General features: G+C 40.3%; 1 protein-coding gene and 1 long non-coding RNA gene across 5 annotated transcripts in view; one reads left to right on the forward strand and one right to left on the reverse strand.

The window, feature by feature from the left end:
- The window catches only part of LOC146502711 (uncharacterized), a 6,286-nt gene extending 289 nt beyond the window's left edge, over window positions 1-5,997 (forward strand). The window contains exons 1-2 of the long non-coding RNA XR_014869185.1: window positions 1-3,869; window positions 4,628-5,997. The exon at window positions 1-3,869 is cut by the window's left edge and continues 289 nt beyond it. This is a non-coding gene — a long non-coding RNA (uncharacterized LOC146502711). The remainder of the gene's footprint in view (window positions 3,870-4,627) is intronic.
- A 12,399-nt stretch (window positions 5,998-18,396) lies between these two features.
- Window positions 18,397-112,581, reverse strand: epha7 (eph receptor A7). 4 transcript variants are annotated; one of them, XM_085132544.1, is made up of 17 exons: window positions 112,369-112,581; window positions 110,850-110,914; window positions 109,603-110,272; window positions 89,722-89,877; window positions 82,648-82,983; window positions 44,309-44,433; window positions 43,130-43,298; window positions 40,075-40,219; window positions 37,801-37,856; window positions 34,090-34,215; window positions 33,444-33,644; window positions 33,109-33,170; window positions 32,674-32,883; window positions 29,160-29,309; window positions 24,791-24,984; window positions 23,999-24,154; window positions 18,397-23,485 (listed from the first exon to the last, which is right to left on the reverse strand). In XM_085132544.1, exons 1-17 carry the CDS (start codon window positions 112,460-112,462, stop codon window positions 23,371-23,373), a joined length of 3,030 nt encoding a protein of 1,009 aa, XP_084988670.1. In that variant the 5' UTR covers window positions 112,463-112,581; the 3' UTR covers window positions 18,397-23,370. The 4 variants fall into 4 exon arrangements, with proteins under 4 accessions (XP_084988670.1, XP_084988672.1, XP_084988671.1 ...); XM_085132546.1 differs by having other exon boundaries at window positions 40,111-40,219; window positions 112,369-112,580; XM_085132545.1 differs by having other exon boundaries at window positions 33,444-33,629; window positions 112,369-112,580.
- Between the last annotated feature and the right edge of the window lie 31,598 nt (window positions 112,582-144,179).

Genomic DNA, 144,179 nt, shown 5'->3' on the forward strand with positions numbered 1-144,179 from the left:
TGTACACTTGAGTGTTGAAATGTCAGTATTAAGTGTCCCAACTGTAGTTTTCTGCACTAAACAACACTGCATATATTTTTTCACTCATTCACTCATTTACACTACTAATTGTACTGATTACACACACCATGGTTATTTTAAGTTCTCTCCTGTTTCTCCATGTAAAATAAACAGTTTTTGTTTTAATTGGCATTTGTGTTCCTCTAACTTTTTTGTTTTTTTCTGTGTCCAGTTGTTGCCAGGGTATTAGGCTTTCTGAGAGGAATACAATGTGGAATATTTTCGCTGTAATCTGTGTCCAGGTTACAATTGGATTTTTGGATTTTTTTTGGTTAATGTAACAGAAAGGACTTGATGCACACAGTGTTGCCAGACAAGAAAATGTTTATTTGCAGTGTATCTTTGATCTCTCTGCTTTTGCAGCTTTTGAGATCCCTTATTTCAGTGAGGTCCTCGGCATCCCACCCAGATAGGGGAGGCATGATTATATGATGAAGATTGATTGATTGATTGATTGATATAGTGCCTCAAGGCACTTATATTGTAAGGTAGACCATACAATAATACAGCAGAGAATACCCAACAATCATATGACCCCCCTATGAGCAAGCACTTTAGTGACAGTGGGAAGGAAAAACTCCCTTTTACCCGGAAGACACCTCCTACAGAACCAGAACCAGGCTCAGAGAGGGGTGGCTAAGTTTTTAGCCTTATCTTACAAGTATAGATAGTGTCTGTCTCCTGAATCCAAACTGGAAACTGGTTTTCACAGAAGAGGGGCCTGAAAACTGAAGGCTCTGCCTCCCATTCTACTTTTAAATACTCTAGGAAAAACAAGTAAGCCTGGAGTGTAAGAGCGAAGTGCTTTAATGGGGTGATATGGTACTATAAGGCTATTAAGATAATATGCGGCCTGATTATTTAAGACTTGTATGTGAGGAACAAGATTTTGAATTCTGGATTTAACAAGGAGCCAATGAAGGGAAGCCAATACAGGAGAAATATGCTCTCTCTTTCTAGTCCCTGTCAGTATTCTTGCAGCAGCATTTTGGATTAACTGAAGTCTTTTCTGGGAGTTTTTAGGACATCCTGATAGTAGTCCAGCCTTGAAGTAATGAAAGCATGAAGTTTTTCAGCATCACTCTGAGACAGCATATTTCTAATTTTAGATATATTGTGCAAATGGAAAAAAAGCAGTCCTACATATTTGTTTAATATGTGCACTGAAGGACATATCCTGGTCAAAAATGACTCCAAGGTTCCTCACAGTGTTACTGGAGGCCAAGGTACTGCCATCCAGAGTAAGAATCTGGTTAGATACCATATTACTAAGATTTTCTGGGCTGAGTACAATAACCTCAGTTTTATGTGAATTTAGAAACAGAAAATTAGAGGTCATCCAGGTCTTCCATCCTGCAGTTTAAGTAATTGGTGTGTGTTATCTGGCGTCATGGATAGATAAAGTTGTGTGTCATCTGCATATCTGTGAAAATCGATGCTATGCCTTCTGATGGTACTGGAAGCATGTATAATGTAAACAGAATTGTTCCTAGCACAGAACCCTGTTAACTCCATAATTAACCTTAGTGTGTGAAGAGGACTCTCCATTTGTCCTCATTTTTGTGCAATTAGCACTAGACATCAGGCCTTCAGACCACCATCATGAAGTCTTTTTTCTGATTGAGATGGACCACTTGTACAGAATCTGTAGGGTACAGGTCTTGCCTCGCTAACGCTGGTCATAACAAAATCAAAAGACACGAGGGAAAAAAAATGTCAGTGGCCTCTGTCAACATTTACAATCTGTTCACTTTGCACTGCAATATGCCCTAAAATGTGCAGCGTGATAGTCCTGTTAACTGGGCCTCTCCTACTGTCTCAAGATGGTTTGAACTTATAATCACATTTGCATAGTTTACACAGAGCCCTGGGAGTCTACTGATTTATAAAGCTGTACTTAATGATAGTGCCAGTGTTGTCATATTATGTTTACCTGGGAATGATAACCGTAGTCATTAGACTAAGTAAGAATACTTGCATACTAATTCCTGTAATGGTTGATAAAGTACTTATTTATCGGTCAAAGAACCAGTAATGGCTTAAAACTAATGGTCCAACTCCAGTTTTTCAGATATGGTTGAAACATACTTACTTCATTTGTAAATTGCCACTAAGAATGGAGCCTTTAGGGTTTTAAGGCTCTGAACAGCTAAAATGGACAATGTAGAATGAGTCATTTTTCCAGGCATAAAAAAAATATATTAGATAATTATTTACCTACAGGAGGTGTTGAACTATTTTAACAATACCTTCTCAGGGATTATTTGACCAGGTCTCAGGTGTTCACTCATTACTTTTTTCTTGCGTTTCTGTGTATTCCATTCAGCCTGGCCTATTTCTCATGACAGTGCCGGTGCCAGTGTGTTAGGATGTGAAGAGGTTTTTTCCAAAACCCATTCATCCCCACTTTAAGTTAAAATCAAACCACACACCGAGCACTCTTAATTATACTGAATATATCAACACAATAACTATTTAGTTTTTCTAACTGTCAGTGTCTTACTGCCATCCCGTAATCTGTGGAACTTTTCCAAATATTGCTCCATGGCAGGGGCGATTCTAGGATCAGAGCTTTGGGGGTGCTGAGCACCCAGAGAGCTGCCCAGCCAGAGCAAGATAAACTTTACACGTCACGATGAGACGTCTTCCCTGTCTCTGTCAGTCCCTGCATCCTTAAATGTCTCCAGTTGTCCCGAGTTGTCTCTGACTGTCTCCTTGGTGCATTTAAACCCCTGTTCCTCCCTGTCCTCATCGTCTGTTATCTTCGTCTCCGCTATCAGTCATGATAATTTCACCATCTCTGTGCAAGTCTGCAAATTTCTTTATTAAATCATAAGATTCTTAAATTCATCAAGTCTCTCTGTGCCTGGGTCCTCGTCACAAAACATGACATCACTGTTTTGCACATTTAAACACAATTTAATCCCCACATTTGTGAAAGAAATGCAAAACACTTTTTTGAAAAGTCTGTAACAAAACCATCAAATCTGATAAAGGTTATTTAAATGCTGCAAAAGAAGAATGGATTGGAATAAAAAAAACAAAACATATTCTAACCTTAATTACTGGGGGAGAATAATGAATGATGCTCATAGTGAGTAAGAAGTAAACTGAGTGGATTTTTTGGATACATACAAAAACACTCCCAAAACAATTTACAAATAAATTATTACAAGATATTAATTTAAAAAAAAAAAACCTATAAAATGGAGGCAACTTTGACTGTGGTAGAATGTATAAAATGTATGAAAAAATCTTTACTGCAGATGCTAATTTTACTAATTTAATAATACTAATTTTGTGTTGTAAGATTTATGAGTTTCATACATTCATAGTGGTACTTGGGAAAGCTTGACATTTTATCAGGTGGTACACACTGTAAAAAGTTTGAGAAACACTGATAAGTGTATGTGTGCTTTTGGAAAACATTTAAAGCTGCTGTGCAGAATCTTTGAAACAAGCTTAAAACATTTTTAGAATATAAACAGAGCACTCTGCTTCTCTTTACAGCTCCTCACTCCACCAGGGCACAGTTTGGCACTTTCTGATAGTGTGCAAACGTGATGTACGTACTGCGGCAGTCATACAGACAACTGGATGGTCCAAAAGTTGGCCTACCTATTACTGGCTGAGGTTTTAGTAGAGTTGTGGCTGAACCACATAAAAATATATCATTAATTTTAATCTTCCCAATCCATTATAATGTTATGTTGGAATGTTGTTAAAGAGGGTCAAAAATGTTTCAACCCAGTTTGTTTTGCTGATTCTGTATAGCAGCTTTAATATAGGGAGGACACAACTTCGAGATTGTGTGAGTAAAATCAGGGTTTTTTTTTCTCTTTGTCAGTTTAACAGTTTCTATTGTGCCTGTCACTGTTCCCTGTCTGTTTTCTTACCTGGTTCTTCCTGACCTTGTACTTTCTCCTCACATACCCCTCTTTCCTCTCTCCCTCTTTGGACTGACAATCATATACAAATAGATTGTATTCAATTAGATGAAAAATTAAATTAATATGAAAAAATACTATTAAGATCACTAACAAAAAGTCCTCTCTCAGTCTACTTTCAACCAGAAGGCAAATAACCAAACCACATGAACATCTAATAAACGATATAAATATTGAAACACTGATCCAACATTATTCTTGATTGATGGATCATTTGATCTTACACTTTTACCTGAATGTGGCTCCTTCTTTTGAAAAAACTTTCTTATATCCGTTATGAACCTGGCTGTCTCCACACACACACACACACGCACACACGCATGCACACACACAACAGGAGTTATAAGGTTAATGGGCATTCAGTCAGTTAGTATCCATTTCAAACAGGACAGTGGTAACAACAGCAGGCTACGGACAATTTAAAGTTTTAGATTTTAAATAGGCTGTATACATTTCAATGGGAGCAACAGCCAAATGTCGCTTATTTTATTACAGAGCAGGACGGATTGTAGGGTAGCAAACATTGTCGGAAAACAAGTTTTCAACACTGCAGGTTACCTGGATGTAATGTTTTTCAGCTAAAAAGAAACATGGTCTGACTCCTACCTAACTATATAAAGAGTAACTGAAGGTTAAATGTAGCTAATATGTCCTGTTTTAAGCCAGGCACTTACACCTCCGCTCCGCTGCATCTCAGCCACCATCGCTCTGGCAGACAGAGCACTAGAGTCAGAGTAGGGGAGAGGCGAGCTGGAACAAACCATTTTAGGAGGGTGGGCGGGGGGGCGATATCTATACTTTTGTTGTTAAAATGTTATGTCTCAACCAAGTACTGTATGCTTTTTATATTTTTAGTAGTGTGTCACACAAACAGCAAATACTGTCAAAAAAAAGTAAGAAATCTGGGGGTGCTTTGATTCATTTTGGGGGTGCTTCAGCACACCCAAAAATGGGCTAAAATTGCCCCTGCTCCATGGTACTACAAAAGTCAATTAGTCATTAAATCAGATCATTAATACAGACTGCTGCCATGCAAGCTGTTGGAAAAGAACAAAGATGAAAGCAGTCGACAAGGACTGGTGTACATGCTGACAATACATCTAGACTTAATGTTCAATTGGTCTCACTGCTAATTTGCACTAATGTCTTTGCCTTTAGAGGCCCTCAATATTGTTATTTTGTGGTGCTATTCCTCTGCTAAAACACTTTTGCTTTATTTCATGTGACTGCTTTTAGTGTTGCTTAAGTGGCCTCCAACAAAGAGAAACTTTGGTTTCCACAGAAGAAATTAAAGTTTCCTTTGTTTTCTTTTTGTTTTGTTTTTTTAATAATGAGCCTTTATGAAGCTGGAAACAGAGTAGCTCTTTTGTAATGGTTGTAGTGGTAGCCTCTTATGACTAAGGGAGCAGTTGAGATGAGGTTTTGAGCAGGAAATCAAGCTCACTGCTGCTCTCAGCAAACAGTGAGCAAATGGCAGTAGCACCATCACTCATTCTGCTCCACTGTGTCTTTGAAGAAACCATTGTATCTGCCAAATCCATCAACCTTTCCCACAAAGGCATTTGCCAGCCTGTGAAACTGATCATCTACCTAGGGGATTGCGGCCCACAGCTGGGGGAGCCATATTTTACTGCCTCCCTACTTAATGCAGGAAGGTGCCATAGGCCCGATTATAAAAAAAAAAAAAAAGAACTCCATGAACCCACAGGGCTAGGCCACTCTCAATCAGCCAAAAGTGTCTTGAGACACTCTCAATGCAGACATTTGATTAATCTGACTCCAAATGCAACACTTAATCAGGATCAGGATTTCTTTGGGTGTTTTTCTTTTTTTTTTTCAGTAGAAAAGTTGGATACAAACTTAGTTTTCTTTAAGGTAAGAAGTTCAGAGTTGCAGTAGAAACACATTAACATTTGACTTGATAGAAACAAATGTCATCAACTTGTCAACAACACGTGAAATTTACTCATGGGAAACAACTGTGTTACTGTAGATGGATACACATAGACTTCATTTACATGATCATTATCATGACTTACATGTATTCACCAACCAATTCTTTACCAAATTCAAAAACAGAAAAAAAGTTTGAAACTGAAATAGTTTAAGATAAATTAATGAAGACATTTTAAAAGTATACCTGGTCCTTAAACAAGAAACTTGCTGTACGTTGTTCTTATTTGTCATAGCAGCACAGTCGAAAAGGCAATATACTCAAGCCATGGATTTAGTTAGTAAAAGGTAAGTCTTACCACACCTACCTGATTATCAGTCTAATCTAATCTAATCTAATCTAATCTAATCTAATTCCACGTAAAAATAAGAATAAATAAATAAAATAATTGGCTAATCTCAAAATACAGGTACTTTTTACCATATGATCCGTATAGTATTGGTTGTCCAGACATTAAAATATAGCAATTTTCTATTTATTAGAAAGAATTTCATAGCTTATGTGGTAACTGATAACTTCTTTTTGCAAGACTGTATTTGATGATGTGTCTCCAATGCTCATTATTCACTCAGTTTTTTCTTAATTTCAATTACATTTATTTATACAGCACCAAATCACAACAACAGTCACCTCAAGGTGCTTTATATAGTAAGGTAGACCCTACAATAATAAAAGCAGTTGCTGCTCAGGTGGTCTTCAAGCTGTTACTCAGGCTCGTTAGTTACCTCCAAAATAAATGTTTATCCCGATTTGTTGATCAGGAGCAGTTTCAGAGAGATGCTCCTCAAAGTTTCAGAGAAATGTACTTTTTGCTGAAACTGTTTACCCTTTAAATCAGGGTTCTCAACCATAAATGAGCTGTGGGCCACTGCAAACACTGTCATCTCATTGGAGGGCCACTTTAGTGTTTAGGTAATACAAAACCAGAAAGAAGATTCAAATAAGACAGTATGTTTGCTTGTCAGACTATTTTTTGACATCTGATACTGAGTACTTGAGTAGCTCTTTATTCAGTATCACTTATATTGCCATTAAAAAGTATTCCTGATTTCTTAGTTTATTGCATATTTGTCACACAGATCATCAAACAATATATTATTTTAATATTTAATATTAGGCAACGGTAACCCGAGTAAATGCAAAATGCATTTTTGAATAATGATTTAATTTATTAAGGGAAAAAGGTTAACCAAAGCATCCTAGCCATGTGACAAAAAAAAAGGTCAGCTATACACCCAGTAAGGTGTATAGCTGACCGTGCCAAAATCATTGTCCAGCTGCAAAACTCAAATGTGCTTGAGTCTCAAGCACATTTGAGTTTCATATTGTTTTGATTTGTTCTTTTTTTATATTTTACTATGTGCACTACATGATGTTGTGCTATACTATGACACCGTGACAAGTCTGATTTCTCTATATAGGTTTGCTCTTAGAGTTGTATGGTCCAGATGGTGAGGATGTATCTTTCTTATCTGAAAAGTGCACAAAGTATTTGCAATGTGGTCTGATCAGCAAAATCACTTTCTACATAATACAAATGAACATAATGAGAATGGAGTGATCTTTTCCTAGTGCTAAGGTCATGAATAAACTTTGATGAAGCACTCACTTTTTTAGGAAACAGGGCACCTTTCCCAGAAATTACCTCAATTTTTCTTCAAGAAAGGAGCAGCAAATTAGGCATGAGAAGTCTATGTTGTTGCATCTGTAAATACCACATAATATTTCCCTAAAGGCTATACCTAAACTGTGAAAAGCAAAGCTTATGTTTTGCAAATGGTTTGTGATGTATTATCCTTGTGGAGTCCAGCAGGTAAACCATAAGGCAGGCCTGCACTTTCATCCTCTAATCAATTTACACAGTTTAAGACCATTCATCACCATATCCACGTTTGACTTCTATATTAGATGCAAAATGTCAGATACTGTAATAATGATGAAGCAGAGCTCAGGAATATTGCAGAATTGCCAAATACAAAAGATTTCTTACGGTCTTATCTTTCTCTGGCTGTCTGCCAGTTTCCTCCATTTCTTTATGGCAGTATGTCAGTGTATTGAGAAATGTAGATAAAGACATTTTGTAGTCTGAAATATAAAGATTCAATATATCATGCATTATGGGGGTGACTATAATCTGAGTGGACCTCATCCCTCCCCCCCATAAAGCACCAGGTTTAGCACAGCAGTGGCATTGGGAGTGTTGGTGACACAATAGCTCACCACCCCACACCAATGTCACAGTCACCATGAGCATATGGTTTCTTTGGTTAGTGCTATTCTTCATTTCTAAGTTTTTGGTTATTTGAATCTGCTTCTCATTGTACATTATTTTATGTCATTGATAACTTACAAGAAAGATCCAAATTGGCTTCACCCAAGCTGTAGCTTGTCAGCCATTAAACTGTCCCTGAAAGTTTTAGACAGTGGAAAAAATTTGAATAGTGGGACTACTGACCAAAGTGACTCCCATTTGATCACAGATGATGAATACGTCTTTTATCCACTAAAGTATTCATCTTTAGATTTTCTTCTCTCCACATTTCTAAAAATGTTCTAAACACTGAAGCTGAATCAGACTGTGTCGCTAACATTCATGGGAACTGAAAAATAGCCACACAAAAAAACCCCCACAAAGATGCATGCTAAAATCATATGAAATCCAGACTTGTACCTCACAGACACAGGCGAGCAGGCTTGGAGACAGCATGGTGAGCCACTACTGGACTTAACAAAATAAATACTAGAACTGCTGAAGATGTGATCAGAAGAAAGCCATTCAATCTCCTTTAAATAACTAGAATTTATGGAAGATTATGATACAAAAAAGGAATGTTTTCAGCAATGTTTGAAGAATTTTGCCTGTCTTATCATGTATGCATATACAAACGAGTTTGCAAGTGTGTCCACACTGTTTCTCAACCCATCTTATACACACAAATCAAAGTGGTTGATAAGTATGAACAGATTTGCTGTCTCTGACTTTTTGGACAAATAACAAGTATTTCTGTCTTGCCTCTGTTAAAATGTTTTGAGAGATCCAGCAGTTAATGTTATCAATACAGTTTATGATATAATCCGAGGAAAGAGATAAGTACGCCTGTGTACCATGTGCACAAGTATGCTGACTGGTCCGCTGATTGCTGTTGATGTTATACCGTAATAGACCAAGGATTGACCCTCGAGGAACCCCGATTACATTTTTATTTGTGCAGATCTAAAACTGCTAATTGAAACATTCAAACTTCTACCCCTTAGATACAATGACAGCCGGTCAAGAATCTAACCTGTTGAACCAACTGTGTCACAAAGCCTTTGTATTAGAATGTCATGGTCAACAGTGTTAAAATCAGCAGTGAGGTCAAGCACTGAAACTCAAACTCTCTGTGGCTCACTGTTGGATGACTTTAGTAAGAGCTGTTTCTGTGCTATGGTTGATTTTGAACCCTGACTGGTATATATATCAGTGATTTTGTCATGGTCCTGGGTTGGTGACCCAGCACTTTGTTTCTATTATTAGTCTGATTATTTAAGACCTTGTATGTGAGGAGCAGGATTTTGAATTCAATTCTGGATTTAACAGGAAGCCAATTAAGGGAAGCCAAAACAGGAGAAATATGCTCTCTCTTTCTAGTCCCTGTCAGTACTCTTGCTGCAGCATTTTGGATTAGCTGAAGGCTTTTCAGTGAGTTTTTTGGACATCCTGATAATAATGAATTGCAGTAGTCCAGCCTGGAAGTAATAAATGCATGAACTAGTTTTTCAGCGTCACTCTGAGACAGGATATTTCTAATTTTAGAGATGTTGTGCAAATGGAAGAACGCAGTCTTACATATTTGTTTAATATGTGCGTTGAAGGACATATCCTGGTCAAAAATGACTCCAAGGTTCCTCACAGTGTTACTGGAGGCCAAGGTAATGCCATCCAGAGTAAGAATCTGGTTAGATACCATATTTCTAAGCTTTTCAGCGCCGAGTACAATGACCTCAGTTTTATCTGAGTTAAGAAGCAGAAAGTTAGTGGCCATCCAAGTCTTTATGTCTTTAAGACATTCCTGCAGTTTAACTAATTGGTGTGTGTTATCTGGCTTCATGGACAGATAGAGCTGGGTGTCATCTGCATAGCAGTGAAAATGTATGCTATGTCTTCTAATGATGCTGCCTAGGGGAAGCATGTATAATGTAAACAGAATTGGTCCTAGCACTGAACCCTGTGGAACTCCATAATTAACCTCAGTGTGTGAAGAGGACTCTCCATTTACATGCACAAATTGGAGTCTATTAGATAGATATGATACAAACCACTGCAGTGCAATACCTGTAATACCTACAGCATGTTCTAATCGCTCTAATAGGATATTATGGTCAAAAGTATCGAATGCTGCACTAAGGTCAAGAAGGACAAGCACAGAGATGAGTCCACTGTCAGAGGCCATAAGAAGATCATTTGTAACCTTCACTAAAGCTGTTTCTGTGCTGTGATGAACTCTGAAACTTGACTGAAACTCTTCAAATAAACCATTCCTCTGCAGATGATCTGTTAGCTGTTTGACAACTACTCTTTCAAGGATTTTTGATATGAAAGGAAGGTTGGAGATTGGCCTATAATTAGCTAAGACTGCTGGGTCTAGAGATGGCTTTTTGAGTAAAGGTTTAACTGCAGCCACCTTGAAGGCCTGTGGTACATAGCCGATTATTAGAGATAGGTTGATCATATATAAGATCGAAGAATTAATCAATGGCAGGACTTCTTTGAGCAGTTTTGTAGGAATGGGGTCTAAAAGACACGTTGATGGTTTGGAGGAAGTAATTATTGAAGTTAACTCAGAAAGATCGATTGGAGAAAAAGAGTCTAACTTAACATCAATGGTACTAAGAGTAGCTGTAGATAATATTACATCTGTGGGATGATTATTGGTAATTTTTTCTCTAATGATAAAAATTTTATTTGTGAAGAAGTTCATGAAGTCATCACTAGTTAACATTAAAGGGATGGTTGGCTCAAAAGAGCTCTGACTTTTTGTCAGCCTGGCTACAGTGCTGAAGAGAAACCTGGGGTTGTTCTTATTTTCTTCAATCAGTGATGAGTAGTAAGCTGTTCTGGCTTTGCGGAGGGATTTCTTATAAAGCAACAAACTATTTCTCCAGGCTAAATGATGATCCTCTAAATTTGTGACACGCCATTTCCTCTCCAGATTATGAGTCATCTGCTTTAGGGTACGTGTTTGAGAATTATACCACGGGGTCAGGTACTTCTGATTAGAGACCTTAGTTTTCACTGGAGCTACAGTATCCAGAGTCGTACGTAGTGAGGAGGTGAAATTATTAACAAGATAATCGACCTCTGTTGGGGTAGCGTTCAGATAGCTGCTCTGCTCTGTGTTGGTACAGGGCATTGACGATGATAACAGTGGCTGGATTATATTCTTGAACTTAGTTACAGCGCTTTCAGAAAGACATCTACTTTGATAAAGTCCACTCTCCACTGCTGCGTAATCAATTATTGTAAATGTAAATGTTATAAAGAAATGATCAGACAGGAGAGGGTTTTCAGGAAACACTGTTAAATGTTCAGTTTCTATGCCATATGTTAAAACAAGATCTAGAGTGTGATTAAAGTGGTGGGTGGGTTCTTTTACATTTTGAGAGAAACCAATTGAGTCTAACAACAGATTAAATGCCATGTTGAGGCTGTCATTTTTAGCATCAACATGGATGTTAAAATCACCCACAATAATTATTTTATCTGAGCTCAGAACTAAATTAGATATAAAGTCTGAGAAATCAGACAGAAACTCTGTGTAAGGCCCAGGTGGACGATAGATGATAACAAGTAAGACTGGTTTCTGAGTTTCACAGCTGGGGTGGACAATGTTAAGCATCAGGCTTTCAAATGAATTAAAAGTCTGTCTTGGTCTTTCATTAATTAATAGACTGGTGTGAAAAATTGCTGCCACACCGCCCCCTCGACCTGTGCTTCGAGATTTCTGGTAGTTAGAATGACTCGGGGGTGTTGATTCATTTAAACTAACATAATCATCCTGCTGCAACCAGGTTTCTGTAAGGCAGAGTAAATCAATTTGTTGATCAATTATTAAGTCATGTACTAACAGAGACTTGGAGGAGAGAGACCTAATATTTAATAATCCACATTTCACTGTTTTACTCTTTGGTTCAGGTGTGGATACTGTATTGTTCTTTCTTTGTAAATGTTTAAGTTGTTTGTTGCTGGTTTTTAGTTTTTTTTTGTCTTTTTGGAAGCTGACACAGTCTCTATGGAGATGGGTTTTTGGGGGGGTAGCAGGAGAAGAGAAGCTGCAGAGAGGCGTGTAAGACTGCAACTCTGCTTCCTGGTCCCAACTCTGGATAGTCATATTTTGAGGGGTTTAATAAATTTGTTGATATTTCTAGAAATGAGAGCTGCTCCATCCAAAGTGGGATGGATGCCATCTCTCCTAACAAGACCAGGTTTCCTCCAGAAGGTTTGCCAATTATCTATGAAGCCCACATCATTTCTGATGTGGGCTTTCTCTGTGAACCTTCCGTGTATTCAACGTCATTCCGTATTTCTCTGTGTCTCTCTGCTCCTCGCTCCATGTCCTCCTTTTTGTATTAGTTTTCCCTGTTTAGGTTTTTGTTCGGTCCTGCCCACACCTTGGTTTTTGTGCACTGTAAATAAACCCACTTGCATCTCCGCCACTGTCTGCTTTTGGATCCTCCTTTCTCACCTCCACACAACTACCAGCCGAGTTGTGACAGTACGACGCGACCATCAAATGGATCCAGCGGACTCACGTGTTCAGTATATCGCGCAGCTGTGGGATTTTTGCCGGTGCGTAATCCACGCTAAGGACACTCCCAAGAAACTCACCCAGATAGTCTTTTTCGACAACTTCTTGTCATCCACTACCTGCACAGTCAGATGGTTGGACATTAACAGATTAAAACAAATAATAACAGCTCTGAGAGCCAGGATCTGTTTTGAACTATTTGGCATGGGCAGTCCGGGCAAGGAAGATTCAGCTGCCCTCCTCGAAGCCCTCACCACCTGGCATTCTCAGCGTCAGCATCATTTCCCGTCTATGCTTATGTCCAAATTGCTCGATCCATCTTTAAATAAGAAATCGTACCCTCACCATCATCACCCTACCTTACTTCCACTCTCTCCTGTGGTATTGACTGAAGCGGTTATCGTTTCCTCATCGCATTCAGCTCAACCCTCAAAGGACTGTTTTTCAACCGCAATTTCTAAGCAGAGAGACAAACCTGTTCCTCAAAAGCTGGCAACAGTAGAGACTATTGCTCACTCCAGGGCTTCCCCAGGCGCTGAGTTGCAACACTCGGCTAACTGCACTCCTGGAGGCCAAGACGCCAGCTAAGGACTGCATGCGGCTGTCACTGCCTGAGCAGGGTCAGTGCTCTGTGCAGCTGCAGTGCTCATCATGTGCCTACTGGTTTTGAGCCTGTTTTCGCTGGAGGGACCGAGGTGCCCGTCCAGCCTTCACCATCATCAGCAGCTTCCGCTGAGGGGCTCAGGAACCGCTTCAGCCTGCTGCTTTCGCTGGGGGGACCATGGACCCCGTCCAGCTATCACCATCGGCTGCAGCGCCTTCGTCTCCGGCTTCCACGCCGCTGCCTGCAGCGCCTTCGTCTCCGGCTTTCCCGACATTCCCATCTGGTCCAGCTTCAGAGCCTTCAGCTTTGCCTTCGCCCGGTAAAGGTTCTGCTTCAGTTTCATCCACACCTGGTCCAGCATCGGCATCGGCCTCATCCACGCCTGGTCCAGCCTCCGTGTCTTCACCTCGCCTGGTCCAGCCTCCGTGTCTTCATCCTCGCCTGGTCCAGCCTCCGTGTCTTCATCCTCGCCTGCAGCAGCAGCTTCATTATCCTCGCCTGCCGCAGCAGCTTCATCATCCTCGCCTGCCGCAGCAGCTTCATCATCCTCGCCTGCCGCAGCAGCTTCATCATCCTCGCCTGCTGCAGCAGCTTCATCCTCCTCGCCTGCCGCAGCAGCTTCATCATCCTCATCCTCGCCTGCCGCAGCAGCTTCAGCTTCGCCTGGCCCGGCCTCTGCTTCAGCATCAGCTTCGCCTAGCCCGGCCTCTGCATCAGCTTCGCCTGGTCCAGCCTCTACTTCAGCTTCACCTGCTTCGCCTGGTCCAGCTTCAGCTTCAGCCTCATCCTCGTCTGGTTCAGCCTCTGCCTCAGCCTCATCCTCGTCTGGTCCGGCCTCTGCCTCGGACTCGTCCGGTGCTGGGGGGGCCACGCAACCTTTGGGTCCCGTACTGCTGCCTCGACATCATCACCTTCTGCCAGGCCGCTTGCTGGGCATCGACGCCACGGTGGACGACCTCCTGAACGCCGCCACTGCCTTCCGCGCGGCCGGCCTCCGGACTTGCTCTGTCACCGCCGCTGCCATGCGTGCAGTCGGCCCCCGGAACTGTTTCTACACCGCCGCCGTTGCTGTCCGTACGGTCAGCCCCCAGAACTGTTTGCCCGTCGTGCGCCGCTGCCGTCCATGTGCCCGGCCTCCGGACCTGCCCCGCTGCCGCTGCTTTTCGCACGGTCGGCCTCCGGAACTGAACTGTTTCATCCTGGCCTTCTGTGCTGTCGGCCCCTGGGCCGGCCACCTGAACTTTGTTTTGGACTCTGCTCCCCTATGTTTGTTAGGGACATTTTGTTTGGGACTCTGAGGCCTCTGTTTTGGTCCTGGTCCGGCCCCTCCGTCCTGGGCCTCCCACCACTTGCATCTCCGCCACTGTCTGCTTTTGGATCTTCCTTTCTCACTTCCACACGACTACCAGCCGAGTTGTGACAGATTTATTAGCGATTTCTAAAACAAAGAGATACAGTTTAAATAGTTTGGTGGGGATGAGGGTTACAAGACTTTAACTGATAAAAAACATCTTCCAGATATTTTGAAATTACAGGTGAGAATATGGACATTGTAATTTCATCATTAAGTGACGTTATGTGCTAGATCAATTTCTAGTAGACTACTTAGGCTAAGATATTCCAATATTAGAAACTTTGCTCTTTTTGAAAGATGCAAATTCATTACACTTAGTTGCTCAGACTGAAATTCAGATTTTATGGTTTTGGAGAGATTAAATACTTTGGCCAGGCCATTTTGTGAATGGATAAAAACAAAAAAGTAGAATTAGACTGGTTATTGTTGATCAGTTGGGAGATGTCTGGATGATTGCATTTTTGGACCAGTAAATGTACATGTTTATACATTTCAAAATGAATTTGTAGTTTATTTTTGTAGTGTCTTTTTGCCACCTTTACCATATTGCTGTTTTTCTCCAGAGTGCTTTTGGTGGGCGGCGTACATTAATAGTTTTGACAGGAGCAATGTGATCAATAATTTCATCACATGATGACAATAATGGTAGTGTACACGTTGAAAACTTTATATTTTATCTTTATATTTTTATCTTCATGACCTCATAATGCTAGTGGGGATCAATTAGGTCAAGGACCCAGGTGATGTCAGTAGTAGCGAGACAGGTCAGATGGAATGGATTGAGCTGAACTGATTTCACCTGCTGCAATGAGAGTAGCAGAATGGAAAATGGCATAGGAGATGTTTGTGGAAAGAAGTTTTGTTCCAAGTTCATTTGGACCTGATTAGTTGACTGTGTTCCCAATAGAATGAAATTGATGATGAAGGAGACACTGTGGGCAGAAGGGGGGGGGGGGGGGAGGGATGGGACCAGACACGGAAATGTGACCCACAGGTCTATTTAGTGAGCAGAATAAGTGTTCAAAGTCTCTTTTGAGTAGCTCTGATTGGTGTTTCTGGACATCTTGAGCTCTTTTGTGATGTCTGGCTACTTACCAAAAAGTCCAGGATAATTTTCTTCCCCATCCCCTCTCCCCTTGGACAACAATCGAGGGTTTGGCAGGAACTAGCAGGGAGCAGGCTTGTACTTTAGGCTTGGCTTTGAGCCTGGGCTTCAGAGGCTGGGTCCTCATCGTGGATCGAGGCTACCATGGCTGGCTACGGGTGTAAGTTTGCCTTAGATCCAAGTCACAGGAAGCACAACCTCTGCTGGACTTTCTTCTAGACAGAATCTACATGTGAGCACCACTTGAAATCCTGTGAAAAGGTGGATCCCAGGAAGTAGGTACTGTATTGTTGGTGATAGTGGGAGGGGGATAGTGGGAGGGCATCTCCACAATCTTAAGCGGGTTATGCTCCAGGTGATTCTTACTGCACCAGTGGACCAGTTGGTCAACGTCCTGTCTGTATGCAAACTTGTCATTGTTCTGTATCAGACTGCGGTGTCATCCGTGAACTTCAGGGATTTCACAGATGATTCTCCTGAGGTGCAGTCATTAGTGTAGATGGAGGGAAGCAGCAGGGAGAACACAGATGTCAGAGTGACAGGCCTGTAATCATTTAATCCTGTGATGGGGGCCAGCACAGACTTTCAGGCAGGAGGGACACAGACCATCAGGTCCTGCAGCCTCCCTAGTCTTCTGTCTCTGGAAGACCAGACACACATCCTCCTCACAAATATTTAGTGAAAGGGGTCAGAGGGGAAGGGTTGGGGAGGCAGTCTTTTTCTGTAGGTGTTAGGTAAGAATGAGCAGATGGGAGGTATGAATGTAGACCTTCACAAGACGTGGGGGTATGTTATATAGTAAGTCAGAAAATAGGGTATTGACTCTGAAGCCTTAACTACAGTATGTGCTAAGTTAGTAAGTCATACTAGCAAGCTCCATAAAGTACACGGGCAAATAAGCTGCAAAAACCGCCAAATAGTGTTGAGAAACAGACTTTTAATATATTAGAATTTCACTTACAAAAACGGAAGTGCTACTTAAATGGGCTATGTTTCCCAGTAAGATATAATAGTTTTTAGGGAGTTTCATTAAACTAGCTAACAAAAGAATATATCAATGTCAATAACTTGAATTTAAAAGAGGTGAGGCCTAGCAAAGACCTGCCACTTATTATGACTAGTGTCAGGACACCTGTTAATCAATGTGGTCTTTACTTTTAAGACTTAACAGTACCTAAGTGTATGAGTTAAAAAAATATCCACTGTTCTTCCACTGTAGAGTTGTTATGGAACTTAGGTATAAAGACTAAAAATGTGTTGTTATGTTACTAGGGTTGGACATCTTAACAAGGGGGTCTGTGGGGATTTTATTTGCTTTTGGAAAGAGCCTCAAGTCTCCAATAAAAAAAGCTGCAGTTTTTAGCACTTTCCTATTGACCTAATTTTTCAGCCTTGGAGATTTGTTTGGTTAAGGTAGGAAGGTGGGTATGAATGTAAATTTCTGAATTTACCTCTGCTTTTTAAATAGGGGACTATTAGTAGACTAATAAATTAATCAAGTAATATTATGACTCCCAGTCTTGGAGTGGCTGTAGCTCAGGAAAAAGACTAGTCATCTACTAATCAGAAGGTTGGTGGTTTGAGCCCTGGCTCCTCTGAGTCTGCATACCAAATATCCTTGGGCAAGACACTAACCCCAAGTTGCTTTCCAATGTATCTATTAGAGAGTGAATGTAGATAGAAAGCACTTACCTAGAGAAAGTACAGAAAAAGGGCACAGAGTGTGAATGGATGACTTAAGCAAGTTGTATAAAGCACTCAAAGTAGAAAAGCGCTTTGTAAGAACCAGTCCATTCACCATTTACTTGGAAACACCAGGTACTCTGCATGTTGATAGGTATCTAGCATAAAACTGGATGAGAATGTGCAAAGGAGATGGTATTGGGCACATGAACCACAGAACATACATAGAGAAGCTTCCCCTTTGTTTATTTGAGAAGTCCCACAATTGTGATGATAACAATTATGGGCTACAGTGTTACTGCATCTATCCATCTATGATATTCAGGGATTTCTATTGATATATGACTGACTATTTTGCATGTGCCAACATGCATTAATGATAAAGGGGGGAACTAGTTTATTAAACTTCAAGTGGCCCATGTCAGATACTGTAATGTTTGATTTCAGCTTGATTTGATTTGATTCAGTTTAATTAAATTCTGTTAAATAGGACCAATTCATAGGAACAATCTTGTCAAAGCACTTTATAGTGTTGGGTAAAGATGCTCTATTATTAGAGAAAGAAACACAAATACAAAAAGTTTTCAAGTGAATTAAAAGTCAGTCTAGGTCTTTCTTTAATTGACAAGCTAGAGAGTAAGATTGCAGGAACTCCTTGGCATGTTGCTTCGAGTATTCTGATAGAGGGTGTTGATTCATTTAAAGTAATATATTCATCCTCTTCTAACCAGGCGAGGCAAACTAAACCATAATGCTGATCAGTTATTAAACTTGTTACTAACTGAGAGAGACTGACCTATTGTCCCAAATTTAACTGATTTGCTTTTATGTGCAGTTGAGAGTGTTATATTATGCTTTCTTTGTGAATTTTTATAATTAAACTGTGTTTTATAAAAAAAAATTTTATTTGGTTGTTGGTGGCATGGGAGCAGAAAGTCTCTGGAAGGATGGAATTTTGGATGATCATCTGTAACCATGGTTTACTTGCAACTACCACAAACATTTTTGTAACGGAATATTTAGTTTTCTGAGCTAATTTTAGGAAATGTAGACTTGTTGAACCTGAACAAAAGATATTTCATAATGATACCCATACCTTTGTCCTACTTCAAAGAGAAATATGCCCAGATATTATAGTGAGAATTATCAAAAAGAAAAATAGCTTTGGATGGATCCAGAGTTTTGGAAAACTGATGCATCTGTCAGAAGGGTTGCAGTAACACACTTTTCAAGGCCTGTAACCAGCTGTACCCTCTGGCCTTTTTTAGCAAAATCAGAGAAGGAAAAAAAAGTTTGTGTTTAGACTCAGCGTGTAGTGTGCTGGACAAGACCTGTGTGGGAATGTAATTCTGAAGCAGGACTGGGAAGGTTCAATACCTGTTGCACTTAATTTCATACTGACAAATATAACTTTTCAAAACGTTCAGAGAAGTCTTTCTATATATTCTGTGGAAAATTGGTGAGTGTCCCCCACCCGAACCCCTAAAAATCAATAGATCTTTTTGAACAATATCTTTTGAAAATTTGTTCCCATCATTTTTGATCCTTGGAAACTGCAAGTGCAGGAACCATGTGACATTTTCAGAGCCAAAATACAGACTTTTTTTATTACTAGATTAAATATTAGCTTTACACTTTTTTAAAAGGCTCTCTATGGTCAATATGATGGCGTAGAGGTTAGCACTATAGACTAATAGTAAAGAGGTTCTGGGTTCAAACTTTACTGGGGTCATTGACTGTTGTCTCTTGATGTTGATCAAACCTCAATGAAATCTTGAGTGGTCTGTAAAATCACAGAGGAGAATTAAATTGTTTTCTTTCATTTTGTTATACTCTCTCTGTGTATACCCATGACAGCAGATATCCCTAATATTGTAATTTCAGGCTAACAGCTGTGGCTTTGGAGGAGAGGTTTGTGACTGGAAGTTTGAAGGAAGAACTAAAACACTGTGTCTTAGCCAGAGTACAAAGAGAAGAGCTGCACAAAGCCACTTTAAGATGAGATCCTTGTTCTTTAAGTAAAACAAGACTACAAATGCCTGGTGTTTCCATCAAATAAAGACTCAACAGAGAACAATGATGTTGAATACCTGTGTTCACAACTAAAAATGGCAAAAAAACATAACACTGGATAGGATAAACGGCGTATAAAGAAAAAAAAAACACTGCAAAGGACACTTGAAAATTATATAGATTGTATTATATTTCCAAAAATATATGTACAGTCTATTACAAAGATTACAAAGCAAAAAGAATTGTCTATGTAACAAGAAACTGTCTAATTAAATGATCTTACAGTTCTGCTTTTGGGGAAAATACTTTTGACCAGTGAATATTCTCAGTACTCTGATCACAGAAAAATAAATAATGAATCAACATTTATATTACTGTACAATAAACTAGAAGGCAAAATCAAAACAGTCAAAGGAAAGATGGGAATCCTATTAGCTGTCTTTGGTCCTAAATGAACAAAATATGTACAACTGAAATCTTGTGGGTGACAATAGTTCATCTGTGAAATAGAAAAATATAGTGCATTTTCAATGTATCCAGAGCTCTCTACTGAGTAATATGTGTAAAAAAACCAAAGAAAATCAATATAAATAAAATGTACAAGTTTTACAATTAGACCATATACAAAGATGTCCTCAAACCCCAGCTCTTTCTCAAACAATTGACAGTGCTGCACTCTTTGGAAGCATCCACCACCTTGCCAAAGTGGAGAAACAAATTTCCAACTGCTGAACCACAAGATTTAAAAAATATGTTTGTATTCTATCCGCTACTCCTAAATTACAACCAGCACTCTATACCCTGCAGGTTCCTTTTTTTTGCCTTTTTTTTTTTTTTTGCCTTTTTTCATTTAAACTTTTTTTTTCTCCATGAAAGTCAAAACTAAACTTTTTTTTCTCCTTTTTTTTTCCAGAGTTGAGCAACCTGAAGTTCAGCATGATTCAAGTTGAAACATTGTATTGATTGCATCCTGGCCTTAATCTCAGTTTGGCTCAAACTGCTGTCTCCCCAGAACAGAAAGAAAAGAGGGACAGAGGCATCCTACAGTAGGTGTGAGGGGCCTTCTCCAGGGGTTCGCTTTGAAAATCAGAGCAGGGTGTAGGGAGTTGATGGTGAGAGACAGAGCGCTGCCTGTGAACTGGGGAGTTTTGTGCTGACTGAATGACTTTATGCCAGTATTCAATTCAAAGGCCCAATTGCTGATGTCTGCTGTATGGATAAAGGTAGGTTGTGTATGACATAATGGGCTGGTCAGGGCTAATTTTGGGCGTCTCATCCCAAGGTGAATCCCACTGTGAAAATGGATTTAAACAGTGCATCCACACTAAGCCAGATGACGTTGTTCATTTTAGAACTAAACCGCATATTTTTCAAACTGAGAAGGAATTTTCCATCCACATAAGCATGGTTTGAATATGTCAAACTAACATGTGGCAATACAGCAAACAGTTGAGAAAGTACAAAAAAAATGTGACTTTGAAATGACTTAATTGATTACAGAGGCTGAAGTTCTAAACCCTGTGTGTTGTCCATTGTCAAGACTATATCTTAGCCTCTTTTGGTGAGGCTCAGCATTCAATAATGTCTGTGGAGGCCTTTTTTGTTGTCTTTTCTAGATTTCTGAACCAATTTTAGTCACAGGCTTAGGGTGGACAAAAGGTCAAAAAAGAACCCTTTGTTAGTGCTCGTGGCCCAATGTGGACATTTCAAAGATGACAGAGAAAAAATGAAGAAAGCTTCAGTTGGTTTTACTGGCTGTTAGCAAGCTCAGGGTTGATTCCTGATTTGGTTGTACTTTTTTCTATGGTGAGAAAATAAGTAAAGCTTTGAAAACACAGAGTTATGTTTAAGGTCGCAGCAGCAGTGAGAGAAGAACACCACTTCCCTTTATGTGACAACTGAATACCTACATTTTCGTATCAAAGGACAGTGCAGTAAAACAAATTCAACATTGAAACTTTTCCTTTTTTTGGGAGTCTTTTTTGTTTGTTTGTTTGTTTTTGAAGTGGAGACAGATGGCACCAAATAGGTTGATTGGCTTTTAGCACATCCTCTGCACAGCCCCTTCTTCTCTGTTCTCCATAGAAAGCCGTATGGAAGAAAAGAAGAGGAATCTTAAGAAACACTTTAATGCATGTTCTGTCACATCTGCTCCTGTGAGTGATGAGCTGCAAAGACGCATGAATAAACAAGGAGGCTGCATGGCTGCCTGCAGAGCCGGGACGGAGGGATTTAACAACACAGTCCGTGTCTGAGAGGAGCTCCATGGTTTGGTCTGGCATTTTCATACCTAGACCCTGAAGGGGCTTGTTGATTTTTTCTTTTGTCAGAAAATGATGTCAGCATGGCCAATTGGCACCATTTAAGTGTTTTATCTCTGCAGTCACTCAATTCAACATTTTCATGCCACGTTAGAGTCTCATCACATGTTTAACATATCATAGCGGCAAAATACAACATGATTATTTCATTTGATGAGTTGGCATGGTATTTTTTCCAAACCATTTCAGGTCAAAGAGGTACATTTGTTTCCTTTTGCAGCAGTAACTGAATCTTTCCAAAGGTTTTGTCTCAGAATAGCACACCCATGCTTTCTATGTCATCTAGCACCTTAAAAAGTCTCAGTCGAGGACAATTTCTACCTGGTAATTATTGCTCTTTTTAGTCCAACTCTTTCTCACTGACTGTGTCACTTGTGGCATAAAACAGAGTCTGTGCACACAAGTTCAAGATAAAAAGACATCATGCTAAAAACAAACACACAAAAAAAGGAAGTAGTACACCACTGAAATGAGCCACAGAAAGCAATGCCATTGAAGTGCCTAAAATAGTGGCAATACTTAAACACATTTTAAGGCAGTATTACGTCTCGTCAATTTTTGAACGCACTCGCAGCTAAATTATTCTTCAAAACAACCACTATGTAAAACATTTTAGGCAAAATGATGGCAAAGCACAGCTGCAACTCCAATACAATCTTTCAAACGTGCTGACACATTCTACTCAACAACCAAGTGAAGCTCTGTATCCCATAGTGAACACTAAGGGAAGGATAGATGAAGGATATTGCTACTCGGATAGAAAAAAATTCTGGTGATTTAAAGAACAGTTTGCTTCCTGCATCTCCATCTGTGCTGCACTCATCAGAAAATTGTTTGCTAAAAAAATGCTGAAAATTTGAAACCAGGTCAAGAACCCACTCCAACAGGCTGCAAAACAAGCGTGTGAGGATAATATTTTCACTTCAACAGCACATGAAGGAAAACAAGAGTCATTGCAAACAGTCCAGTACAAAAAGTACTTTGAAATCTGCACCTAAAAAGTTCTGTCTCTGTTTGGATAAAAGAGTTACCCTGTTGTCACATCCAAAGAGGAGAGGAAAAAGAACTTTTATATGTGCCAAAACGTGTCATTGTGGCAGACACAAAGAAAAACGAAACCCCCCCCCCCCCAAAAAAAAAAACCCCCCAACTAAAACCGCTTCAAGGTGTTGTAGTTCGTATAAATGAAATCCTTAGACAACGTGTGCACATAAAGAGAAATATAAGCGGCAAACTCCTTTCCAATGCGCTGTTTGATATGTGGTTTAGTTTGTAAGCGCTTCTACAAAAAGAAGGGAAAAATACATTTGTCTCATCCAGGTAGTTTCTTTTTTGTTGCCGTTTTTTGCCCTTTTCCTCTCTTTAGTGCCCTTTAAAGAGGCGGACCACAATCATTCACTGAGAAACAAAGGAATGATTTCACTCCAGGCACAGCCAGAAGAGTCAGACATCACACGTCTGTTTGCTTTGACAATTATTCCATTTATGTCCCAAGTCAAGTTTTGTTCTTGCCCTCTCCGAAGGCAGCCCGTCAGAGATCGTCACACCTGGACACCTGTGCCGTGGAGGTGCAGCATCTGGGCTCTCATAGTCTGTATGCTGCTCATGATCTTTTTCTGATGGCCCACCAGAGTGATCCCCAAGCTCATCACATCCCTGGAAGAGAGGACAACATTATGAGTCAGTGCACCATCACAGCCTCAGCTTTTCCATTATTGTGAGTATACAGCTAAACACAGCAGGCTTGTTTATGAATCTTAATAATGAATTTTCACAAGGTGAGATAGCAAAACCCATAATCTAAAGTAGTCTTTTTTCCCCTTTGGGAAGTTTGGAGCTCTTTTTATGGAAATGTACTTGGTAATGAGTTTATCAAGATCACAGGTAAACAATATGGAAACAAAAAAATAGGCTTATTCCCAAGACAATGTGGTTCAGAAAAAGAACTGGTTTTTCTTGGTGAAATAAAAGCTAGTATTAGCCACTTTATGGTGGGTTACAGAAACTCAAAACACATTCTAGCAACAATTCTACTTCTGAATACAGCTGAAGCTTTTACTCAAGGACAAGCGGAAGTAATAAAGTGTAGAGGAGAGCACAGTTTAAGCATAGTTGGTTTTAATGTTCCCTTCTAATGCTTAAACCCCTTCGGGTTTCCTATCTACTCACTCAATTGACATCCTGGCCACAGATTCCAAGGAACTGTAGCCAGCTGCTGTGAAGTTGTCTCTATATCGCTCCATCTTGATGGCTTCCAGCCACTCTCCCACTGAGCGGAAAGAAGTGAAGTCTGGTGTGCTCTGATCTAACAGGGGACTAATTGGTCTGTGGGATGAGCACAGAAAAATGGTTAAGTCTTATGCAAAAAGGAAACGTTAGGCTGAAAACACAATCAAACAAGAGATGAGACAGAGCGGTGACCAAAGGCATCCAGCAGTGCGGTAAATTATAAGCAGGGGAAAAACTTGCTGATTGGAGGCTTTGGTCGATAAGAATATCACAAATAAATGTTGCATTCCATGCTCTGCTTCTGAAAAATGTTTTTGTCAATATCCTTTCGATCTGAATACATTCCCAGGAACATACCCCTTACAGTCTCTGTACAGAAAATGCTTTTTAACCAGTTATAACCTCTGAGCCTCATCTCACAGTGGAAAGCATGTTCTGACTGCGAGAAGAATTCATTTGACAAATGTCAGAGTGAGCTCCGGAGTTCCCACTGCACTCCAAAGTACTAGAAACTCATTATAGAGATTGATTTAAAAGCCCTGCTATTGACCATAAAGGCATGAAAGCTGCTTTGGGCTATTGATCCCCTTGGATTTATCTTTCATCTTTGAACTTGAGAGGCTAAATCATCCACTGGACACTCTAGATCATCTACCAGTGTGATAAGTTGAAGTTCTATAGCTTATGAAGCCTACATTTTATAATAAATCATTAGGGGTCTTATTTCCATACCTTGTACACGTTCCCACTGGGGTTTTCAGTGTGTTAGGGTTACGTATCATCTTATCAAGGATGCCAACTATTTGATCAAATTTGGGGCGTTCGGCTCGGTCTTTCTGCCAGCAGTCCAGCATTAGCTGATGTAAACCCGGCGGACAGTCCATGGGGGCTGGAAGACGGTATCCTTCCTCTATTGCCTTAATGACCTGGAAAATTTAAAACAGACGAAGAAAGTAGCATCAGCCTTTGGTATCATCCTAAATCCCAAAAAAAAACCATACCTCTAACCCATACCTCAAAACCTTCAGTCTCAGCCTAGCTTTTTGCCATTTAACACCAGCTTTTAGCATCAACCTAATCCCAACCTCCTGCCCTGTACTCTCACTAACAGCGTTGAGTATCATTTGAAACCCTTCAGAGTCCAGTTTTAGTTTCACATTAACTCTAAACCCTAACCCACAACCCTTTAGCATTAGTCTATAGTATAATATTACCACAAGCCAAGCTCACTAAGCTCTTGGTATATAGCAGTATTGTACCTTAATTATGTCATGGTTACCTAAAACACTTAGACCTGAGAAAAAATTGTCTATCATGTGCCAGCTTTGTTACAGTCAATGGGATCATGAGGATTTAATGCAGAACAATTTAGAGTAGCTACAAGCTATAAGCAGCATCATTCTGCTATATAACCTCTTTCTGGAATGGTTAATAATCTCAAATTCTATCTGTGGCCAAGTGTTTTCAATTTATGTGCAGAAGATTGTCACCCAGAGCTAAGATACCGTAAACTTAAAGCAACGATTTTTAAAGCAATGGGCATCTTGTAGATAGACTTGACCTTTACCAAAGATGCTACATAATTAGTATGTGTATTACTAGGAGATATTTGCATGTAACTTTTTGTAGGACCTGGGATATCTTGGCCTTTAAAGCATCAAGGAAGATTATCTTTATTTCTCCCTCTCGACTTTATGGAAGTCTAATACTAAACTCACTAATTACCCACTGAATAAAGTTGGCCTTATCTTGGTCACATTTTTCACCAGTTTGAACTGAAATCTATGGACACAATGGCACCAATACTAAACAACTATTTAATGTGTAATTCAAGCACACACACAGATTGGGTTTAGATTAGGGTGGGTGGGGGGTGCTGGATAATTTTATTCAACTCATGAGTACTATTCCTCATATGTCTAAACAAAGACCTCTTGTACAGTACTTCTGCAACGTTTTTTGACCTAATTTACACATATTTTTTTATGCAGAGTTAATAAAAAGTCAAGGTTTTTAAAAATTGTAGGTGCAACAGGAACATTATGCAACAAGCTCTCCTTCCTTTAATGTGTTGAGATGTTTATATCTCTGCATATATTCATCAGCTATTCTTGTCAGGACTGCTTAGACAAGAATGAGTCATGGAGGGAACCAGTGTCAAAACACTGAAACCGTTGGGAAAAATGCAAATAATGTTCTTCCTGTATCCCTGGAGGATGTTTGCTGACATCTTGACAAAGTGAAAAAAATTCTGACATTGATGTCTGTCAAGCAGCAGACGGTCAAAACACCACATATCCCACTTTCACGCCCAGCCATCTTGTTTAGCATTTCTAACATCTGATTGTTCAATCAGCAGGCCTCTGCTTTGGAACGCAGCAGAATATTAATCATATTTAGCTACGATGCTGTGGGTGCTAAAACAGGAAGCCATATAGGAATCTTAAAGCCAGAACTCACTCGCCTTTCACTATCAATCAAAATGTGTCAAGTGTCTGAGAATAAGGAACAGCTTCAAATGGTCTGGCTCTGTTGGATTATCTCAGTGGGAGTTGGCAGGAAAGAAGGCAACAGCACTCAGAGAGCTGCGGGTGAGTCAGTCATTATAGCAATTTGTGACATTTGTAAAGTGAAGAGTGGGATTGAAAAAAACCCCACATTTGTTCATAAAGGTAGAAAAATGTCCAGAGTCAGGAAGATGACTTGGAATTTACTTGATGGTGAGGCTGCAAGATGGGTAAAAGAATGAATCATGATTACAAGTCTCTGGTTTATGAGTCAAGTTAAGTGGTATCCCTCTGCACTTTAAAAACACATGTGTTAGGAGTACCCTACAGAGCTTTGCGATCTTTAGCTCTGAGACACTGAGTTGAATTACATTAGCCTTTGTTTTAGACCGCAGTTCTTGTTGCTTCAGCGCAGGGAAATCTTTTTACTCTACTTCCTCTTTTACTTTGGGATGCTTACAAATGTGTTCATGTTCACATTTATTTGATTAAAAAAAAAAAGGTACAGTGCTCATTTAGTAATTAACGAGGACACCAGTGCATCATATAAATGTGCTTTGATTTAACCTTATAGGTTAATTTTCATCCGTTTTTCCTGGTTGCTCCATAACATTTGAAACATTCAAAGGAAACTTAGACGGGGAAGTATTTCTGCTTGGATTAAAAAACTGAAACAAATAAGTGTCAAAAATAATAACATAACATAACATAACATAACAATTACAAACAAACATTAACTACATTACAAAGTTCAGAAGAACAGTCAAAATCACATTATTAGAATACGAAGTGATTGATAAACAGGCACTACTTCAGGTTATGAAAGCACACTTGACTGTCCAGCAGCAGCTGTTTTACGCATTTGATGTTGCTGTTCCTTAGTTCCTTTTGTCACCTTGTTCTAGGCATACACTGGTCTAAGAAGCTTGGAAAGAAAAGCGTCTGGACTTCTTTAGGTTTCTTGAAGACATTTGATGTTTCATCCGAGAACCGTCTTCAGTTCTAAGAGCAAATGGTGGAGAGTCCCAGATTTTAAGCCCTATGGGAGTGTCCGCCAAGAAGGTCACGGACCCCCCCTCCCGTCTTCAAGAAACTTAAAGAAGTCCAGACGCTTTTCTTTCCAAGCTCCTTAGACTACGATGACCTGGATGACTGAGAACCTTCATACACATAGGCATATACTGCTTGATGAGAAAAGGTCGTCTTAGTGGTTGTTATATTCCATTGCATTAACTTTTTATCTAAAAATCATGGCGTCAATAGATAAATTGATCCTTAATTGATCTTGTGTAAGTGTATTCACAAGTTTTAAAACTTGTGTAGTATTGACTGCCAGAGTCACAGACACTCAATGTCTGGGGTGACAAGGTACTAAACCCCGAGTTGCTCATGACTGGAGTGTGAGCAGGTGATAGATGTAGAAAGACCATGCTTACTTGAATGAGACATGTTATATAAAGCACATTGAGTGCTCAAGTCGAGTAGAAAAGTGCTATATAAGAACCAGTGTGTGTTGTGAATTTATTATTATGCCAATATTTTTCTATTCACTCACTAATAAGTCATCATCTTACTACAAAAACTAACTTACAGAGTTTGCAGTATAATATAACCAGGGGACTTAGGAAAGCTAGACAGATGACTGATTGTATAACTTCCACCAGGTCACCAGCAAACCACTTAGTTGGTTGGTTCTATTTTAGCCACACACTTCTCAAGTACAGAAGATATTACATTTCAGCTCAGCTCTCTTACTTGAAATTACTTGTTGACATCTACAAGGCACAAACTACCCGAGTATTGCTGCAAACAGAATACAACAGTTTTCACAGTAGTTGCAATACTGCTGAGATGCATAGGCATTTATGTTTTTGCAGGAGTTCTTTAAAATTTAAGCAAAGCAAATGTCTTTGCTCTCATTGCTGACTTGTTTGCAGTGTAATTGGTTCAACACTGCTAGTCACATTGGTTCCCATTACCATAAGTCATTATAAACCTTTAAAGACGTTTGAATCAAAAGCATTTTGCATGACAAGTGTTTTCCACTCCTGTTATTTATATTAATAACACTACCAAATCCATGCTCTCAGGGCTTCATTTCAATGCATGTCCCACTTCAGGCTTGTTTCTCCTTCAAATGGATTCAAGCAGCATGATTATAGCAAGACTTCTTGAACTAATTAAGCCCAAGGTTACTGTCATCGCAGAGCTGCTCTCATGAGGATCTTGTAAGAAACCTCAAAAAAGAATTGCGAATCAGAATTTCTGTCTGTGATTTTTTTCAATGTTTTAATGGGAGGACTTTATTAGTCATAATTAAGGGTGAACTTCTGGGGAAATTGTCATACTCTGACAACTCGTATCTGGCTTCAGATAATATTTTGTGAAATAGTAGTTTTCATTCAAGAATCTGATTGGAAGTAATGCACAGCCTTCAGTGCACTGAGACCCTTAACACTGGTTTATAATTTGGGTCACTTACATTAATAAGATCTAATTGTGACTATCATTATTATTGTTATTACAAGTGTTGAAACCAGTGAATGTGTTTTCCTGTCAGTCATGTTATGAACGTACGTCCAGAAGTAACTTACATCTTGGTTGGACATGTCCCAGTAAGGCCGTTCTCCATACGACATGACCTCCCACATGACAACACCGTAACTCCACACGTCGCTTGCAGAGGTGAATTTACGGTACTGGATAGCTTCTGGTGCAGTCCACCGGACAGGGATTTTTCCACCCTGTTCAGTAAAACAGTATCAAAAGATTTTTATGCATTTTTCAGTTATATGCAAAAATACACATAAGACATAAAACAGCTTTAGCAGACTTTTACCAACTTTTAATTATTAGCTATAGGGTTTAATAGCTACTAAATCCTTTATCAATGTCATAAAGCTTAGTGTAAATAGAGGTCGATTATCTTGTTAATAATTTCACCTCCTCACTACGTACGACTCTGGATACTGTAGCTCCAGTGAAAACTAAGGTCTCTAATCAGAAGTACCTGACCCCGTGGTATAATTCTCAAACACGTACCCTAAAGCAGATGACTCGTAATCTGGAGAGGAAATGGCGTGTCACAAATTTAGAGGATCATCATTTAGCCTGGAGAAATAGTTTGTTGCTTTATAAGAAAGCCCTCCGCAAAGCCAGAACAGCTTACTACTCATCACTGATTGAAGAAAATAAGAACAACCCCAGGTTTCTCTTCAGCACTGTAGCCAGGCTGACAAAAAGTCAGAGCTCTGTTGAGCCAACCATCCCTTTAACGTTAACTAGTGATGACTTCATGAACTTCTTCACAAATAAAATTTTTATCATTAGAGAAAAAATTACCAATAATCATCCCACAGATCTAATATTATCTACAGCTACTCTAGTTAGACTCTTTTTTTCCAATCGATCTTTCTGAGTTAACTTCAATAATTACTTCCTCCAAACCATCAACGTGTCTTTTAGACCCCATTCCTACAAAACTGCTCAAAGAAGTCCTGCCATTGATTAATTCTTCGATCTTATATATGATCAACCTATCTCTAATAATCGGCTATGTACCACAGGCCTTCAAGGTGGCTGCAGTTAAACCTTTACTCAAAAAGCCATCTTTAGACCCAGCAGTCTTAGCTAATTATAGGCCAATCTCCAACCTTCCTTTCATATCAAAAATCCTTGAAAGAGTAGTTGTCAAACAGCTAACAGATCATCTGCAGAGGAATGGTTTATTTGAAGAGTTTCAGTCAGGTTTCAGAGTTCATCACAGCACAGAAACAGCTTTATTGAAGGTTACAAATGATCTTCTTATGGCCTCTGACAGTGGACTCATCTCTGTGCTTGTCCTTCTTGACCTTAGTGCAGCATTCGATACTGTTGACCATAATATTCTATTAGAGCGATTAGAACATGCTGTAGGTATTACAGGTATTGCACTGCAGTGGTTTGTATCATATCTATCTAATAGACTCCAATTTGTGCATGTAAATGGAGAGTCCTCTTCACACACTGAGGTTAATTATGGAGTTCCACAGGGTTCGGTGCTAGGACCAATTCTGTTTACATTATACATGCTTCCCCTAGGCAGCATCATTAGAAGACATAGCATACATTTTCACTGCTATGCAGATGACACCCAGCTCTATCTGTCCATGAAGCCAGATAACACACACCAATTAGTTAAACTGCAGGAATGTCTTAAAGACATAAAGACTTGGATGGTCACTAACTTTCTGCTTCTTAACTCAGATAAAACTGAGGTCATTGTACTCGGCGCTGAAAAGCTTAGAAATATGGTATCTAACCAGATTCTTACTCTGGATGGCATTACCTTGGCCTCCAGTAACACTGTGAGGAACCTTGGAGTCATTTTTGACCAGGATATGTCCTTCAACGCACATATTAAACAAATATGTAAGACTGCGTTCTTCCATTTGCGCAACATCTCTAAAATTAGAAATATCCTGTCTCAGAGTGACGCTGAAAAACTAGTTCATGCATTTATTACTTCCAGGCTGGACTACTGCAATTCATTATTATCAGGATGTCCAAAAAACTCCCTGAAAAGCCTTCAGCTAATCCAAAATGCTGCAGCAAGAGTACTGACAGGGACTAGAAGGAGAGAGCATATTTCTCCTGTTTTGGCTTCCCTTCATTGGCTTCCTGTTAAATCCAGAATTGAATTCAAAATCCTGCTCCTCACATACAAGGTCTTAAATAATCAGGCCCCATCTTATCTTAATGACCTTGTAGTACCATATCACCCTATTAGAGCACTTCGCTCTCGCTCTGCAGGCCTACTTGTTGTTCCTAGAGTATTTAAAAGTAGAATGGGAGGGAGAGCCTTCAGTTTTCAGGCCCCTCTTCTGTGGAACCAGCTTCCAGTTTGGATTCAGGAGACAGACACTATCTCTACTTTTAAGATTAGGCTTAAAACCTTCCTTTTTGCTAAAGCATATAGTTAGGGCTGGACCAGGTGACCCTGAATCCTCCCTTAGTTATGCTGCAATAGATGTAGGCTGCCGGGGGATTCCCACGATGCATTGAGTTTTTCCTTTCCAGTCACCTTTCTCACTCACTATGCATTAACAGACCTCTCTGTATTGAATCGTATCTGTTATTAATCTCTGTCTCTCTTCCACAGCATGTCTTTATCCTGTCTTCCTTCTCTCACCCCAACCGGTCGCAGCAGATGGCCGCCCCTCCCTGAGCCTGGTTCTGCCGGAGGTTTCTTCCTGTTAAAAGGGAGTTTTTCCTTCCCACTGTCGCCAAAGTGCTTGCTCATAGGGGGTCATATGATTGTTGGGCTTTTCTCTGTATCTATGAAGCGCCTTGAGGCGACATTTGTTGTGATTTGGCGCTATATAAATAAAATTGAATTGAATTGAATTGAATAAAGCTTAGTGTAAATAGTTGGCTGGTCTTGCTCTTTTGCTTCTGAGAACCTTGACGAAAGTGCATCCATTCTTCTTTTTACAATGTAAAAAAATGTAATGCAAACTTAATGTTTCACCATTTTTACTGTTTTGCTGCTTACAAAACTGATGTCAGCTGAAAGACTACACACTTGAAGTACTGGCTTGGTATTTTGTGGAGTTGCAATTGAATGTCCATCATATATTCAAACCACCCTAAATATTACATTACACATTTTTATCTTTTTCTTGAGGACATTTCCAGTCCTTCCCTTCACCATAATGCTAATGAGTAAAATCCATTTTTAGTGTTGCCCTTTTACAATTTTTCAAATTAATCTGATTCACTTTAAGGGTCTCTTGATTATTGAAGAATTCAGGTTGTTCCCTGTTGTGAATTTGCCAGATGGCCACTAATAACAGCATTTAAAATTCCTGACATTTTAATGATTTTCATTTATATAACAGTTATAATTGAACTCTAAAGCATTATTAAATATTCAATTTTAATGACTTACACCTTTAAAGCATTCCAAAAGACCGTCCTGTTAGGAAGTTGTGGTAAAATACACAGTTTCACATACTAAAAATGGTGTAGAGTAGGCTGGTGCTCACTCTAACATTCACGAGCAGTGACTTGATTAGAGAATTCAGACAGGGCTCTTGGTGGGGAGAGCAAGTGCTTTAATTGACTCACGGTTGTTGTGTAGACAGCCTCGGGATCGTCGTCTATCACCCTCGACAGGCCGAAGTCAGACACTTTACACACGAGATTGCAGTTGACCAGGATATTCCGTGCAGCCAGATCACGATGGACATATCCCATATCGGAAAGGTATCTCATTCCCGCTGCTATACCCCGCAACATTCCCACCAGCTGGATGACTGTGAACTGGCCATCGTGTTTCTGCATGGCACAGTAAAACACAGACAGGTCAGCCATTTTCACTGACCATGATGGAAATGTAGGTCACAGCACTGCAGCAGCTTCAGCACAAGATTTATGATATTTATGCACTGCACAAATTCTGCTGCAGACTCCCCACTCTCTGAGACACTTTCCAGCGAACTGCAGGGAAAAGTTACAAAAGATGCCGCTCAGAGCCTCCTGCACTTCGAAGGTTATACTTACCCTGAGGAAAGCATCTAATGAGCCGTTCTCCATGTACTCGATGACAATCATGACTGGTTTTCCTGGAGAAATAAAAAAGAAAGGGGATTATTAATTAACACCTACATTTTATTTGCTCACAAAATACTCCCTAATAAAAAGCAGTTATTTTTAAATTTCATTGCATTTAATTAAAGCTCACCATCTGCTCCTTTTATTACTGCATCTAAATGAGGAAATGCGGCTAATTTCATGTGGTAAGTCAGTCGAACTTGGCCAGCTAAATCTATTCTGATGATGCAGGTCTTACAGAATGTTTGAACTCCTTCATTTAGAGTTTTAAACATTGTGTTTACCTCTCGTCACGACTCCCTCCAGATGAACGACATTAGGATGGTCAAATTGTCCCATAATGCTGGCTTCACACAGGAAGTCACGCCTCTGCTTCTCAGTGTATCCCACTTTGAGTGTCTTGATGGCAACTGACACATCCCGTTTTCCAGGCAGCTTCAGTCGGCCACTGCACACCTCTCCAAACTCTCCTGTGTGAGGTGAAACTTCATGAGTGAGGTGGAGAGGGGGTACAAAAAAACGAAGAAGCAGCACTTCAAGATGACAAATTTATTAGTGTATTTTGAGACAAAGCAGCTGTGCAGAGCAGGAATACAAATTGGAGTGTGACACCTTGTTATACTCGGGGGAATGCAGCCCACACCTATAATAAGACATGCTAGAGATGCATAGATACTGTCATTGACCGCCTCTGTAAAACCCATGTGGCAGCAATTTTTCAGCTGTGGGTAGCGCTGTGATTGCCTCTACCAAATGTAGCCCACACATTAATTGCAATGAACTTTTTTCCCCTCTTTGCAATTGCTCCATCAATACACGATGCATAAAGCTGTGTCCCCATTCAAGGTGTAAATATTTGGTTGTCAGTGTGATATACGAGAGCACCGACTGACTAAACACAAAGAGCTGAGAGACATGGGATGGGCTCACCTGCTCCAATAACCCGCTCGATTTTAATGCAAGAGGCATCCAGCTCCTTGGCAAATTGATGGACAGCCCTGTTCGGGTCCTCGTAGGTTTCGGGGTCAATGTAGGTTTTGGTGCCTGGAAATTTAACTGTAGAAAGGTAAGAGGATTACTGTTAATGATTAAATATGCACACTGCGCACCAGTGGGTGCTTGACAGGCAAACGATTGGTAAGGCCAATGAGTCACAGGGAATCGCTGAGCAGTCAGCGGCTGGTGTCAAAAAAGGGAAGCTAAGATTTGAGTAACCTGTGCGCCGTGCTTTTTATGAGGTTGTCGGTTACATTTCACCTCTCTGCAGAGACTCCCTGAAAAATAATCTGTCCTACCGGCTGTATTCAACTCGGTGCTTTTCTATCCATGATATCATTCTATGGATAGCGGGGTGTTTTTATGTGTGATTGAGTGGGTGCGGGGCTATCCCACTCTTAAATCTCCCATCAGATTGCTCACAACAATAAGCTTTATAGCCAACAGTGAGCATGTTTTGTTTTGGGGGGTTTTGCATGTATTTGAATTTTTTCTGCAGTTGCTTATACTAAATGATATTGGTTTTCAGGGTTCAGGAATTTATCAAAGAAATTTAAGTGTCTTTATTTTGGACTGTATAATTTGCAGACTGATAAGCAAAGGTGTTTATTTATGTATTTATTTTATTTATAAGGAACCCCATTAGCTTCCACAATAGTGGTCTTTCTGAGGCCCAAGCGATGAAGTATAATCTAATACAGCATTACACAGTAAAAAAGTAGATGAAAAAATATCCACATCATTTGGCTCTTACAGCCACAGTGAGGTTTTGTAATTGTAAAAATATATGTTACAATAAATATATGTTATTGATATTTCCATATCAATAACATTGAGGCACAATATACAAGAATCAAAAACAGGTCACAACACTGGCCTCTTACAATATTTACAATAATTAAAAACTGTGTAAATAGACTTTATTTTATTTTTTTACATTAAGAATAATAGCTTGTTCTCTAATTGCATATGCCAGTTTATTCCACGTAAAAGATGCTCTAAATATCACAGTTTTTCAAAATGTTACTTTTGGCTTGAGGAATTACTATATTGCGCTTTTGTTAAAAATCGTATATTTCATCTGGATACTGCAGCTGAGCAGAGAAAAAATGTGGTGTGTTTAACAGTGTTGCTTTCTTTATAAATAAAAGTAAGCCGTAGTGTAATTTAGCTTGTACTGGAAGCAACAATAAGTTTATTATGCATTTGATCCAATACTGGTATAGCATGAACATCCTAACACTAATCTGGCTGCCTTACTCTGGACTAACTGATGTCTGTTAAGGTCTGTCTTATTAGCTGCTGACACTTCTGTTTAGACCTATCACTGTCCTAATGCTGATATCCATGTTAAAACGTTTAATCTTTAATTATGATGGATCTCAATTTTGTAAATTTTTGAACGACATCTTATTGACTTTACCCGTGACCAAATGGATTTAACACTGAGGTCTAGATTTAGCACTACATATCTCTATTATAGCCCTAATCCCTAAACGCCCTTAAAGGCCAAAAATTGCATATTCTACCACAAGTTAAGGATTTGGGATTAGGGTCATCATTGATAATTAGAGTAACAGTAAACTTACCAAACCATATGTTAGAAATATAAAGGATGTTTTGTAAACAAATGTAAATAAATTTGTTTTTGTGGTAAATTTATTAAACAATTTTTTAGAGAAGTACTTGGGTTTAGAGGTACGTCAGGTGATTAAGGAACTTGGATGATAACCCAAATCTAAACCCTTACCACCAGGACTTAAAGAATATACTTAGGTAAGTTACTGAAACTGGACCACTTGAAATAAATATCTGGGTCTTCAAGTAGGTCAAATCAAACTACATATAATGTGTTGTTTCAAACTAGCTTGCTATGAGCTGTCTAATTTCATATAAAGTTCCCATTTCAAATGCAACTATACCATATAAAGGTCACCCAAACCACAAATAGACATACATAGACGTATTAATATTCTGAAATGAGTCTGCCCACCTGTAGAGATCTTCTAACAGTATGAAAATTGTTGAAATATTAAAAAAAAAAAGCTCATCACCTTTTGCTTACATAGTCTCTCCCTATAACAGTCTTAATGAATTTCTGCTGCTACCCTGACAACTTGTCTCTAGGCTGGAAAATCAGTTGATCAATTTTTGTTTTGATTTGCCAATGCACAATGACATGCTTTGAAAAAGACAATAGAAAAGAACATCAAGGAAAGATGAGATGGTAAAGAACTGATGCAAATGAAACATTTTCCATCACAAGAAATGAATGAAGCTAAATGAGACTTTGAGACAGGTTTGCTACTTTTGTTAGACTCTGGCACCCTAGGCATTTGGGAACGTCTTAAAATTAACTCTGTGCAATTTCCAACATCAATGATAAGGGAACGGTTCATTAATATCCATTACGTAAGACCAAAAACAGTTTGTTGGAAATAAATCAAACAAAACAAGGTTAGGGAGAGGACGGGGGCAGGGAGGGGTTACTATTTCAAACAGCTCTCCAAATTAACAGTAAATTACAATATTATGCACTATTAGGTTAACAGACCACTTCTGGGGGTTGTTACAGTGTGTATTTGAAATTTACACTGATAACAACATAACCTGTCAACTTTAAAAATTTAATGAGACACTACAGCTATAAGACTCTGGTCAAAAACAACACAACAGCACAACGAGCACATTCAATCGGAGAGACAATTATTCTCTGAAAAGCAGTCTATTCAATGCACCAGTGTAAATACAGCTAAAGCATTGTGCTCCGGCAAGGGGACACCAGCAGCTGAGATTTCCCTCGACTTGCTCGGATAATTGCTTCGTCCATCCAAGACGTCTGGGATCTGATAGGAGATGTCTTATCATGACTTCCTCGCCTCTTCATGGCAGACAAATTGGGTCTACATGTTGGATTTATGTGCTATCTAGCTTCTCTGTCACCCTGGAAGTCTCCCGTCATTTGATATTGCACAGCAGATCTGTCCATTAAGCCCAAATCTAGCATTGTTTGTATTTTCTCCCAGTGCTTTTTCCCCTGGCAGGTTGGGTTGAGCTGTGATCTGTTCAGGTGGATCTATCAGATACTTAGCAGTAGCCAACCTAGAACTGCTTCTGCTCTAGCAATGCACTTAGTGACACCCCTGACCCTTTGTTTCCAAATCAGCAGTTTGCCTACAGCGCAGATCATTATGGTTCCACTTGGGAAAGCTGTTTGCAGCTGGAGCTCCAGGGTTATTATTAGGGGTGGTGTATCAGTTTTAAAAAATACCTAAATGATAAAAGCAGCAGCTACAACTGTGTGCACACCAAAAACCCTGTCAACCACTAAAACCACCTGCCTTATGGTTACATTTTTAAAGGACTCCCTTTTGTATGCTTGTTAGTCTTTTTATCCCTGCCTGGCAGCCTTCAGATTCATGTGTTTTTGGCCCCTGACTTCTTTATCTCAACAGGCTGAGTCTAGCAAATCAGCAACAGATTTTGCTTGATAGATAAGTTGGGATGAAACAGTCATGCCTCGAAGTGCTAAAAGATTTTAAGGCCTAGACATTGATGCAATATTTGTATGTGTGTGCGTGTGTGTATACCATCTACATACAAGTGCTGTAAGTATGTTTGCGGATAAGGAATGCAGGCACTCACACTGGAAGTAGAGCTCCTCATCTCCCTCCTGATCAGCTTTGCTGTACCCGCAGTGCCTGTACAAGCGGAAGACGAAGAGAGCAGCAGAATCAACTGATTGTGCAGAGGAAATAAATGCCCTAATTTACAAGAATTTTAATGCAAGACAAATCCCTCAAGAAACCCAGCTGAGCAGCAGGAGCTGTGAACCCAACAGCCTCAACTAGGAAAAGTAGCTCAAGCATCTAATCATGTAAGATATCCAATAATACATGCACTGTAAAGTACTTTTCAACACGTCTTGCAATATTAACGTGTTGAAGGTTCCCTTAAGCAAGTGATTTGTTGGACAAGGCTGGTCTTTGTGAAAAAAGGTGAATGACATAGGAAGATTAAATAAGCCACAAATGATGGACATGCACTTACTGTGGATGAAAATGCTCACGTATGTAGCAAAGCATGTCTCCTTTGTTCCTACTACATGTTTTAAGATTCGAGAATTTTTTCTGTCTAAAGTGAAGTATTTTGGTTCGTCTGTCTCCAAATTCAAGGAAGACTTTTGATCTTTTTGACATGCTTTATCCAGAAATGGAGTATGCTACTCAGAAATGGTGTTAGATGGTCTTATTCACGTTATGTATGTTGTGAGTAGGTTTAAGTGGAAATTATTTGTCACACATACATAGTAGGACATATGTTGATGGGACATTCTGAGCCTTAGCAGTCTCATAAAGCTTGTATTGTTTGTCGCTTTTTTGAGACGAGAGATATTGAAGGAGCTTAAACAGAACATCCCAAAGTAAAAGTACCAATTTATGTTGTGCACATGGCATGTTCAGCAGAATTCTGTGGAGACTTAACTACTAAACATTCCACATCCACATCATGTCTTTTATCCTGCCTTCCTTCTCTCTCCCTAACTGGGCACGGCAGATAGCTGCCCCTCCCTGAGCCTGGTTCTGCCGGAGGTTTCTTCCTGTTAAAAGGGAGTTTTTCCTTCCCACTGCCGCCAAAGGGCTTGCTCATTGGGGGTCATATGATCGCTTGAGGCGACTGTTGTTGTGATTTGGCGCTGTATAAATAAAATTGAATTGAATTGAATTGAATTAGCATTTAACAGCAAACCTCTTAGGCCTAGCGGTCAGGCTGCATTTCAGGCAACTACTAAAAAAAACAACACAATTTCCAAAACAACAGTTAGAGCTCCAACACATAAACATTGGTACCTTTTAAATCAAGTTTCAGAGACTTTGAGGTAGGGACCTATGTTACTATCTGCTCCTCAAATAGTTCAAAATTTAAATAATTCATTAATTGCAACAACTCTATAATGGTATTTTAGTTAGCATGTGGCAAAGACGCAACTCTGAAGATGGTGTTTTATACAGTGACCTGAAGCAGCAATTATTTATGTATTTATTTTATTTTATTTTTTATGCTTTTTCTTATACAAGCAAAAGGAAAAAATAATTATGCTCTGTATCTTGTAAAACACATATTTCTAACATTGTGACTTACTCATCGGTATGTTTTTATATATTGTATATAGTTAAAATAATGACATATGACTCGACTGAAGATGTATGAACTAACTAACTTCATTAGTACTTAATAGTATGATCAACAAAGTTATAATAATTAAAAAAATATTTTAAAAAGAAACCTTTAGTTTTGCAAGCAATGGGGGAATGCTCTTATGAATATCATTTAAAGGTTTAATTCATTTGCATCACTAATGTGATGCACACAGAAAGGGTGATGTTACCACAGTTAGAGCTCACTTTATTAATGTCATGTAAAATCATGCTGATTCTACCTGTGAGCGCTGAGCCACTTTTTTCTTGACACAAAAAGCCCACCTTGGATTAGAATGCTCCGAATGAATCATGGATGAAATTCCACTTGTATAGATGAAAACAGATGAAATGTGTGAGGAAATGGTGATAATGACAGTGGACTAGGTGCTTTGTGATGGTGGAAAAAAACATCAGCACCATACTTCATTTTGCCCTCAGGATTTTTCATACACTCACACACAGGAATGCAGAGCCAAAGCTTTCTCATTTTTGAGTGCTTGTTTCATAATGGTACTGCAAAAAATAGCTTAAAATTTTGTTTAGAGTGAAAAAAAAAAAGAAAAATGATGCCTCATAGCCCATTAGCACAGCATGCCACAAGATGACGGGTGGATGTGTGTGTATGCGTGTGCATTGTGTGTGCGTGCGTGAGTGACGACTCCACTGGCGTGGAGGCCTTGTGAGTGACAGAAAAGCTAATTGACAAGCGCAGACTCACAGGAGCGGAGAGTCAATGGGGCCCGCGAGAGCGTACCTTCTCCCGATGATGAAGCCAAACACCATGAACACCAGTATGATGGTCCCCGCCACGGCCACCACTGCAATGATGATGACGGGGTTCTGCTCACTAGAGACGATTGCAGCTGATGAAATGGACACACACACCAAAGAAAAACGGAAACACTTTGAGTGAACTTCAGCACATCAGACTACAATCTGCAGGACATTTGGTAATTGAGCCCATTGAGTAGCATGGAGATTGATAACGTGCCCCACCCCCCACCCTTTTCCTAACCTCTGAGAGAGTGGAAGAGGGACGTTTCTATTTTTGAGCTGTCCTTATACACACGGCTCTACTGTTTCAGAAAGTGGGCTTAATAGTCCCAGACGGCGACAGCGATGCCCTTCATCTCAAACAAAGACACATTCAGGTTGAATTGTTTCCCATGCACAGCTCTCACTGTGCTCAGACAGTTTGCACTGACAAACTGGTGAGTGCAATCGTAAAAAGAGGATACTTGTGCATTTCAGATCAAGTGGATCCGCACTGTGTAAATACTGAGAAATGCAGTATCAGGAAAAAAGTGGAAGCTATAAAAAAATCTGTCATGTGCCTTTTGTCCAATCAAAAATCAATATTAGCAATCATCTATTTGGAGAAGAATTTTACTGTCATATTACACACTTGCAGGTTTTCCTGTGGAAGCTGTGGTTCACTGTCTCGGTCAAGGACACTATCACAACCATGCCTAGACTGCAAACTTCTAACCTTGATACAGGACACACTCGGCATGTGGTTATGAGTAATTAACGTGTCCTTTTATGCAGAAATGTTGGATGTAAAATGGGCAAGGGTGTAATTTTGGGTGAACAGGCTGGATGGTAGATCTCAAAACTAAAGAGAAATTAATGCAAACAGAGGATTAAATGCAGAAAAAGCTGAAACTTTGGTTTTGAGTACTTTTTTAAAAATGAAAAAACAAAAAGGAAAAAAAAGAAACAATTCAAGCTTTATTAATGCTAAAAAAAAATAAAAAAAATAAAAAAATTACATACTCCAACATTTGGGTTGCCAAGCCGCAAAAAATCCCTTTGGGAGTCTCAGAAAGAACAGTGTGCCTGCTTAATTTCGGAAAACATGTTAAAGATCCAATATCCATTTATTGTGTTATTCCGTAACAACTCCTTCATTAAAGATTTATTCAAATTCCTAACCGCTAATAACTTCCAAACTATTGCTGCTGCTGTTTAAAAAACATATAATTTGTTCTGTAATATTATAGTAAATTTATAAATATCACAAAAAAAAAAGAAAAAAAAAGGGCATTAACAGTAACCCGGCAATGTTTCTATGTCAACAGAGGGATTGCGACCTTACCTCGTGTACGTCTTTCACAAAATTGTATAGACGCCTACAGACTTTCTGATCCATAACACAAAAACTCCAAAGCTTCATCCCGCTTTCAATAACATACTTTAAAACTCAGGGCTGAGCTAATGTAATGGGTTTATCCTCTCGACACTACAGCAGTTTGTCCTTGTGCTTAGCGATTTTTCCCACGATGTGTTGTCAGCATAAAGTCAAAGCAATTTGTGTTTGCATTGCTTGAAAGCAACTAATTTCCCTGGGCTATTACTACAGTAGAAGGAAATATTAACAAGTTGTGCCTAAATATTTGAGTGGGGAAAACAGCCACAGAGTCCCATCTTATAAAGCTCACGCTGAATATTTTCGTCATTAGGTGTTTTGAAATAGGTGTGTTCGACACACCCAAAACATCTTTTTTGACTCTAATAGGGATCTCAGACTTAATCAGAGAAAATCATAAACTCACCATGAAACTAGAGATTAAAATGACTGACGGTCATTTTTACTATAGAATTCCATTCAATCTGTATAACATTACCAAAACAAAAAGACAGGAGTTGCCCCCTGCTGGCCGTTAGAGAGAATGCAGGTTTCATACACTTCCGCAGCGCCTTCACTTCAGACTGAAAATCTTTTCTTTACAGTTAGTGCACTGCTGTGGCCCAGCATCAGTTTAACTGGAGTCATACTGCTGCGCCTAACTAATCCACATACTGTTTCTGCCCACATGGATCGACGCTTAACCACAATTAAGTGTAAATCTATTAATTAATTCTTTTTAATATTTGATTTTTTTTTTTTTTTACCTTTGTTATACAGGAAAGGAGGGCTGACAGAGAAAGAATGTGGGTGACTGACACATGCTTAAACACAGGCCTCTGCAGTAATTGTTGGTATGTAGGTCACCTAATCAACCAGGTAAGCTACTGTGGCACCCTATGTGGTTCATTTTGATCTAAAATAAAGTAATAAATTGTGCAAACCTAATTGCCATTTATCACATTCTTATATCACCCTATAAATGTTGCATGTATAATTGCTCTTCCAAGTCTTGGCAATCAGGGGAAAATAGCCAGTGATACAAACATCACCAACTATTTAAATTGTTTCCAAAAGGAAAAAAGTCATGTTTACTTGTCTCCAAAATATTGGTGTAGTCTTATAGTGAGGATTTATCCTTCAGGGTGAAAACTTCACCATAGCTTTGTCGTAATCGCAAACTCCACCACAACATAACGTGATGTGCACCCCCCGATAAATGTACTAACTAACTAACTACAACATAAACAATCATAAACAAAGATTGGGGACCCAGGCAGTAAAAAAGTCCAAGCATTATATTTGTTTCAGCACATAAAATACCAGGAGACGACCATGACTAGGCCGCTTACATAAATTAGGTCATAGACTCTATAAAGATTCACTGCCTTGGAGTGTTAGTCCTTGTGATGACTTGATTAAGCGATGGGCAGTCTTACCAACTAGAAAAAAAAGTTTTAAAGTCAGGTACTCTAAATTGCTACACTTGAGTATCGCAAAAAGTGAAATATGGTCAGCCTTAATACTTCAGGAATATGGTAAAATCTAAGGAAGTTATAGAGGACAACCTTTGTTTCTACTTGCGATGATTATTACAACAATGCATAAAACTGTAAAGCATGGTGACAGAAACACTAAGCCCTACCTGTGGCCTCTTCTTTGGTGGTTATCTCTAGTCTAGGCCCAAAGGTGCCATATCCTGCTTCTGTGAAAGCCCTAATCTGGAACACATAGGCTGTGCTGGGCTTTAGGTTGTTCACCGTAGCTGATGTGGACTTTGACCTCACAGTAGAGTAAATCCGGTCCTTCTGATCCTGCACAGGAAAAAAAAAAAGGTAATTTTACCCATTTTATATAGTATAAGTTGTCTTTATTAGCATTTTGAAATGCTTTCACATTACTGCTGATGACATTTACATTCAAATTTACGTGAGTCACAACTTTTTAATGACAAAGTTAAGGCAAATGAAGCTTATTAATAAGAATAATCAGTGACTGAGTTATATCACTGTAGTTTTAGCCTGGCCTTTGTTACGACTTTCAGAATTTATGTCACAAAAATGGTGAACATCACATTTTTCTGATTGTAGATTCTAGAAGACAAAAAGTTCTAACTGAAATCATTATCTACCATTAGGCAGCATGCCTCAAGGAGAACATAAAGGCATCTGAAAATATCTTTTCCATCAAGGAATACATTTGGATTCACAGGCTGCACGCACTGTGTGCTTTGCTGTTGATCTGTAAATGTTTTGCTCAGCAAAAGCCCAAATGGAATGCCAGGCTCTGTTACAGGTGCGGTCATTTCTTCCAACTTTCCACTTTTACAGCTGGGCAGACCACAGCCATAGTACGTGACACAGAAGACTGATTCGTCAGTGTACACAAGAGACTGCGGCCAGCAGGACTGACATCAGCGCTCTGCTACTCTGCCTTTGATTTGCTGGGTTAAATTTGCTTCGTTAAACCTCGCAGCAAAAAGCTGATGCGCTCAGACTTGAAACACAGTGAAACAGTAGCATAATCTATGCAGAACGGGAAAGGAGATAACAGTAACAGATTACTAATTCTAGCAGAGCAGCAGCCATGGATTGCGCGTGTGCTAAACATGTGTGTGGGGGTGGCTGTGAAGGACTATAGCCTGATTAAAATCTTATGAGCATCTCATTCATTATTGCAATTATGAGACAAAGAAGGTACTTGCAGAATCTTGTGCATTCCACTCACAGCCACGTGCAAACAGAATGCAAAATGAGGAGTTGGCAAAAAAAAGAAATGGTGCTTAGGGAAGCGACAAAGACAAACAAATGTAGCGCAAACTTACCTTTTCATAATATTTGATCTCATATTCTGTGATGACACCGTTGGGTTGCTGGGGCTCCTGCCAGGAGAGGTGGACGCTGTGCTGCTGCACTCTCTCTTTGATGACCTCGCTGACCTGGGACGGAGCTGTTTAGAGAAGAACATGTCAATAAGTGCAGGGCAAACCCTCTCAGCATGCACAGGCATAAGGCCAGCCGCAAATGAGCCGCACCAGCTCCTCGACCAACACTCGCAGGCCCTCTGTACATGATGAATATTCACATGGACGCTTCTAAATGTTTACACCTCATGATCAAAATTTCAATTACACCACCAACAGCAGATGGTGGCATTATTCCAGCCAGGAGAAAACCACGATTTGTAGCTTGTGAATGACAGTTTAGTTCAATTACTCCCAACATTTCTAGTGGAACAAGCAGACACTTACTATCCCTCATGACAGAGCTGTTCCGAACGCCTCTCAGAGGGAGAGGGGTGTACCTGTAACCTCCTGACACCAGTCTTATGCACACCAATTATCTCGGGCTCTTTGCATGACTTATTTTAAGTGTCTGGCTGTCACTTACTGCTGCTACATTTAGTTTTGCTAAACAGTGCACAGACATTTTTTCAGTTGTTCATGCCAGTAACAAAGGATAAATGATACACACTTATATAGACAGATTTTAAGCTAACTTTTGGGCCGTGTATTTTCTGTACTCCTGCTCTTTCTATATAGTAATGCTGTGGCCTCATCTACTGCTATTGTCCTTCAGGTTTAAAATTCATAAAACCATAGCTCAAACCAGTCAGCTGAAATGTAGCATAAAAAAACGAAAGGGTTTGGGTCAGGTTTTGGAATCGTCATTTCATTAGATCTGGTGATGGGTAAAATATGCTGTGCAAGACGTATCAACACATGCTGACCACTTCACCTTTTCCTTGTCTGGTATTAAACTGCAGTAGAATCAGCTGTTGAACAAAGTTTTCTGTAATGTCGAACGTCTTCTAGCTCAGCAGCTGTGTTTGCAGCTTCTCGTACAGCTTCCATTACCTTTACAGTACATCATTATCATCATTTTGATTATAATCACCGTAATTTTACAGCACTTTTCATAAAGACCCCAGTGAGGAAAAAAGAGGGCAAGCTTTTTGGATTAGCAAGCTTCACCCGGAGGAGATGATGCTTTCAAAAAATATGCTTTCTGCAAATCTGCACTCTAAACAGCCCCAAAATCCTTTCTGTAAACATACGGTAAAATCTTGATGACTCACACTCCTCTAGGGGCAAAACATATTAATTAACACATCTTTTCAAGTTTGAGAAAGCTGCCCTGGGGAAGATTTGAACTGTAAGGTAAAAGCCACCTGTCAAAAGCTGTGGTTGGATTTCTTTAGTTGGTCTTTAGATCAGCAACAAGCTTTGAAATGAAGGAAAAGTGTATGAATGAAGAACAAAGATACAAACTGAAATGTACTTATTGACTTAATTTTTTATTTATGTACAAATGTAACAAAAAACAACAACTGTCTTGCCTTTTGGCTGTTTGTAATATGTAAAAAATGCGTCAACCCAGTAGAGACAGTCCCTTCCTGTGAACAAACAGAAGCTGCTAAGTGTCTCTGTCATGCTCAGTGACCCCATGGGAGTTGAACCTCTCTACCTTTAATACAGTCTGACCTTAGATTGTTTTAAGATGACCTGCCACTAATGACTCTTGGTGGATTAAAACCTCATTAGGCCTCATCATCGCTCCTAACAGTAATGCACAAGACAGCAAACACCCGAGACCTTGTCAAAAACCTGCTGTTGTGACATGTTCCCTCATAATCCACCCAAAACAGAGAAACAATGTGTCTTTTCTCAGCACAGTTAGCCAGTCAAAGGGATGATTGAGCTTTCTCTTACAAGTCACAACAAGCAGTTACTGCTGCCTTGGCTGCTTTCTCTCCCCCCATTCCAATTCTGGTTCAGGTGTATAGGTCTAAAACTTTGTTTCTTGCCTGTTTGATTCATCCCCAAGTGTTTTAAGTCTTTATTTTTGATATATTTCAAGTGCCTCTAATGGCGCTTATTTCTTTCTATGATATTTTGAAATGTAACACTATCTGTGACTTTCGTTTTACTTTTATGTTTAAATGCAATCAATAACAAAGAAAAAAATGCAATTTGGAGAAATAAACTGGAAAATGAGCAATGATCCATGACAGTATTGCAGGTGGCATGCTGCTGTATGGCTTCCAAATATAGAGAAAACTTTTTGTTGGATGATAATACATCCATCACTCTACAGTGACAAAAATTGGAGAGGCAAAAGAAAATCACAATTGTTATTCCCTAAACCTCTGTCCAAAAAAATCAGACCTAATAACTCCCATGATACACTAGTTACACCACAGAGACCGGGTGTCTTAAATGTTTAAACTCTGTGCTTTGAATATCCTGAGATATCCTTTTGAGGTAAGCTAAAAATAAATTGGAATCCCTTAATCCCCAGTGTTTATTACACAACTTTACTTGAAAGGGCCAAACAGATGTGCTACTGCAGAGTTTCTTCACTTGTATTCTACAAGTTGGTTGGACTTATGAAATGTCAAAAGGTCAGGAAAGGTCAGGAAAATGGTGACAAGCTGGATCTGATTGGCTGCGTGCAAAGGATATCACCTATAAAGAGTCACATGTGACTCGGGTTAGGGTCAAGCATAAATGACCTTATTAATACATACACTCTACGCATTCATTCCTGTCCTAGTTACATCCATCATCAGCACCCATTTGTGTGGATCTTTTTCGTCCATCGTTTGGTAGGAGGAGCTAAAATGGCTCTTTTGATGTTGAAGGTTGTCCACCCCTGGGATAGTTCAACCATGTGCAAAACTCAGATTTGTTCCAAGGATAGACTGGGCCTCTCTTAATATCAGATGTTATTTACTTTCCCTCTTCTAAAGGGATATTCTCTAAAATGCACGTTTCCTTATGCAGCTTTATAATGGTTTTGGTTATGCAAACCAGGCTCTTGTCCGAGGGTACAAAATATGTAATATGTAACCAAAATATCAAACATGTGCTTAAGTTTTTAAAATATACAGTTCTTGCTGAGAGACAAAGCATTCTTCTCTTCTTCAACTGTGTACTTGTATGAGAGCTGTTATTCTCATGCAAAGGCAGTAATACTGCCTGATCTACAAAGTTAACATAAAGCATGATGAGCTACTTTCCCTCACAGCTTCTTCTCCCTCCAGTATGTGATGTGAGCTCAGGCACTAGATCTGCCCCATTTAGCCCCGTTGGCCTGTGGATGTATTAGCAATTGCTCAGGTCAAGCCCACCTCCTCCTTTACCCTTTCATGGGTGACAGAGAGCTGGGGCCTTGTGTTTCCCAAGAGATCATGAGATCAGTGAGCAGTATTAGCAAATGTGATGTTCCATGGGCTAAAGGTAATCATTCCACCAGGGTGATTTTCTGAATGATAAGAGAAGTCATTCTGCATTTCTCAGGGATATGAATCCAGACCACAGTTGAACGTTAATTCTAAAGGAAAAAAACGTGTTCCTCGGGCTCTCTCTGCCTCCCCCACGAATCAGTCAGGCGGCACTGTGTGACAGCCATTAATGACTGACTTGATATCATGGAGACTCAAACCAGCCAGCCACTCTCACACTTTTAGCCTACCTGTGCTGCTTAGCACAGTGGAAAATTGTATAATTGTCATGCCAGTCTTAAAGAGACCATTTTGAAAAGCATTTGTGCATTTATTTTGCAATATTAGAAAATGTGTTAGTGACCCTGAACACCTTCTGAGAAGGTAACTGAACCAGAAGCCAGTCACCACCGTGCTCTGAATTTGAATCATCTTATGAATACATTAGACATTGCATTTCTAATATCCTCTTCTTTCATTCCACTATCTAACTTTGAATCTGATGCAAAGAGCAGAGTGGAGGTAGTTCATTACATAAGCGTCTTTATCTGCCTCTATGCATGCCTCATGGACCATAGCAATCCTAAAAACTCATATATTAATTACTGCAATTTTCAAGATGTGCTTGTGTATCTTAACGCCTACGGCACCATCTGTGTTGAAATGCAAGAGATTGTTGGAGTTTAACAGTGTTTAAAAGTTTACAGCAGGTTTTTCTTTTTTTGAACTGGATATTCTAATGTTGTCTGTGGGGGAAAAGTCTTTTCCTGATTCCACAGAAGACTTTTTTCTTAAACTTTGTGCACCAACTAATGCTAAATAAAAGCATTTACACATGGGTAAACGTATTTTTTCATCCTTGAAATCTTAGGAATCAATGTGACATATACTTTAAAGTACAGTTCAGCTGACTCTATTCTTCAAGATGTCAAGTGTTTCACACATTGGCAGTGACTGATGCCTTTAACACAATATGTGGGTCTATTCAGTCTCCCTTTTCATCACTGCAGAAACAAATATTTACAGGGCAGCCTTGTTATTACACCAAAGGCTTTGTAACACTTCATCCTTAGCAGCCTGGGAACAAATAACCACACACAGTTTGGTTCGACACTAACGAGGTATGACATAATCAAGATTAACTCTACTTTATGTTGTGACTCCCGTAACAGAGATAAAAGCGAGTGCCGTTACACATTAGCAGATAAAGAGAAACCAGCTTTTAAGGGCTGATGTTTGCAAATTATCAGAAATATGTCGATTACTTGTTATTGATACAAATCATTAATCTGAAATCGGATTACTGCACATTAAGATAAATGTTGGCTCTAGCTATTGCTTTACTGTGGCCAAAGTCATCACAATGCTGAGCTCAAATCACACATTTATTGAATATTGTTTATAGGCTGTGTCAGAGAATAGTGATATATAATCTGGGGTGTGATTGGCTGGAGGGGATGCATTCTCTTTTCATTTATATGTCCCTTCCCTGAGTCGAATTCTTTTTTATCAGCAGTAGGGACGACATTGATCTCCACTGATTTTTTAATGCAGCAACTTGAAAAAGTTAAGTTGGACTTAAAGTCCAAAGAGTAAGCTCATCAGAAACAGCCTGTCAGTGCTAAGCTCAGCTGAATGTTATTCTGATGTTAGTATGACATTCTTATTTTTACAAACTTACAACCAAAGCCAATTTATATGGACTCTCCATCAGTCTATTCTCAGTCTATTCTTAATTTGGACTTATTAGACAAATCTTAAGTATTTGATTGGTTGAGTTGTCTGCTTTTTTCCCCTCTGTACTTAACTAACAGTCTTCAGCATATCACTCAGTACAAACTCATAGGTCTTCATGTGTTATTTCGTCTGTTTGTAACTAAACAAACTAAGATCAATCTGATCCCTATAAACAGTTAGCTGTTTATGAATATTTGTGGGTAAGTTAGTTTTTACCAGATGTCAACATACTAGTTAGAATGAGATAGGATCCTTTTTTAAAAATATAGTGGAATTCTCCTTGAAGGTCAGAGCTAAACCTTCTGGTCAAGTTGTCTTCTTGGTTAAATCTGGCATCTGGCTGCACAAAAAATGGTTGCATCGATTGAGAATAGTACGCGGGTCACTGAAAGAGGGCCCCAATTTCTGCCAATCTGTTTCTCCTTTAGCCTTCTGCCACTTGCTCCTGGCTGTGTCCTCTCCTGGTGGACAATGTCTGCCTCTCCCTGAGAAAAGTTCACAATTTGAATTTTGCCTAATTTCATGCGACCCCAGCTGATGACATCGTCAGCTGCCCAATGTTGTAATGTTGCAACTGCCCACAGACTTGCCCTGCTGTAGTACTTTCTACAGCGCCTCCATCTTACAACAAAACTCACTGCAGACGCAGTCCCTGGTGTGGCGTGGACAGCGAACGAGCCACCTCTGGTCCACCATAGGAGTCAGTTTCACCAGCTGCTGTCAAGTCACTTCTCCATAGACTAACTTATCAGATGATTTTCCTGTTTCTGTTTTTTGCAACTGCTTAGCATACACAAGACCACAGATAAACCACATAGTGGTGGAGTTAGAATACGCTACAGATTTAGGGGAGAATAATGTGGTTTAGAGTTAGCGCCAACAATAACTTCAGAAACTCAAATTGAATGAATGGTATGCCAAAAAAGCCCACAAAAAAACAAATGAAATCATCAGCATCTAAATCAAATCACACTGCTGAGCACCTTATTGATGTTTAAAGGTTAAATGGTAACTGGAATCTTTTATTCCATCTTATCCTAATTTCGGTTCCCTATCATCGATCATCTGGATTTTGGTCTGACATAATTAAAGTTGCAGCATGGTTACTCATCACTGGCTAACCATAATATTTCAGGAACATGTTGATGGTCCAATCATTCCTATTCACCGCAGATGGTAAGGTGTAAAAATGTACCCTTCAATCGAATGCGTTTGAAAGCACTTTTAAAGAGGACAGAGTGTTCCCTGCATAATAATGCTGGCTGAGGTAGGGACACCTTTTAGTGACCATGCTGGGAGGTCAAAGGATGCTCCGTTTGAAAGTAGTTAGTTTGGCCTGATGTGAAAGAGACCCAGGCTCTGACAGCTCTCACAGAGAAGGATTATTAACAATGGGAACATCAGATGAATTCACTGCTGATAGTCCAAGTAACCATCGTGATATTGACCTGCACAATTATTTCCCAGTTCAAGGAGCCACTATCATATTCACAGCTATGTTTTTTCTTAAAAGTAACAGACAGAGCAGATATGAAATGATGTTGGATGCGTTTGACCATAAAGTGAGCACTTTTGTTTTAAATGAGAAGTTATTCACTTAATAGAATCCCTCCTTGAATTCTCTCTGCACTCAGGCATTTTTCTTTCTTTTTTTTTTTTAAGTGTGTGAGTCACTGAGTGCATCACACACCCCTAACAGCTTAAGTATAGCCCTATGTGCTGCTGTGAAGCCAAGAATCGGAATTGCAGTGGAAGGTCAGTGGGGGAAATTGCATTCATGCTACACTGACATGCACACACAAGGCACACTGTGCATGATTACCCCTCCAGTGCCTCCTGACAGGGAGTTCATTTTTACCCACAGTGGAGTTTCATGCTGCTCACTCTCATATAATATCAAAATGCCATTCAGTAGTGTAACAGATGCAGAAATCATTGGTCAGCTTTGTTACATAATTGTTAAACCAGCAGGGACCCCGCTTATTGAAGAAGCACTCAGCTTCCCTGTGTCAGTGTCCAAATTAGGGAGCAAGGCTGGCAGCCTATCATCAGCAGCTCACAGCACTTGATGATTTCTTCAAGTCAGCTAGAATCCGGTTTGCAAGAGCCATATTTATTTTTGCTCATGCAAGGCAAAAATAGTGTCATTTTCACTCCAGTGTGTTGTGTATGGAATTTGCATGAGCGTACATTTGCAATGGTGAAATGGCAAACTTAGCCACATGGTGTGATCCTTTTACAAGCCCACATACACACTGGGCTTAAATCATACTGTAAATAAGACTAGATAAGATCATTGTTTTAAAAGAATATTTTGCATTACAGCCAGAACCCAATCAATATTTAAGTCTAAAAAACCTTAGCTACTAATAATGAGACTGCTATTTAATATGATGCCTGGGCCTGATAATTACAAAACGACAAATCCTTCCATCCTCAGTGGTTTGACTACATTCTGGTTAGGGCTGCACGATTAATCGTTAGAAAATCGCGATCTCAATTCATAATTATGTGCGACCTCATTTCCAAATGACAACGATTAAAAAAAAAAAAAGATTGTGGAGGTATGTAATAACGACAGGAGAGGTCTCAGTGTCTCAGTCACTCCAACTTTATTAACTGACTCTCAGAACATCACATATAGTTAGCGCCAAAATCTCCACCCCTCACTTCCCTTCAACTTGGGTGTGAGTGGAGCCACCTGGTGGTCCGCCACACATACCCCCCCCTGAACACACAGTTAGGTCTCTATTCAGTCCAGGACCCTGGGCCTAAGCAAACGGCCCGAACGACTGAACCTGGGAGGGAGAGAACAGGCAGAGGAAGGTCCATCCTGTGAACGAGGCTGGTGAAGGCGAGCAGGAAAGGCAGAAGAAGGCTCAAACGCCGGTGGTCCGGGGGTAGTCCTGGGGGGAAAACCAGAGTCTGTCAACCCCATCGAAGGAGGGCGGCCACGGCGAGGGGCCTGGGCCGGCACTACATTACTGTCCGGAAGAACATGTGCAGGTTTAAGTCTGTCAACACACACAGTCTCCCTTCGACCCCCAAAATCCAAAACAAAATGTTTCTGGCCCGGTTCGATAACCCTGAATGGGCCGTCATACAGCGGCCGCAGCGGTGTCCTGTGGGCATCGTGCCTGACAAAAACAAACTTGGCAGTCTCTAAAGTCTTTGGAACAAAAGTGTCAGGCACGCAATGGTGCACCGGACCAGGAACCCGAAGCGAGTGCAAAAGGGGGTTGAGAGATAGCACAGAAGGATCGAAGCAGGGGGGAGGGTTCTCGGGCAAGAATTCTCCAGGCACGCGGAGGGGCTGACCAAACACTAGCTCAGCTGGGGAAGCGCCGAGATCCTCCTTAACCGCAGAGCGCATCCCAAGCAAAACCCACGGGAGGCGGTCAACTCAATTGCCATCCTTTAAGGAGGCGCGAAAAGCAGCCTTAAGCGACCGGTGGAACCGTTCACACATCCCATTAGCTTGCGGGTTGTATGCGGTTGTGCGGTGGACTTTAGCCCCCAGTCCATCAGCCATGGCCGACCAAAGCTCGGAAATGAACTGGGGGCCTCTGTCTGATGTAATGTCCGCGGGTGGGCCGAAACGCGAGACCCAGGTCGACAAAAACGCCTTGGCCACCACTGCTGCGGTAGTGGACGCCAGGGGAACAGTCAAAAGGTGCGTAAAACCTTGTGACTGCGGCAGAGGACCAACCAGATCGACATGCACATGATCGAAACGTTTGCCGGGTATGAAGAACTGCTCCAGGGGCGCCTTGGTGTGTTTATGAACCTTCGCACGCTGGCAGGGAATGCACGCCGACGCCCATTCCCTAACAGATTTGCGAAGGCCTGGCCAAACAAATTTAGAGCTGACCAGTTTAACAGAGGCCCGGACCCCCGGATGAGAGAGAGCATGTACCGAGTCAAAAACTCGACGACGCCAGGAAACGGGAACCACTGGGCGAGGGCGGCCGGTGGAAACGTCACAGACGAGCAGGGGACCACCGTCCTGCACGGGTCTGTCCTCCAGTATGAGGCCCGTCTGGGTGGATTTAAGCGCGAGGATGTCCGGGTCACTGCTCTGATCGGCAGCCATGGCGGAGTAGTCTATGCCGAGAAAGACGGAAGAAACCAGCGCACGGGACAAACAGTCAGCCACATGTCTGTGAAGGTTCTCAGTCATCCAGGTCATCGTAGTCAAAGGAGCTTGCAAAGAAAGCGTCTGGACTTCTTTAAGTTACTTGAAGACGTTTCACCTCTCATCCGAGAAGCTTCTTCAGTTCTAAGGTCAAATGGTGGAGAGTCCCAGATCAGTCCCAGTCAGCCACATGATTGGATTTACCAGCCACGTGCCGAATGTCCGTGGTAAACTCAGAAATCGATGCCAACTGGCGCTGCTGGCCTGCACTCCATGGATCAGAAACCTTGGACATGGCAAACGTCAAGGGTTTGTGGTCCACGTATGCGATAAAGTGACGACCCTCGAGAAAAAAACGGAAATGACGAGTCGCCAGGTGGAGCGCCAGCAGCTCCCTGTCAAAAACGCTGTAATTGCGTTCGCTGTCACGCAGACTTGGGCGGCACCTTTCAGGCCAAATGGCATGCGCAGAAACTCGAAAAGGCCGAAAGGTGTAATTACGGCGGTTTTGGGGACATCCTCCGCGCGCACGGGAACTTGGTGATATCCCCGCACCAAATCGATCTTCGAAAAAAACCGAGGTCCCCGCAAGATGGGCGGAAAACTCTTGGATGTGGGGAATGGGATAACGATCGTTCTCTGTGACATTATTAAGACGACGGAAATCCCCACAAGGTTGCCACCGACCATCAGATTTAGGCACCATGTGTAACGGGGAAGCCCAGGCACTATTCGAACGCTGCACGATGCCCAGACGCTCCATGGTGGCAAATTCTTCCCGAGCGACAGCCAATTTGGCAGGGTTGAGGCGGCGCGCGCGCGAACACCGGGGGCCCTACTGTAGTTATGTAATGCTCCACCCCGTGCTTCGTCACCGTGCTCGAGAAAGTGGGGACAGTGAGTGAGGGAAACTCAGAAAGCAAACACTGAAAAATGTCACCCGAATCTACTGAGTTAGCATGCACCACGGGCTGAGCACCCCGAGTCAAACAGGGCAATGAGGAAAATGACACAGCATCAATTAAACGTCTGTTAGCAACATCAACCAGCAGTCCGTGGGCACAAAGAAAATCAGCGCCTATTATAGGCACAGAACTAGCAGCAACAACAAAGTTCCACTGAAAGTCACGGTCATGAAAGCAAACAGTCACCAACCTTTCACCAAAGGTTTTGATGGGAGAGCCATTAGCCGCTGTTAGCAATGGCCCGCAGCCCTCAGCTAGCCTGTCCGAGCCAGCCGGGGGAAGAAGGCTCTTCTGTGAGCCAGAGTCCACCAGGAAACGCCTCCCCGAGCGTGAGTCCTCTAAGAAAAGCAGCCTTTCCTTGTTGCCAGCGGTCGCGGCTGCTACAGAGCGCTGACATGCCCGTTTCCCTGGGTCTGGAAACTGCAAGGCGGGAGACAGCGCCGTGCCTTCGCTCCAAAACGCTGGTGATAAAAGCAAAGCCCTTTTCCGCGGTGCCGCCGTGCAGCGATTCCGGCTACCGTGGACGAGTCGGAGTGCCCCTGGAGCATCGGTGAGGGGGCGGGGGAAAACGCTGGTGAGTCCTGAACAATCGCCTGGACGCCGAAACTCCTGGTAGCCAGGAGAATGCGATCCGCCTCTTCCGCAAGGGAGCGGTAATCTTTCGTGGCCAATAGCGGGGAGTTGGCAAGGCCAGCGCGCACTGGAGCCGGCAGCTGTCGGAGAAAGAGGTGGGTGAAGAGAAATCCTCCGTCATCCGCGCCCAGCAAGGACAGCATGCTCTCCATGAGCTCGAGAGCGGTGCCGTCGCCCAGGCCCGCGAGGGAAAGGAGTTTCTCAGTGTCTCAGTCACTCCAACTTTATTAACTGACTCTCAGAACATCACATATAGTTAGCGCCAAAATCTCCACCCCTCACTTTCCTTCAACTTGGGTGTGAGTGGAGCCACCTGGTGGTCCGCCACAAGATGACGATTGTACCGCATTTTTGATCCGGGACATAATCTGCATGAAAACAAGTGCTCACGCTTCCTGCTCAACAAATGACAAGGGCGGAGCCTTATACCACGTGATACAGAAGCCATCTGGCAGGGAAAAAACAACGGAGAGCACGTGAAACTGCCCGAGGGGAGAAAACAAAATGAGCACAGAGGAAACGTTTCCTGATGGCGGTGAGAATGACAACCCCACTGTAAAATTACTTCCAAGAAAAGGTTCTCATTCCTCCGTGTGGAAGTTTTTTGCCTTCAAAGAAGACGATGAGTCAAAAAAAAAAATCATTTGCAAGCTGTGTTTTGCCATAGTAACAGCACCGCAAGGTAACACTACAAATCTGTATAACCACCTAAAACGTCACCATAAAGTGCAATATGACGAAGCTGTAAAGGCCAAGAAAGTGACAGGAGAAAATCCGTCCCCGTCAACCACCCAAACATCAATAACGGGAACCTTATACAGCGCTTCCCTATACCCGTCAACCTCCCGCAGGCACAAAGAAATTACGGAGGCTATCACTTATCACCTGACCAAAGATATGGCTCCCATCAACACTGTGCAAAACAAGGGATTTAGGAGAATGATCAACATCCTAGACAAACGCTACACAGTGCCGTCCCGCAACTATTTTAAAAATGTTGCACTACCTGCTCTATACACGCAGTGTCGAGCAACGGTGGAGAATTACAAGCAGTACAACATTTTGCGGCAACGACAAAATGTGAGACATTTGTTGTTTTTATGTTTATTTATTGCTTTTATGTTCAGTCTCAACTGTTACGAAGTTGATGTGCAGTTAATAAGTGCAATAAATATTTATATTGGAAAAGAAAATCGTGAGAGAATCGTGATCTCAATTCTAAGCAAAAAAATCGTGATTCTCATTTTATGCAAAATCGTGCAGCCCTAATTCTGGTGGTAAAAGTCAATACATAATGCAGTCTGCACTGTTCACAATACACACACACACACACACATATATATATATATATATATATATATATATATATATATATATATGTATGTATGTATATATATATTAGGGGTGCAACGATACTCGTATCGATATTGAACCGTTCGATACAGTGCTTTCGGTTCGGTACGCATATGTATCGAACAATACAAAATGTTTAATTTCTTTTATCAACTTTCCTTCTGACGATGCTGTCTGTGTTGAGCGCTCAGTGGATCTGCACTCGACAGTGCAGCCTAGGCGGAATAGTTGAACGCAGATTCACTGAGCGCAGGGCAAGCTAGCGAGACAGAAGTTAAGCTCTCCTTGCAACATGGCAAATTGAACCTCCCCTACTCTCATTCAGATCTGGCGTTTGGAACTATTTTGGTCTTCATGTGACGTATGACCCTGAAGGTAAGTGCGTCATGGACAAAAGTAAAACAGTATGTTGGATGTGCCACGCAATGCTCAATTACATTGGTGGGAACTAGTGCGTTAGCGCAGTTAGCTCGTTAACGTGTTGGCCGTCCAGCCCCACGCACGGGGCGATCCGCGGTAGCTCGTTAATGCAGATTTGCCGTGTTGTGGCATTAACGTCATTTCAACGAGATTAACGCTGACAGCACTAGTGGGAACACAACGAATATGACTGCACAATTACACTGACATCATCCTAGTGCAAAGACAAGTGGAATCAGACAAAAACAACAAGCACGCATGCTACAAACTTTACCAGAGTCATTTAGACAGCCGTTAGCACATGATTCTCCTTATGGGGACCTGATATGTTTAATATGCTGCTGAGAATATAGCCCAGAAGAAGGGTATAGTATAGCTTTTATTTTGGAAAGAGCCATTTCTCTGTAATAAACTCTCTTTTCCAAAGATGAGTGATTCCTCAATCAGATACAGGGCTCGCAAAAAAGATTTTTCCAGTCGGGCTACCAAAATCTATCTCTGCCCTGCCCGTCGGCCTATCGTAGGAAGGAAAAATATATGTCAATGCTTTTGCATTCTTTCGGAAATGTAGCTGGGTAATTATGTCATTGGCATTGGTGAGCCACTGTCAATATGTGACATATTGAAATCGCATTTGAATTTGCGCTTGTTTTTTGCTTTCACTTTGCTATCGTGCGAACTGTGTATAGAGAGCGACAGCACTGACTGATGATAATTTGCGCACCAATTCCTCTGACATCGTCTTATCAATCGTTAGCTTACTATGCAAACATGACAAGTGAAATCTCCCGCGGCAAGCTTAAACATGTGAGAGGTTGATCGCGCAGCTGAGCGTTATGTGAGTGCGTGTGTAAAAGCAGCAGGATATATATTTTAGTTCTGCTGAGCCAAATAAGACAGGTCAGGGTGAAGAAGTGACAGCCAAAGAAAAGCTTACCACAAAACGGAAAAGTTATGACAAATCAGACTATAAGACAAAAAGAAAGTGCAGCTTTATGGTTTCATGGACAAAAGAATTTCTGTGGCTGCAATATGACAAACTAAATAACCAGGGCTGCACATAAGTGGTCCGCAGGTGCGCATTCGCTGTCAAAATAAAAAACGCCCACAAGATAAGAAGTTGCAACGCGTGTTTGCGTACATAAGATTTTCAGGAGGAGGACAGACATTTGTTTAGAACTCTTAAAGATGTCGAAGAAGCTCCTTTAAGCAGTTACTGTGATGTTCCTCCACCTCCAAAGAAATGTCAGAAGGAGTCCGAACCACAAAAGAAGCGCGTATTCTCGGAAAAGTGGTTGCAGGAGGTGAGCTGGCTTCAAACAAATGATGAACGCACAGAGATGTGGTGCAGAATGTGCCGTGAAAAATTAATAAATGACAAATTAAAAAGGCATGAACATTTTTTTTTGTATCGAAAAAATATCAAACCGTGACACCAAAGTATCGAACCGAACCGAACCGTGAATTTTGTGTATCGTTGCACCCCTAATATATATATATATATATATATATATATATATATATATATATATATATATATATATATATATATATATATATATTAAACAGCTAACTATAAACAGAACTTCAAACTCTTGTAAAGATGAGGTTTTGATTGTCAAACTGGAAGTAGCCTCAGCTTGTTTCTGGTGTTTACATGAGGGTCAAGAAAACTTCAAACGGTACTTCGAGTGGCAGTGGCGGAAAATAAAGTTCAAAGTGAAAAACAAACCAGTGAGTCAGAAACCTCTCCTCTCATGCCTCATAGCCATAATCTCACTGGACTAATTCAGATTCAAAGGCTGAGGCCAAATTCTCAGGGACACATATGACCAGATTTAGCAAAGCCAAAGCAATCCTCTCTACAACTACAAGTGTGCATTTCCTTTCTTTTCCCCCATAAGTTCCCATATAAAATATAAGCAGTGAAGCAGATATGATCGCAGGCAATCAAATCAAGACTTGTTTTAATAATGCCAGGTGTGAACAGTAATTTCCTCCTCTGCCTCACAGAAATCAGGTCATGTTTAGAAAGCCATAACGATTAGCTGGAAAGAAAGAAAACGGCAGTGTGACTCAGAGAACACTGATATGGAACATAAACTAAATGTGTACTGCAGCTTGATTGTGCCAAAACCATGTATTTACCACAGGCATAAAACTGTGCTGCTTGATTTCAAATCCTTAGCCGCTCACATGAGAATCACAGGGACCGGTCGTTTGTAATAACTGTCCCCGGCTGCCAAATACGAATGTTTGTTGACTTATTTTGGCAATTGCAATTATCGTGACATTACACAGCAGGCTCGCATGTGTGTGCTGGATGTAATGTGACGTAACGTGAGGTGGCGAGGAGTGTTAGGATGCAAACGAACACTCAAGAGACGCAGGCTTGTTTCTCAGAGGATGCTGGAAAGACACGACACAGTCAAAAACCGAAGGAAACACTCAGAGTTTTGTTTCCATCTGAAACCACTTAATCAGTACAAATCCCCAGGAAGTGCCTGGCTGCGTGATGTAGAGCCTGATATTCTCATTCTTAATTGTTGAATTTCCTGAGATCAGCAGAATTCATTGCCCAGACAGCCTGATGAAGTCATGAAAATATGCCACGCTTGTCCAAATCCCTTTTCGCTGGTAAGCTGTGTTATAATGATGCTATCTAACTCCAGCCCAGTACATGGACTGTCAGTGAGAATATACGGTAAAACAAACAGGCACAGGCCAGATGAGAAATGAAAGCACTGGTACTCGTTATAATGTACAAGCTTGGCTTTGCTTTTCTGCTGCCTCGCTGACCTTTCTGCTACAAGCGGCTGGAAGGCATGTCTTTTCAAATACATGACCAGGCTAAACAGAGATCCACGTTAGCATACGCAGTATTTTTATCATTTATCTTAATGAAACAAAGGCTGCTGAGGGAAAAAAGACAGCGTGTTGAATCTGGATGCTTACTGGAGCTGCTAAGCAGCCAAATGGCCTTCCACCTCTTTGCCTTGCTTAAATGTCAAAGCACAGCCTGAGGGCCCTGAGCTCCAATCTGAAAGCCTGATTGGACATCTGAGCTCCACAGGAATTGATAAGTGAGATAAATTACAAAAAAAAATGGTGCTGTGGACTGATGGCACTCACCGGGTCAGAATCCTGAGGCTGTGCTATTATTTTGAGGTTGCAACCCCTATAGTCACACTTATCAGTGGTTTCACACAGAGGCAGCTGCTCCTAACGCTGCTTTCATTTCCTTATCATCTGCAAATAAACCAAATGTTTGGCATCCAGAATGAGAAATATTAAAATTTCAAATTAGACCCACAGCTGCTGTTTTGCAAAATGGGGGGGGGGGGGACATATGATCGCTCAGGCTGGCACCATAAACATCCATCTATTATAGAAATACATCTGTCATTAGGAAAATGATCATATTAATCAGTGCTCATGTGCTCTTTAATCACAGTCTTGGACAGGCACCATCCGAGGGAAATCACATCCAAGGCCCCTCCAGCCACCTGTGTAATTTTTATACGGCGTCTCTCTCACCCTACACACTGCTGATTGCCAGTGGAGCTAGTCCAGGTCTGCAGTTCCTCAAGACACCACACAGTTAAATTAGCATGCAGCGTAATAGAAGTGAAAATGATCGTGCTCCCCCTGTTAAGGACAGCGATGTAGGGTGTATGTGTGCTCCCCTGGTGCTTTCGTTGGGTTACCAAGAACCTTAAGTTCAGCACTGCACGAGATGAAGTGACAGATGCATATTTTATGTCTGGGTATTTCAGCACTGGACTTCTGTTTGGATATTTCATTTTGCAAGAAACAATGTGCCACACAGCAAGTGGAACAAATCTACATGAGTGCTAATGCATGTCATTCAAAGGGGATCACCTTCATCGTGAGAAAAAAAACAACAACAACCAGGACAAATAATAGGCAAATCCTAAATTCTTTAACTCCACCAACCCCTCAGCTCAAGCTCTGCAATCAAGCTTATACAAATGTCTCATATTTTCTTTGAATATCTCAATGATACCATATATTATATATCTGCACATTTCCATTTAATTGAATATTTTTTGTTGTCAACCAAGTAACTATGACATATCTAGCTTTGAGACTTATCTTTCTAAATTATTAAGTGTTGTTCAGTAAACATGAAATATTGATGCTTTTAGTTTACATTTTCAGGCTTTTTGCTCTTAATTTAAAAGGCAGGAGCACGACATGCACCAAGTCCTCATCTGGGATCAGCTGCTCATCCCACACTGTCCCAAATGTGACTATGCGCACCCCTCCCAAAAATCTAACCACTGGTTCCAGCTTTAAAAAAGATGAAACTGCCATTGCTCACCCAATCCACAAAGCAGAGAGAGAGAGGCGAAGCAATACGAGGAGAAACGGTAATGCAAAGCCAAGCCGGACTGCCCATAGATGTTTTGTTAAAGAAAGTGTTGAAGGGTATCAAAGTACAGCAACTGCCAAGTCGCCAATGATGGAGCAAAGTGAAGCACGACGATCACTGCTGTTGTCAGCTGATAAGCTAAGGTTTGTATTGCAAGGAGAGAAAATAATAATAGTAGTAGTAGTAATAATAATAGTAAATGGTTGAATATTTCAGTACAGATTGGAAAAACACAAAAACAGATCTTTAGGTTCTTAAAACAACACAAACTATGTAAAAGCTGCGGAGCTCTGCAGCTTATTTCTCAGTTCTTTTTTCACGTGAAGGTGAAAATATGGCTTAGATTATTTGATAGATACTGATGTATACATATATGATCAATATGTTGGAGATGATCTGAATTTCCGGTTCTTATGTATATATGACCCCCAGGTCTACAAGCTGTTCCTTCTCGTTTTGGGGCCCCACCCTCCCTCCCTTTTTGCAATTCTTACACTTCTTCCCTTTTCATTAGTACATGGGGATCTGCCAGGCCCAGGACCCGGCGCCAATCCCCTCCGAGGCCTTCCCCAAACCGCAGCTCAATTCATGCTTAAGGCATTCGCCTTTATCTGTAAAACCTAAAACGAGGATGTGAGCCCAGCTAGTGAATATACATATACATACTGATCCATATATGCAACCCTCCAAAGTATGTATTCCATTTCACACACTGTGCTCACAAGGATATGGAATATATCTGAATTAGCCAGTCAATGTGGAGCAGAATTATTGAAAAGCCTTAAGGGTAAAAAAAAAAAAAAAAGTAGATCCTAAATGATAACAAATTAGTAGAAACTGACATTTCTAACGATGCAGTGACTCCTGATGCCCGTGTCACTGACGTCTCTATTTTAGAACTACCTTGTGTCTGAAGTTATTACTGCATAGATGCCACATTTAATATGGCAGTATGTGTATTTAATGTGAATTTTTTAATGTTAACGTAATCCAGTCTACATCTGCCGTGTCTGCGTGGCACCATCTAATTCTGTGTGAGCAACCAGACACTGGATGCTGGCAACAACCTTACATGGAAAATGCAGAACTCATTTGCCTGCACACGCAGTTTCAGTCAAGCAAGTGCATCTAAAGGAAACCGAGTGGTGCAAAGCCTGCATAAATGCACCTGGTGATAAAGGGATAAGACTGGAACACCCAACCGAGTCAGCAGCAGCCCTGTAATCAAGGGGACGGCCTGATGCTGGCAGCTACGCTCATGATGAGTAACCCCCGGGCCAGACACTCTACACAGGCCTCCAGCCAGACAGCATGTGGGAGAAAGAAAAAAATAAGATTGCACAAAGGCCTACTTAGCAGCTGACTACAGTTTTAGGGACTGGCTTTTTGTGTCTGTCATCGGGATGAGCTGTTCTATCACTCAACTGTCTGCTATGAGCTCACTTGATGTCTTCTTTATGCTCAGACAAAAACCAAATGACAGGATGTTAAGGGAACCAGACGGCAGCGCACGAATGCTTACAGCTGGGCGTGTCACTTTGTGCTCAACAAAAATGCATGCCAAGTATATTTGTCCAGAAAGAGTCATTTCTGAACCAATTGCTCATGTGCAACAGCGCACATAACGAGCTGATCTTTTCAATGGCTGACCTCCTGAGCAACTTTTCTTTTATATTTTATGTTAGCTTATGGAAACGGTTAATTCATTATGATTGATGACGTCTAAGAACAGAGACAGACACTATATGTGGGTGTGTTTTCATGCTTTTAAAGCAATTTAAAAGTTTGTTTTAATCAAATTTATAACTATGATTTATTATCAAGTGTCATGTTAAAGCCGTTTGTGCTACTAAAAGGTTGCAAAGTCTAAGAAGAGCTGAATATTCCCAGACTGCCCTCTACCCTGAACATTTGAACAGCTTTCAACCAAAACTGCGCTGAGTGATCGGCTGCTTGTGGAAACAAAGCCAGCTCTCAGGTTGCCCAGCTGAACTGGGCACAGATCTGCCCCCAGCTTCTCTGTCTTTGCCTTTCAAAGGCATGGACACTGTCCTTTGTCCCATCTACATCAGCCTTATTTGCAGGAGAGACTGCTTATGCAAAGGGGCCCCAGCTATTTTGATAAATTGCAAACCATACTATATCAAAATCCTTACAGGCAAATTTTGTGATTCTGTAGTCCTTTTGATGAGACCATGCACCTTTGTAAAAACTGAGAAAGACCCTAACCCATGCATGTATAACCAGTCAAGTGTGTTTTAAAGATGTGTTTTATTTGTGTTCTTTGCCAAGAATAAAATTTAAAAAGCTTTTTTAATCCCATAGGATTATTGCTACTACATATGAACAATGTTTCACAACACTAACAAGCTCGCATTAAGTAGCTGCATATCACGCTTGCTCTAGTCCCACAAACTGTGACAGATCAACATCATGACCTTGGGGTGGGAGGGGAAACCGAGGAGACTTCACGCTTATTAGAGCAGCACAACTGATCAAATTTTAATCGCAATCATGATTTTGGCTTCTCATAATAAACGAACACGATCAACCAATACTGAAAACGTGTGCTTCACCAATGGAATGAAAAGCAAAAGTAAATCAAGCGCTCCCTAAATCACTGCCTTGCATCCCTCAGTGTGAAGTTTACTTAATGTAGTCTGAACCACACAAAGCTTATTTATATGATTTGTCCACCATCAATTCAGACATCCATAAAAGTAATCCTGTACAGTGTGCCAACATAACGATCAAGCTCACAAAGACTTCGCCAACGAAAATGCATTCCTGTTGTCCAAAGATATATGTCTGATAACGATGGTGAACAGAAGTGGGAAGTATCAAAGTCCAAATAGTTTGTTACTGTACCTAAGTGGAATTTTCAGCTATCTGTACTTGAGTATGTACTAGTGCTGTCAGCGTTAATCTCGTTAAAATGACGTTAATACCATTACCTCATCAACACGGCAAATCTCCGTTAGCGAGTTAACGCGGATCGCCTGTGCAAGGGGCTGCACAGCGCTAACGCATTAATGAGCTCATATCTATATATATATATATATATATATATATATATATATATATATATATATATATATATATGTATATATATATATATATATATATATATATATATATATGTGTATATATATATATGTATATATATATATATATATATATATATATATATATATATATATATATATAACATTACATTACAAACTAGCAATGAGACTGTAAACAACAAAGCAAACCGTTTACTTGGAAAAATTTCATGTTTCATGTCAAGTTTCATAAATGTGGATCTAGAAGTCATGTCCAACTCTAATACAGTCTATGGTCAGTGAATCTGGGGTTAAGAGGGGGACATATTAGAAGAACAAATTCCATTTCCCCATTGATTTCTTTTCAGGACACTTCAAGTGGCTTGTCTCTAGGAAAATTTGTGTTCCGGTAGTTCCATGGCTTATTTTCTTATTCAAACAGAATACAGTGGTCTAGTATGCACATTAACAAATAACTGTTTCACTATTCCGCAATGGAATAGGCAGTGGATGCCAGTCTCCCCAGCCACAAAAGAATACAAGAATCTTTCAGTCACTTTTCACTCGCGGTCGTGACTCTTACGTTGTCTTGAGTCTTTCTTTCCACCTGTGCACAAAACCTGCAGCTGACAACAAAAAAGTTCTCACAAGCTCTCAGTGAGCTGTCAAAAAGTCTGGGAAGTGAAGGGAACTACTAGTCTGAGCCATGTCCAAAAAACCAAAAAGTGGTGAATATTTTCTAATGTCAAAATTTAGAAATCTGTTTTTTTTTTTTTCAGTCATTATCTGTTTAATGATATGGTTTCAGCAGACTGAAACTCTTGTGCATGGAAGTATGAGTAAGTATTGTGCGAGCAAAGCTCCATTCTTCAACAGCCTGAGCCCTGGCTTCCCATCATTTTAATGATGTCATTATTGCAAGATAATTAGCCTTGAAAATGTATCTTGGGAAACAATCTCATAGTTGTACTTTCTCCTTCAAGCAAAGTCTCCCTGTTTGCTGCCAACTGTATATTGGACTTGATAATGACTCTCTTCTTCTTTGGATGGTTACAGAAATTTAATTCTCAATTTCCACCACAATTTCTCAGTGAGGGTAATACAAATAACAGACACTCTAATGGGATGTCAGAGATCATCAGTGAAGCTGGGAAGAAAATAACAGTGATATTGAAAAGGACTTCAAAACACTACGATGAGCTAAGCAACATAATGCTCCCAGTGCACTAAAGGTGGCACCTCATGGCATTAAGCAATCCAGCGAGGTAGTTTTTCCAACAGCTCTATTAGGTGTATAATGTTTTCTCAATTTGGCTGTTCTGTGGCTTTGTGGTAAGCTCAGCTGCTTAAGATGATAGAAGCAGGGAATGGCCACATAAAAACTGAGAGCAGACAAATTGCTCTCCCTACTGGGTGGAGAAGTCTGCGTGGAAAGCACTGTACCTCCTTGAAGTCGGCGCACTGATTAAGGTTTGAAGATTGGCCAGACACAAAGAAAAAAAGAGCTCAGTCTGCACCCTAACTGCTTTCTTTCTTTTGCTGGTAATCTTATTTCTGTTTTAGTTGAAAGGGAGAAAAGAAACAGGTACAGGGTAAAGAGATGCTGTCAGAGCAGATCTATGCACAAAAGAAAAAGAAAGGTATTTCTTAATCTGTCCCCGCAGTAAAAAAAACGTGCTCCGGTCACATAAATATCTCAGCCTCCACATGGAAATAATCAGCAGTCAATTCCATGAACGCACTGTGTTGTCTCTCAAAATGCCTGGCCTAATACAACTCCTATTAGTCACACAGAGACAATTAAAGAAGCTGGCCCAGCTTTGTAATCTGCCTGAATTGCCTTAATCCTTCACTATTAGACTCAAGAATAAATGGTGAGATCATTTATATCTATATGGGGCGGCTGAGCCGTGCCGTAGCTTAGTGGAGACGTGTGGATTCAAACTCAGAAAGCAGCAGCAGGGGGCGGTGGGGGTGGTGGGAGTAGGAGTGGGGGTGCAGCATGCTTGCTGTTTGTGATGCAGATTCCCTGCTAGAGAAGGACCACCGGCAGTGTAGAGCGCAAACATGCAGACAACACGCCACAGCTCATACAGTATGCCGTTTTATCCCGTGGCCTTGTACTATAAGTCGTACATCAGCCAGCCGATGTGATGGAAGGAGGTTTAGTGTTTTAGCGAACTGCAGAGATGCCAATCTGCCTCAGCCTGCATTAATAAAGTTATGAGAGGGCTGAGTGAATCTTGCTGTAAATTTAGATGGGCTATTGGTGCTCAGAATGGAATCTGTACAAAATGAATCTATCATTTCCTGGTCAAATTCATAAGCCTCCATTCTTTCTTTGACCAACTGAAAAAATACGTTTAACAATTTTGGACAGTTTAACTGAGACAATGTCTGACATGTGACACGTACTGCACATCTTAATAAATGATAAGTCGTTTAAATTAGACCCAATCCTCTGTTTTTGGTCCATTCAAGTCCATTATCAATTAAAACCCATCAGCTGCCAAGCCTGTATGATTTAGAGAGAAACCACAAACCTTTTTATGGAAAAACTGTAAATACTCTTTTGATGTCAGTTAAGTTGCTTATTGTATGCATGTATAAAAGTTTTATTTAAACTATATTTTCACCCTAAAATGTTATGAATTACATTACACTAAACCTCACTCACCCTAAACTACCCTAATCCTTAATATACCTTAAAATACTTTCCCCAAAGTATTTAACATTAAGCCCAATAATAATAATAATAATAATAATAATAATAATAATACTTGGCAGCAAACTTAGGAACAAAAGTGTCAAAAGAAAAAAAAGGTTTTAACATGACACTTACACAATCAGAGTTAATAGCTGTGAACACACAGAGCCATACTGTCTTTAGGGCAGTTTCTCTCTTAACAAAGTCCAGAGAAGATAATAGGTCTATGTGAAATTGGGCCAAAACAGCTTAAAGTCACATAGCAAAGCAAGTGGCAGAGGCCCTGCAAATTGAGAGATGAAGCCTGACATGTTGATTAAGGCCAGCAAGGTGTCACATCATTGTCAGCTTTTGTGTATCGGCTGCTGGATTTGCCATTACTGTAATTGGTGATTTCTGTGTGATAGGGAGGCCAGGGAGACGAGGCTTAAGACTTAGTGGGAGGGTCTGGTAAGAGTTTGCTTTTCAGGGTGCCGAGCTTCTCCCAGACCCCCAACCCAATTACTCCTGGGACAATGAGAGACTGCAAAGGCTTTTGCCTCTTTGTCTCAGACATCCGGCATGTTTACTTAGAGATCCTCCACCCACGCTGTCCACAGTTAATTGGAGAGTTAATGAGTTATTCCAAAATAGATGCCATCGCGTTCATACAATTAAAAGCGAGCCACCTTTAGCTAGCTTAAGGTGGCCAAAAAAAAAAACTGTGTTAGCAGTGTTGGGAATAAGTCTTCCCCTACAGCAGCACACCATGCATGTACTCGCTCAGTACGTGGGGTGCTTGCACTTGTCTACAGTGGCTGTCAGATGCTGTACACTTTCAGAGCTTCCAGACTGAATTCATCTCATGTTATCAACAGCGATTTCATTTCAGCTAGAAAGCAGAGGATGTTATCTGTAATATGTCAGATTAACAACCCCATACAGCTGAAATACATCAACTCAATGCATTAAATCAGTGGATCTCACAAGCTCGATGTAATTTAATTTTGCAAAGCAGACTAAATCAAATAATGCCGTGACATTAATAAGCGAGTATCTCTCTTCTTAAGGAGTCGTTTTATAAAAGCCAAACCTGCTGAAAAAACAGGGGTCTCTGCAGGCCGTTAATTTCATCTCTCATCTAAATATCTTCTGCCAGTATACTGGTCTTAACACATTGTGACACGCTTTTTGGCAGCATCGAGTTACCAGCGTGATAGGGAGATGATTTGGGAGGAATTTACAAATTTAATTAGCTCAGTCTCTGAGGATACAGGCTCTTCGAACTTTCATTTAGATGTAATCTTTCTTCTGAGAATACACTTCAGCACACAGTTGTCACAGAAGAAGAGCTCTTCTCTGTCTTTACTACTCGATGACAAGAAATAGAACGTGGCTTCTCACTTCCTGAGAGTGTAAATGCAACATAAAGAAAGCTTTATGCCAGGCGGGCTGTCGAGGCATGTGTGCATTGTTGAAAGGGTGTATTTTAACCCAATGCATCTTCAAAACCCCTAAACAAGTGGATGTTGGGGTGTGAATGTAACTTAAATAACAAACAATAAAGCAAAACAATAAAAAGGAAATGTTACAGAATAAGTTTCATGATGATATTCAGCATTTATGGTTTGTGGAGAGCGTGCTAACAGAATGGGCAACACTCGTCATTTTTCACAGACAGTTGTTGTTTCACCAAAAACTCCAGTTAATTGGCAAAAAAAAGACAAGAAAAAAAAAACGAGTGTTGCATGATTAAAACACATGGCTTTCTAATATACATTTATCAGTGATTTTCTTTATTTTGCTCTTCTGTACAACAAAAAAGCCAAATACATTCAGTTTACTATGAAATCAAAAGAAAATAGCAGATGATTTTTGCAGATTTAGACAAAAGGACTTGACGACAATGAATCCATTTTTCAATTTATTGCCTAATTATTTTCTGTCGATTGACTAATCTGTTCATTAACTAATAACTGCAGCTCTACTGTGTTCTACAAGTGCTAAGAAATTGGCCTAATTAGAGTGTATTGGGCTCACTTGACAGTAATTATTTGCTTCAGAGGATGTAGTGAACCAAGAAAAAGTCTGCCACACTGAATGTCTTGCACTGACGAATGCTTACACCGTTCCACCCCTAAATAAATCTTCATTAAAAGATAAATATACTTCTGAAGGTTTAACATGGTTAAAAACAGGCCTGGCTGCCCTCGTCCCTTTTTATTTAGTGCTCTATTTTTCTTATCCTTAAACATAAATAACCAAACATACAATTACACAAGAAAATGCTTCAGTAATCTCAAAGATAAACCCTAAAAAACCAAATTATGATCAACAAAAGGTGCGAGGGGGGTTTCTAGATTCGTCGTTCAATTTTATGGGAAGAAATCCAAGAACAGCAGAAACATCTATTTCTACACTCATTATAGCCTTAATAGATCATTAAACTACACACCAAATTAAGTGTGGTGGGAAGATAGGAATACATTAAATGAGGTAAAAGTAAAAAAGCAGGTTAAAGAAAAGAGCCAATAAGTATTACAAATGGCAAAGATGTAGCCCTGGGAAAATGTCCAAATGTATTATAAGCAAATATTCTGCCTAAACACCTACCCGTGTGCTGTTTCTCTGAAGGTGACTGATCTGTTTCAATCTCTGAAATCACAAGGTTGAATGAGCAATTATTTTCTCCCAGCACTATGACTTCTGTCACAGGCAGAGCCAAAGACTTCTCACAAAGTCTTTGTCTCAGCTGTCCAAGGAAGTAGGAAATCATCTGAGTCAAAGGCACTGGGAAGCTCTTGGACACAACATCCCTCTTGCCCTCGCTTACTTCCCATAGCCCAGATGTGAAGCCCAAGCGTCCTTTCAAATCCTCAGCTGCCATAATCTTTTTTCCTTTTGTTTTATATAAATAATTAAAAGCAGCCTACCAGATGGCTGTCACACACTTCCTCTGCTTTGATAACAGAAAGGTTTTGGTACAGCTCTGGTTTAAAGGCGTACGAGCGCAGACAAGGAAGCTAGCAGGTGTGCGGGTCCACAACTTTTTTGGTCGGGGCCTGAAAGAATTCGAGACGACAGCTTCGGAGGGTTGAAAGGTTGCCTGTAATTGCCGGCAGCTTGTTTGAGCGAAGGCAAATGGACTTTTCGGAATTTTCCCCCTCTTCCTTTCTAAAAGGCAAAGTGGTCTGACACAAACTCATTATGATTTCCAAGTGTGATGATCTGAATAAAAGGGGAGGGGGGTGAAGCAGGGGTTGAAGACATAATTAGTTTTCCTCACTGCAGGAGACAGTATGCTGATGAGACAATGAAAGACGGAAAAAAGCCGAGCTGTCAGTCTCCCACCATTCTTTTTTATCTCACAAAGCACCAGTGAGCAATGCTCACAGACCCCCCCAAAAAAATCCTCACACACCCACCCTGCAACCACAAGGCACGACTGTGTTACACAATGCCGACCTCTGCCAGCACTGCAACCGCAAACTATTTCATAGACTTTATGAAAGAAGGAAAAACAAACATGTTGAAGGGAGTCAACACAAATATAAATGCCCAGCATCTCAAAATAATATCAACTGATTCTACAAAGGTTATGTTTATTCATTCCTACTTACAGACCCAAACGAGTGCTCCACTATTTATTCCTATCCCATTGTCTCTTTCATTGTTTCAGTGACATATTATTCTTCAGCTATTCACATAACATTTATTTTTAACATATTCCAAATGTTTCCGAATGCTCTATAGCTGGATTATTACTGTAACGCCATACTTTGAAAATAAATGTAAAAATATGCTCAAGTGGATTCTCTATTATTGTTATGGAACCCAAAACACTGACATTTACAGAGGTTCTTGTTTCTCTGCCACAGCTGTGATGCCTACAGGTGATAAATAACTCCGTTCAAAGTAAGCCAGACAAACTACAAACTACATGCTTTGTTCAGCAACACATCTTGGTAATAAATATATCACTCTTCAGGATCAAGAGAATGAGATAAAAGGTTGTAAACACTCAAAAAATCAAAAGAAAACCACACGCAAACACCCCCCCCCCCCCCCCCCAAAAAAAAAAAACTTATTATGATCAAAGTTTAGTTGTTGATGAAAGATTCCTGCTGTGTGTTTGTCCAGTAAGGAGAATTCTCTGCTATGGGCACCTACAGCATGCAATCCCACTTGGCTTTTATTACCCTTGGAAGTCCTTTTAACTCCTTCGGCAGGAAATGAAACACTCAAATGGCTCTATCGCAAAGTGCCGAAGCCATTTGCAGCCAGGGCTGTGACATTCCTGAGCATGTGTTCCATATAAAGAGAGGCTCGAGGAGTCACAGGTGCACGCTGACTGGGTGTGTGTGATAGGTTTGTGCACTTCAGCAAGAATGCATATGAGAGAACAGACAGAGTGCAAGCAAGCGAGTAGATAAAGAAAGACAAAGAGGGAAAGTTGGGAAGTTACCGAGGCATTACGGCAACCCACGGGCACTAAACAGAGGGCAGCTGCATTCCACAGTCAAAGCAGGCTGCCTTCACTGGCTGATCAGCACTCAAAAACACAGACGCTTTAAATATAGAAACTCCAGTTCACATTTTTAAAACTGGTTGGCTGCACCATTGCCAGTAACCAATCAAATTCTTTCCTGATTACTTGATGAACTGTTTAGTCTATAAAGCCTCAATCATAGGTTGATTCAGCCTAGAGTGAGCTACAAATTGATTGCTGCATGTGGCCGCGGGGTAAACACTGAAGATATGCTTCACTATAAAATCAAAGAGAAGGAAAGCAGTGAATCAGCACGTCTTCCAGAATTAGGCTTTGCTCAAATGTTTAATATGTTATCAGAATTAATTTAAAATATTGTTAGAACTGTAATGTTAGAACTTGCAGTATCTGTAACTTTCTATAAATAATGATGCACACAGCAACCGGCCAGCGCTGCAACCGCAGCCAGCATTGTCTGAAAGTGAATTTCCGTGAATTTTCCATCTCTTTTCTTTAATTCCGATGTGTCAGCATCTCAGATTTGAAACCACATTAAAGCAGCTAAATCTCATCACAATAAAGGAAATAACAGTAACACGTGGTAGCAATGCAACTCTTTAATAAGAGAGGAAAAACAATAATGGTCGTAAAAAATGAAAACATCTATCAAAGACCGACGTTTTAAGACAGATTATGAATATCAGGTGTGTTCCTCCACCACAGGAAAAGGCTTTTTTGTCAGCCTGAACACTGTGCTCTGGGTGCTTCGTAGCTCTGCTAAATATGTATAGTCTCATCACAGCTCTTTTGTTCTCAGGTCACACTGTTATTTGTCCCACGCCTCATCTGCTGCACCAGACTGACTGCCTTAATTAGTAGCACTCACTGAGAGACATTAATAAATGTCCAACAAACCTGTGATGGAATATATTAGAGTTCCATTTTTGTCGACAGTGACATTTCTCATCAGCTGCCCCTCAGGTCTGTAATTTCACAGAGAGAATACTCTGCTCGTGATCTGTCACCACAGAGGTGGAGGTGGCACAGACAGGGCCGAGGTGACTTAATCTGGAAAATTCAGGCTAAAACATATTTCTATTGCTCTTATTGATGCTAAATAAGGCTTCTTTAAGCTTGTTTAAACAAATTACTTACTTTACACTTTAATGAAGCATTATATTAAAAATCTGTTTTCTTATGCATCTCCAAAAAAGGTGAACTGGATATTGTCATCCTCACAGCCTTAACAGCAACATAGTCCTCCATAAATTCAGAGTTTTCTAAGGCTACTTCCAGTGATGGTATGACTGGTCTGTACAATCTCTCAGTATGGCTGCTATCACTCCCATGTTCCATGTACTTTCATTTGATAAAAATGCCCGGCAAACACTGAATTCAACAAGAAATCATAGCTTCCATGTCACATGCCAAATCTGCCTCTTCCCTGGAATAAATATATATAAACAAATAGTTTTCCAGCAAATAAGGTCATATTATCAACTTCCTTTATCAACTGATTGTTTGCAATTAAAATACCAAAAACGTCGCATCTCACATGCAAAAACAAAGCCAAAGAATCTTTCTTTTCCCATGAGAAGATTAGATTTGCTTGACATAAAGACAGAGCTACTGACACAGCGACCATAACAATCTGAGCCTTGCTGACACTTTGAATACTTTGCCTCAATTATCCACAGCAAGAGAGCAGATTAACCGTTAAAGGCACTTCACGAGAATATTCTGCGGATTCACAACCTTTAACTTTGGGGCCTGTCATTTGGCCAGCCCGTCGCCGGAATATAAATGTGCAGCCGAGTCTAGTCAAACATTCTTCCACGTCCAAACTTCCTGCTTTATGCAGCCAGATAAATCTTTGTTTGCACAAGAGTTTAAGATATCATAGACTACAGAAGCAAAAACGTAATGCTCCCTAAATATTGGTAAGTGCGAGTGTACAGAAAGTTGTTTAGTGGCCAAGAAAGACCTGTCAAATGTTTCAGCGGATAAATGAGAGCAGCCGCCATCTGTGAGAAGAAAAGAAGTGATTCCAGAAAGGTGAGGGTCTAACTGAAAGTCGTGGAGGGTAAACGCAGATAGACTGCCAAAAAATAAACACAAAAACATTGCCTCAATCTCTTTCTGGTGCCTTGCATAGCCCTGAATAATTTAAGGTGTTTCTGTGTCTGCTCCAGGGGAAAGGACCCTATAGGATGAAAATGAATGTGAATCAGCACTTCAGCTAAACCTAAAACATCAGAATTTTCAGGATGAAGTCATCTCTCTCCCTGCAAATGTACCAAATTAATAATGCTGCATTCAAAAGTAGACAAAAAAGCAGACAGAGCATATATGGAAACAAAATCGATAGAAAGTAATAACATTTCAAAGAAAGGAAATTTCAGTATGTTTTTCTTTGAAATGTTATTATAACAGAGAATGTAGAGAATAATAGGACATTAGCCAGGAATAGAAGCGGACACCTAAGGCTGTGCGCATTATATTTAAGTTCTAGTCACTCCCCAAAATTCAGCGTTTCTCTAAAATTCACTAATGTTCCCCAAGGAATAAAGCCTCTCTATTTCAGACTCTCTGTGACCTTTCCTCTAATGATGCTGTCAAACCAAAACATCTACTTTAACTGGGAAGACTTTTTCTAACTCGGAGTAAAATTTTGACAAAAAAGCATTAAAAGACAACCACTAACTGCATGTCAGGCCTCACCTCCAATAATCTGAGACCCTTGAGCCAGCTTTTATAGACAGATTTCTATATATTCAGCTGATTCCTTGTTTTAGCCTTGCTCTCAATGCGTTACATTTCCTGAGTCCACCAATTGCTTTAAATGCCTGGGTACCACCGATAGAAGAAAAACATTGCAGGAACTACTTTTGGCTGCGCAAGAATCTATATTTGGTGATTAAGTGGATACTTAAAACTGCATGAGACATAGTCCATATCGAGTGCAATTTGTGCATTCGAGGTATTGTAGAAAGATGTTGCCATGATTTGGTTTTATTCGTTTTAGACAAAAGTGAAATTCTGTCACACACAGAAGGAAGATTTAGGAGACTTGTTAAAAGGGTATATTCATTGTTGGGAGTTTTCACGCAATTTGTTGACGGATCCTGAATACCAACATAAAATTGAATCGGCTCACTAAATCCGTTGTGACTGTGGCCAGTTTTTTCCGGCAGCCTTGCATGGATGTGTCTGTTTGTGTCCTTTCCAAGGTGGCGAAACAGCCAGTTGCTCTGACAGGCCGCCTGCTCCGAAAGAAAGAACTGTCCAACGCTTCCGATAGGGACCAAGTGAAGGGGAAAGAGGCGACGCCAGCTTCTGTGAGGGAGGGCTCATTCAAGCACAGCAGATTCGGGGGGGATTTAGGGAGCTCGTCTGCCAGCAATAAAAGGCTGAAACAGGATACTCGGTGAGATTAATTACCTAGATAGGCCACGATAATGCCATTTAAAATGGGAAAGTAATTAAAGTGCACCTTCCATGAAAATTATTCATTGCTGACGGATTGGGTGACAGACAAATCAGGAGGCATTTACAGAAAAGCTACAGGTTAAGTGCTCTGAGCTGCTGCATTGAGACCACCGCAGTTTTATTGCAGCTGTTGAATCTTAGTGCTTTGCCTGGCTCTCATCAAATTACTGCAAGCATGTTGGATGCTGAGGGGCGGGGGCAGGGGCCGTGTTTAAAAAGAATGGGTTCCCAGGTAACGTAAAACCGGGGACAAATGCTACAAAGGGGGATCCGCTTAACTAGAAAATTACACTGGCTGGCACTGGTCAGTGGGGACTCCTCAGAATCAATCAATCCTTCTGTTTAAGGCCACCACGGCAGATTAGAACACAAAAAGGGATAAATCAATGCTCTTATTGTTCCCCGAGTGTTACTTTCACAAATGCGCTGAACAATATCCTTTTAGTGATGACTGAATGCACATAAAATGGACATATAGGTTACCATTGAGTATCGATTCCTTGCACACGAAGCATCCCTCGTAGCTGTAAACAATTATCAAACCATGTATAAAACAACGCTATCATCCTTTCTAAACTGCTGGAGGACAGTGAATCAGACTTTAACGAAAACGGCCAAACTAAATGGGAATATTTGCTTCTCACGCAGTGCAAAGGCACAAAGCCTTTTCAGATCAAAGTAAAATGCTCTGCTTACATTCTTATGTGCCTCTTTGCAATTCTTCTTCTTTTTCCTTTTGTGCTGAGAGACTGTACTAAAGGGAATAGCCTGTTGTTCTCTCTGAATGTTTAAGTAGGTTTGTACATGAGGGGGACTATAACATCATCCTACATTCACACAGTGTTGCACAACAAATGAACCGAAGAATGGCTAAAAATAAACAGAAGATAACCCAGCTTCTCATGTAATGAGAAAAGTGTGATTGTTGTAAAAGTTAAGAGTCAGTCTCATCCGATGTCTTGCAATTATGATCATAATATTCTAGGGATTCAAAGTTAATCTCAAAGCTCCTTTAAGGCATTCAAGCAACAACAGCAGCAATAATAATAATAATTATTGTTATTATTGATTACAAAACAGAAAAATAAGCACAGTTAAAACAAATTAAAAACAATGAGTCAAGCATGGCGAGCGGAAAGTCAGAATCCTCAGTGTCACAAAGCCTTCAGTCCCTTGACCCTATATGCTATATCACTGTGGCAACCCATGCTTAATGCACAGCCGAACCAGGCCAGGCTCCGAGCCACAGCCCCAAAAAGTGTCATCCACCCATCAATTCTTCCACTTACTGGAGCAAATCCCATGCATTGTGCCCAGCTGCAAAGCCATAACAGTGCAAATTGTGCACTGCACAGTCACTAGAATTCACATTTAGTTTGTATTTAGTTCGTAATGCAGAAAACACCCAGATGTTTTCATGCTTCGTCCCAATGCTGACAGAACTACAATCACTAGAGCACAGAGCAGAAATCCCATCACCTGCACCTCATTACAGGCCCTTTTTGACATGGAATTAGTAGCATTGCTTAGTACACCAATTCGTAAGTATCGGTTTTTATTCAGTGAGAAAACATAAAGTCTGATAATCAATGTAAAGCATTCTGAGTGGTGTTCTTTATCTTTATCTGGACAGTTGGCAGAAAGAGCAATCGGGAGGGATGCCTCGTCTTGTTGAACTCTTACAGTTAAAGTTGTATGCAACATAAGATTTCAAGCATCCAGTTCAATTTGATTTAAACTGAATTTTAATATATTTTATAAAATGCTAATTCTTAGCAGTTGCTTCCAGAGGTGTGTACTACAAAGCAGGACTTTGGTTTATTCAGGTAAATACAAAGTTAAAGTTAACCCTAATAAAAATTAAGTGCTATTATTTACAAGCCTGTGCTTGCTTTTCCCATCTAAAGATGAGGACAAAATTATGAATCCCCATATGAAATATTAAGTGTTTATTTTAACATAGCTTTTTGAAACACACATTTTTCAGAAGGCATACACACAATAGCAGAATTTTTTCCGAAAAAATATTATTAGCCTCCCTAATAAGCTGACCTTTGTACTGAGCTGTAGAACAAAACACTGCTGTATAATGATGTGATTCAACTTTAGCGGTTTACCTTGAAGGGACTGCATCCGAGCTGACTGACCTGGAGCAGCATAAAGCTGTGTCTGAAGTAAAATAGGATTATTTTACTACTTCCATCTCATTCTGTATACAATACTGGCGCACATTTTTTGAATTACAAGCGCACTTGTTGCCAAATGCAGTAATCTGATTGGTTATATCTGTTAATTCTACTGTCCAGTAAAATTACGAAGTTGGTGTAAATGGCTGCATTAAGAGCAGGGGAGTCCGAAAAAAAATATTTTCAATTTTCTGTAAAGGCCTTAACAGTCAGGCTTTAAAAACTGTCCAGGTCTTTGGCTGACTGATAAGCTAGAGTAAAAGATTGTAGCCACTCCTCATCCTCAACCTGTGCTTCAGGGATTTTGACAGAATGACTTGAAGGTGTTGATTCATTTAAACTAATGCATTAATACTGCTGGGACCTGGTTTCTGTAAGCATTGGGCCCCGTATATAGAAAAGGTAAACTGTTACTTTGCTTTCCGTGCAGTTTACTTCAAAGTAAAGACATTCAGTTGTTAAGGAGGTACGCTAAAAACAAAACTCTTCTAAATCTGCATTAATAACAAATACTTATGTCTAAATAAAATGTTATCAAGCATCAAAATAACATGTCTTAATCATTATGTTTGTCTGTATCTGCACCAGATATTTGAAATGTCTCTTATTAGATGGCATTAAAGGATTTCTAGGTAAAATCACGGCAGTAAAGATTACAGCATTAAGTAGCATTCCCTGTTCCCTGCTATGAATAAACCTGTGAATAGTTTAGAGCACTATTGTAACAGCTTCTGTAAGAGGGTAACAGGCTTTGTGCTGCTGGCAAGCATTCGACATTAGAATCAATTTCCACGGGCTCTTCCTTCCACTCCATAGTGTTTATACAAGCAACTGATTGCACCTAAACCCCATTACACTGGTCTTGTGCTGAACAGGTGTACACATCATGTACACACAAACGCAGGTCCTGCAGCCGTTCCCATAACCAATTTTCGATCCTATTTCTGTGCCCCTCTCTACTGTGGATTTTTCTAGCTCAGACATGCGAACACCTCGCTTGAATAAATATTAATGGTAATTCTATGAACAGGGCCAACTTACAAGTGGCTGGTAGAACAAAAGGCCTTGTTTACAAGTGTGCTTGAGGAAAGCTAAGGCACGAAGGACCTCTGCGGGCCTCTGAGGTTGGCTGTGCAGCACCGTCAGCTCACAATGGAGTGCTGATTGAATCACACTCTTAACTTTCAGCATAAAGCAGGCAGCAACGATAGCAAAAATCCTCAACTTGAAGAATTTCTATTGAAACTGCAAAGACGGAGCTGAAGAAATCAAGCTTACTAACTTACAGCCTCTACTTAAACTCATTTAAGACAGATCTGAGAGGCAATTAGGTTTCTGGGAACAATAAGCACTCAGAATCTTATGTAGCTCCAGCCTTGCTCCAGACACTTCCTTTGGTATAATTACGGGAGGTGTGAATTCCTCATCAGATGGATCACCATCTGTATTCACAGACTCGTTCATTTCCCCAGTCCCTAGCTACGAGTCTATGTGCTTGCTGATTATCATTTAGCAGAAGGCAATGGGAGGGATGGAGAGAGGGCCGTTTCCTTTTCAAGGTTCTTTCACTGATATGGTCCTTCTCTAAAGTTTAGTCGACTCTGAATGATGATTCAGACTCTAATGACTCTAATATCGCAGTGATTCTCTAATAAGTGGCCATGTCTGCTTGCCAGTTATTTTAAGAAGTTCTGACATCTTAAGCATTCCCCAATAGTCCAGAGAGCAGTGGAACTGCGAGTCTGGCAAAAAGGAGCCAACATCTGCTGAAGAGTGTAAATGAGAACGATCAGATCTATATAAGGCCTCCCAGTTAAAGCAAGTGTTGACAGGACGGGCTTCAACTAATGCAAGTTTTGACCCTCTTTCTATTAAACCAAGCAAAAATAGAGCTTCCATTAAACATCACAGAGACAATACAGTGGGGCAAAAAAGTATTTAGTCAGCCACCGATTGTGCAAGTTCCCCCACTTAAAATGATGACAGAGGTCAGTAATTTGCACCAGAGGTACACTTCAACTGTGAGAGACAGAATGTGAAAAAAAAATCCATGAATTCACATGGTAGGATTTGTAAAGAATTTATTCGTAAATCAGGGTGGAAAATAAGTATTTGGTCACCTCAAACAAGGAAAATCCCTGGCTCTCACAGACCTGTAACGTCTTCTGTAAGAAGCTTTTCTGTCCCCCACTCGTTACCTGTATGAATGGCACCTGTTTGACCTCATCATCTGTATAAAAGACACCTGTCCACAGCCTCAACCAGTCAGACTCCAAACTCCGCCATGGCCAAGACCAAAGAGCTTTCGAAGGACACCAGGAAAAGAATTGTAGACCTGCACCAGACTGGGAAGAGTGAATCTACAATAGGCAAGCAGCTTGGTGTGAAAAAATCAACTGTGGGAGCAATCATCAGAAAATGGAAGACATACAAGACCACTGATAATCTCCCTCGATCTGGGGCTCCACGCAAGATCTCATCCCGTGGGGTCAAAATGATCATGAGAACGGTGAGCAAAGATCCCAGAACCACACGGGGGGACCTGGTGAATGACCTGCAGAGAGCTGGGACCAAAGTAACAAAGGTCACCATCAGTAACACACTACAACGGCAGGGAATCAAATCCCGCAGTGCCAGACGTGTTCCGCTGCTGAAGCCAGTGCATGTCCAGGCCCGTCTGAAGTTTGCCAGAGAGCACATGGATGATACAGCAGAGGATTGGGAGAATGTCATGTGGTCAGATGAAACCAAAGTAGAACTTTTTGGTATAAACTCAACTCGTCGTGTTTGGAGGAAGAAGAATACTGAGTTGCATCCCAAGAACACCATACCTACTGTGAAGCATGGGGGTGGAAACATCATGCTATGGGGCTGTTTTTCTGCCAAGGGGACAGGACGACTGATCCGTGTTAAGGACAGAATGAATGGGGCCAAGTATCGTGAGATTTTGAGCCAAAACCTCCTTCCATCAGTGAGAACTTTGAAGATGAAACGAGGCTGGGTCTTCCAACATGACAATGATCCAAAACACACCGCCCGGGCAACAAAGGAGTGGCTCCGTAAGAAGCATTTGAAAGTCCTGGAGTGGCCTAGCCAGTCTCCAGACCTCAACCCCATAGAAAATCTGTGGCGGGAGTTGAAAGTCCGTGTTGCTCGGCGACAGCCCCAAAACATCACTGCTCTTGAGAAGATCTGCATGGAGGAATGGGCCAAAATACCAGCTACTGTGTGTGCAAACCTGGTAAAGACCTATAGTAAACGTTTGACCTCTGTTATTGCCAACAAAGGTTATGTTACAAAGTATTGAGTTGTATTTTTGTTATTGACCAAATACTTATTTTCCACCCTGATTTACGAATAAATTCTTTACAAATCCTACCATGTGAATTCATGGATTTTTTTTTTCACATTCTGTCTCTCACAGTTGAAGTGTACCTCTGGTGCAAATTACTGACCTCTGTCATCATTTTAAGTGCGGGAACTTGCACAATCGGTGGCTGACTAAATACTTTTTTGCCCCACTGTAAATCTCATAGAGGATCTAATTTCTACGTGAACTTTACTCATGTCCTTAATTAATACTGATTAAGAGAATAAATACTATTTTCTTACCCCAATCTTCACAAAATGGCCAGACAAGAGTTAAATAGTTGGGTTTCAATGGTAAAATGAAGTCACGTGACACAAACAAATTTCAGTCTCAGTCCTTCTATCACTCTGGCACACTTGTTGAAAAAAAGTCATCTGGGGTTAGATAAATGTTGGACAAATACTGACTTCTTATTAAATACATCACTCAGTTATGCTGTGAATGAAAAAAAAAATCATATTAAACCAGTGCTGATTTTTTTCTCTGCACACTTAATTTATTCTTTTCAGCGCAGTCTTCTGTAATTCCAGCCTTCATATTAAAGGTATTATTCTGTCCTGCTGTCCTACCATTGAACAGATGGAGAGGGTCGTCTTGCCATGAAGAACTGCTAACCCTGAATGAATTTGATTAGTCTGGGTTTCAAAGAAGACTTTTAGTATTGCGTCATGGCTGAAATAAATTTTCAGAGACTTTTCCAAACCCAAGCCATAAAACAAAGGCAAAAAAGCATTAAATATTGAAACATCAAGGAATTAACCAACAAAAGTCGATTCATAATAGCCCAAATGCTGTGTTTATAGAGTTAAGGCATGTTAAATGCTGCTACTTACTCAAAATTATGAACATGACAACATCTTGGCAAAGAACACTGCTCTTTTTCACAATAGCTAATGGCCTAATATTCCACCAGGTTAACTGAGTAATTGTGTGTTGTCAACATGCCACGTATAATTACGGGCAAGTCCAAAGGAGCATGTGATTATCCTCCTCCTGGTGTCCTCGTGTCCTTGGCCATTCAACACCCTGGCACATTCTAGCTTAGGTCTCTTTGACAAACCTGGGCACATGCGTTCAGCTGATCACCTCTGTCACTAGAGCTTGTATACGAGAAAATATTCTGCTTTTGATAGCAGACAACAGCAGGCAGACATTTACAAAGAGAGAAGTGATCAATATGCAGCATTCGTAACGACTAAAATGATGGTGATTTAAAAGCAGCAGGTGTAGTTATCCAGAGAAAGACGTTATATTGGCAGCTAAAGCATCAACACTGTCTTTGCAGTCTTATTTTTTATTACTACTTTTGGGCCAACTGTGTTTCACGGATGCTCGAGCATGAAAGAGGAATCTTGTTGAGTGGATCCATAAAAATAATGAATAAAAAAGGCTTAAGAGTTTGTCACTACAAAACACAGCATTTTAATTACGGCTGATTCCCTTGAGAATGAGCTGCAAAGACACGACTAGCTCTTTAGGTACCGCTGGGAGACAGCATCCTTGCTAAGCTAATAGCGTTTGCCACTGTAGTGCTGATATACACATTAAATTAATCTTGGTAATATGCATACTGGAAAATATTATGGATTATATCAGACTGGGCCCATTAATGTTAATGGGGAATCATTAATGTAGTTAGCATTTGAGAGGTTTTCAGAATTAATACTGTCAATCGTCACGGTACTAATGTCAAATGCACTCTTAGTAGGAGCAAAGGCTGAGCTCCATGCTAAGACAAACACTTTTAACTTGAGTTAAAAAGAAATCGTTTCCATTTTGGGAAAATAATCAGTCCATTTGTAAAACAAAGATTTTTCAGAGTTTCTACTTCTTACTGTGTGTGTCAACAGACTATAAACAAACAAGATACAGTATTTAAGCATTAGGTGCTTGATGAGTGTATCTTTAAATAAAGGAAACACTACAAATTTTTTTCCACGGCATTTCCATAAAAATTTAACCAATTAAACCTCACAGTTCAAAGTTGTTTAAATGCAAGACAGCATTATTAAAAATAAATAATAAAATTCTTTACCTGCTTGGCCAGTAGCAATGCTAACTGCAGCAAACAGCCTCTGCGTGCGGCTGAGGTCAGACACCCCGTTGACAGCCTCCACCTCAAAAGTGTAGTTGGCGTGAGCGAGCAGATCCACAGCGGTCACGTAAGTGTCCACTAATCCTGACTGCGCGGGAGAGTATCCCACATTTAGCCCACACGGAACACACTCCTCGGGTTCCCAGCTGCAGCGGCGACATATAACCCTGTAGGTGACGTCGTTGCGACCGCCGGTGTCAGCCGGTGGGCTCCACTCCAGGCTAACTGTGGTCTGGTTGATGTTGTAGACCAGGTTCTGTGGTGCAGAGGGAGGTCCTGTCAGAGGTGGACGCCAAGAAAGCAAGTGAGTGCCAAGGAAAGTGACAGTCAAGCATTTGTACTCGCTGGATATCTACTTTAATTGTTCTCTGAAAAAGTAGCTAATAGAGGACGGCCAGCTCCAGCCCCAGATCCAAACACTGACACTCAATTATAATAAGACTCAGATCTAGAAAAAGTCATTCAGGTATAATGAAAGGAAGTGAAGGTCAGGTCAGTGAGAATCCAAGCAGCAGACGATCGTTTGACAGATTTCTATGTCTTCCTTTTTTCCTTACTACACCGGCAGCAGCGCACACCTACTTCACTTTTATTTCATCATTTCATTAGCATTGTTGACTCTGTGAAGTGGCAAGTCCAATCCTGATCAATCCAAATAGATCAGGATATATTACAGCACTGGGTTTTTCTTGGGTTTGTTTGCTTGTTGTTTATTTTGTGGGATTGTGAGGGGGTTTCAAGTCTCTTCTTACTTTTGTGTTCTCCAGCAATCAAATAAAAGTGGCAATATCAGAAGTTCAAACTATTAGTGTTTTATCTCAAAATATTCAGGAGAATATGCATTTTAAGTGCCAAAGATTTTGTGACTGTGCCTTAACCAGTTTTGTTTAAATAACTGCTAGTAAGTCTGATTATAATTAATCACGTTATTCACCACTTTCCATTGTTAAAAGCTACAAACATTCTGAAGTTGCCAATATGTTGACAATGAACAAATTGTCCTATTTTAAATTTGAATCAACCTAAAGTTGTATAGCTGCATTAGCTGTATTAGCTGTAAAACACACATTCATAGCTGGTGATTTGTCCCTGTTAATGCTTTGATTACACAATGATTGTTGGTGACAGCATAAACCTGCTGCTGACATGATTGATGATTGATGCATGGTTTACTCCTCAGACTTAGCAGCAAATCAGAGGCCGTGGAGCCAATATCCCAGCCGCAGACAGTGGCTTTCCAGGGTTTCCTTTGAAAAACTATATCACATAGACAGCAGCACAATAAAATGTAGTGGCTTTCAAGAAGCCTGACTCACCCACAACGTTTATTAACGAGATTTAAACCTGGATTATTACCACCCTGTAACTGTCGCATACAATTCAAATTGATATACTAGAATAACGACTACCTCTGCAGCACTCACAGACCATTTCCCCATAAATATTAACATAACAAGCGAAAAGATTAGCTCATCTTGTAAAACAATGAATAACAAACGTCTGCTTTCATCCTCTCACATTCCAGACTATTGGGTTTTATGGCCCAGGTGTTGACATAAATAAATCCCCCCTGACATAGTAAAGATGATATAACTTGTATTCTTTGTTTATGAATGTTTTAGTGAACATCTTGGTTCTGTGCTGTTTTCTTAGGTGACGCTTCAATTCATTCAATTTGTGACATTACCTAACAAAATGGATACGTTCAGTGCAAAACCTATGAACCATCACAAGATTCAAGCTTATTAAATCGGCACTGGGTTGTTTTTCTTTTTTCTACACATTAGAATCAACAGCTCGACTGAGACGTCTATATTCATGATTATCAGGCGAGATAAGAACCAGGCTATGGGCTGGGAAGATGAAAGAGCCACCTGTGGCAGGTGAAGTGGAGAGGAGTGACTGCCAATAGTGCCACTCGACTTCAGCCTTGGCACTGACACTCGACCCACACTCTCAATCTTCCTTGTGCACAAAAGGAGGGGGTGTGACTCACACACGCACACCCCCTCACATGTGCATGCAAACACACTTCCCCAACCTTCCTCCAGACCAGTCCTCAGGGATCTTTTATTCTACCATGATAACATCTCATTTTGCTCGTGCCACTCTCTTTCAGGTCTCAGGTGCAAGTGATGATTTTTTTCAGCAACAACAAGCAAAAGGAAATTAGATCAGACTCTCCCTGGATCTGTGTGACCTTTCTGTTTTGTCGTCTTGTTCAGATGCACACTACACTAAGAGCTTTGTCTTTCCCTTATAAACACCTTGCTATATTTCAAATCGAGTAGCAGTGACTAAAACTGTCCCTTCAATGGCTACATTCTGTAAATCTTTTGTAACAGCCAGCCTGTGCGGAGCTACGGAACCAAGCATGCCTTCTATGGGGAGACCCAGTGATAACTTCCTTTGGCTGGCCTGGAAACAGCTCTACTTCATCTGCCCTTGCGTCTCTTTGTTTCTCTGAGTGTACTCTGTCTGCACTCAGAAATACCAAACTCTTCTGGCCTCAGCTTCACCTGCAGCACAGATTTTCACATCGTGAGCCCACCACTGTCAGCCTGTCTGCTCATCCTTACAGCTCAGGGGTTTGTCACTCTCCCTCTTCTTTTTACTCTTTTTTTCTGTCTCTCACTCCCCCACTCTGTCTTATCTTTTCATGTTCTCTCCTCTCACCCCTCCTCCCAGTCAAGTTTCATTTCACGGATTAGCCTGCCACAGCCCCCACAGCCTGAAATGTCTCAATCACTTGCTAGCTGCCCTCCAACTCTGACCAAGCAGCGGTGAGAGTGTTTGTGTAAGTGCGTGCATGTGTCTTGTTCTGTTGCTGGTTTTTTTTCTTTTTTGGGAGGGGGGGTTCTACATAAATATGTACAAGCACACTTTACATTTCCTCCTACAACATTTGCATGTCAACATGGCACAGATTTTAAAGCAGAAGTTGACATTTTATAGGATAAACAAAAGCCGCTCACTCTAAAAAGCTGTAAGAGGAAAAAGGCTTCGGTTGTGCAAATGCGTCTACAACAGCTATTAAACTACCATATAGAAAGCACAGGATAGTATTAGATGAATTTAGGTCATGTTTCATCTCCACTCGGAGAGAGTTGTAAGACCCAAGTAAATCTGGGCTTAGGAGAGAAGAATCTTCTGCTTATCAGCCTTGAGAGGTGCTCTGGGCTAACTTAACCCTCAACAGCTAATAGCACAGCCTATTACCTGGCTGTGCTCTAATTGGGGAGCTGAGGAGAGAGGAACGGCAGGGGTGAGTGGTATTCAAATCACCCATGAAGTATTCGTCACTCTACAAATGTGCGCTATGACCTTCTGACCTTCCATCTAATGATGCGGCTGCAGTAGAACCTGTTTGAGGGAAGACATGCTAAAGAGGAAAAGAGAGGAGGGTTTTTTGGGGCCTCCGACTTCCACTGCCAAGAATTCAATATTGGATTTGCTCCTTTTTGGCTCAAGTATCTGGAGAGTGTATGATGGCATGTCAACATGAATGACAAATGACTAAGTCTACGTTATAACAATTTATGTTTTGGTGTGTCTCAGATGTACAAATGCGGGGCTCGCGGATTTCACTGTTCAGCTGCTAAAAAGCTTGAACGTTTTGTGCGACTACAATGGTGACAGACCTTTCTCTTAGATGTCCTTACACGTGGTAGCGTTTGAGAATATTATTTTAAGGAAACAGGCTGTATTTACATAGCCTCCTCTAATTACAGCATGGACCCAAACACATACAGAGATTTACATTGAATTTACATGTGCAGGGCCAGGATGAGAAAAGTGAATAATGGCACGGAATTTAGACGTGTGTCTCGGTCCGAGTTATCGGTTCAGTGAAGTAGATCCAACTCCAATCCTATACATTTTTTAAAAAAAATGATCCTCTCTGTTCTAACGGCATTAAATTAAAAGTATAGCTGTCCCCTAGCAACTCTATTTAGAATGGATCCTCAGATGAAATCAACTTGTTGAGGTGTCACATTTAAGAGGAGTGGGTGGGGGGTAAGGGTGGGAGAAGGAAACGAGTCACAAATGCTCCTTTCAGTCCCTGCTTGCACCAGCACCGCTCACAGCTGTTGCATGATTGATGCCCAGTACTCTGACCTGTCAACAACTCCGCTGTGTGCTATGCCTCTGGAGAAAAAGGCTCCTGATGGTCTTCCACACACACACACATATATATATATATATATATATATATATATATATATATATATATATATACACATATATACATATATACGTATATATATATATATATATATATATATATATATATATATATATATATATATATATATATATATACACGTATATGTATATTTGCATATGAATAGCGTGGACAAATATTCAACAAACAAAAGCATCTCTTTATACCACCCCCCTCTTAGCAAATACCACATGGGAAACAGTGTTTTTGAAGCTGTGTTTTTGGAACTTGTTCCCTCATCTTTATTCAACATGGATTTGGCTTTTCATGTCCCCATATTACATCTTTATCTCATTTCCTCTCAAATCCTCATAGACACATCCTTAATCTCTGTGTGCCAGAGATCCATCTCACTGTTTTACCAAGGCCTACAATACGATAGCTTATTATAAGCAAACTCTTATTATAAAAAAAAAAAAATCTGTCAATCAAGCTATTTATTCAGGCAGTGCAAATTCATTTTCAATTACTATTCACTCCTGGTCTGGATAAGGCTTGAAAAAAGAAAATCACAGTGACTATTGGTCACAGTGACTTAATCCAACAATGAACGAGGAAATGCACGTACAGAGCTGTAAAAAAATTGTGCTGCGTAAATGAGGAGGAGGAAGTCAAAAATACATATTTACATATAATAGTATGGGGTCACTAAGTGTAGACCCAAAGTTAATGAAAATGAATAATGGAAAGTGTGCAATAGGCAACTTCAGTAATTACTTCGGTACTTGGCCAAGGTGATTGCCCAAATGGGAACAGCCAGAGGACACTCAAAAAAGTAGGAACTTTCCCCTGTTCTGTGTGTCCTGCTCTCGATCGGTTCAGTCGGGGATGTTAGAGTGAAACATTAACGTCCGATTAGGATGGTTGGAGAATAGAGTAATGGACCTGTCTTTTAGAACAAGATCTATATGGTTGCCTCTGTGCTACATGAAAAGATTGGTGGTTTGTGGTCTGGAGTTAAGTCCTTGTCTTTACAGTGCATTTACAGTGACATGCCTAGTTTAGTTCTCAATACCAACACCATACTTCAGATTTGGCCATTATTAGGTTAATATTGTGCAGTCTTAACCTTACATTTTACTTGACAGCAGGTAGGTTGGTAAGCAGCAGATTTTAGGTGCATTTTGCCTCGTATTCTGTAGCAGTTAGCCTCTTGTATCCAATTCTTTTTGAGAATCAAGCTGTGATTGTTATTTCCCTTTTTGAACAAATAGAAAATGACAATTCCCATTTTTACACGGGAATAAGGGAAAAATTTGCTTGTCGCTCTTATTAACCTCGTGTTCCCACCACCCCCATCGTTGGATTTGGATGTGTGTACTCAAAAACAAATTTGCTATCCATTGTTTGACATCCAAGACACTGAGAGCGGGGATTTATGTGGGGTCTCTAGGAGTTCTGGGGTCCTGAGGCAATTGCAGTAAATCATCCTTGGAAATGACATGAGCCACATACTAATAAAACCAGCAACTTTAAAAGCAGCCATTTATAATTTAAGTGCGTCAAATACTTTTATCAATGACTCAGTATCATTTGTTGTTGATGTTGTAGCTTGTGTCACACCAATTTAATGTGCAAGAGTAAGAGTGGTATGCAGCAGCTGTAGCCAGTAATATCTAACATATGATTTTTTTGAGTATTCTAGCTTTTGAAAGTGCACTTAATTACCACTATATTACTATATGGACTGCATACTCAGACACACCCTCTTGGCAATGTAAATACAGTACTGTATGTTGAAATAGATGGAAAGGCTTTTGCGGCAGGCAGAGACAGAGGCTCTGCTCAATGAGCATGAGCTTTTAAAGACGCCCATAAATAACAAAGAATCCTTTTGTCATATGGAATTTGCAACATTAAATCTTAACTCCAATCGCTATTTATTATTTGCATAATAACTCTCTCTCTCTCTCTCACACACACACACACATACACGTACACATACACACACACACACACACACACACACACACACACTTAAATATTAGATATTCTGACTTGGCCTACTTTAGGTGTGCAGCAAAAATGCAATGCTGTTCAGGATGTTGACTGGGCATGCAAATTGTCCAACACATGCACAAAGCATTTTAAAATGTTAACTTATCAGGTCTCCTTAATAGAAACAGCAAAGGAAGAACAGCACAAGTGTAAGTCTAACAGCCAGAAGACTGTGAACCTGTGCAGTGATACATTATCAGCAGAAAGAAGGCACACAGATAAGGTGCACAGATTATGTTTAGGGATCCAGTTTACCTCCAGAGATAAAGCACAGTGCTAACATGGCCTTCTCCCATGCACAGTAGCTCAAAGCAAAGGAGAAAAAAGAAGAAAATAAATACACATCCAGTAGCACTTTGAAAAAAAAACATGTTTGAGAACAGCTCTGGAAGCAAATAAGCCCCACCCATTCAAACTGCATCCCCCAGCCTGTGTAAATAAGCCATCGATGGCTGTCACAGAGCTGTTACACTGGCCAGGACAAATGAAGATGCAGGTTGCTGCATGGCCTGCCACTGCCGACCGTAATTGCAATCTTTCAGACGGGAAATGGCAAATTGCTCCTGTCATCATTAGCAACCAGCTAAGACACAAAACAGACACGCAAGCTTGCAAACATAATTTGCAGAGGAACTGCTATGGAACACATCTGGGGCTTTCATGAGGCCACTGCAGGCTGACTGAACAGGACTAAATCAGGCTCTGGAGTGTGTTGTTTTTCCACTTGCATTAGTAGCTGTTTAAATGCATGTGATCTGCGCTGCGTTTATACAGCAGCATGGCAGACTTACTTGTGCACGCCACAGACGGAGGGTCAGAGAGTGCTCGGTAGTAGCCGTCCTCACAGTCACAGCGCCAGGAGCCTTCGCGGTCATTGAAGCTATGCACCGGACAGCGGGAGCACTGAAGGTCCTGCGAGGAAGACTTGTAGAAACCCCGACCACATGCTGTGCGGAAGGAAGCGAAAAAAAACACTGAATCAAAAACACAGTGTAGAAGTCTGGCGATCTGCAGGTTATTTTCTTCATAAACTAATGAATGCATTTCCTGTACAGAATCTCAGGAAACGCTCAGAAAGGTCTTAATAATGCTCTGCTGCCTAGGGCAACAGCTGCAGTGCTTCAGGTGTTTTATTTTGTCCAACCAGCAGTAAAAACAGAGAACAGAGCGTATTGTTATCACATCACATTTAAATAGATATATAATAAATATGTTGCTTTAAAAATAACGAGTAATCTAAAAAGCTGACAGTTAATAATGTTTAACTCTTTCAAACAAACTAAAACAGGTGACTGGATGGAGACTGACTCATCAGTAAGATTAGAAAAGTGTTATATAAATGCAAGTACAGCCTGTGCCTATCTGTTTGTGCCTGCGCTTTGCACATGCAAGCAGATGATGTAAGAAAATGTAACAATAAACAATTTATAATCCATTTCCTTCGGAGCTAATTGAGATTAAACCAGAGATTTTTAGGTTTGGGAGGGGTAGTGATAATTGCACCTGAGACGTCTCACACAAATCCCACGCATGCAATGTTTCCTACCTTTGCTTTGAATGCACAGACTAGTTTGTAATAAGTTTTGTGAACAGTATAAGTACACTGCATCTTTGCTCACTTGGCTACAAAAATCAGCCCTTTTTCATAATCTTTTCAGTCTTTGTCATTGGATTGGAAGAGCTCTCTCACTCTCTCTCTATACATCTCTGCTGTGTGAGCAAACAGTAAAGCTTCAGAGTGTGTCAGAGTGGACAGTGGGAGAAGAAAAAGTGAAATGTTTTCTACTGCTTCCAACTTTTTTCTCTGAATGATCATTTTACATAGAAACGCCCTTCCCCTCCTCTTCGTCCTTCCTCACTTGCAGGTTTGATTATTCGTTGTAGATTACTATTGAAGCTCCAAAGCCTAGAAAATTGTATTTCAACGTAGTACTAGATATATGATATCTAATATCCAAGACTGGAAAGAAAAGGTAGCTATACATTAATGTAAAAGACTGGGCTTTGCTCTCTGATCTCCTCAGCGGACCGATTTCCAACTATATTTGCAGTTCAAAAACTTCCATATGAATCACAGATGCCAGTTTAGAGTTATGTCTGGGATTAGGTGATTGATTTTTACCCGTCATCACCAAGGTTGTGTGATCAGTTGTAATATCCGATATAGAATAATTATTCAAACTTGACAGTACTGAGTTATATTACCACCAGACAAGACATTAAAATGACCATCTGCGACAAGTAACTATAATTCTGCATTGTGCTAATATAGACAGGCAGACAGACAGGCAGACAGACAGGCAGACAGGCAGATAGATAGATAGATAGATAGATAGATAGATAGATAGATAGATAGATAGATAGATAGATAGATAGATAGATAGATACTACTTTTTATGCAGCACTATATACATATTAAGGTTAGGGCAACTTAGGCTTCTGAGAGTTAACAGAATCAATTATATGTCTGACAATGCAAACAACTCCTGAGTAACATACTGCATAATCCATTAAAGACGAGGTATGAGATATAACCTGTCACCATCCCCAACCATAAAGTCGACAGCTCTCTGAAATTCTCAGAATTTGATTTGCTATGTCCCAGCAGAGCCAGGTTCACACAGGATCATATTCACTGATGATCTCAGCAGTCATTACAAATCACTGAATGTCTCGAGGTGATATTAGTCCTGTGCAAACAGAGCCTCAAAGAGTCTCAGCTTCATAGCTGAATTCCCATCGTGGAGGGGGCATGACAGAACAAACCACTGCGTTCACATCTCGATGCAGCCAGAATTTGAGAGAGCCTGCCCCCTCAGGCTTCATCAAGCAGGCTTAGCTGTGAAACGGCACTGCAAATCTCAAGTTGAAGCTTTTGCCCAGAGACGAACTCCTACGTGAGAGGGAAATAACAAGACCATTTTTATTCCGATTAATCCACAGGTCAGCGAAGGGGTTTCACTTGTTTACAACAGCTCATATTTGTAAGAGGAAATATTCTTCAGTAGACAGATAAGCACATGTACTGTATCAAGCTCGAGCAAATTGATCATTTCATTGCTTCACCTCTGACCGAGCAGGTAAGCAAAGAAGGCTGCTGATATGACTGATCGCTATTTGTGTTGTGGGGTATTGAGAATGATGCTCCTAACCCTAACTAATTCACACATACAAAATGATTTTCTGGTTCCAAGTAATGCCACCAGATATAGTGACTCATACCAACCCAGTGAGAAACACACAGTAAATGTTTAAGGACTAGCAAAGAGTCAAATCTCTATTCAGGGCCTGGAACTCAGCTAATCCACACTGGCTGGCTGTGCGTGTGCAAAACGCAGCAAAAGCATGGTGAACAAACTGCAACCTGGGCCACATGACTTCACAAACAATCTGAAAGAAATTTATACAGCTCTGCATACAAACTATCAAATTATACTAAAAATGCATTTTTCATGAGCCACGGGGGGAAATGAGCGATGATTTTCATGCTTGCTGCCCCTATTCCAAATCTTGATTCTGTTCCGCTAGCTTTTTCTTTCTTTCTTTCTTTCTTTCTTTTAATTTCCTTTGGCTCAACGTCTCTTGAGACAGATTTGTAATAAGGAAGACAGATAAATCAGAGTTTTCTGGTTTTAACACTTCCAATGCAGCATGAAAAAGAGGCCAAGGCTCAGGGTATCCCTATTTCAGCTACATGAAAGCCCTGTCATTCTCTATTTATCAGGGTGCCACAGTTTTGTGAAACAAAGGTTTTTTTTGTTGTTTTCCCAAGATGAAAAACAACATGATTTTATCTTTAATCTTTTTTCTTTACCTTTTTTGGCCAGTAATTGAAAACAGAGCCATGAAAAGGCTGTCAGCAGTGGGCCTTTAAAGCTGACCATGCAAAACATATCAATGGAAGTGTTTAATCTTCATATGTAAGTTCTTCATTGTTGTTGATGTTGTTTTAATGTACTGTTCTCATGACAACACTTGACTTGCAGAAGAATAAACCGTGTCTAGTACCTGATCCTCAGTGTAAACACTTCCCATAAATGCTGATAATGATGCTTTCTACAGCAGGTTCAAAACTGCTAGATCTCAGTGCCTTTGCTCAGCATGCTGGGATTTTTAACATTCTGATAAGCCAGCGTGTCTGTTTGCCTTTGGTTTCTGAGAGCTCAACTGCTGGGTGGCCTGTGTGTAGAGGGGGAAACACCCAGCTTGGACTGAGACCCCCACAGCCACCTCCCTCCCCTCCAGAGTACAGAATAACAATGCGGGCCTTCAAAGAGGACAGTTTTCAAAATTAAACACTGGATAACTCGTTTATTGTAACGTGACTCACATGTTAATGTTACAGTGTTTCTTATCAGTTAGAATTTATTACTGATTTTAGTTCCCAAATTCAAGGTGTTGGTAGTTGAACATGATCTGAGGTTATAACAGTATTTTTCCACATTTTCTGACATATATATTTATATACTGACAGAGTAATACGTAATGCCCATTGTAAAAATAATCCCTGACTCTTCAGTCTGTGTGATTTCATAGAGAGGCGCTATCGTGAATATAGTCATGTGAAGCGCAGAGCTCTGTCTGTGAGCGCAGCAGTCTCACTCAGCTGCTGTAACTGTTAGAGGCAAGCAAGCACAAAAAGGTGAGAGGAGCTCAAATGTGAGCAAAAACCATAATGCGTTCCCTCTATACTTACATCTAAACATTTAACTATGTTTAACCTCATTATGAGATTTTATATAAACTTACAAACCACTTAACCTGTTTGGGTTTCTTCCAAAACCCACAGCAAAATGCCTCACAATACACTCCAAACATTTTCCTGAACCACCGTGTAAAAATGTCAGCCCATGTTTATAATCCATCAAAGCTGAAAGTTTTGTTTTAAAAGTCTGTTTCTTAATATTCTTTGAATGGTTTATTAATGTTTTATCAAGGCCTCTAAGTAAATGCCATGGTCAACACACTGGCACTTTTCCAACTGTATCATAAAAATTCCCATAGAGACTGACCTGAGCGCTTGTGCCTCCAGTCAATCTGCACTGCGTATGCCAGGTTACAAAAAACTGAGAGGTGCATCACAAGGCAAAACAATACCAAGGGACACTGCACCACACTGCACTGATGACAACAGCAAGCATAAACTAGAGATGGCACGATACCACTTTTTTATGTCCGATACCGATACCGATATCATAAATTTGGATATCTGCCGATACCGATATGAATCCGATATAGTGTGTTTTTTAATCAACAAAACGTTCTTTTAATATCTTGCTGCATTTTGTATAAGTTTATACTCAAGTTTAAATAAATAACAACACTAAAGCTATTCTGTTATACCTGTATGTAAAAAATACACTGCGTCCAAAATATGTCATAGTTCAGCAACACTGATCAATCTAATAAAGTTAAACCTGCTCCATCCTCCCTATTCTGGTATTTTAAAGAGTACTTAGAAGAAATTTTAAGCAACCTAACTAAAAGGGTTGCAAACTCCCAGCAAAAAAAAAAAAAAAAAAATAGGGAACCACCCTCCACCTCATGATGCTTAATCGATGTAATCAAATTTAATTTGATGCAGGGGGAAAATGCACAAAAATAAATTATTTTTCAAGAATAATTAAATAGATTCAACATCTTTCTTCAACAGAATTGCAGACTGCACAGATGGTATCTTCCCAAAGGAAAAAGTAGTATAGCTTACTATACAGTTACTAAGTATACAGTTACTATATATAGTAATGGACTTCTATATATTTTACACAAGATTAAAACTTTGGGTGTAAGAGTCAGATAATTATTTATTAAAAACTAGACATTTTAAATGAGAATAAGAAAGAAAAGTATGTCTTTGTGCCCCCTTTTCCCTGTTCATGCCCTATCGGCCCCCCTGGCTAAACTTTGCTAGATCCGCCCCTGCACAATTACCAGCCGTCAGCTACGTAGAAAAGGATCCTGGTCTAGAAAGTAATATTAAATAAATTCTAACAACAGCTTATCAAGCTTAAACGTGCTGCTGTTGTTCAGCCGCTGGTTTCCTCTTTCTGGTGAGAAGTGGGCCAAAAACTAAGAAGAGAGACGGTCTGGCGACAGAAAAGCCGATCAGCTGATCATTAAGCAGTTTCAAGATTGAAGTAGCAGCAGGAGAGAGAGAGAGAGAGAGAGGCAGTCGCTCCAGGTATGGTTGTTAAGCTTAACGTGGGAATGCTTTACAGACATTCAGAGATGAACTTACACACTTGCTTTACTTCTCTCTGGGAAAACTTCTTCATAGATGAAATGCTGGTTTGGTAGCGAGGCTACAAATACACACAGCCGCTCTATCACGTGATGCACACTGCTGCTACGTGTTACGGTTATGAGCCGAGTTACGCCGCGTAGCAAGTTTTGTGAGGTGCTTTTTTGATATTTAATGGATCGGATTACATTTTTTATTTCTCGCCGATATCCGATCCAGTAATTTGGGTCAGTATCGGACCGATACCGATACGTAATATCGGATCGGTCCATCTCTAGCATAAACTGCCTGTTAAGTTAGATCTAGACTTCTGGAGGAAATCTATGGCGTAACTGGAAACACCTTTTAACCCTATGCTGCAGCTACACTGTACACCATTCAAGTCATTGCGGGCAGCATCGACCTGACAAGTGGTTACATTTTTCAAGAGGTGCATGTCAGGTTATGTGGAAAGGTATGGTATAGGGTTAAAAGGACTTCCCGGGTACAATTTAAGTCATAATGTAGACACCGACAGACGTCCAAATCATGCATTAATGTATCTCTAAATTCTCTGGATTTAATTCTTATTTCTTTTTGCTTCATGTTGAAGTCCATTGCAATAACCCCCTCCCTTTAGTAGCACTGTGTACAATGCAGCATTGCCCAACTTGACCTTAACAGAAAATAGAAAATAGAGACTTAATGCTCAAGAAAAAGTTTCTCTTCTCCCTTACTCGTTGGGAGTATATTTCTACCCATACCTAATGGACTACCTAACCAAGGAAGCAAATGAAGACTCTAAAAATAGCAACTACAGGATGTGAAGAGGACATTAACATTTTAGGTGGACACTACGGTCCTAATGTGGGCTTTTACCAGCCTTCAACAAGTAATTCTGTAGCGCTATCCTCCACATGGAAAAGTAACAGTAAAAGGGTTTAAGTATGTCAAATGTGGACAGAGGAGATCCTGATCAAACTACAAAAATAATTCCCAATTTTTTTTTCTTTTTTGTAATAACCTCAACTTGCATTTTGTGCTCGGGACTTGGTTTGGTTTCTCTGCTTTTGTTTCTTTTCAGTGACAACTGGTTACCAGTGTGCCTGACCGGGTTTGGCATCCATAAACGTTTACAGAAGCAACAAGGCAGCAAATGAGGCCTCAAAATCGAATGCCTGTATGACATGGGCAACTAAGTGGTTTTGCAGCTCTTCCCATCACTAGCAGCGAGATGAGTGACAAGTACAAATGCAGCCATCCTATCCCAGCTTTCCTGTCCCAGCAGCAGCACGGTGACTCATTGCTGGCAAGTTCCCTTTTTCCTGGCACCAGATGCCAAAGAGAGACATTCTTATTTGGGAAGATAGTGATCTTTCTCCACTGACCCTCCAGCAACACTTTCTTTGGAAGGATATAGCTGTGAAGCAATTATACCGAGTCTGTTCACCAAGTAGTTTTCTTAACTGACAATGTGACTGACACCTTAGTGGCAAACACTGACACCCAAACATGTAAAAACACTGCACAAACTCTGGACTCTGTTCACTTTACAACTTGCAGTGACTTTGACAAGGCGACTCGCAGTCCGTCGTGTAATTACATTTGTAGGGATGAAGTGTTTTAGAGAGACTCTTTGGGGAAGGGCCCATTTATGTAAGTCTGATTTTCTTCTTGCACAGATAAAGGCTGACTGCCAGCTTGACACAGGGCCTGTTAAAGAAGCTGAGCAGCAGACACAACAGCAAGCCTATTTACGACTCTAAGAAATTAGCCAGTCCTTAGAGAACTGGGCTGAGGTTTAGCACAAAGAAAGAGCGAGAGAGAGAAAAGTCTTACATTCCAGTCGGTTCCTCGGGTGTATACAGAGCCAGCATCTGTAATTTCCCATCCAGTGGTCAAGAAGTTTCATTCAGTGATGTGATTTGGGGGGTGGGGGGGACAAGCTGCAGTCAGCAATTTTACACAGAGCCAGGATGAGGGGCATGACAAAGGAAAGGTCCTCGGAGAGGTGGGGTGTAGATAATCAAACACTCTTGTGACTTTAGTGTCTCTATCAGCGCAGACACTGGCCCAGAGAGTAAACCAAAGTCTCCTTATCTTATTCAGACACACATATACAAGAGAAGACAGGGGAACAGATTTCTGTATTTTTCAAAGTTCTCAGTTTATTCCTTTTCCCTTTAAGTTGAGCTTCTTAACATTCCTGAATTACATCCAATTTTTCTCAAGCTTCAGCAGTGTCATGACACTCTGGGTGACAGACGGGGGTGTGGGGGTGGTAGTGGCTCCTTACTCAGCAGCCTGACATAACCCTCTTTGGCCAAAATAGAAAATGGTTATTTTCTTGTTGGGGGGGGGGGGGGGGGGGGGGGGATTTTTCTCTCCACTTAATCTTCTGACTTTGATGACAAACTGAAATTCAAATTTGTCCGCTTTAGTGCTTTTCCTGGGTTTGTTTTTTGTGCTGTGTTTGCATTGGCTGACTGGTAAAGTGCCAACTGAAATGAGTCTCTGAGATCAATAATTAAAAAGAGCAAAGTATCAACAGCTGGTCAAAATCTGACAGAGTTTTGTTTGAGGTAACTTTGGAAGTGCAGCATTATATAAATGTTGTGTTACTATGCAGGAGTTTCATTTAGGATGAAGTACAAAAACACATGTGATTGTTTAATTATTGATGCACAAAAAATATTCTGAGCAAAACAGATCTGAAATGAGGATTTATACAAGAAGACAGAGAGACAGAGTGTGGTGCAAGAGTTCAAACACTGTTGCATATGATGGTTTGGGTGTGCCCTTAAACTGGACCAGACACCATGACAGGCCTAGACAGAGGCAGATCTTTAGTGCTGTATGTCCTTCTAAGGAATGAGGTAGGTGGCTCAGTGTGTTTGCCCAGATAAATGAGCTATAAATGTCATATTTTGTTTATGATCCATAGTATTTAGGACTTACTGTAAAGGTATTGATGACAACTAGTGTGGATATGGATAGAGGAAAAATGATAACTATACAGATTCGTGTGGCAAAGCAGATCAATGTGAATAGATGGGATCTTTACATATAAGGTATGTATGCCATGCAATAATATGTGATATTTGATTGCTTTCAAAAATATTTTATATTTCCGCCAGTATTAGAAAAACCTGCCAATGATAGTCTGTCTTAAAAGAATTGGAAACTGATCTTCTTACTTGCTTACAACCCACAAATCCAATTAAAGTTACAATCCTTGTTCCTACTGAGCAAAGAGGGGACAAGTTGGTCCAAACAGGGCAGCTGGGATATTGAGTTCCCCCCCCATCTGTCTCAATATTCTTGCAGACAGGTCTAAAAGTGAGCTGGAGTGTGGGAATGTGGGAGACTCTGTCTGTTTTTTGCAAACTGCCAGAGCCAAAGTGAGAATGACTAGTGCGGGCCTTTCTGTCTCCACAGTCTTCGCATGATGAGTCCTGTCAGGGCCAGGCCTTCCCCCTTTTTTTTCGACTGCCCTCCCGTCCGGCCTGATTATGTGTTAAATCCGCCCGTGTGTCAGGATGGATGTGGAAAGAATGTATGCTGAAGTGAGCCGAGCTGGGCTGCAGGGACCCGGAGAGAGCAGCCTGGAGATAGCACCCCATTAGAGTGATAAAAGAGCCAGAGGGAGGAAAGCAGCCGACAGGACCAACATGCACAGCCACTGATGAATGCCAGGTGGAACGGGTCAAGTGTGATAAGGGAAACTGTTTATTTTCTTATTTAAAAAAAAAAACACACTGTTTTCTGTGGCCGAAGCCACAGCGATAGGGAAATGTCTTTATAAATATCGACTCTAAACACAGGCACGGTATGGTACCATATGTGGCGCCTTTCGCCTCTGGTTTATGACTCTGTTTCCTCCCAGTGTCTTTTCCATCATCTGCATAATTCTGACATTCACTGTCAGTTGGCACACAAGGCTGTGTAATGCTGGAAGTTTTATTTATATTCTGCAGCTGATTACAGAGTTTGGGGGATAATTGTAAACCTAACCCTAACCCTAAATAGGTGGTCTGTTCACACCTTCTTTCTTAAGGATACGGCTTGAAATCTGTTTTCAAGGCCCTTATTTCATAAGAGTTGTGGATATAAGATTTGTACTCCTAAATGGGTGTGCTAAAATATTTAAGGACAGAAACACCAGACAGTTTTCCCAGATAGTGTGAGGAACTGGGTTTAATATAGGACTGACTGCTCATTTTTTTTTCTCCATGGCAGTTTAATCTACCCATGCTTACATGTTAAATGTTCCCTAAACACAATATATTTGCTGATGAAAAACTACCAACTCTACAAGTAATGTAATAAAAATTTTTAAGTAAAAGACATTTTTCCGGCACTGAATCCCCTGACTAACCTTGTCCTACCGCCATATTTTGGGTGGTGCGATGCCAAGAGCCACCTGTAAAACAAATTCTTCTTCTCTCTCTCTCGATCGCTTCTGTTATGCTGCACTACTGTTGCTAACATTAATACTGTCAGAAACATGGTCTGTCAGCTATTTCAGCTGCATATTCAGGGAACCATAAAATGCTATTTAAAACCCCAAATCCAACTATACGTTTTTAAGTTTTACTTTCGAGGCATGCAATTAGGATGATGACATGTTCGGAAAACCGAGCGGGCCAATGACGTCCTTCTCTGAGCTTATTTCTTATGCATTGATATAGCTCAGGGTCTACGTGCATTGTTGTGATTAGATGTGACTTATGTTCCTTGCCTCAATAAATAGTAGGCCTCGACGTGGAATTCATCAGACTCTGTTTTTCATCAGGCGCTTTATGCATGCTGAACTATGGCTGCATCTCTTTTATGGACTAAAGCCTGTGGTGTTTTCCGCCGCAATGTAAGAGGCAGTATATCTTTAGAGTAATCTGAGAGCTACGCAGACATGCAGACCTGGAAAAATCCAAGCCGAGTATATTTCGTCTACTTTAAAAGCTAAAGGACAGCTCAATTGATCTCATCGCAGAGGTGATGTGTGGATTTTTTTAGCTGCAAAGATTTTGGAAAAATCGAGTGCACCTTCAAGGATGACATACGTTATTTATTAGGTATGAGGTATCCAAAGTCCCCTAATAAAACACTGTCAAATTTTTTTGGTCTGTAATTTTATTGTATTTTTCCCAGTTCAAACGTGATTTTGGTTTTGAGTGTGATCACAGGAATAACAAGCAGAGCAGCAAGCATTTGTAGAATTTTTTCTTCTTTCCTCTGAGTCCAGTGCACCACTCTATACCTCAGTGATTTATAAGTTAAAAAGAGACGCTCAGCAGCTGGGTTTTGCCCACAGACATGTTAATCTCACACCTATGAGAGGCAAGGCAGTTGCCCAGCCTGGGGAAACAGTGGCAGAAATACACAGAAAAGGATGAGAACAAAGTCTTTTGTAAAAAAAAAAAAAAAAAAATCTCTTCATGGGGCAGAGATAGAGTTTCAATGTCAAACCCTTTTCAAACAAGCTCATTTTGAACAGCGACACCTCCCAAAGGCTTTTGAGGAAGCAGGGAAGCAAGGGCATTCAACAATCGGAGCCAAAAAAGAATGAATAGGAGCCACATAAAAACACATACGAAATGGTTAAAGAATATGATGTCATGTTATGATGGTTCTCCCCCACCAACCCTCCCCACCACGACATACTTGGAATGATTATGTCTGGCTGCTGCTGCTCTCAACACATCTGCACAACCAGCCCATTCATCGGAGGTACCTGTGCTTAGTGGGAGATAACTAGCTTTCCACGAGAAACAAAAAGAAGATTAGCTCTGCCGTACACTGTGTTGGAGGGCATGCAGCTTTGCCCTCCAAAAGCAGAGAAAACCTGAAGAAAGTGCCTGCTTTGGTTGTTCACATCAAAGATCAAAGCCAGATGCTGATTAAGTCACAAAAATCAAAGTTAAAAAGTGCAGGAGACATCTAAGCCAATTCTCCTACAGTGACAATTAAAGGAATGTTTTTACAAAGTTTAAACTCATTAATATTTGTTTTAAATCACTCTCAGTAAAATTCCCCCTTTGAGCAGCTGAGCACGAGAAATAACATTCATTTGTTGTCATATTATAGGACAGGGCACGTCTATTTTTTATCCCCAAAATAGAAAGGATGTAGTTGGTTTTGTCTTGCTGAAAAGGAAACATAGAATTACATTTTCAGATTAACTCTAATCTGAACCTCACAGAGGAATTGACTTCATCAGAGCCCTCACCGACAGCTATACAAATGGCAAACAACAAACTCACCTCTTTTCTCCTTCATTGCAACTGCTAATTTATTTCGTGGTCTTGGTAGAAAAAAAAGTATTTGAAGATTAAACGCATTACATCAGTGAATGGTCTCTCAAACTGCCTGGCCTGCATCGTGAGTCTGCACACAGACCTCTTGCTTCTTTAAGTTATCATGCGGAGTGAGCTTTTGAAATGGATTCTCAGTGACATGGAAAATGTCCCTGCCTAATCGTCTTTTGTTTAGTTCATTTAACTCACATGGAAACAAGAGAGTGGGTCCTTAAGCCCAGCCGTGCAGGCTACCTTTACGAAGGAGGCGGCCACCTCTAAAAAGGAGCCTTGCTAAAAGACACTGCAGATGAGACCAAGACTTTGCATTCTCAGGATGAATACATGGGGTCTAGAGGTCTGACCGATCGAAAGCCCCCCTGGAGCCCAAGCGAAATCAGCCCTGAAAATGTCCCCAGTCAGCAACTGAGCATTATCTACCGTTCTAACCTGCCCCCACCCACCCCTCTCCAATTCCAGAGCTATGACAGAAAGGAATGAAACACTAGTCTGTAGCCAAAGCGTTCCCTTGAAACAGAAAGGGAGTAGCTTGGCCTCAGATGAGTGCTTGTACAGATCTACTCCTACAGGGCTGGTTCACTTTTGTATCAACAGTTGGAAAATGAATCACGACTATTTTCTGACTCTTTTTGTAAACCGCACAATTAATCAGGTAATCTGAGTAATTATCAGATAATTTAGTAATGAACATAATTAGCAGTTGCATTCCTAAACAAATCAACTCCTGTTTCACAGAGAATGGTTTATTTTCAGACAACGATCCAAAAGAAACAGCTGAATTTCCTGAAACAGAGCCATCCTCAGCACATCTTAAGTTCTTCTTCCTCTGGGTGTAAGTGGGGGGAAAAGTGAGAAGTTATGTAATAAGTTATTGATTTTCCTCTTAAAGGGAGACTGAACCAAAGAGCCAGTGGTCTGAAGCCTCCCAGAGGAGCAGCCCCACTGATAACACTACCCTCCCTGCTGCCTCTTAAGATGGCAAGACCCCAGGCCTCGTCACATATCACTTTCACCCTCCTGCCACGGGGACACAACAGAGAACAACAAAGACAATGTCTTCTGACATGGACTTCTCCTGTCTGACCACATCCCTCTCTAGCAGTCAGCACCAAGCAATTACAAAAAAAGACATCTGTGCCACAGTTTGGATAGATAAGCAGGACAACAGCATGGAAGAGCGAGAAAAGATGAAGGGCGCTGCACTGTGGGGGGGGGGGGGGGGGGGGTGAGAGGGTGGGGGCTCCTTTGCCATGCAGGGGGGAGGGAAGCCAGAGAGGTGACTCTGCTGGTGAGCAGAGGTCAACTGTGCGAACATCCATCTTCTTCTTGACAGGATCCTGTCAGCCTGGGTGCTCACGTTACTAAACACAACAGGCAGGCCTCCATTGTGGTGCTGTGCTGGTCTGCAGCCATGTGTAAATGAAGTTAATATTCCCTGACCTCACGCATGGCCAAATGTGGACCCCAGTGTCACCTTGGAAATAACGCTATCTGTCGCAAAATCACAAAGCGTTCCCTTTCTGGTGGTTACAAAGTCTTTAACTGACCATATGCTTTTGTTTGTGTGAGAATGAGGAATGTTTACTCGGATTCTATTCATGCAGTGCAACGCAGGGTCTCAAATTTGAACTGGCAGGTCAGATTTTTTTTCTTTCCAATGCTGACATGAAATAGCCGGTTGGTCCAGTTTGCACTTATAATCACACGTCTTCCATTCAGAATGGTGAGCCAGTAAAACTAGAAATCCGTCTTGTTTGCATCAAAGCTAGAGGTAAATACAAAAAAGAAGTATCAAAAGGGATCCAGCTGCATCCGTTTTAAATGAAACAATGTGATCTAATTAATTAATTAATTCCTTGTTCTTGTGTCAATCTATCACTTTCCCACAGTTGTTCGCCTGCCAAGTGTTGATAACCTTTACATGTTCTAGGATGAGCAGTTCATGAAAAATGTCTGAATTTCTGTGGTAGAGTACAATTGGCATTCCATCTGGTCCTGTGTCTACAGAGACTAAATTAGGCTAAAAATGTATGGCATGTCTAGCTAAGACAAGCTGTGAAAATGGCATAAACCTGAACTGAGAAGAATGGAAACAAAACAAAAACTGCCCAGGGCATCTATAAAGCTTAAATATCTTCATGAAACTTGTTTTTAATGCTGCTCAAAGAGTCTAATGCATCAGTACCGCTAGTCTACAGACATGAAAAAGGCAGACTCCTGGCTTTCTCTAAACTCAGTTTTCAGGATGTGTGAATAAGACGTTAAGTAATCGGAATATTAACGTTCAAACAAATACAGTGGGGCAAAAAAGTATTTAGTCAGCCACCGATTGTGCAAGTTCCCCCACTTAAAATGATGACAGAGGTCAGTAATTTGCACCAGAGGTACACTTCAACTGTGAGAGACAGAATGTGAAAAAAAAATCCATGAATTCACATGGTAGGATTTGTAAAGAATTTATTCGTAAATCAGGGTGGAAAATAAGTATTTGGTCACCTCAAACAAGGAAAATCCCTGGCTCTCACAGACCTGTAACGTCTTCTGTAAGAAGCTTTTCTGTCCCCCACTCGTTACCTGTATGAATGGCACCTGTTTGACCTCATCATCTGTATAAAAGACACCTGTCCACAGCCTCAACCAGTCAGACTCCAAACTCCGCCAAGACCAAAACCAAAGAGCTTTCGAAGGACACCAGGAAAAGAATTGTAGACCTGCACCAGACTGGGAAGAGTGAATCTACAATAGGCAAGCAGCTTGGTGTGAAAAAAATCAACTGTGGGAGCAATCATCAGAAAATGGAAGACATACAAGACCACTGATAATCTCCCTCGATCTGGGGCTCCACGCAAGATCTCATCCCGTGGGGTCAAAATGATCATGAGAACGGTGAGCAAAGATCCCAGAACCACACGGGGGGACCTGGTGAATGACCTGCAGAGAGCTGGGACCAAAGTAACAAAGGTCACCATCAGTAACACACTACAACGGCAGGGAATCAAATCCCGCAGTGCCAGACGTGTTCCGCTGCTGAAGCCAGTGCATGTCCAGGCCCGTCTGAAGTTTGCCAGAGAGCACATGGATGATACAGCAGAGGATTGGGAGAATGTCATGTGGTCAGATGAAACCAAAGTAGAACTTTTGGTATAAACTCAACTCGTCGTGTTTGGAGGAAGAAGAATACTGAGTTGCATCCCAAGAACACCATACCTACTGTGAAGCATGGGGGTGGAAACATCATGCTATGGGCTGTTTTTCTGCCAAGGGGACAGGACGACTGATCCGTGTTAAGGACAGAATGAATGGGGCCAAGTATCGTGAGATTTTGAGCCAAAACCTCCTTCCATCAGTGAGAACTTTGAAGATGAAACGAGGCTGGGTCTTCCAACATGACAATGATCCAAAACACACCGCCCAGGCAACAAAGGAGTGGCTCCGTAAGAAGCATTTGAAAGTCCTGGAGTGGCCTAGCCAGTCTCCAGACCTCAACCCCATAGAAAATCTGTGGCGGGAGTTGAAAGTCCGTGTTGCTCGGCGACAGCCCCAAAACATCACTGCTCTTGAGAAGATCTGCATGGAGGAATGGGCCAAAATACCAGCTACTGTGTGTGCAAACCTGGTAAAGACCTATAGTAAACGTTTGACCTCTGTTACTGCCAACAAAGGTTATGTTACAAAGTATTGAGTTGTATTTTTGTTATTGACCAAATACTTATTTTCCACCCTGATTTACGAATAAATTCTTTACAAATCCTACCATGTGAATTCATGGATTTTTTTTTTCACATTCTGTCTCTCACAGTTGAAGTGTACCTCTGGTGCAAATTACTGACCTCTGTCATCATTTTAAGTGGGGGAACTTGCACAATCGGTGGCTGACTAAATACTTTTTTGCCCCACTGTATTTACTAAACCAGGCTCTCACTTCTCATGTTGTAGTGGATATTTAAAAATGAGGCTCTGGATATGAAAGTTATACAAGTACCATTTATTCCAGCTTGGCAAATCACGATTTTCAAACATAATTTCCTTACTCATGCCTTAACTGCGGTTTAGTCTCTACTAACAAACAGAAATTAAAGCAGAACATCTGCATAGGAAATTCTACATCTGTTTTCAGCAGTGTAACTTTAGCTGAAATGTAGCACAATATTGCCCTTTTTATTGACCTGAAGCAGTTTTCTTTTCTACAGAACCTGCAATTCCTATTTGTATAATTTTCTCCACCTATATAAAGCACAGAGAAGCAGAGTTTGGAGGTAATACTTAAGAGCCCCAAAATGCTAGAAATTAGAAATGAGGAGTAGAGTGTTCATGCAAAAAAAAAAAAAAAAATGCAATGAATTTGGTTAAAGTAAGAAGCACAACACCTCCAGACATGGTCTAATTTAATTATTAGATCATTTTTCAAAATTACCTTGCATTAAAAAAAAAAAAATTCTTTTTCAATCAAAAGTTCAGAAATGGCTCCACCTGCGATTGTATGAAATCAGCTATTCTATCGATGTCTAGCTTTTTACTTGATAAATGACTTTAATTATTACGTTATTATTGGGCACAGCGCTGAATGCTTTTGGTTTTGTCTCGGGGTCCTTCTCTAAGTGATCACTTTTAAGGTAGTGCCAACAGGATTGGTGGAAACATTCTGAGCAGAAAATAATACATCTTATCTCAGACTGCTACCTGCCAGGCCAAAACAACAAGTAGGAAAAAGCCCTAGGCTGAGAAAGAATGCTACTATTCACAGGAAACAGGCACTGGCAGTGACAGCATGCAATCCCATCCATCACCAATTTATTTCAATCTTGAGTGATTTGGGCCCATTTGGGTCTCTTGTGATATTCGACACATACCTATCATTTGCATAATTAAGCTCCGGAGCAGTGGCAAAAGACAGCCATTTGGTGTATTAAATTCACACCTTATCAATCAAGGGAGCATCAAGATGTATGAGGACCTCCTGACTTCTTGGCCTCATTTGAAATGCTAAATACAGCCTTTTCTTCAAGCCTGGAGCTAGACCTGGCTGCCTGGTGGCTTCCATACACGTAAGCTGTCGCGGTCAGATCCCAACCCTTTCCCTCAGGGGGTTTAATCATCAATCAGTCTCCTACTAACTTCTGTCTAACTCCCTGACAGTCAAGATGGATGGTGCCAGCATCTACAGGATGCTGTATCCTCTCATTAGTTCTCTAGTTAGCATGCACCGATAGCAGTGAGATATGGCCCATTTTATCTGTTTTCCACCAGACAGCAGTCTCTCCCTTTTCTGGGACCTGGTCAACAGTTAATCATTTCTCAGGCACTGGTTACTTAGTACCACAATGATGCGATGTGTCAAAATTGGACAACATACATTCCCGAGATTGAGCGAAACAAAGACACCAGTGTCCTCCCACAAGGGCCCTCTTTCTGTTTAAACGACTCAGTGGCTCCATTGCCACCAGTGGCCAGCGCTAAACAGAACCAGCAGATGAATGGGCGCTATTTTCACAACACGCACTTCTTTGCAAAATGAAGCCTTCGCAGGCTGCGGGGACACTTCAACTGGCCTTTTTCAACAGCCATTACGCTGAGATCACTGAACGAACACGGCGCAGATTGCCACAAAAGAGTTAACAACGGACCGAGAGGGGGGGATTTTGTGTGTGTATGTGTGTGGGTGGGGTGGGGGGGCAGAGATGATGAATGAGTGGATCACAACAACTTTTGGAGAAGGCCTTTGCATCCACACAGAGGCTCCTCAAATTACATGAGTGACAGCTCAACTCGCTTACTCCACCCCCACCCTCCCAGTGCCCGCTTTGTAATCATAGCACAGTTGCTCGTTCTAAAACAGGCCAGTTAAGAAGTGTGTTAAGGAGTCAGTTTTCTTTACAATAAGTGCTTGTCAGATAACTACAAACCAAAGTCACCTTTTGGTTGTCATTATTTAAGGCAACACATGCTCAGCAAAGATTGAATGTAATGGAAATTATTTTCACTATCTAACATATCCAAATGAAAAGATTATAGCAGAATAAAAGGAAAGCCAAAATACATGTATGAGACTTTAATTGAAGGATAACATTATTTCAAACATGTATCCTTTTCACAAATAGGGCTTTATCTCAGCCAAAAACAATAACAAGAAGATCTTCAGAGATCACAGGGTTCGGGATTAGGACTGGTTGACCTTGACAGGCAAAGTGTATTTCACTAAACTGCAGAATCATTTAGATTTGCAAAAATCATTAAAACTTTCCAAAACACTAAAATGAACGAGCACTCAGATGTTTGCTCTGTCAGGAGTTGGGAAAGCAAAAACTGAACCTATTAGTAGTACAACACAGAAAATACTAAACTTCCCTGTGCTTTGCCCCTCTGTATAATACATTTTTCCAATGTACCAAATGTATAAACAGACATATGCTGGCAATGCTTCATTTTAACTCTTCACATTAAAAGTCCAGGAGTTAACATATCAACAGAAAAAGATAAAGTCACAAGATAAAGTAGGCTACTTTTACGGCACTAAGACAAACTGGTTCAAGGATCTCATATATTCTTCCTACGGTCACAGATACTTGGACTTATTGCTCTGCTGTTCAGCTGATAGAAATACTTTGAATAGCTTTTAGATTGTTCTAGGTGGAAACTACTGAATGGACAATTTGATGTCAGTGGAGCAACTGGAAGAAGTGCTGATGGTGCACTGTGATTCTCATTTTATTTAGATTAACTACCCCTTAATACAAAAGCATCTCATGCCTCAGTAGAGATAAAGCTCATAAAGGTGCAGTGTCAAGACTGGAATCTTGATCGGCACACGCATTAAGGTGCCTCCATCCCTCGGGTTTTTAACGACTAAAAGACTCATTGTGCTGTTGCCCACATCTGCAGGTTATTTGTTGTAGTTGACACATTAACAGATTAATTAATAGAGACATGCAACCATCTTTTGTTGTGAGGACTCTGTACCAAGATGTAATAAAAGGTAGTTAAAATGACTCTGACAACCCGGAGCAGTTGGTTGTTCTGCTGCACCACACTCCCCATGGAAATAAATTGTGTGCTTTCTTTCAACCTGAGTGCACAATCGGATCTTATGTGTGCGTATAAGAACAAAAGAACAATAAGAAGGGGTTTTGTGGGGTCGGATAAGCGATAGCCTCCTAACATTAGCACAACTTGAGGCAGGCTGTGTAGCTCTAAATTACATGGTCTAATATATTTCATTAGCACACCTCCCTCAGAGGGGTCCCTAATGGATGACAGCATGGCATAAAAGCTTGTCTGCCAGGGACACTAATTTGTTCTTAGACGCATTCCGTTCAATTATTACTGGCTGCTGCTCCTTATAAGCTGCTTAGATTGAGGTTGCTCGCTTTGCAAAAAAGAAAAAGTTTGGCTAATAAGGGGCGCTGCTTAGGTTCCGTGACCCAAGTACCTAAGTCGCCCCCTTTTAATCTGCAGTGATTTCTATCGCTCAAGTCAGGTGTCTACTGGAAGTAATCCTCTGGGAGTTCAGAGTGACAGAAAGCACATTATCGGTAATTGTAGTGGAACACTCGGCACCACAACAATCCAAAAACCAGCCTCCCTTCATAAATATCCCGAGGCCGAAATGCCACAGTACAGCGGCAATTTGTTTTCCCACTCTGTCTGGGTCATTTGGCCGGGTCACAGAGAATACTGAGTGACTGGATGGACTTCCTCTAGACCTGTATATTCTGCTAGTGATTGTCTTGGCTTCCAGCCAGTAACACAGAGAGAAGTGTTGGGAACTGCGGAGCTAAACTCAAGATATTATTTAATCCCAGTGTCAACAGAATCATGTCAATAAATTAAAACCCTCATAATCGCTTAATACAAAATCAAATTATTAGACTTTATGCAAGTTTATTCCTGTCAAACCAGCTCATGTAATCCTACTATCACACACAACTATACGTCCACCGGTGCCTAAATTGTCATTCACCTGTTTTGCATAATCGAATCACAAATACTATTAAATTCATTACCTTTTTTTAAATTATTTTTTTCATTCATAATGCAACTGAATTATTTATAAAATGTTGTTAAATAAAAAAAAGTCTGAGAATTTCTCCCAAAAATTACATAAAAAATAAATCAATAAATGAGTGAAAGTGACTCACGTTCACATGCATCTCCTTTCTGATGAAATCCAGCTTTGCATATACATTTCCCAATGGGCACTAGCCATTCCCCCTCAGCACTGCAGTGCATCTTAGGAGAGTTATCGGCTTCCTCCTCGGCATCGCTCACGCACATACCCTCGACCTCCACCAGTGAGGAGAACTCTGATCCCGTCACGGTGTCTGGGAACGTGGCCAGGTTCTCGATGATAGACCAACACTTCTTGTAATAAACTTTGACAGAGACCAGGGCGATGCACGCTCCTACATCCTGGAAGGCCAGGTAGAAGCCCCGCCTGGACAGGGGGCCAATTATGCGCACTTCGGTGTTCAGCTTCATCTTCCTCTCGCCTAGGTCACCCTGAGTGAAGCTTTCATCTGCTGCAATTGTGTCTATTTTCACATACTGGTTCTCCCGTAAGCTTCGTCCTACCTCTGAATCTGTTTCCTGGTAATACAAGTTGAATGTCTCCTTGCAAGTGCCCACCACACCAGGTAGGCTGTTACAATCCCTCAAAGTGAATTTCAGCTCCACAAAAATTCTCTGGGCATCGCCCTTCTCTATCCAGTTAGTCCGAAGCCAGTTATTCTGATTGGGTTCCATGACTTGGCAAACCTGGTATGTTCGGATGGGTGTATAGTTCTCATCCAAGCCGCTTATCTCTTCCCACTGAAAGAACACAACACAGATTTGTACATGAATGCATCCACACAGAAACAAACTTGAATGTGAAAGTAATAACAAAGATAGGTGTCTAATGAAGAAACTTAAACTGCAGGTGATTACACTGTAACGAATACGACAAAGGTTTATGAAATATAGTCATTTCAGACAGCTTTGTATACAAAAAACTGCAGAGAAGGTAGATTATCCGTTTATCGCACAAGCACATCTTTAAAGAATGATGGTGCTCAGTTTATCTGCTTGTGCTCACATTATTTATTTAAAAAGTCCCCCCCCCCCCCCCCCCCCCCCACACACACACACACACTTTAATCAGCAAGTTAGAAGTGGTTTGCTTGAGGCCTTTGTGCTCTGAATGCCAAAAGCCGGCAGAGTTTAGCCACAGAAAACAGCCTCTTGCATGCTCCATCTTTCCTCAGGACAGACCTCTCTGAGCAGAGGACTATAGCACATACATATTATTATTCCTATCACATATGTGAGACATCACAGATAGCAGGGGAAAAAAATCCAGATATATGGAGCACATCCGCATGCACTCGATGCGGTTCTGCTGACTTACCCCATTGGGAGGATAGGAGATCCACTCCAGTTCTGTCTGCTGTGCCTTGGAGTCCAGTAGAATCACTAGTGACAGGAAACCAAGAAGCAGGTGGTTAAATCTCACCGGGGCATCGGGCCTTGGAATTACTGATAGGCCACACATCTATACAGCACAAACCCGCGACCTAATTTCTGCCAGCAGCAAAATAGAAACGCAGAAAGGAAGGTACACACTGCAGCAGACAGGTCCTCATGATTAGAACTTTCTAGCTGACTATGAAAAACACATATGTAATAGGAATCACTACAAAAAAAATAAGCATTTGTATATAATTTATATATTTTCCTTTTTTAAATTAAAAGTAATTTTAGCATGGAAGTTGTTGCCTTACGAAGAAAGTAGCTCTTATTACCCTGAACTTACAAGTGCAAAAAGATGAAGGCTATTTTGAGCTCCAGACGGCCACAAAACTACAGCGAAACAATGTGTGACATGCGGCGTCTCCGCAATTTTAAAGGACGGCGGCGACGAAGAGGGCAGTGGGGACGCGTGCGAGAGCGCAGAGCGGCACCGCGGCGGCTTCCCGAAAAATGGAGGAAGTTGTTTCAATTGTATTTAATATTAGCAGACATCTACATCACGACGGGGACGGGAAGCGGCCACGGTGCACCGCCGGGGGAAAAGTCAATCAATAAAATCAATATTTACTTATTTGTTTATATTTTGCATATTAAAAAATAAATAAATCAAACGTCTGATGGAGGTCTACGAAATCCCGCATTCACCTGTGATTTACAATTCCTCACACCATTCCAGCATCTACGGTTATTACACTGTACTTTCCGCTACGAACACCAGTTCCTGCGGCTGACTTTATGCTTTTACTAACACGATCGTAAAATGTCATTTAACTCAATTCTGGCTAAATAAAGGCGCCAATTATTAGCTGTTATCGTGTATCTGAATTCCCTTCCATTTTAGTCTTCGATTGCCTTGACTCTAGACGACTTGAAAGTCTAAGGCAGATCATGTCTCCGCATCGTTCCACTGGATTTTCCTTCCAGGAAACAAGAACAGACACGACTGTCAAAAGCCGAGGACACTTTGGAGGAAATAACGCTCCGAAACTGCGTCCTGATAGAAGGCTTACTCACTTCCAGCGAGGCGAGACTGCCGCTGAGATATAAACCCACTTATGCCTGACAGACCGTTAATCTATAACCAGCAGGTTATTTGTACCGATTACCCACTGATGCTGGAACAAAAATAAAAAAACTAGAGCCTCTGCGCCTATTCTACAGCATTTAGTTGCCGTGCGTAAAAACACCAAGAGACCGCTTACACCAAAGCCTGGTAGCAGACAATTCTGTTATCCCTGCTCAGTTATCACCTGACATTAAAATTCCGAGTAACTAAAAGCAAAAATAGATATTTTTCTTTCAATGTCAGGACGCGAGGTGCTGATTTTTGACATATTTATGTTAATGTCGTCTCCAACTGCAGTGGGGTGGAAGAGAGGAAAACTTTAGGAACTTACCTTCCTTCGCATTCTGTGCTTCACCGCTGTCTACATAAAAGCATAAATGAAGGCAAAACGTAATCCACAGACACGGGAGAGACCTGGAGAGCATGGTGCAGCTGTGGATTTCAATCTAGACCGTAACTAGCTTTGCCACCGTCTCGCGTGCTTCCCATTGACGACACTGAATCGGCTCTATGTACAACAATCCACTGGTCTCCACTCAAATATCGTCTGCTGCCGCTGGGAGGAGACTAAAGCTCTACTCTTGTCAGTTAGACGGACGGACAGAGGCATTATCCAACAGCAGCGCGAAGAAGGGAACGCAACAGACATGGAGAGCCAATACGAAGATGGAGGTGGAGTTTAAGGGGGACGAGCAGACTGGAGGTCCACGGCTGTGGAAATGTTGTCAGGAAAAGGGCAAGGGATTTTTTAGTATAGTGGACGTCTCAGCTGAACTCCACACGCACTCACACAATACAGCTCAAGTGAAAAACACAGACGTCCGCGGCGTTTGGGGATTTCAACTTTTATTCATTTGTCGGATGATGTCACGGTTGATTTTGTTTTTAATTAAAGGTCCTCTGGAAATCAGTTCAGACACTGTGGAGAGGAGACAGTCAAACTAATCTGTAAACTCGTAATAAATCTTCACCTTCAGTTAAAAACTGTTATTTTGTGGGGGGGTTTTTAGCTTCTGTGAAGCACTTGTCATTTTTATCTGGAACGGTGCTATACAAACAAAATTTACTTACTTACTTTATTTCAATTATAAACAATACTATGCTTAAAAATGAATTTCATCGCTCTCCCTGGGTCTGAAGCAACCTCACCACAAAGAAATATCTGAAGCAACCACAGCCTCTAAACAAGTGCTGACACATAATGTGTTAAAGTACTAGTAATCCTTCATCATGATGTTATTCAAGTGAAGATAAGATAAGTGGGCGAAGTCAAGAGCATTTATAATGTAGTTTAATTGTTATGTTACTGATTTTCAACAGATTGCCTTTCCCAGTGTGCTTTCATTTCCAGCTGTGTATATTGATTAGCCCATATATCCGAGTGCATGACTGTATGCCTTTTCCATGAGATAATGCAGTTAGAGTGTGTGTCTCTTTAAAGTTGGTTTTCCTGGTTTTTCCTAGTGTGTGAATTATATGTGATTGCAATGTTTTGTTTCAGCTCAGCTTCATTCAGTTAGAATTTTATTAGAGTCTAAAAGCACCACATTTGTGTTCAAACAAGATTTTGTATGGCTATGTGGATGCTGGATGTATCACAAGCAACACAAAAAGGCTTCAGCATTGTTTGTGTGTGTGATGTGGCCAAATTTACATGTTAAACCAACAGCACTGTATATGGTGTCTGCTGTGTTTTGTTAAATGCACCTCTGGCTGAATCACTATTTTATTTTTTGGCCGTTTACTGTTTCGTACTGCTATACTCAAAGAGGACGTCTGCTTCTTAACTCTAGATTTCTCATTATTGGACTTATCCAGACAAGCTTTGCATGATCCACAGTTCAAAATAGACCCTCTATGACTGTCTTATAATAGGTCTGAGCACAGCTCCATCAGTTAACCCTCTGCCCCAAACAAATAGTTTTAATTCCATCTTCCACGCGTGACTAAGATGACCACACATGGAAAAGAAATAGAAAAAACTTATAAGAGACTTGCATCAGATTTGCTTCATATAATGAATCATATAAGGCTTATATGATTTACTCATGAAAGTGGCCACTTTCTCATTACTTTCATATATTGTTTTAGTAAGTATCCAAAACATACAAGTTTCATTTATATGATTCTTCAAGGGATCTTATATCTGTTTTCACTCTTATATGCTTTTCATACAAGTTTCACACAAGACAGATACAAACTTTATAAGATATATATATATATATATATATATATATATATATATATATATATATATATATATATATATATATATATATCTTTTCCATATGGGCATAACTGTTCTCTGTGACATCATACACAGCCAAAAGTAGAAAAACACTGTCTGAGCATTTCTGAACTTTTAGTTCAGGTGTTTCCTTGTTCATGCTTTGACCCCATTATTTTAAACATTGGATATGATTACTGAGAACATCCACAATTGTAATATAAATAAAAGAACAGAGGGAGGGTGGCTTTTCCAGGCTTTGATAAATGTGCTATGTACAGATGTGGAGGAGGAAAACAGAATCACTAGATTAAAAGAAAATCAAAGTATAATTAAAAAGTTGCATTTCAGGCTGAGTGGAAGTGGGTTTCCATTGTTTCCTGGGTTCTTATAGGTGAAGGAGTCTTTAATGTTTGAGCCAAATATAGCATTTGATGGAGAGACATTAAATGGCGTTTTTAATCTGTGGAAGGTCACCTTAAGAAAGTCCCACAGAGACAGGCCACTCACACAACAGGACCTGTTTCATTACTGCTCCCATGCTTCAGAGACTTTCAGCTTAAAGATGGACCCACCGGGGGTCTTTAAGTAACAAACAACCATAAACAAAGAATAAAACACAATTAAAAAGTCTAAAGTTAATTTCCCACTTTCTCAGATGACTTGGCATATCACTTAAAAATTAAAGCATAAAGCAGCGCTCATTATCCCTTTATACATACAGCATTTGTTGCAGGTCACTAATTAATCTCCATTACCTCCCAACAAGCAAAACAACTGTAATTATGCTCCACAAATATTGATTAATAAACTGTGTACATAAAAATGGACGGAAGCAGACAAGGACTCACTTCAAGGTTTATTTACTTTTGCTTTTTTTGTACGTTTGTTTTGTTTGTTTATTATGCAAATTGCACCTAATCCATTTTGTCCTTGATACACAATGGAGTCCTGCATGTATGTATTTCATAGAAGATTGTTTGAATACATCTGGATTAATGTTACCTTTTTACACACACACACACACACACACACAGAGAGAGAGAGAGAGAGAGAGAGAGCGTTACATATATTAGCGGCTGATTCCTCATACTATATTTCAACATCTTTTGTGCCCATCTATTCATTCACAGCAGTTTTCAAAATAATCTCGACTGATGTTCAAGAAATACAATCCCAATCAGGCATCTACCAGCCATAAGATGGATAACATGGACAGCATCACCACAGCCCTGCAAACAGCTCATTTCACAACAAGGTTCCTAAACCTTAGATGGGCAAGGATGAAAATCAAACCAGTCAGGCCTGTCAGTTAGGAAAGGGATCAGGACTGATAACATCTCCTTCTTCAGTGAAAAGAAAAAGATCCCACTGCTGATAGGGCAGCCAGTGAAGAGCCTTTGGAGCGCTCATCCAAGCACATGACTTCCTCAGTCATTACATAATTTTATGAAGGCCTGGAGAAAATAGACTGAAGACCTTCACAGTTAAATTAAGCTCTGGTCCTACCTGCTTACCCTGATGCCAACAAATATGTCTGCAAGTAAGTTCTCCCTACATGCCCTGTTTGGAAAACACATTCTCCAACTACAACTAGAATCAACCAACATATGCTATTATCAGGAGAAGTGTTGTGCTCAGCTGAGCACCAACTCCCCAAAAGTCAAAACAAATGAGAGGAAACAACTTGAGGTCTCAGAAGTCACTAGAATGGAGGACGAGATGTTGACAATTACAGTTGTAAGCCAGTGGCATTAGAAAAAATACATAAACCTGAGGTATATTTACTAGCAGGGCCATGCCATGGGCCAATATATGGAAGATTTAACAAGAAAGTCTGAGATTCCTTAATAGAGCAATGTATGTATTTATGTATCTTAAGTCCATGTAAATTTGATCTTTTGAGTGACTCAGAAATGAACTGCCACCATTAACTGCATCCATAACCCTAGTTTACTCTTATAATAGAGCACAAATCAGGCATGATACAGATGACATCATGATTGGTTCTGTGCAAGCTGGCAGAGGTTTTGGAGTCACATAGAGCAGAACTAAATAACACCAGTGCATCAACATCCCAATCACAGAGTCAGTTAATCAGGTAAGCTGTTGGGATACAGAAGCAGGGTGAAACGCCTTCTCCTATCCAATGAAAAGTGGCTACAGAGGTGTCACTGGAAAATCCATGCAACAACTAAGGCTCTTGGCATTAGCGGAGCCATGCAGAGTATGACAGTGAAAGAATGGCTAAAGAGTCTGGACAAGGCAGTTTCTGGCTGTGGCTCAGGAATAAATGCAAAGTGGGACAGGAAAGGATCTATACAGCAAGCTGCAGGAAGTAGTAGAGCGAAATCCCTACTGCTGCAAAACAACATGGAGATGCTCTAGGATTAAAGGGGCCAAACATCTGCAAGCATCTGCGTCATGCGGCTCACAGCTGATGACCCTGTAGCTGACTTACCAGCATCAGCGGAGTAGCTTCATGATTATCCATTTTCATGTTCAGTCCAGGGTCATGAGTGGGCTGGAGTCTATCCCAGGTGACACTGGGCAACAATCCATCCATTTGTGCTTTTATAATAAGAGAAAATATATTTATATATACTGATGAATTCATTTGCATGGGAATCTCAATGATGTCCCATGTCCTATAGAATGCAGCGTGTCGATTCATGCTGCACTCCTGTTCATAGAAATAAGCTGTAGACACAGTATATTATGAGACAAACACTGATCACATTGCCACAGCTAACTTTTAATCTCTTTCACCTTGTGAGTCTAACTGAATCTTTCACTGTGGCCATCTTTCATCTGAGCCATCCCGGCATAGCACAGTGTACGCCGTCAGTATCTTGGCATGTACGCTGGAAGCAGTCAGTATCTGGGATAAGATTTCCTATAATTTCTAAATACACACAGATTTTTTTAAAAGTTTTTCTTAAAGTGAAATTAACATTACATTATGGCACTCACAGAGTGACTGATAAATTCCATTGGGAGTTTACATGGAAACTAAAAAACCTTGTGTCTTGCTTGTAGATACTGCAAAGCCATATGTTGATATCTGGCATCACATTCTTCTAGAACCTGATAGGTTCATAAATATGGCAGCTGTGGCCACCTGTGACAAAACATGAAGTGTGTAATATGTCCATTCACCAACCCAGGATTCTTTTTCTTACCTCCTGCGTGTAAGCCAATGCTTCTTTCTCTCCCTACAGTTTTTATACATAGATACAGACCCTATGCTGGTTTTACAGCGAAAGCAAAATTTTAACGCAATGCTTAAGATCCAACTGTATAATTGGGGTAGGTCTTGTGAATATCCTTAATTATCATGTAATTTAAATGATACTTTTAATTTGCATTAAATTCTATTTTATTTATATAGCACCAAATAACAACAACTATTTCCTCAAGGCACTTGATATTGTAATGATTATGGGAAGGAAAAAGTCCCAAAAAGTTGTGCTCTGCCACAACAGGCAACAATGACTTGTTGGGGGGAGTGGCTGCAAGAACACACAGCTGTTCCAACATGATGTACTGAGACAAACTACTGCTGCAGACTGTGGACTGACGAATCTAATGAAGTCAGTGTTTTCTGTGATATAGTATTAACAGTTGTAAATATTTGAATGGCAATGAATACAACTTAAGGCATGGGAAGCAAACAGGTTTACCTTTTTTGGCTACTGAACAACAACAACCTGTTGCAGAGTTCACATTGAGCTAAACCACAATATGCTTCTTTGTTGTTTGTTTCCTCTGTGTTTGACTGGTCAGAGAAACACTATAATCCTAATTATCTTATCCTAATCAAGTTGCACAGGATGAGCCACTCTGTATCAGTGCTCCTTTGGAAAGAGTCTTAGGTACGTATATATTAGGACAATTCAATTATGTTTGCACACGGAAAAACACAAAACAATGTAACAATGTAACAATGTAACTAGGAAAGATGTGCATAATATATTATATGATTCTGCAGGGTAGTAGCATAACAAGACAGTGAACTGGTAACAGAAAACACATTAATATTACACAATGTGTCAGTGAAATCTGCTGTGCTGGCTTAAATTTCTATCATTCAACAGTGCAGTCTGCTGATTGAGATCAGCTGGGCTAATGGATGTCTAAATTTTTATCTCTGTGCACGATGTATTATTAGTAAAGTTAATACAGCTCATGTTCTGTTGGGCTCAACGTTTTAGCATCTCTGCTCTTCATCTGACATTTCTGTCTTAAATCATATGATGTTAGTTACATAATGAGTAAATGGACTGGTTCTGATATAGTGCTTTTCTAATTTAATTCAATTTAATTCAGTTTTATTTATACAGCGCCAAATCACAACAACAGTCGCCTCAAGGTGCTTTATATTGTAAGGTAGACCCTACAATAATACATAGAAAAACCCAACAATCATATGACCCCCTATGAGCAAGCACTTTGGCAACAGTGGGAAGGAAAAAATCGCTTTTAACAGGAAGTAACTTTGGGCAGAACCAGGCTCAGGGAGGGGCGGCCATCTGCTGCGACTGGTTGGTGTGAGAGAAGGAAGACAGGATAAAAGACATGCTGTGGAAGAGAGCCAGAGATTAAAAACTAGTACGTTCAATTTTCTACTCCACTTGAGCACTCAATGCTTACCTCATTCACCCATTCACACAAGCATTTTGTGTGTGTTTTCTCACACATGAATGCACTGGAAAACAGCTTGGGGTTCAGTATGTTGCCCAAGGATACTTTGCATCCCGAGTGGAGCAGGTCATCTATTAACTTTCCGATTAGTAGATGACCTGATCTGCCTCCTGGGCTACGGTCAAATAGATGTCATTTCAAGGCAAATGTAAACATGTCTGTCTGAAAAAAATAAACATATATGTGTAAAAGTTGTGAAAAGTGTTCTGAATAAAAGGCAATGTCAGACAAAAGCCAACAAGTAGAAGTTCAGCGTCTGCATCACTCAGTAGATCTTAGGAGTAATTCAAATGGATAACTGTCCACTTCGACTGGAGCTGGAAGGCTTTGAAGGATTATTGTGATTATTTACTGTGTTTACAGCAAAAAATGGGAAAATTCAAAGTGATGATATATACAATAATTAAGTGACATATCACATAATTCAGATTCAAATATCCTTCTAAATGCAGCCTTTGGAGGCATGCAGTCTTGGACTGCTTTCAACAGTTGATTTTTGATTTTTTTTTTTTTTATTGAAGCATATAAACAAAAATTAAAAAGCTTTTTTTTTTCAGTGGGGGATTGCCCATTACTTCTCTCTCTGCAGTACACTGGTATTTGGATTTTTGACACACATATTTTCAAAATCCTGGCTCTAATCCCTCACACTGTACATTTGAAGTGCTACGGTACCAATAACCTGCTTCATGGTATTGCTAACCAACCATAAACAATTTTGTCACACCTGCGGTCAGTGGAAAGTTTTAGTGCCCCATATTGTTCCAAATTGTTTAAGGCTATTTTCATTCCCCAAATCACATTAGGCGAGGAAACGTGAATGAAGGATAAAAGCACAACCTGTATCCATTCCAGAGAAATCTGTTAAACATTCGCCAAGCGTCCTCATCAGCAGGCAGCACTTAACTCCTCTCCCAGTGTTTCCTCCCTCCAGGCTCGAATTACACATCTTACACAGACTGCTGAGATGTGTAAAGAAGTTGGTACTTCTGTACACTCTTGTTTCCGTGCACCTCTCAGGCTTTGTCAGTAAGTAGCAAACAAGCCTTCCAGATCCAGCAGCAGTCTGCTCCTGGCATTGAGAAAGCTGGGTGGGGGCAGTCTGAAGTCTGCCTGTCAGGACCCTAGAGGAAAGCACCACCCAGAGCTTTAATAGCGACCATGAGAAGCAGCCCAGAGGCCCTGTCAAATGGCAGTTTGGTTGTGCAAGCAGGCAATTTGCTTCTTTTTATAGATCGGTAATATGGAATAGTTCTCTCGGAGGAAATCTCAAGTGTTGAAAATTCAGCTGGTATTGTTGTGGAGCAGCTCAAAACCATTTGCACCTGACACCTTTTTGTTGACATGATCACATTCCAGCTGGAGTCTGTCTGTGACTCTAGTCAACTTTTTAAAATGCAAACCACCAGAGAAAGTGCATCATCAAAAGCAAATCACTGCACACAAGCCCCCCACCCCTCAAAGGTGCCGTGGGTCACAATTATGAAAATGGGTTCATCAGGAAACAAGGAAGTACAATAGAAATCTGCATTTCTTTGTGATCCAATTAGGAGATTCAAAGAGAGAAGTTTGGACTTTTATTTGTTAAGCACATTTCTGTCTTGCTCTATTTTTTTAGTTGCATAGATAGAGCAGAGGTTTGAGGTGTTGCATCTTAGTTAGTGGGTTACAGCGTGTGTGATATTGGAGCTTCAGAATGAACCAAGTACTCATTTTTGCCACAGTACATTGGCAAAAATGAGTTTTCTATAATTACAGGAAGAACAAGAGCCAGAGTGCAATATGAGACACAAACAGGGCCAAATGACTCAATGTTCTCACTATTCATAAAACACAACTGTAGTAATTGAAATATTCACATTAAACGGAGCCACATGTAAAGACAACCCTTTTAAATTCAGTTTGGTATTATCATTGAAACTGAATTTAATTAAAGTGCTAATTAACAAGCCTGCTGACATAAGAAGATGTTTTTATGGTCCAATTTCAAATTATCCCAAGATCACAGCTCTTTATTCACTTTAAATACAATACAAAAAAATTACATTCAGTGAGTGAAATGTGAAAAAGACACCACAGTGTGCTGCTCTGATCACTGCCAGTGTCAGTGCTCTTTTCATTACAATTATGAGCTTGCTGAAATCACCTTTGACAAATGAAGACATCCAGACGTCTGCATTCACGAGAAACATGTGGACGCTTTCACTCCGTATCATTCCTGCACGTTTGACGAGACTGGTGCTTCCACTATCGTCATGTCATTTGTTTATTTAGGAGTGATTAAAAAGGCTTCCCTTTAGCTTCCTCACAGTCCCGCAGTTGAGACGTCTGAAAATAAACAGAGAAACCTGAGCATTAGTGTTGGCGTGCACTGCTTGCCCATAATTTAAATATATCTATTATATAGTTTCTTTGCAATCCTTAATCCATGCCTACCAACCATTTATATATGGCACTATTGTTTACTATTGTTTTTAATTGCTTTGAGTTTAACAGATGCAAATATGACCATGAACTCTCAACTGCACTTGATCAACTTTCGCTAATTTACTTATTATATCTAGACATGATTTTTGGTAACTAACTTAGCACAACCCCCACCCCTTCCCACTGGGCTCTGGCAGTTCTAATGTTAAATGTGACCTATTTGCTGTATTGGTCAAACACCCTGCTCCACTGCATTATGTCTGCATGCACAAACACAATTATAGATCCTTTGTGCAAATTGCAGGTTTTTCTATGCTCAAAAAGCCATTAGGTGTCCTAGAAATCCAGAGAACAGGCAGATTAAGTGATATATTGTTTTAAGGTATATCTTCCTTCAGGAGTTCTTACATAGTGGGTTTCAGATGGTAATAACAAAAGAAACCTCAATATAGTTTCTTTCAGTAATCACTTTATACATTTTTTTTTTTTTGGTTTTAGATGGCCATTTTGGAATACTAGCTACACAGTTTAGCAAAAAGACTTTTTCAGCTGCTCATTCAGCTATAAATCTCTTTTTATGATGTGAAATAGGATTAACAGGGCCCCATAGGGCTGCTATCACCCTGCTCAGGTACTGAACACATTAGACTGTTAGGAATACTCTATATCACCGACATCCAAATGTAGCAGCAGTGTCAAGTTACTGAAGTGCCTACAGTAAATGAAGTCCAGCGTCAGGGTCCAGGGTGTTGGAGCCAGTTAGGGTTTCCAGTGGTATGAAAGAGAAGAAGGTGGCCCCCATGATTCTGAAGGATGGGCAACAGAAAAGTGTTTTATTTCACTGTTTCTCCAGCTGCCTGTGCTGCAATGCTGACAGCATCCAGTTTGGCCCGCGTCTCCCCAGGGCAGTCTGTCGAACGGCTGTTCTCCACCAAGACACAGCCTTTAGCCATGCGCCATGCTGCCTGTCTGGCACTCACCACCCCTGAGAAATAGACATCCTCTTTTTTTCCCTCTGCAATTGCTCTTTAATCAGCTGCCTGCACAATAGGCTGACCAGTTTAACATGCAGCTGAAGCTGTTGTTGGTATGGGAAAATTAAATTCTGTGTCTAAGTCTGTTGTCTAACGTCCAAGTGATTTTTTTTTTGCTGCAATTCTCCTCAGGATGAAAAGTTAATTTTAGTCTCTCCTCTGAAATATCTAGCAGACAAAGGCCATTTTGAAATGACTTCATTGTGCACAAAATTACCATAGCTAACGGCATGCAACTTTATTAATATCTCTGCAAATATCAAAAACACCTTCAAAAGTTCACGCCTTGTGTTTGTTCGACTCTATACACATCTACAAATATTACCAAAAAAAAAAAGCATTTAAAAAAGAAAATGTAAGACTTTATCATTTTTAAGCATGGTAAGATAAACAGTAAAAACAGAGTAAAAACATCTATAAAGGCATAGGTCTGTTTAAGGATGTGCTTAAACTTAATCCTTATTCCAACAAGTCTGGAGTTTAAGCAAAAACTCTTTGGTACAATCTAGACAAAGGGTAGCTAATGGTTAGGACTGTAAGTATGTTCTTACATGTAACCAGAACCCAAAAAAGGTCATTGAGTGTCTGGTGGATATTAACAGGATTAATTAAATATCCTTTATATATATAAGCTAGATATGAATACCTGGTTAAACAAGGCACACACAAAAGAATAAACTCACTGAAGAGTTTTTACCACGATATTAGTATAAGCACTACGCCTGCGTATTACTTTACATGCCTGTTAGTGGTATGTGAGGAATTTAGCCTTCTTCATCTTCTAAGTCAGAGAAAATGTGTGTAGCACTCAGCAGGTTTCTGCCAGGCCTACAGCTTTGCTGCAGCAAGGCAGGAGCCCTGGGAGGAAACCCACTATCATTATAACATCAATCGCCACTTGTCTCTTTCTACGCCTTCCTCATCACCACTCATTTCAGCTGCAGTACATCAACACTGACTGAGGTGGAATATGGGAGGAGGTAGCCATCCTTTAACACTGACTCCAGCCTGTGTGTATATATTAATGAGATGCCACTGGCTAGCTCGAAAGTTTTCTGCTCCTCTCTGTCATTAAAACACCCAATGTGCACTTTTGACTCCACATGTATTTCTTTTTGCCCTTTAGGGAAACAAAGGGGATTATGTAAATTTTATAGGGATCAACCCACATCTTGCCCTAGACCGTCCACTTCTTCTCATCATCTGATTGGGGTAATTATTGGCCAGAGGAGGGAGGATTAGGATCATGGCTTTGAAGCATGGCAGCTCCCATACAAAGTTAAGAAGAGTACCTCACAATTTTAGGCTTTAAATCTACACAGTTTGCAGTTGGTGACCTATTTTTGTCATACAGTGTTTTTCTGCTTTGTTTAGCTCATTTGCAGCACTGTTGTGGCAATAATTCAATTAAAGGAACAAATGTTGGGTGAGTTTATTATGTAATATCTTTTAGAGAGCAGGATGAGAAAAATCATTAATTTGATTTATATAGGTCTATAAGTTAAGTGCAAAACTAGTGTCTGTTTGTTGTTAGGCTAGATTATTTCAATTTAGCTCAGTTTTATTTATGTAGCACCAAATAACAACAAGAGCTGCCTTAAGGTGCTTTACTCCTTTGTTGACCAAGATTCATAAACACCTAATGGACTTATTTTGTCATTTTGGCTGAAAATGAAAAACAAAAAATTCTCATCTTTCAGGATTCAACTGAATATTCTCTCTTGGTTGAAGAGGATGGTGATTTGACGCACACATGGTAGCACCTAGATGGAGCTGATTCTTTCTGTCCATGTTCGGACAGCAATACCTTCTCGTGCTACCGTGAAACACTAAATATCTCCATAAAGCTCACCTTCCTTCCAAAACCATTTGAATTTTGTCTTGAGCACAAACTCTAATGGAGTTTTGGTTATTTAAAAAGCGCCTGTAAAATGAATCCACTCACAGGCCTTGGTAAATAAAGGGATATGTAAGGTAAAGAACCTGCAGTAATACAGAGAAAACCCCAACGATCCGATGAACCACTTTGAAAAAGCACTTGGCGACAGTGGGAACAAAAATCTCCTTTTTAACAGGAAGAAGCCTGTAGTGGAGACAGTTTAAGGAAGGGACAGACATCTGAGGGGTAACAGAGCACAGATTAATAATAACTTTGCATAAAGCCCAAGAAAGCAGACAGAAGCAGCAAGCTTGCTTACTTATTGAACCTTCTCCATTTCCTCTTTGATTTGTAGATGAAGATATGAGTTTGTGGTCTAGTTATGCACCTTCTGTTAAAATTAAAACCTTGATTTTTAGCATATTCAACTATTTAACATAAGCACTTTTACTAACTGCTCCTACACGTTGGATCATTTTCACGAGATTCTAAAACTACCAAGCTAATATATGGGAAACCCAATGCTTATTTAATACTAACCATAATTATTGTCATAATGGTAATAATTGGTATGGCATTGACATAATGGTAATGCAACATTTGTGCTTTGAGCCCTCAAAGCAGTTTCAGCTTTACTTAGTGCTTTGAAATTCTTTTTGACTGTCACACATGCATTTACACTGCCATGACTGTATCAGGGGCAATTTGTGAGCCTTCAAAATACAGATTGGAGGAGTCAGGGATCAAACCATCCAACCTTCTTATTATTAGACAAGTTGCTTGAGACCTGCCATCTGTTACAATCACAATGTTGTCCGAAGTCATGATTCGTTTTAGGGGAAGGTTAAGTTTACTTATTTTGTAAAATTATGAATTGTAATTTATGATAAATAGAGTAGTACTTATAGAACAATTTTCTACTCTAATTGAGAACTCAAAACATTCAGTTTGTTTGTTTGAACTTGAACTAAGTTCAAACCTCATTTATCCAGTCACAAACACTTTCATACAAGTACTTTTTTTGGTTTGCGAATGGATGTATGAAACCCAGGGTTCAGTATCTTGATCAAAATCGGTGTCAGTTAGTGGTAGCATGAGGTGATACCTGGACCCTACAGAGGTTGCACAGCTAGTCCAACTCCTCCAGGAAGGCACATCAGTAAATGCCATAGCCACAGGTTTGCTATGTCTCCTGGCGCAATCGGAAGAGCAAGGAGGAGAGTTCAGCAGACAAGCAGTTATTGTAGGAGAGCTCGACTGGGCCATAGACGACCCTTAATCCATCAGCAGGAGCTGTATCTGCTCTTTTGTGCAAAGAAGATATGACCTGAGAACTAATATTGTCTAGAGTGTTCTGTGCTCACTGCTTGGCACCATGAAGCCTGACTGGTATTAGCCATAGAATACCAGAATTGGCAGGTCTACTACTGGTGCCCTGTGCTGTGAGCAGGTGAGCAGACATCTGGAGGGTCTGGAGAAGCCATGGAAAACATTAGGCTTCTTGTAACATTGTTTCGATTGACTGGTTTGGTGGTGGTGATGGTCTGGGTAGGCTTAGTTCAAAAGTAGTATCCACAATAGATTGACAGAGGTGCCTCCAGCACTTTTTTTCATAGGGGTGGCCATATGGGGGCCACTAAAAATATTAGGGCGGCACACCAAAAACAGAACAGTGCAGGGGCGCAGAGGAGCGTGACTACGGGAAATCATAAGGGACATACAAAATGACACAACATGAATGACAAAAATTGCATATGCATAAATAAATAACAAGTTAATCTTTCAACTCATTATAAGGGGTCTTTCTCTTGTGTCCATGTTTATTAAAATTATTACCAACATAGGTAATGTGCCCCTCCCCCCTTTTCTGGTGTCTGAAGCCTCTGAGACTCCTGAGAGTCCTACTAGGCACTGTTTCTGCAAATCAGCACTGAGTCTACAAGCCTACAATTAGCTTACTGAGCCTACAAATGTAACATTTGTTGCATGAGTTAGAGAACTTTATTTTTAGAAACCCTGACAGATAAGGAAAATTTACTCTAGAGTTTATTATGAAATGATGACTTGAACTGACCACAGTGACATTTAGGAACACTCACCCCTGAAAACAAATATAAAAATTGATCAGTGCATAATTTTGATTAAAATGTAGAGGATTCAGTTTCCGCACTGTTGGCCATGTTAACATCTGAATGGAAATAGCATGTAGAAACATGCCACTTGTTTACTTGGGTGGCTTTGGTTTCTGTATGGTCATCAGAAGCACAGAAGCAAGACTTGTTTGTTTTTCTGTGACGCTGATAAAGGAGGAGCAGATGTGTTCACACAGTCTTAAAGACACAATAAGGAGTTGGTCTGAGCTCAAGCTGATTAATGTTAGGAAAGGGTAAAACATTAAAGGTGATGAAATAGGGCATGGCTTGCCCTTGGCTGACACAATAATAGCTTAAGAGGCTGCAGTTTTCAGACAGAGCTGCAGGTCTTGACATAATGTTTCAGAAGTGAATTTTGTAATGGTAAATTACTTTTATACTGTGGCAAGAAGTCCCTAGTCACATATTGCAATGCAGAGGGGTCATAGGAATTAGCAGCTTTGCTTGTTTATTTCATTTGCAGTGGAGCAAAGAAATGAACACAGTGTGGGTGAGAAACAGAAACATGAATGGTCTTTTTGAGCTATAAACAAGAAAAAGCCAAGAGAAACATTAAAAAGATAGAAAAATAATGTGCATAATAATGTATTCTTTTGGGGGATTGAAAAGAGGTAAGTGATAAGCACTTTATGAGTGAGGAGGTGTGAATGGATGTTTTTATATAGTCAATAAAAAATTGACAAAAAGATAAACTAACAGAAAGACTTGTTACACAAATGAACTTCATGACAGTAAAAGTGAAACTTTCTGATAAGTATTAAAGTGTACCTGAAAAACCTGCAGCCACATTTTTAATGTATTTTGTAGAAGGTGAGGATTGAAACTGCACATTTGTGATTATGTGAAATCTTACTTAGACAGAAATGTCTGTTCATCTGCCGGCGTCTGGAGCTGGGCCACACACACTCCCCCAGAAATAAGAGGCCAAGAAGTTTTATTACTACCATAAAGTAAATCCATATGGATTTGCACCTTTCAGTCCATTACAGCTCGCCGTCACCAAACATATCCAGTGTGAAATAGTGTGAACCGCACAACCTTCCATGTTACATGCACAAATCCCTCCACTATCCCAATAAGCATTTCACGAGGAACCTGTAATGGGTTTATTAAAGGCTGTTATGCGATGTTAAGGAGGAAGACTCAGTCAGACACTCAGGGAACAAGGAAAATGTTAGACTGGGACTGTTAATCTAAAATGCCAAATTCACTTTTTGAACATTGCAGCACTTTGTTTGATCCAGCATGGAAATGTGAGAATTTCATTTAAATGCTGAGACCCTTGTAACCCCGTCTATTCATGGCACAGACAGAAAAAACCCACCTTATGTGAGAAGAAACCTCTCCAGCAAACAGCAGGGCTGTGACTGACTCACAAACTGAACATAATACCTATTCTCATCTATGCGGTGAATTATATTGAATAGATACCTTTTAGACCATTTCCACACTGCTGTGAATAACATTGGAAACTCATCATTTTATGTATCGGCTTCATCCATAGTATTGCAAAATGTCTCCAACAACTAAAATATAGGTTTTGTGCAACACTTGGATATGTTTTAAGATTTTGTGCAAGTGCAACTAGTTTGTGTGCGTTACGCCTGCCAATCTGTTGTGCTTCGGCTTTTAAGTAAGAAAATAGAGACAGTACTGGATCTCTGGCTCTTTACTGTCATTTCTTTAATAAACAGGAATACAAAAAAACCATGAGCTATGTGTGCTGTGCGTCTGCCAAGGCTGGCTATTCCTTGGCCATGCTGGAAGGAGCTGTGACCATTTTATAGCTTTGTAGAACATACAATAATGTAATAAATTAAATGAATGAACTGATTGTTTTAAAATATCAACTCAAGTTCTCAAAAGTCAACAAAAGGCTAAATAACAACAACAGTTGCCTCAAGGCACTTTATATTGTAAGGTAGACCCTACTAATACATTCAGAGAAAAACCCAACAATCCTGACTCCCCATAAGCAAGCACTTTGGCGACAGTGGGAAGGAAAAACTCCCTGCTGCGACCGGTTGGGGTGAGAGAAGGAAGACAGGATTAAAGACATGCTGTGGAAGACAGCCAGAGATTAATAACAAGTATGATTCAATGCAGAGAGGTCTATCAACATATTATGAGTGAGAAAGGTGACTGAAGAAGAAATACAGTACTCAATGCACCATGGGAATCCCCCAGGACCCTGCACCTATTCAAGCATAACTAAGGGAGGATTCAGACAAATCAGACAAACAAATACAAATTAAGAACCAGGATCCAAAGTTTTGGTCCTTTGAAATATCAAAACAATTCACAATTTAACCCTCGTATTCAAATTCAATAAAATTATATTAATAGGCACTATTTAACAGGTAATATAGGAAGTCATCCTATAGCACCAAAGCAAATAATGAGAAATCACATTTCCAGAACATAAAATTATCTCTATACCTATAATATATAGAAAGAGCTGTTTGTGTTGTGTGGTATGGTATTGAATGTTTTGGCCTTTAAAATGATACACACGTACAGTAGCCATTGTGGCAACAAGAGCTCATTAAGTTAACTGTCCTAAAGTTGCACTCTCAGCCTCTGTGTTAAGAATTACACATAAAAATGTATATCAGGGTGAAGGGCTCACAGCAGTTTTCCAAAAGTATTCATTTTCACATGACTGCATGTAAACACCTTATTAAGCTGCCTGGAACAGCCAATAAGAGCATTAGGCATCTTAAGGGTCTATCATCCGTTAAATTCAGTGGTACAGTTTCCAGAAAGTCAGCAGCTTACAGGGTGAAGAAAAAGGTTTGGGTACAATCATTGGACAAAATGTATTTTGTTTTTTCTTTTTTTTGCCACCTAACTAAAGCAAAACCTGACATTGACATAGCATGCTCAGGTGAACTAACAGGCCTATTGAAGATGTTGACATGATACAGGCCTCAAATACACTATCCAAGAATTTACATGCACTTACTCGTCTAACTGCAAGAGGTCACCTACATCATCTGGGTTACTTTGGGTTAATCAGTGAGCAGAATGAATGATACACACCTCCATGGTTTCTGTACAGTTTGTCCCTTGTGAGACATCATTTGGGGAGATGTGACAACTCAAAAAGACCTTGAAATGGGTTGGTAACAATTATGAAACATTTATGAAACTGTTAGTTCATAAAAAAAACATTCAAAGACATAATTAAAATTATCAACAGAATGTGAGGATTAAATAGTTATGGCAATTAAGTTAACGCTCAACTAGCTTTTGTTGCAGAGATATTGAATAAAGTTAACTTTCAGATCTTCTTTGCACTGCACTTATAATATCCAAGTTCCTGGTGCCCACAGCAAGCTGAGGTCATATAGTCTGGCGCTGGTGATTACGATGCTGTGTCTAGCATTGGTGGTTGTGATCAGCGCTGGTGTCAATGTTCATGTGGTGAAAAGAATAAGCAAAATCTGGAAAAACCGGCACCACTTGGAGCTGCTGTTTGGTTCTACGTTCTACTATAAGCCATAGTAGCATCTTTTACATATTCTCAAAAGTAGTTTAATGTGTAACAGTGGTTGTGCAACCTTAGATCTCTAAACAACCCTTTCTGAAAGAGTCAAACACAAGAACTGTAGCATACACAGTAGGTCAGAGAGGTTGCTCGTGTGTACATTGCATGAATAACTCTTGTGTGTGTGACTCAGATCAAGTATATAGATCATTGTCGTATTTCAAAGAAAGGGCGCACACAATATACAATCAAAAGATAAAAGCAATACAAAAGTCTCTGTGTGATTTGTGACTAAGAGGATAAGTATAAAAATGTGCATGGCAGGCACAAGATGAGATAAAGACGTTGATCAGAGGATGATTCAAAAGATCCTCAGAGAAGGCTGAGAAAGCTCGACCAGGTTGAGAATAACAAGACAGAGCAATTCACTTGAATTTACAACAAATGGGAAAGCCATACTTAATACAATGGTATCAGATAATTAAATCTCAAAACAATCCTGATCTTCACATTTTCTGCAGTACCATTTATCCCCTCCTTCCTGATTTCTGAAACAGTTCTGAAATATGTTTGATGATCTGAAACTGATTTCATTAATAGAAAAAAAGCTTTCCAAACCTACCTACCTGCCCTTGGCCAGGCGGAACTGCAATCGAGCATTTGCAATAACTGACAATGATTCTTTCACATTATTGTGGGGGAATTTTGGCCCACTCTTTGCAGAATTGTTTTAATTCAGACACACTGGGCGGTTTTCCAGGATAATATTCCTGTTTAAAGTAATGCCAAAGCATCTCATCCAAGTCTGGACATTGATTAGGCTACACCAAAACCTTCTTTTGGTTTTATTTATTTAGTCATTCTTATTTTTTATTTTTTTAGACTTTCAGAGGTGGACTTGCTGGTCTGTTTGTTTGATCATTGTCTTACTGCAAAACCCAAGTGTGTTTGAGCTTCATTGTGTAAACTGATGGATGGGCATTCTCAGCTATGGAAAGATGTCCAGGTCCTGAAGCAGCAAAGCAGTCCCAGCCCATTGCACTACCATCACAACTTGACTGTTGGTATGATGCTCTTTTTATGAAATGCTGTGTGCGTTTTACACCAGATGTAACCTCCATCTGCAATCCATCTCCAAACCTTCCAAAATGTTCAGCTTTTGACTCATCAGTCCACAGAAGATCAGCCATTCACACAAGCAGTGTTTTCTATGGACTAGGTAGTCAAACCACTCCTGGGAAGTCTCACTACTGCTCCAGGTTTTCTCCACATGTGGATAATGTCTCTCGCCATTATTTGCTGGAGTCTCAAAGCCTTACAAATGGCTTTGTTACCCATTCCAGACTGATAGATGCCAAAGACTTTCTCATCTGTTCTTGAGTTTCTTCAGATTGTGGAATGATGTTTTGTTTTGTTTTTTGTTTTTGTTCTTTTAAGTCTACTTCAGACATTTTCTTTTAAGTGATTTTTTAATGAACAGGTCTGGCAGTAATCAGGCCTGGTTATGGCTAGTGAAATTGATTTCAGCTTTCCAAAAAATGTTGTTAATCACTATTAATTCATGATTAAACAAGGGGGTCAATTACTTTTTCACACAGGGAGAGGGTAAAATTCCTCCACCGTTGTGTGAAAAACTCTTTGTCAGTTATCACAAATGCTTGAATGTAGTTTTGGTGCCAACGGTGGCAGCAAGGTGGTAAACTTTGTTTGACGTAAGCATGAAAAATATGAAAAAATTTTAAAAAGCAGGAAGGGGCAGATCATTTTCACCACACTGCACATATGGAGTTAATCATCTGGCACACAAAAGACTGAGAAGAGACTTTATTTCCAAACATATTACAACATTAAGGAATTGTAAAGAACAAGGAGAGCAACTACTTCTCATTTCAGAAGCCTACCTTAATAATAGCCACCATATAACCGAGGAAGTGTGAAAAATGCACTTTATGGCCTGAGGATACTGTAAAGTTATATTTGCCGTTAAATTGAAATCCCATTCCTTTGACATATAAGATAAGACATCTGAAATCATAATATAGGCCCTTAAAAGCTCATCGGCTTTGCAGCAACTGCAAGCAAGAACACTGCTCAACACTTTTATGGCTCGAGGGATGATGTTTGAGCCGTCAGAAGTGCTGAAACATGAGTGACATCACACGGCAGCTATTAAAACACAGTGGCTCCCAAGAATCACTCTATACACTGGTTTATGAAAATGAATGGGGGACGATAGGCATTGCTTTTGTAAATGCTTCCTTTTTTCCACACCCTTGGTGGCTTTGCAAAATAATTGTTTTTCCACACCCTTGGGCTAGTCATCAGTGTAGCTGCCACATCACCACATGATATTCATGATAATCCCATTAGTCTCTCGGATACACAGTCCAAACCTTTGATGCAGAATGTGAAACAGCAGATACAGTGTTTTTAAATGTGCGGATTGCCTTGCCGGTTTCTTGTCGGGGCTTGATGATCTTTCTAGATTTACATTTTTTTCTTTTTTTTGCGACTTAAGGCAACAGTCAGACAAGTTTGAATCCATTCTGCATCCATCCACATAGCATTCAGTAATCACACAGAGCTGCATATCATGTCTCGTACAAGCAGCAGTACTTCCTTGCTATACAGTTTATGGAAGAGGAAATATGCTGGCTCCACAAATATGCGACTACTTGAGGTAGTAGTGAAAGCAGTGCTGTGGTTTATTAATACTGCAGCTAAAGTGTCAGCACTGACCACTGTTAGAGGGGGCTTTCTACTTTGTATTACAGAACTCAGATTAGGTCTTATGTTTTGATATCATAATATCAAATATATTATACAATTTATGAAAATGAATCGAGTACAAAATGTATCACTTTTGAAAATGGTTGCTCTTTTCTTGTCAGGTTGTTGAGTGAGATTTAAAAAAATATCTGGACTATTCTATCCTGGACCAGACTAGATTAAGTGCACTCGAACATGCACTCGAGTGCACTCGATTTACATGCCTTTCAGCACATTTGCTTCTTTAATTGTCTTTATTGGCTATTCCCTCTCCATGTGAGATATAGAAAGAGCCTGGAGAACAAGACTATATTTTTTTTTATTACTTTCAAACAGCACGAACTGGGATTTTAAATCTTCTAGAAACTCTTCTAACTTGATCACACATATCAGTGGAGATCTCATCTTTCCTATTTATTCAACTGGCTTATTTCCCTGTACATTCATTCCCAAAAATAAGTCTGTGTTGCTAGAAAAAACAATGAAAAAAATGCTCCACCAGTTAAAACTCTTTTTTTTTTTTTTTTTTTTTTTTTTAAAATCTGGAGGTGTACAACCTACCCTGTGGTGCCGATTATAAATGTTTTGAGTATTCATTGTGATTTTAAAACTCTATCTGTCCTTGATATTTCCCATCTAAATGTCAGATTTTCTCATGAACTGCATTTGGGGAAAATTTCAGCGAAAGCATCAGATACTGATGTTCATACTCTATACTAAACTTTTGTTTTGTATAAAGACAAAGACTTTATACAATTATAACAATACCAGCAATTACTGGTTATAATGACTTTCATAGAGACTGCCCCAGAAAAGGATGGTGGTGTTGCACTTCATGTAAAAAAATAAATTCTATGCTATTATCCAGTTGTCAGCATATGTTTTTATAGCCTCCTTCAGCAAACAGGGAGACCTTAATTTTATGGAGTAACCAGCTACCTACCTTAGATTTTAATTTAAGTAGATTTTGACTGGAGATTTTATCTGAGACTGGTTGTCTGCGATTCATCCAATGTCACACAAGATTAACAGTCCAACTCATCCAAATCTTAAACGCTGAGAAAAATAATCAATATTGATTTATTTTTAACCAATACTCAACTCAATATTCTCATATTAATGTTTTTGCAGATGAAGTCAGTGACCACTTTGTGGGAGCTACTGTCAGATAATCTAAGCTCCCAAAATGAAGATGTTAAATAGTTTTTAAATGAGGTTTTAATCATTGTGGTAAGGTTTTTTTTTAATTTTTTAAATGATATATGGGACTGTGTTTAGAATAGCATTTATCTTATTAAGTGAACTACTGTGGAAATACTTTTTTATTAAAATTATAAATAAGCATGCTGTACACACAATCCTTTGTTCACATGTATACCTATGTAAGATGTTATATGTTAATGACCCTATGCATATTCATGTTACCACAATAAAAGGAGTGCTATGGGGAACCTGGCTGAGAGTCTGACGGAGGTCAAGTGGTAGAACGACACTTGGCTCCAGGCAGGTCTCCCTCATGCATGAGTAACACGAAGAACTTTGCCTACTTGGTGTTCAATGCTTTTGCTGTGTTTTTAAATTGTCTCGTTCCAGCGGTGGGCCTGTGCTAGCCAACATTAGCCACCTTAAGAACTACCAACCTAACTCTACCAACAGACTAGATATCTGTTATAATGAAGTGTTTTGAGAAACTGGTCTGATGCCACACCATGTCCTGTCTCCCACCCACTTCAGTTCCCATACAGAGCTAACAGATGAACAGATTATTATGCTAATACTCCCAGAAAGAATTACAGTAAAACTTCCTTTAACCACCTGCTCTTTGATTAGAGGCTTTCTACATACAGAGAGCCAAAATGGGACAATCCTTAGCCTTAATATTCACTCCCCACAAAGTTGTGTGCTAAGCCCTGTACTGTACACTGTGTGGGTAGAATTGTCTGGGTCAATACGGACCCAGACAAATATCCTTGGGCAAGATACTAACCCCATGTTTGCCTACTGGTGGTGGTCAGAGGGCCCGGTGGCGCCAGTGTCCGGCAGCCTTGCCTCTGTCAGTGCGCCCCAGGGCAGCTGTGGCTACAATGTAGCTTGCCATCACCAGTGTGTGAATGTGTGTGTGAATGGGTGAATGACTGAATGTAGTGTAAAGTGCTTTGGGGTCCTTAGTGACTGAGTAAAGCGCTATACAAATGCAGGCCATTTACCATTTACCATGACCCCAAAGATTAAAGTCTAAGGGGGTCAGATCGGGAGACCTTGGGGGCCATTCAACTGGCCCACGATGACCAATCCACTTTCCAGGAAACTGTTCATCTAGGAATGCTTGGACCTGGCACCCATAATGTGGTGGTGCACCATCTTGCTGGAAAAACTCAGGGAACGTGCCAGCTTCAGTGCATAAAGAGGGAAACACATCATCATGTAGCAATTTCAAATATCCAGTGGCCTTGAGGTTTCCATTGATGAAGAATGGACCCACTATCGTTGTACCCCATATACCACACCAAACCATCACTTTTGTTGTTCCAACAGTCTTGGAGGGATCCATCCAATGTGGGTTAGTGTCAGACCAATAGCAGTGGTTTTGTTTGTTAACTTCACCATTAACATAAAAGTTTGCCTCATCACTAAACAAAATCCATGCAAGGCCACCAAGGTTGGCTGGAAGACTGTTTACTTAGCCTGGCAGGGCGAAGGACACTGTCTCAGCTGAACTATGGACACGCACACACATACATATACTGATACTGATAAGCACTCACCGACGCATCACCCGCCCTACCCTGGATCCAACGCCACCTCCAACGCTTACCTCCCCTCTGATGTGGACATCGGGTCAGTTGGAGGCGCAGTCGAAAGATTGCAGCGGTCCCAGATCAGATGTACACACTGGAACTCTTTCCCATGTTGCTTGTCTGTTTTGCTATGGTGTGTTGATATCTGTGCATTCCTGTATTATCCTTCTGTGTTACACATTTCGATGTTTTTTTCCTCGCTACCTAGCCTGACCTGTCTCCCCAATGTGATGTTTGTGTATTGTATGTACGGTCGCCAAGGTCTGTCATCTCGGTTGTGGGCAAAAGACCTGCAACTGACAAATAAAGGCTATCACATCTCATCTCAAATGGCCCACCCTGTATACATCTCAAGCTTTTCATCTTCCTCACTTCCATGGCAAATTTAGAATAACTGAGACGTGAAGAAAACATGAAGAAAGTCCCCAGCCTTTCACACATGTGAATAAACCTTCTTGTGTAGCACCTGTGAATGAAAAGTAAAAACCATTTAGTGTGTTTTTCCTGCTTTCAAACGTCAAACCTGAACAGTATGTAAGAATTAATCTGATACCTGCCTTTATTTTACCTCTTTTGAATTGAGGTGATCATTCAGTTCATGATTCAATAGCTACATTGTATATTTTAGAAAAAGTTTTTGAAAAGCTTATTAGCAAACAAATAACAAATTGTTTGACAAAAACTGTGTTTTTTACGAACATCATTTAACTTTCCTTTCCAGTCACCTTTCTCACTCACTATGTATTAACAAACCTCTCTGTATTGAATCGTATCTGTTATTAATCTCTGTCTCTCTTCCACAGCATGTCTTTATCCTGTCTTCCTTCTCTCACCCCAACCGGTCGCAGCAGATGGCCGCCCCTCCCTGAGCCTGGTTCTGCCGGAGGTTTCTTCCTGTTAAAAGGGAGTTTTTCCTTCCCACTGTCGCCAAAGTGCTTGCTCATAGGGGGTCATATGATTGTTGGGCTTTTCTCTGTATCTATGAAGCGCCTTGAGGCGACATTTGTTGTGATTTGGCGCTATATAAATAAAATTGAATTGAATTGAATTGAATTGAACTTTCTATTGTGCCTTTAAAGTGGTAAATAACATAACATGTCATCTTTGGAAAAAGACAATACACCACTGGCTAATTTGTAAATGACATGAGTTGACATGAGTTGATTCTCAAATTACTTGACAGCTACAACTGTGTGTCCACTTTGCTGGCTCTTTTTTGCTAGAATTCAAAGGAGTTCTGCAGGGATCCACATTAGGACAACTGGTCTTCTCTACAGCGTGAATTTAATGAATGGACTTCGGGGGTACTGTCCCAACCATAAAGGTCTCCTCTCAGTGGAATTTTACTGATATCCTAGTCTGCCAGGGAAAGGCTCTATTTGTGGTTCCTCTTATACTTCACTACATGTAGCATAGTTAATCACGTTTAATGGCAGATGGTACACACTAGTCACATAACACACAACAGTCAAAAGTTTGGACATGCCTTCTTATTTAATGTTTTTTTTTCCTTTTTTTATGACTGGAAAACTAATCAAAACATCAAAACTATGAATGAACACATTTGGAATTATGTAGTAGACACAAAAATGTCAAATAACTCAAAGCATGTTTGAAATTTTAGATTCTTTGTTTTGATTACTGCACACTTATGGCATTCTCTAGATGAACTTCATGAGGTGAACTGAAATGGTTTTTACACAGTCTTGAAAGAGTTCTCAGAGATGGTGAGCACTTGTTGGCCCTTTTGCCTTCCCTCTGCAGTCCATCACATCCCAAACCATCTCCATTGGGTTTAGGATACACCATCATACCTCCATTCACCATCAGTTTCTGCATCGTACAAAGATGCGGGTGAAACAAAAGAACTCAAATTTGGACTCATCAGACCAAAGTTCCACTGGTCTAATGTCCATTCCTTGAGTTTCTTGGCCCAAACAAATCTCTTCTGCTTGTTGCTTTTCCTTAGTAGTGGTTTCTTAGATTTATGCAGTCTCCTCTGAACAGTTGATGTAGAGATGTGGAAATGTGGAGAAAGAAGAATGAACGAGATGTTGGGAAAAGAATTAACAGAAGCAGAAGGTAGAAAAAATAGAGGAGAAGAGGGATAGAGAGAAAAGAGTGAAAATCTACACCTGGTGAAAAAAGAAGTCAGTAAATAATACATAATATGTTTAGAGGCAGCAACCAAGCAAGATAGTGTGTGTCTGAGTACCTGTTTGTACACCTGTGTGAACACTTGCGTGTACAACTATGTGCACACCTGTGTGTGAGCGTGCTTGTATTCATAAGGTTTCTCCATGTAAGTGTCTAATAATGGGTGTGGGGAGCCATAGCCCTGCTGGCCAGGACATGAAACAGGCATGGAGGAGATCCAGGCCTCAAACATCTAGAGCAGCGGTCCCCAACCTTTTTTGCGCCATGGACCGGTTTATGCCCAACAATATTTTCATGGACCGGCCTTTAAGGTGTCGCGGATAAATACAACAAAATAAAACTAGTACTGGTACTGAAAAAAAGAAAATTTATTCATAACACACGTGAAAAGACCAAGGAAAACCGAGTAAACGATAAAAACGATAACAAAATAACACTGAAAACCGATAAAAACCCTGAAAACTATACATTTCACACCTGAGCCTCAACTCTCGCGGCCCGGTACCAAACGACTCACGGACCGGTACCGGTCCGAGGCCCGGGGGTTGGGGACCGCTGATCTAGAGGACCCCCAGAGCATGAGAGCCCAAGTAGGACCAGGACCTGTAATATGTCAGGGTTGTTCCAAATGGGTGTACGTTTGCATGGGATTAATGAAGACTCAGACTCATACTCAGTTATTATTATATACCAACCTGACTTCTGAACAACATAAATGATGGTCTCAACCCCATTAAGAAGGCAAGAAATTCCACAAATGAACCCTGACAAGGCACACCTGTGAAGTGAAAACCATTTCAGGTGACTGCATCATGAAGCTCACTGAGAGATGGCCAAGGGTTTGCAGTGCTGCAAACAAAGCAAAGGGTGGCTACTTTCTGAAGTCTAAAATCTTTGCTACATAATTCTATATACCTTGCTTCATATATTTGATGTCATCATTATGTATCTACAATGTAGAAAGTACTAAAAATAAAGGAAAACCATTAAATGAGAAGGTGTGTCCAAACTTTTGACTGGTAGTGTATTTTAAAAGAACACAAAATGTGTCCTTACAACTTTGTTGTTATTTTGAAAGTCACAACATACTGCAAACACACTGCTACATTTATAGTGTCGTCCCACTTATTGGGGTTGTAGCCTACTTTTTGCTATGCCAGCTGTAGGCTTGATAATATGTTATGTTAGCGTTGCTATTAGCAGCACAAAGCCATTAATGTATGTACCTCCCAGGGGAGCACTCAAGTCAGTTAGGCAGTTACCCAGAAGTCTTTGTTCCAGAAGCACCTACAGTGATGACTGAAGAACAATTCCTCCAGACTGAAAAATCACACTTGCCTCTTGTTTCTACCACATGAATATTACCCTGATGAGTGTCTCTTGTATTACCAACCTTTTTGGTAACACAGAAATACTATTTTTTTTCCCTCCTTTTGGTTTATGTAAGGAAGGAGCCAGCTTTGGCCTTAGCAATTACAAAAACACTGTACTCAATTCCAAGATGTTACCTAAGGTCAAGGTCATAAAATGATTGTGGTTAACGGAACTAAAGAGGAAACTGAAAGAGGAAACTGAAAGAAGAAAAACAGTTTTTCTGTTTTGTTGACTCCTCCATCCACCCCCACCTCCTACCTTTGTGACTCACATCACCTAATTTATTTGTGTTCTCTCACCATTATCATTACATACAACAGGAACTGGATTGTGGCTTAAGGTAACTTTGTAATAGATGTTTTAAATACAAGAGCAGAAAAATAATCTTTTTATTAATAATTTCCAACTTATTTGTCACCTGTTTGTCTCATAAACCTATTGCTACTTGTTTTACTTCCTCCTAGTCCTTTTAACCAAACCTGTTGCTGTCCATTGTTGTTCTTTTCAGTCAATGATAACAACAAGTTATCATTGCATGTCTTTTCAGATCCCGATAAGAATCGTTCTCAGCATTCTTTCCTTTCATGACCCATCACTGAAACTCAGCCACAGAAGTGTGAGCTTCTGCGACCCACCCGGTGCATTAACTCAAACAGACACATTTTCCTCCTCACTCTGTCCCCACTTATCTCCCATTGCAATGCACACTCATTTTTTTAGAATACCACATATCCCACACTGACATCTGTCACACACAATCATTCGTCTTTTTGATGTCTCAGAGTACTAAGCAGCACAGACATCCCATCAGATCCCTGTCAACTTTATTTCTACCTGCTGTTTGTCATCACTAGAATTCGAGCACCCACAGATGCTGATGTTGTAGCTTCCCTTTTTTTTTAACTCATTGGATTTTATTCCACGTCATGTTTTCAAGAAAAACACTAAGAACTCACTCAAAGGTTTATTGACTTAAACATAGAGCCACAAGGTCCAGAATCTCCATGCAGGTTATTGTGTGGTTGTCCTCGTCTCCAAATATCACTTTTAGAAAATACAACTAAACTGTGACAGCATATATGTGTTGTAGTAAACAGTGTCCTAGTCGCCCATTATGGCTGGAATAGCTAAGACAAAAATTTCTGTAGTTCCCAATTTAGCTTTAAATCTCTAAACACTGTAAACTTTCTAGTAAAACAGATTTACCCCCCAAACCCATCTTGACAGGGTTTTTTGTTTTTTGTTTTCCTTTTTTGAACATAGCCTCTGAGAAAATATCAAATAGTGGACAGATTTAAAGAAAATGGATGTTTGTCACTGTTGACTGATGAGCTGTACTGTCCATCCAACTTTTTCTTCCAGTATCGCATAGCTACAGACTAGCATATGTCCAGATGAATAGAATCAACTTTTTAGGCTTTCCTTACTTGGATGATTGAGCAAACATCAAGAGAACTACAGACCAGATTGCTATGAAAGATGATATGACTTTTTAGCGATCCCCAGAGGACCATTGTCAGTGATGTTGATACCCCCCGACCCTGGCACCATGATCAGGTAACTCTATAGTAGATAATAAGATGTTACTGAGCACATTCATGCTCCCCAGAGAGTCAGCCCCGAGGGGCTTATCGCAGCATGATGACTGTTTGACTTCATTGACTCTGATGAGAAACTTTCTATTCTGGCCCACTGACTGTAAAGTTTAGGTAGACGAAATTAATAATTTGTGCTTATTTCACTGATTACATTTTGGTTTGTAAATACAATATAAATTAATAAGCATCTGTACTGAACTAACATTGTGCTTAAAACAATGCAATGCTGCATGATCTTACTATTTCCTACAAAGACCAGAGAGATGATGATTGATTTCAGAAGGAAGAGGACAGCTACAAGTTCTGTATCTTTCCTGGGACAGGATGTTAATGTGGTGGAGCCATACAAATACCTGGGTGTCCACATATCTTATTCCATCTCATCTATTTTTCTTTGTTTTTCAGCCAAATGATAGCCTCCTTTTCTTAGACTTACTATGCTTGAATTGCCTGTTGCAGATTAACTGCAATGGCACTAATGATAATTTAAAAGGTGGAATTAATTGATATTCAGATCTTTTATCTCTGCACTATAATTTGTTAATAACAGGGAAATAACTCACACCTAGCCGTTAACTTACTTGTTAGTAAAATGTGAAATTTTTGAACCATTTGGGAAAAAAGAGACATAAAAAATCTGTCAGTTGATGAACCGCTTTTGTTAAAACCCCATTGTTGATTTATTTATTTCAAATCCCTCAGAGGTGGCATGCAGAGGCAAAATTGTGTAAACTGTCACAGTCTAAATACCTGGCTTTAAATCTTTAAAGAACTAAAAGTAATTTCTATATGTATTTATATGCATATATTCTAACTGTATTTACCTTGTTAATATTAATATTTGATCACTTATTCTCCAGGTACTGTTTTAATGAAAAATATGTGCCATATTCTATATTAGTTTTGTTCTTTGCTATACAATACAAAACCTCCAGCTTATACTGTCTTGCCTCTTAAACCCAGGATTTCTGAATTCTTGGAGTTATTATTCTGATTGTATCTTCTTATTTTTCTCATATTCTTTTGATGCCTTGTATTATGTGCAATTTATCTTTTTGTTTTTCTTAGTAGTTATCACTAGTGCTTAGTTTCAGTTTCTGTTTGTAGTTGAATTTGGTTGTTTCTCATGGTTTAATTTCCTTTTATTCATTAGTATCTATGGTTTCTTAGTTCCAGGTGTTGAGTCTTCTACTATTTTTTTGTATTTTAGGTTCCTATCAGGTTTTGAGTCTTGGTTACATTTTTTTCTTCTATGAGCTCTTGTTCCGCATGAAATTCTCTATATTCTGTATTCTATTCACTTCCTCTTTTACTTTGTTAGTCATTCATCTCTTTTGCCTTGTGTTTAATTTTACTTCCTTGTCTTGTGTTGATTAGTTTCAACTCTGTTTCACCACCCTCCTGTGTCCACTTACTTTGATTACTGCAAGAATGTATTTAAAGCCTCAGTTTGCCTCAGGTCTTTATTACAGTACACTCAGAGCAGGTACACAAGTACCTGCTCGGTTTTCCTAGTGTGTTCTCTATGTGGCCACTGTAGTTACTCCTGGAACTCCTAGAGTTCAGTGTTTCTTTTAGTCATTGTTTACCTTGTTTTTGGATTTATTGTTTCTGACTTAATCATCCTTAATAAAAGATCACCTTACAAGTTTGCCTTTGGGTTCCTCACTCCACATTACATGACATACTTTTATGTTATTGTTGTTGTTTTGAGCTTTAATGCAATGGATTAGTGATTGCTGTTTTACGTTATGGCTATGGATAATTTTATTAATGCCTTAGCGTTAATTCAGCTCTATCATCAAATTGGTCTAGGAATCAGTCTTCTTATGTGTAACACATAGTGATGCTCAAGTTAAACGGTGCTTTCATTTCAAAATAAGACAAATCAATCAATCCAAATTTAATATTTACTAAAGTGCTAGCTTTCATGGGTTTGATTGGTTGTTACAAATCTAAAAACAAAGTAATAAAAATGCAGTGGATGGTAGAAAATGGGGGTTGAAAGTCAGTGACTATTATAACCATGGCCAGCTACTGTTGGGTGATTATGACTTACAATAATTTCATTTCTTTTAATTGCTGCCATAAGGAACAGACAAATCATTTTTATTCTGATGGTGCTATTTTTGCAAATGTGCTTAGAATTAATGAGTGAGCTGGCACCTGCAAAATCACAGCATTCCATCAGCAATTTCCTGTTCTTCTATAATGTATAAATACATTAGTTATCATTAGTCAGTCATCTTTATCTACTGATTTTAAAAAGGAGTCTGACTAGTTATATGTTTTCAAATGTCTTCACCTACATTCCTGTTGCTGTGAGGTGTTCAGGAAGTCCTACAGTCAGGAAATCGGTGTGTGTCTGAGAGTAAGCATGCAGCTCCTCCTCCCACAGCACTTCCTTTGTTTGTTTGGGCTGGTGCAGCCTGACCTATAGAAACTGGCCGCCTGAAGGTTGAGAGCTGTTTATGGAACATTTTCTGCAGCAGGTGAAGGAAAGGTTCACTTCTCCCAGGACTTCCCTGCCAAGCAAATCCACATTAAGCTGGGTAAATTTGCAAATGCATTTCCCCCCTCAGTTTCTCCCCAAACTTTTTTAAAACACAACTTTTAAGATTCAGTCTCCCCAAATTGAAAAAAAGAAACCCCCCAAAAACAATAAAAAACCCCAAAAACATCAGCTTGGTGTTTCACAGTAAACTAGGCACAGCATGAAAGGAAGAATTTCTCTTGACTGACATGCCCTAAATGATCATAACATTTCTAGGTAGAGTGACCATCAACCTTAAAGTGGATCTCCAGAGCAAAAGACAAACTACTATTGCGTTCTGCATTTGAAAACAGGAGAGCTTGAGTATGCCTGACTGTGGGCCAACATTCTGTTTTAGAAGCAGCTTAATGATATTGAGGATGGTCACAACAGCAACCTTCTCATCCAATGACTTAGTATAGAAAGCATCACATAATAAGTACCTAAAAGTACCTAAAGAAACTGATTTTGTGTGCTCCCTTATTCACATGTTTGACTTGTCAGATTTTTATGTTGGATGTCGTTCCTGACATAGCCTGAAACTCCTTTATCTTTACACAAAAATCTGCACTTTTCACTCCTTACATTTTCACAACAGCCTTGTTACTTTAGGTTCTGTGGGAAGTTTTAATTTCCCAGCTCTGCATGGGTTTATCACATGCAATGGGATAATAGGACCAAAACCATATAATTTATGCATAATTCATAATGCTATATTAAATTAAAGTTGATTAAAGTGGGTCTGAACAATCTGGAACAGTACTGGTAATGCATAAGTCTGTAAGCTGTGGTCACATGACCATAAAGTGAGTGTTGTAGCAGGTAATATTAAACTCAACATTTTTATACTTGAAGGTATAGCTGAGAATATGAGATAACTTTACTCAGAAATTGAGAAAAATGCAAGAAACACAAGGCAGGAATTGAAGAACAGAGGTTATATTTAAACTGCTAGGTGGCATCTGATAAACTGGAGAAAATTTGAAGCTCTCATGTAAT

The sequence above is a fragment of the Neolamprologus multifasciatus genome, chromosome 15 (assembly GCF_963576455.1).
Source record: "Neolamprologus multifasciatus chromosome 15, fNeoMul1.2, whole genome shotgun sequence".
Lineage (NCBI taxonomy): Eukaryota > Metazoa > Chordata > Actinopteri > Cichliformes > Cichlidae > Neolamprologus > Neolamprologus multifasciatus.

Bases quoted from the DNA above. Each gene is read 5' to 3' on its own strand.
- epha7 (XM_085132544.1), bottom strand. From the start codon at position 112,462: ATGCTCTCCAGGTCTCTCCCGTGTCTGTGGATTACGTTTTGCCTTCAT. The intron at 37,857-40,074 runs GTGAGTCTGCGC...CCGCTTGTACAG, and splicing joins CCCATTGACTCTCCGCTCCT to GCACTGCGGGTACAGCAAAG. The intron at 32,884-33,108 runs GTAAGTATAACC...TGTGCCATGCAG, and splicing joins CATTAGATGCTTTCCTCAGG to AAACACGATGGCCAGTTCAC.